Raw genomic sequence first — 121896 nt, 5'->3', positions numbered from 1 at the left:
GCAAATATTAGATATATATTTCTATACTCTCCAAAGGCTAGAAAGAATGAAAGTTGAATATTTTTAAATATTTAAATATTTTCTTTTACTTAAAAAGATGGAGCTCTTGAAAGAAAATAAAACACATTTTTTCCTTATAGATTTCATAATTTCAGTGTAATTTAGCACATTGGTTGCATATTATTGTCAAGATCCTGAGCTAGGAGAAAGGAAAACAACACTGAGACAGGGTTCCTCCCCATAAGAAGTTTACAATCTGCTATTTAATATTTCATTGATCTTCAGAGGCTAAATAGTGAACCAAAGAAATAGGCCGAAATGTGTCTTTAGATGCGTACATTACATTAATTTTAAATAATAAAACCTGGACAGGTCATAGGTAAGTCTCCATAACAGCACTATCCAATAGAACTTTCTGTGATGATGAACATGTACTGTATCTGTGCTTTCCAAAATGGTAACCACTGGTCATGTGCGGCTATTGAGTACTTGAAATGTGGATAGTGCAACTGAGGAACTACATTTTTAATTAAAATTTTTAATTTTAATTTACTACATGTGGCTAGTGGCTACTAGATTGGACAGTACATCTCTAGAGTGTGTCTCTCAAACTATCTGAGGAAAAGGATGAGTTATTTTAAGTTTTAAATCTGTTATAGATTCATATTTTTATAAAATGCAATAAAAATTCCTACAAAGATGAAATGAGAAAAGAACGTAAAATACCACCTTGTTTTTTTTCCATTTAAAAAATATTAAATTCAATAGACATAATTACTCTGTCAAAATCGCTGTAAAAATATGCAAATGCTCTCAACTTTTGTATTGTATTTCATTATGTGCCAATAACATATAGTTTTTAGATTGGTGATGGTCATAGACCACACTTAGAGCTAGGTATAGGTCTCTCTTTGCCTAATATGCCTAAGAAAAAATAATTTTCTTAAACCAACTCTTAAAATTACTGGCACAGATAATTTTTTGCATATTTAAGTATAATTCAGTAATGTAGTTACTGATATGTTAACACTCTTTACAGCAAGTCTTGTCTGGGTCAACTGTATATTCACAGCGCAGTGTGGTCAACTTCAAAATGGACTGAGAAGGCTTATTTGATCTAGTGAAGTCATTTTTGCAGTTGGAGGTATAAGCTGAAAAATTCTTCCTTCTATAAAGTTCAGCCTGACGTTTACAACAGCCAAATTTGCTCAGCAACAGAAAGAAATCCCTTCGGAATGCCTTTGTGAAAATTGCGTACAGAAATGGATTGGCACAAGAATTGACAGGGTAAAAAAGAACCAGTAAAACTTTAGAGTTGGTTACTGTGATAAGGGGTACTTTGAAGGCCGCTGAGATGGCAAAAAAAGAGATAGGTGCCATGCAGGTGAAATCAGTGAAGATGAGGACTGCCATTTTCTTAGCAATCTTTGTATCTTTGTTAGTAGCCATCAGCTCTGGATTTTGAACTGCAAAATAAATTTTAATGTAGCAAGCACAAATGATGATGAAGGCCAACACATTGAGTATCAGAATGGTTAATATGTAGACTTGTGAGAAAGTGGTTTCCACATCCATGGGGAGGCAGATGCTGACCTTCATGTAATTGCTGACACCCACAAGGGGCAGCATGGCAATTAGAGTAGAGAAAAGCCATCCTCCAAGCATAATTGGAATGGCATGTCTTAATCGTAGCTTTTGGTCCAGCTGAATAGCATAGGTGATGGTGTGCCATCTTTCTAGTGTGATGACCGTGAGGGTGTAGACAGAAAGTTCACTTGCAAATACAGTGAAAAAGCCAGCGGTGCTACATCCGCTTCCTGTCTGCCAATCTATGGCATAGTTATAATACTGGCCTTTGGTTTGGGAGTCAACTGAGGCAATGAGCAGCAGATAGAGCCCCATGCAAAAGTCTGCAAAGGAAAGATTGCACATGAGAAAACGGGGCACTGTCAGTTTATAACGACTGGTCAGGAGAACAAAAAGGACAGTCATGTTTCCCATGATGGCTAGAATATTAATCAGCCAAATCAGGACCCTAAGGAAGTCATAGCCCATAATATCTTCACAAGGATTAAAAGCGTCTGGTTCGGGAGCACATCGGAGTGTCTTGGGTGAGCAGAAACCATAGTCATAATCCCAGCCACTCAGTTCACTCTCAGCAAAGATGGCAGAATAGCTGTAAGAAGAATATTTAGGCTCAATATAAACTGAAGAGATTTTCTAGGATTCTGGTTATTTTAAAAAATTTAATCATCCTTAGTGTTTTTTTTTTTAAAGCCTAAGAAACAAAAGGAAACAAAACCACAACAGTTCAGTCTTACCTTTATTTGTTAAATTATCTAAGAACCCTGAATTGATGTAAGAGTTCCTTAAGGGAATAAAAAAACAATTTAGTCTTTTTTTAATATATAGATTTTATACATTGATGCAAAGACTTAATGAAGCTGTTTACAGAGGATGATTTTCTTTGGAAAACAAATTTAGAGACACAATATATGCTTGCTAAATCGAAAAGAATCCTTTCTTGGCATTTTCTTTGCTAGTTATCTCATTTAGTTGCCATCCAAACTGCTATCAAGCTGTTTGTGATAGAACACAATGGGATTGGAAAGCTCATATTGCTGAAGATAGTTAGCTACTACTGGCAGACTTGATTGCACTTAAGTCCCTTCTAACCAAATAGCTCAGTTGAGAAATAGAAACCAGGGATAGATTATTAGAAACTTAGAAGCAGAGGAAGAAAATAGTCATGGACAATAGGAATTGTCAAAATAGATATTCCTTAGGGGTATAAATCAAATTCAGAGAGTGAATTGAAGAGGGACTCTGTCCCTAGAGAAGAACAGTTCCACCTCTGCCACTCCCTTCCTCCCAACCCCGCTGCTACTGAGTTCAGGTTTTCATCATCTCTTAAGGGACAGTTATATTTGTTTTCTTCGTGGTACCCTTCTCGCAATCCATCTGTACATTCTTTGTGGAATAGCCTTTCTTAAGCACAAACCTATCAATTCAAATTTTCCCTAGGTTCTCATTGGCTAAAGGATGAAATATATACTGCTTGTGATGACCTCCAAGTCCTTTCTTGCTCTGGGTTCTGCCTCCTTTTCTAGTCATATCCCCAGGAGCAGCAGGGCTGCACAGTTCAGAACATGGGCTCTGAAGCAAGGCTGCCTGGGTTCCAGTCTTTACAAGCTGTGTAAGCCGAGAGTTATTTTACATATCTGTGCTCAAGTTCTTCATTTGCCAAATAAAGATAATCATATTGTCCTTGGTAGGGTTGTGTTATGGATTAAGTGCATTAATATATGTAGAATGTTTAGAATAATGCCTGACATGTATTAAGTGCCCAGTGAATGTTCGGAATTATAATTACCTTGCAAATCCTCCGTGCAGCCTCCTTTTGGTCATGTGAAATAACTTGTGGCTCTCAGAATAAGTTCTGTTTCATTCTTCTGTCTTAGTAAATGTGTCGTTTCTTCTTTCCTCATCTCTCTAGTGAATTCTTTCTCATCCTTAAAGATAAGCTCCTCTATGATCCTCTATCTTGATTCTATACCTCCAAATAATTTATTTCTCCTCTGTACCATGGCTGCACTTAAGTACTATTGTAATTATCAAACCATATTGCCATTATGTGATGATATGTATCTGTCTTCTTTAATAGTTTATTACCTCCTTGAAGGCAGTAGACTAAGTTTTATTTATTTCTGAAATCTCAGTACTTCACACAGTTTTGGCGCAGAGTATCCATTCAATAAATGTTTGTGGAATTTATAAACCAGAGTGATCCTGGCTCTGTGGGGGAACTGAGGGGATGCAGGGACAATGACTGTATACAGTATGAAACATGTAGGCTGAACAAATTTTTTCTTTGCCCACAGTCTGCTGCTGTATTCTTGAGAGCTGGAGAATTGGGCATAATTTTTTCTGTCAGGGCCATTACACATATGTATTTCGCCTGAGAGTTTCTCGCACATTAAAAGAGTATTTTTCTCCACTCTCAAAATTTAGCTTTTCATATTCTCTATAAGGAGGTGTATATGTAATTCAGTGAGTGGATGAAACGATGTATTTTAGCACTACAATTACCGGAGAGAAAGAACACAGATTAAAAAATGAAGAAAAAGAAATCTATGATCTGGGAGGCCAAAAGAGTGCTAGAATATCATAGAATCCAATTTGGAACTAGAGAAGGACTGCTAGTATGCACAGAAGACTGCAAAGGAACCTTGCCTGTTTTATTATTAAATGTAAGTAGTACATTTGTCTTCATCTCATGCACATCAATATAATTACCTATTTTTTAATCTTTAAAGAGATATGGTGGTTATAAAGAATAATTAAAGAAAATAGGTTATTTCTTAGCATTAGAAAGGTCCTTAAGACCGTCTTATTGAATCCCTCATTTTATTGGTAAAGAAAGCAAGATTAAAGGAGGTAAGTGACTTGCCTGTGATTCCTCAGCACTGGGCACTAGTGGCAGCACTGTGTATTCCTGGGGGCCTTTATTTCACTATCTCTCAGTCAGTGGTTTTCAGTGTGGTCCTTGAACCACTTCCATCAGAATCACCAGGATGTTTGCAAAAATGCAGATTTCTGGCTTTATTTCAGATCCTGAATCAAACTGTCTAGGGACAGAGCCTAGGAATCTGCATTTTAAGCAAGTTCCCTAGACGATTCCTACAAAATAATAACCTTTATTCAATCAGGTGAAAACTTTCCAACTATTGCTGCCTTAATTTCTTGCTCCTTTCCTCTTATCAAAACAACCTTGGCTGCTAGAAGCACCAGGTCAAAGCTTCTAAAAATTCTGCCTTGATTTCTGAATAAATTTATATCAGTAAGAGGTCAGACATTATCCTTCTTTCCCTCTTCTACTCCCCTGGTCCTCCCCCGCCGACCCCCACATTTTGCGCTACTGGGCATATGTCTAGCAATTTTCTCTTTGGTGATTTGTCTTCAGATCATATATACCCACCTGCTGCTACTTACATTTGTGTCCTGGGATGGCTCCTGAGGGCAGCAGCATGCTTATTGACAAAACCCAGCACGAAGCTGTCTTTAGTATTGAAGGCTTATGCAGGGAATGTGAATGGACTTAGTAAAATTGAGTGAGAGGATGGAGAAGCAGTAGCATAATATTTATAATGTACCCTAGGTCCTGTTACATTCTTCAACTCCCTTCACTCTCATAGTTCTCAAAGCCAAATGATATTTCTGTTGTCCCTTACAGATGAGGAAAAAAGTCTCAAAAAAGGTAAGTATTCGAGGGATACCTAGTGTTACAGGAACATTACTGCCAAGGATTCATATCCAACTCTGAGGAGCCCTGAAGCCCAGGGTCCTTCCATCATACTATCCTGCCGGCCACTCTGTAACTTGTAGGTTGATGGGGGAAAAAGAAGAGATAAGAAAAAAGGTATGGAAGTGGGAATGGAGACTGGCAAAGTATCTTAGAAGGGCATCTGGTTTTGTATCCTGAAGGACACATGCGGGGAATAATAAAACTTCTAAATCGCAGTATATGTGGCATGGGGACCTTGGAGTTATCTTTCGAGGCACACTTTTACATTTGAAGGTATGTGAAATGCCAAGGCAGCTAGGAATAATATTTTAAAAATTCAGTCAGTTGAATGGAAACGTAGCTTCCATCCAGTGTATGTTAGTAACAGCATTAAGGTTGAATAATTTTAAGCTCCAGAGCAGAGTGGTGAAGGTGGCCTAAGTCTCTTTGAGGGAACTAGCTACTTCCAGAAGTTGTGTCTGCCATCATTTAATCTTTATGGAATGCCGACATGTGACTAGTGAAAATTCCTACAAATGAAACTGTCATTTAAACAAGCCCTTAATGACATCAAAATACTTGCAAATAAAATTTTAATTTCTGAGGAGAATTTGATATAACTGTAGCATGAACATGTAGGTTGTTTTTAAGAGTTTTTTTTTTGTTTGTTTTTTAACCAGTTGAATGAGATACCTGACCAATTGGATGCCACTTGCAAAAGTTCCCATTTTAAAGCTATTAAAAAATGCTTTGCAAACATTCCCCCACCCAAGACTTTTATGAAAGAAAATTGTTGGCACTGATAATAATAAGGGGCACACAGAATGAGATGTGGCTTCCTGAGTTTCTTTGCATGCAAATACTTACAGCATTTCATCATTTGGTTTTCTTGCTGTGCTTTCACATTGTTTAGAAAAGTTTTCAAAAATGGAAAATGAAAAATTCTGCCTGAAAGAGAAGTGGAGGAAAAAAAAAAAAAGCAGTTGAGCTTTTGGTCTTTAAGCTAAATCTGATCATGTCTATTTATGCTTTGTTCATCCAAATTCTTTACCTATTATACCAGCTTCGTGTTCTGTACCATTGTCCTAACTGAAATGCTTCCTGGGGAGAGAGTAAAGGCTTCAGAATTGTCATAAGAGTGCTTCCAGCTTAGATAAAATGCTTCTGAATGCTAAGTGTTTTGTGTGGGCTCTAGAGATGAAAAAACTTAAATTTGTCATATTGAATCACGGATTTTTCAATGCTCATTAAAAGCTACCTTTATGGTATATTAAGGTTTGCTCCTCACCACTCTCCACACTATATTGGCCTTGAACAAATAACCCTTCGGAGTTCATGGCTTTGAATTGTAACTGGGAATCTCTGTTGTAAGAATTTGAAGGTACTAGACCTGACATCATTATGTAAATTTTCTGCTGCTTTTAGTTACTTGCAGGAGTACATCTGTGTGTTCTTTATTCCTTCGTCTTTCCCTTTAAGAAGTTTAGTCAATAGAAAGGGGGTGATGACAAGGAATTAAAAGAAAGCCTGTTCTTATATTTCTAAGATGAAACCAAAAGGAGGAACAAAGAAAAAGTGGATGAAGAAACAGAGGAAAGGACAGTAGGCTGTGAGAACCTCGTCCTTTCCTAAGGAGGCAGGAGAAATGAGGCAGTCCAAATTAGACATGTCTGTATATTATTCTTTCCCAATATTAACAGTACAATTCCTTGTAGGAATGACTGTATAAAAGCAGGAAGGTGGAGAATATATCAGAACTATTTGACCTACTGTACTAAATTTAAAAAATTAATCAGCTTGTTATTTGGGATGAGGATTATAAATCCTCAAATTTGGACCAAATTGTGTGCTTGTGCGTGTGTGTGTGTAAGAGAGAGAGAGAGAGAGAGACAGAGACAGAGAGACAGACACAGACACAGACACAGACAGACAGACACACACTGGATCGAATCTGACATTTAGAGATTATGTGAACCAATCTGCAGTTAACATAAAATGTGGTGGTTCTTGGCCTTCAGATATTAGCACTGGGTTTCGTCTACTCTTTTTTGAAATTTTAATTATAGATACCAAGGAGGTCTTTGGGGCGATCTGCCCAAGTATCTGTGAGCATTTTCCAGACTTAGCAGCTATAGGGCAGAGGGGTGCACAAACATTCCACGGGCCTAACTTCAGGCTCTCCATCCTCACTAGCATCTGAGAATGTGACTACATTCTCATTATATTTTAATGCTGGCTTACAGTTGCTTAATCTTCTCCCGCCACTTTTTTTTTTTTTTTTTTTTGAACTATACGTAGTCTCTTTCATCTACTGTAATAAAAACCCTTGGGTTAAAGTTTTTACATGACAGTAATTTCAGAAGAGATGTGACCTCTTGCCACAAAAATGGTGTTCAGAGTCAACTTTATCACAAACCAGTGTCTATATTATTCTTATAGTTGGTTTTTTACCAGCTTTATTCACTTCCAACCCGTCCTCCATCCTGCTACCAGAGTGATGATTTAGTATATTTTACAAAAGCAAATCCGAGTAATTTTGTTTTAAATTCTTCAGTGGTTTCTCATCTTCTAAACAATTTAGTCTGGCACTCAGGGCCCATCCTGGCCCACCTCTCCCTCACTCATCTTCTTCCCCTCACTCATTTTCTTCCATGTACCCAGAAGTCTTCCTGTTCTAGTTTTTTCTGAGTGACTTTCTTCCTATTGCCTTTTGGCTTTGTGCCTTTACAGGAACTATTTTATCTTTTAGTCATGCTTTCCTCCACACCTGTCTAGCCAACTCCTACCTGAAGAGTCAGTTCCTCAGAAAGCCTTCCATAAGCCCTGCTGCCATTTAGAAACTCTTCTGAGCTCGCAGGGCACTCCCATTCTCAGCTCTCGCATAACATTTGCTGCATTGTACTTAAACATTGGCCCTCTTGTGTGTTGTCCCCACACAGCTGTCTGTGACTGTGAGGGTTGGTATAAATTCTTATTCATCTTGGTATCTTCAGACTTTTGCACTGTGTTTGGAACATGGTAAATGCTCAGGTAATGTTCTTTGAAGCTCAGCTAATGGTTCATGGCTTTCTAAGCACAGTGAGTGGTTTGTCTTCTGGTTACCTCAAAACTTCAGATGCAAAAAAAAATGCAAGTGCTGGCAAAGATGTGGAGAAAAGGGAACCCTTATGCACTATTGGTGGGATTATAAAACAGTGCAGCCACTATGGAAGATAGTATGGAGATTCCTAAAAAAATTAAAAATAGAACTGCCACATGACCCAGCAGTTCTACTTCTGGAATATAATTTATAATAGCCAAGATATGGAAACAACCTATATGCCTGTTAATAGATGAATGGATAAAGAAGAGGTAGTACATATATATATATACAATGAAATATTACTCATCAATAAAAAGAATGAAATCTTGCCATTTGTGACCACCTGGGTGGATCTAGAGGCTATTATGCTAAGTGAAATAAGTCAGAGAAAGATGAATATCATATGATTTCACTTATATGTGAAATCTAAACAAACAAATAAATAAAATACAAACAGATCTATAGATACAGAGAACAAACTGATGGTTGCTAGAGGGGTGGGGGTAGTAGGATAGGTGAAAAAGGTGAAGGGGAATAAGAGGTACAAACTTTCAGTTATAAAATAAGCCACAAGGATGTAGTATACAGCATAGGGAATATAGTCAATAACATTGTAATAGCTTTGTGTGGTGACGAGTGGTTACTACACTTACCGTGCTGATCACATCATAAGATACAGAACTATCGAGTCACTCACTATGTTGTACACCTGAAACTAATATAATAATGTGTGTCGACTATAATAAAAAGTAAGCTCCAGATAGAACTGCACATACCTATACAGGCACAAAGTAGGTGTACAATAATACATGCTGGTTGATTAATTATAAATAGGTTGATTCCAAACAAAGACAGCAGCATCCTAGTGCCATTGTGTCAGTGCCTCATTTGAGAATATCTTCTCAGGCTGCATAATATCCCTTTAGGACACTGTTTTCCCAACTGTGAGTTGTGACCCATTAGTGGGTCATGAAAACAAAAGAGTGCTTCAAGACTAGCATTAAAAACTAACAAACATAATAAAATAGAGTAAAACAGACAAGAAAATATCAGAGTGTATCGCATGCGAAAAGTTAAGTTTTGCTTTGTTTTATTTCAGTTACACGTGTGATGTGTGCTGGGTTGCAATGTAAAAAAAGGTGTTTCTTACTGTATATCTCAGTCAAAATAAAGTCTGGAAAACAATGCTTTGAGGAAAGAATTAAGTCCTACACATCCTGCCATTCTGTGCTGGATTGAAATGAATGAGTTGAAACAGTAAGATGCCCCTGCCTGGATACAAACCAGCCAGGAGCTTGTGCCTTTTGTGTTTCTACACTAATTTAATTCTTAGGGACCTAGGATTCTGTTCCAAAATGGAAGATGTTCTTCTGCTGGGAGAGAAATAGCTTAAACAAAAACAAAAACCTTCTGTGTTTTGTGTCTTTTTTTTTTTAATTAAAGATTAACACATTAAATAGATTGTACCCTTTTGAGGCCACTTCCCCCACCTCTTTAAAAATTATGCTCTCAGATAAGGATTAGTGCTAATTGATCTTCAAGCTCAACTGTACTCCATTTTGTAGCTGCTATTATAGCCTAGTTTAAGGCTATGATTCAGGTGGCCTACAGGAGGGTACAAAGGTCTTCTTGCTGCAGGGTGAATTGACTGTTTGGAATCGGTTTTCAGGAGGAAATAGGATGGTTCATTTTCTTCTTGTCTATCTGAAAGTGACCCCATGGCTATGGAATAGGTCTGGAAGGCAGCGGGTGAAGGGGCAGGAAGCCCACAACCAGTTGACTATTTTGATGCCTGAGTTTCTGCCACATTTTGGCAGGCTTTACCTTTTGTTTCTTACTTACTCTCTTGTTGGCAAGTTTCTGAAAGCACAGCAGTGGCTGGGATAAGTTAAGGTGGCATCCAGAAGATTGGTGAATTTTTCTCTTGATGGCAATTTTTTTAGAGAATAGGATGATGTGGCTATTAGCGTCTGAATGGATTCCAGCCCATAGCTAGGCAAAGCCTGCAGTTTGGTGGAAGAAATATCCCTGAAAAATAAAAGGGAGAAAGGCTTTTATTTATTCATTTTATACATTTGATTTATAGAATAAAACCTCCCCTGAACAATAGAATCATTTTAGGCACTGAGGAATCTTTATCTTACCTTTCTCCTAATTTTCTTTTTCACTCTCATTACAATCTAAATTCAAAAAAAGCTATATTGTGTTTTTCTTTCTCATAGACACCTCATTATTCTTTTCAAGGTTGCATATGACTCCTTGTGCCTGCCATGCATTTATTAACATTTCTCTCTCTCCCCTCGCCTGATCCTTTCTCCCTCTCCCTCCCTCTCTCTACCTCTTTCCACTTATCGGAAGTGAAATAACTACCTGCTTTATGAGACAGCAGGCACATGCAGTGACATCAGCCTTTGTGCTCTACCCCAGGGGGAAATATTCAGGGCTCCAGATGCCTTGGTCTTTGATTGATCAAGCCCTGCAGGTAGATTTTTCTGAAGCACAGGCTGGTTACACCATTAAGAGCTGCTCTGTGGCGCTACCCATCATCTACGTGGGAAGTAGAATGCATGTCCTCTAACAGCGAACTGGATTCTTCAGTCCAAAGCAAGCAAACTCGGCTATGCAAGCAGAAATGTATTGAAAGCTCAGGTTTGTAAACAAAGTCCTGAACTCCTTGGTTTTTCTAGACTTGAGGCAATGTCCAAGAAAACTCCAAATAGGTTAAATGTGAGGAAGAAGAACACTCAGTGGGAATTTAAAATTTTTGCCCATTTTTCTAAGTGGCTGCTGCCCCACAAAATTCTTCTAGTAGCAAGCACAGTTATTGCCGCCTCCCACCCAGCACACTGCCTCAGTACTTAGTCCCCAGCACATGGGAGGGATCAATAGGTGGTGATTGATAGAAGATGGACTTGACAACAGGAATGACTACTAGTGTAGGCCTGGAACAATCAAGAAAGAAGAATTTGCCTCAGGGCCTGCAGAATTTGCTGCTTTTATGTCCTTATCAGTTTAGGTAACCAGTGTTCTCATTCTTTTTTATAGAGTTATTATCTCAGTTGTGTTAGAGATTGAGCACATGACTCTTTGCAGGGCGGTGGTGGCGGTAGTGGTGATGGTGTGTGTGTTTTCGGGGGATATATGTATTTTAAATTAGGATTCTAGAAATGGCAAGGTCTCATTATAAAGGAGTGAATCTCATAATAGATTTTCAGTCTCAGTGACAGACCAGTGGGGGAAATATTTTGGCGGTGTAAGTGGAGAGAATGTTTATAGGCACCACTGAAATCCACAGGGTGTAATAAAAATAGCTGCTTGGGAAGGAAGAGACATAGGTCTGGTCCACTGTTCTGGACACAGCCGTGTAGGTGCCCTCAGCGCTCACGGTCATTTTTAAGCAGGCCCATTAAGCAGCTTTTCAAGCAAAGGCTGTTATGCAGGGTGCCTTGTGACTACACCAACTCTGTCATGAACTGTGCCTGAACCAGAGGCAACTCTCTTTAGCTGTCCAGTGGCCAAGAAGTTTCCAGCTTGCCCTGAGAGCTCTGCCTACCTGGTGCAGAGAGTATTCAACCAATCTATAAGATTCTGAGTCCAGAGTACTTTAAATATATGACATATAGATGGGGGCTTCTGGGGTAAAGTGAAAGAAGCTGAGACAGCAGAGAAATCAGTGGGCATGAGCCACGAGGTAGTGGAAGCCATAAGTAAGCAGAAGTCATGAGGCTCAGTGGAGATGAGAGATTTGGATTGATAGTGGCAGAAGTTAGGAAGCAGAGAAAGTCGAGTTTTAGTGGTGGGAATTAGGAAGAAGAGTTAGAATGGATGATGGTAGGAGCTGGAAAGTATAAGTCAAGAGTTGGTAGTGGTGAGAGCTAGGAATCAGATATAGTCCGGGGTCAATCAATAGTGTTGGGGGTAGGAAGTAGATGGAGGCAAGAGTTGAGAGTGGATAGGAGTTAGGGAGTAGATGGTCAGGAGTTGATGGCGACCAGAGCTAAAAACTAGATAGAATTTGGGGTTTCTAATGATGAGAGCTAGAACGTAGACAGAATTAGAAAGTAGAATCATGAGTCGATGCTGGCAGGAACCAGGATATAAAGAATAACTGGGTCAGTTTATTTCTTCCCCTGCTCAAAACTCTAAAGCCTCTTCATCTCACTCAGAGAACAGGCAAAGTCCCTAAAATGGCCACAAGGCCCTCCATGACCTGGCTTTCTGCCACCTCTCCATTCTTATGTTCTAGGACTCTCCTCTTTGCTCACTCTGCCACAATGGCCTCCTTTCTGTTCTCCAAATACACGTGGCGAGTTCCTGCTTCAGGGCCATTGCTTTTGCTGTTTCCTCTGCCTGGAATGCTCTTTGTGTCGAAATCCAGATAACTTGCTTCTTTACTTCTTTCGGGTGTTTGCTTAAATGACACTTTTTTCAGGATAGTCTTTCCTGATTATCTTCCTCCCCCTCCTTAGAATTCCTTTTTTTCCCAATCAACCGAATCTTCTCTACAACCAACAGCCTCTGGCACACTACGGATTTTATGTACTTATTTGATCCTGTATCTCTTTCCCCATGCTTCTGTTTACTATCTTTGTAGCACTTTTCTCATTTTAAAATTATATGCCTATTCATTGCTTTGTCTGTTTATTGTCGTCTCCCCCACTGTAATCTCTTTCAGGGCAGGGACTGGAGCTTGTTTAGCTCACCACTGTCCTCTGCAGCATGGTGTCTGGCAAACAGGATGGGTTTAACCAATCCATGAGCAACAGCATACTAGGTAGTGCAGGGAGTGATGGACTGGTGCCTCTGTGGAGGGGGTGACGAGGTCACCGTGCATTAGACCTGCAGTGCCTGGAACCCTGTTGCATCTCTCCCTGAAGCCTGACTGCAGCTGCAGTTGTTTCCTGTATGATGTTTCAGGCTTCCAAGGCTTTACCAAGAGATGACTGGTTCAGTTTCCTGTTCCTCTTAATTTTCCAACATGTCCTTACACTGAATTCATACAACTGAGGGAATTTGGCTTTGCTTCCTACCCTGAGAGCCTGACACACAGTAACCTAGCCCTGTCCAGCTAAGTGCCGGGGCAAGTTAGATCTTTGGCCTTGGGTTGCCATGAGTGGATGCTGGGTGGGTAGTCACCTGCTCTGCCAGCACAAGAGGTGGCCCTCCATATTTCGTGTTATGGGTTGAATTGTGTCTCCCTAGGTTCATATGTTGAAGTTCTGACACTCAGCACTTTAGAATGTGACCTTATTTAGAAATGGACTTTCTACAGAGGTAATCAAGTTAAAATGAGCTCATTAGGATGGATGCTAAACCACTATGAATCCTTATAAAAAGGGAAAATTGGACAAACACACACACACGCACACGCACACGCACGCATACACACAGTGCTATATAGAGATTGGGGTTATACTGCCACAACCAGAAGGAACTATCTGCAGCAAGGAGAGAGGCCTGAAGAGATCCTTCCTTCACAGCCCTCAGAAGGAACCAACCCTGCTGACACCTTGATTTTAGACTTCTAGCCTCCAGAACTGAAAGACAATACATTTCTGCTAAGCCTCCCCACTCCTCCACCCGCTTGTGGTGCTTTGTTACGGCAGCCCTTTTATATGCAGAGGATGATGCTCCTCAAACCAGTCTGGGGGTGTGGCCAGACACCCTAAGCAGGCCTGTTGGGGTGCAATAGGCAGGGAGGCAGGGCAGCACGACTATACTCACAAGATGCTCGGCCCCGTGGCCCCCTGAAAGGCTCCATTGTGCATCTTCTCCAGGTGTGCGTTTTGCTTTAGCTCCCTGTGGGGAAGGACAGTGTCCTTAGTGGAGTTTGCACCTCCTGTGTGACCACACATGTTTGGAACAGTCTCTGTGCATGGTGCTCAAGGTTAAAGGGCACAAGGCGGGGTGGGGGGACTGTAGGTAAAGTGGAAAAAGGACATGCTAGTGTTTGGTGAAATTGTGAAATCGCTGGAGTTGTCTTTGGACCCACGTTTCACTGCGATTTCCTCCTACTCAGTGGAACCCTTTGTCCTACAACTTAAAGTACTCACTCCTCCTGTCTTGGATTTAACAGAAGTTTACTATCAGACAGCTGGGCAAGGATGCAAATGCTGCTCCAGTGTTCAAGGATGAAGGGTGGATGTGCAGCCCTCCCTGTATCAAGGCTCTCAGCTGTCCTGACCTTGGAGGTCTCAGAGTTTGTTAACAGTGATATAGTAAGGTTTGTGAATACTTTACTTAAAAAGAAAAAGTAAGGTCGATTCAAAGTTACCCCTTGTCATGTTAATTATACTCTTTTTCAGATATGCATTTCTTAGTGGGTGAGAAAGGGGAGGAAGTAAGTACAGCCTGTGTAGAAAAATGTCCCATACCCTGGCTGCCCCGTGTAGGTCTGTGCTGTGTATGTGGTCACCAGATGTGCATGTTGTGGAAACAAATGAGGGCACTGCTCCTAAGGCCATGGAGAAGCCAAAAGCTGTTATGGCAGTGGCTACCTGAGGGCTTCTGCATCTCAGGGTGAACTGCTCAGGAACAGCTCAGCCTGGCCCTGCAGAGCAGCCTCCTGTCTGGGCCCTGATGCTGGTGTCTCCAAGCACAGGCCTTTCTCTGGGTGGACAAGGGAGTTGCGAGAGGTATCTCTGGGCTCAGGCTTGCCAGTCTTCTTTTCAGCACTTTCTATAAGAGAAGGGTGGTGATTCAAAGAACATTCTGGAAACCCTGGACAGTGGGTACAGTATGCATCCATTGTTGGTGTGATGATTTAGAGCATGGGAACAAGATTCTTCTGCACTACTGTTAAAATGTTACATGCACCAATACCCATGGCCCCTCACCTGCAGGATGCCTAGGTAATTATCTGGCTTATCTCATAGCGTTACGTCTTCTTCAGCATCTTTCTGCATGTCTCCATATCACTCCTGCCATTTAAGAACTGCAGAAGCCCCTGTATCTTTCTTGTTGGGTGGCTGTTTTCCACATGCTTCTACTAGGTGTTTTCCTTGCAATCCTTCAGCCTTTTCATCAGAATACACCTGTCAGTCTCATGTCGTCCCATCCCCTGGGTGTATTTCCACTTTCAAAGATATGAGGTTGTCAGAGTCAATTGCTGTTTAAAATCTAAATCAAAAGAAATTTTCCTTCCTGAGCCTCCGTGGTTCTTCCTGATTTGGTTTGTTTTAATTATGTACAGTTATAGTCATAAATTGTTGAAACTGGGCTCTGTGAGCAAATAATACTCATATCAGCCAGGTCAAATTAACTTTTCAAATTTCATGACAGCATTTACATTTTTTATTAAAACTCAGATCTTTCTGTATACTGATAACTCTGCATTATGTAACTTGGTCAAAAATAAATTCATCTACCACATTTTCTTGGGGTTTCCTTTTGGGAACTCTCCCAGGTGACATGGTCCTCCAGATATGAGAAGCACAGGTAGGGATAACCTTTTGAAGCACAGTGGAAGAATGCCCAACTCCACCCGAAACTTTCCTAACTGGAGTGCTCTGGGAATGATGGGGACTGACTCTTGGACCCCTGGAAGTGTCCAAGGAAAACCTTTGGGTGGCTGCTCCTCTCTGCCTGGTCCTGCCTTCGTGAGCAGTGCATCTGAGATCTTTGCAGAGCTGTGGTGTCATTGTCCTGAACGACCTTGGCTGGGCCTCCCTATGAGGAAGGTGGCAGATACTGGGCTGGACATAGAGTTTGAAAACTTTGCTTGACAGATTTGAAAACTCCTCCTCCTCCCCTGAGTAAATCTTTCAGTGGGCTTCCTCGCCCTTAGAAGAGAATTCAGACTCCTTTCCATGGCCCCTCAATTCTGCGTGATTCGCTCCTGTCCCATCTCTAGGTTTATCTCACACCAGTCTTGCCATGCTGATGACCCTCCAGCCACACTGTCCTCCTCCCAATTCCTGGAGCTTATCGATTTCTTTTCTTTCCCAACTCAGGACCTTTGCACATGCTGCTTTCTCTTTCTGTAACACACTTCCTCTCACTATTGCTGTGGTGGACTCTGTCATATTTCAGGCACAGCCTAAATGTCATATCCTCCACGAGGCTATCCTCGAACACCTGACCTAAAGTCAGTCACTCCCCTGTGCTCTCGCAGATCTCAGTGATGGGTTATTTCCTTCATAGTATAGATTACAGCCTGCAAGAAATTCATTTATTTATCTGCCTTTTTAATCTGTCTCTTCTGCTAGAATGGAAACTTCATGAGGACAGAGACTGTTTATACTCTACTATTACAGGCCCAGCCTGATGTATTGGTGATGCTTAATAAATGTTTATTGAATAAGTAAATGCATGAAATTGATTTGTGTTCTTGGTTTACTCTTTCTCGTGGCAATGAGGTGTGGGAGATACAGAATCTTGACTAATTGGACTTTTTGAGGTCCATATCCATTTTGGCATCTCTGATGCGGCTGAGACACTGCTGACCAAGGCCCTCCCTCCTGAAATCCTATTTTCTTTGATCTCCCAAGGACGCATTCCACTGGTTTTCCTTCTACCTCTGTTTGCTTCTGCCTTGGCTTTTCTTTCTCGTTTTTCATTCTTCTCCAATTTTATATTCAATCTCCTTATTTTTCCCCCTTGTCTAGGTCACCCCAGCCACAAAAAACTTCAGCTAACCCCTCTATTCAGATAACTCTGACATCTATGTCTCTGGCTCTGAACTGCCCTTTCCAGCCCCTGTCCTCACTGCTAACAGGTGAACCTTCTGTAAGCACCCCTCTCGCACTTCTCATCCCAGAACTTACAACAGCTCATTTTCTGCAGAAGAGATTCCAAATTCTTTACTCTGGCATGTAAAGCCCTTCCTAATTTATGCCTAAACCACAGCTACTACTTTCTAAAAGGTAGTATTTGCTGGTCTATGAATACACCCCATGCTTCCTCCACTGGGCCATTCCTTGTGTTGTCCTCTGCCTAGAATGCTTTTTCCTTCTGCCTTTGCCTAAGGCCCATCTCAAAGTCTGCCTCCCTCACAGAGGACTGCCCAGAGGACTCTCAAGGCAGGCGTCCTGCTTTGTCTTCTGTTTTAGTTAGTACTTAGTGTACAATTGATATGCCATTTGGAGATGCTTATTCTCAGGTTGTAAGCTCCTGTGGGGCAAACAGCAGGGTTTATTCATGTTCATTTCTCCTCAAAATATAGCATGGTCCTTCAAACACAGATGATGCTTGGCAAACACTTGTTGAGTGAACAATGGAATGACATATCTGAGAGTATTGTGCCAGGCCAAAACAGATTTAGTTTCAATTTATTTACTTTTACTTTTTAGGAGAGGCCACCCTTGGTTGACCTCACAGATTGCAAGGACTTTGTCAGCTTACAATCCCTTATTTTTTATTTTTTATGCCTACAGCACCTGGTCTTCCTAGGTGGTCTCCCATCCAAGTACTAACCAGGCCCGACCTTGCTTAGCTTCCGAAATCAGACGGTTTCGGGCTTGCTCAGGGTGGCATGGCCATAGACTTGCAACGGATTTAGCTGGCTAGAGTAAAGCCTTCATTAAATTCAAGTCAACAATAAAATAAAGGAAAATTTACTCCATGATAGGGAGCACAACTTTTCAAAAGCTACCATTTCTTGAACACTTAGTATGTGCCAGACCCGTGTTAAGAGCATAAAAATATAACCTTATTTAATTATCATTTATTCATTCATAATTAATTATGTAATGTAATAAATAATAAGTGGGCACCTACTCTGTGCCAGGCACCAAGGATACAAAACAGACCTTTTTCATTTTGGTGGGGGTATCCTCAAAACAAGCCTATTAGTGGCTCCATTTTATGGTTGAGAACACTGTGGCTTAAATGAGTTAAGTAACCTCCTCAAGGTAGCTGATAAATAGTGGGATTGGGGATGAGTCCCAGTCAGTGACTCTTAGATCTGTTTTCTTATCCATTAAGCTATGTAGCATGGTATCAATATAATAGGGTCTTTGGTTAGTATTGGTAGTTAAAATAGTATATTATGTAGACTTCTGCTACTCAACTTCAGACTGGCAGCACCAGCGTCTCCTGGGAGCTTGTTAAAATTGTAAATTCTCAGTGCCTACACTAGACCCATTGAATCAAAGTGTCTGGGGTGGGGACCAGGAATCTGTGTTTTAACATCTCAATGTTATTCTTATGTAGTGTGATCATCACTTCACCTTGTACCTGTTATAGTTCAAATAGCCCTTGCCCTGCAAGCTTTGTGAATGAACCACTCTTATAGAAAAGGAGCCATAGAAAGAAAGAGGGGCTGGGAGCAATGAAGGAAGCAGTCGGGATACTCCCCTTGAGTTAAAGGCTGTTAACACTGGGGGCTGGAATAGGGTGTGGTGAAAATGCAAAGCTCTCTCGCCCTGTGGAAAATGAGCAACCTACTCCTTCCTTCCCCTTCAGCAGTAGGGAGGTGGGACTCTGAGTAGGTCTATTGTGGCTGATTAGCTGATAAACAGTGTTACTCGATTTCTCTGCAGTGGGACCAAGGGGAAGAATTTCTTTGCTGAAATAGTACTGCCTCAACCTGAGCAAGGGGGCTAAATAGGGAGGCTGTGAGATGGAGGAGCCTAAAGTAGGGTGTTGAATATTTCAGCAAACTGTCAACTTCAATGTATCCAGGCTGCATCTCTCTTTGAAATCAGGGTGCTCTGGGGTTTTCAGCCAGCCAGTTGCCTAGTAACATGCATGAAACACTGAGGACTAGCCACTTGAAAGTATATTTTTGTCCTGAGTTAGTTGCTGAAGATCGAATGTGATTTGGTAGCCAGAGTAATATTTCATTTTTATTCATGAGCTGGGGAAATAAGCACATACTTACAAGGAAATCAGCGTCGTCCCATTGAACGCATGACTTTGTATTTCTTCAAATCCATTTCCATATAGTTTGCTGAAGAGGGAAGAGAGACAGTTTAGGAACGAAGGAAGCAGTTTGGAATCACACATTCTCCTGTGACATTTCTTATTAAGATAATTACTGGCATTCACGATATCTAGCTCTTTCTCTTAACATTTTAGATTCTAAGGGCCTGGTAAAATGAAGCTATTCTTTTTGCTCCATTTTGCCTCTACCTCCACTATTACCACCACCACCAATTTTAAGTGTTGATTAATTACCAGATACTTGACCAGCCATTCTACATGTACTTTTGATTTAATCTTCATCGTTATTTCCATTATCCTGATAAGAAACCTTCCACGATGTTGTGTAGCCTGCTTAAGGTCAAAGAAGGCAGTGGCAGAACTGGGGTCTGAGGCCAGAGCTGTCTGATTAACACTCAGGTCTTGCCTGTTTGGGCACTATGGACTTTCTGGGTTGCTGAAAGCTGAGAGCAGAGGGAGATTCCCATACTGAGTTAGCTGTCTTTTCTCTTGGATGAGTATGTGTTTTTGGTGATGCCATATTTGGCTCTACAAACAAGAAAATTTTAATGTCTGTAAACAGTTCTTTAAGACCCATTAGTGGATAGTGAAATCAATTTAGTTGGGTGCAATCAGCATTTTAAAAAATGAAATAGAAGTGATTAGAACAATGGAAAATACTGGATTGTATTGCATGTAATTAGGGTAGTATGGTTTATTACATTTTGTTCCACAATTTTTGTATGTATATACATAAATGTTCACATGTACACACACACACACACACACACACACACACACACGTCAACAGAATAAGACATAAGAGGCTCCATAGAACACAGATGTTGGGAAATGTTAGAGCCAGAAGGGAAATTGGAGAGAATCAAGTGGCACTCCTTCATTTTGTAAAGAAGGAAATAGGACGACAGGAAAGTGACCTGTCTAAAGCCCACAGTAGGCAAAAATGGGACCAGAATACATGTTGTTTGTGGCTACTTCTAGCACATCAGTTTTGCTGTTTGTTTTACTTTTCTTCCCTGAGATGGCCCGCTTTCCCTCCTGCAGGGCTATGTTTGGTGCCATGTTCTCAGTGTGACCTTTCCTGGCTGCCCTATTTAAACCACCATCCTTACCTCCCCCAGCATCCCAACATTCTCTATCCCCTTCTCTGATTTGTTTTTCCTCTGTTGCTTTCTCATTGTATGGCCCATGATTCTATTATACTTGTTCATTGTCTACCTCTCCCAGTAGAATGAAAGCTTTTGGAGAGCAAGGATTTCAAACTGTTCTTTTCATTGCAGAATCCTCTGAATCTACAACAGTGGCTTGCATCTGGGATGATTACAATAATTATATGTTAAATGAATTGGATGAACAAGTGGACCTACAGAAGATGATTATTTTTACTATAAATCATAGTCAAACAAGTTTGAAAGCCAGAGTCTTACACAGAAATATTTTTATAAGTTTTCATGTAAGATTTGAGTGAGAAAGGGCTGTGGTAAGATATAAAATTAAACTCCTGTATCTGGCAAGACCCTAGGTTCCCTTTGCAGTGTTGCTGGCAGCTGAATGGCCATGTCAGGAACAGGCTGGGGGGTGTGACTTGAGAGACAGTTTAAACACATTCTCTACCTGCTTATACTCCACATAGCTGTTGTCTGAAAGGTTTCCCTAGCCTTTGTTAGATAAAACAAGCATTAAATTTCATCTTGGTATATGCGTATATGTGTAATACGTGTGTGTGTGTGTGTGTGTGTGTGTCTGTGTGTGTGTCTGGTTTCTTTCCATCAACCACATGAGACAAACCAGCATATAAATAAATAGAAGTGGGACTCATGTTGAAGCATGATGTTTGAACACTGACATTCAGAAAATACAGAGATTATAAAATAATTTATAAAGTCTCCCTATTGGATTGAGTTCAAAGAGAGCAGGGGAGCATATTTAATTCATTCTGTAAAACCCCATGCCTCTCATGATGCCTTCTACCTTGCTCAGTCATCAGGCTGCGCGTACCAGCGGATTTGCAGTACTATGGGACGGGAGCCTTCCCTGGCAGCCCCTGCTCTTGTTTGCTTTCTTTTGGAGTTCTGAGTTTACAGCTTCACACACCAGCTCTTAACTATATTCTGTAGTGGATTATTGTGTGCCATTTTTCAATAATTTCCCTTCCCCATTTTTATTGTAGAATATGAGGGGATAGGAATTTGGTTTATACCTGTTGTCTTGCATAATTACACACAAGCTTCTTGTCTTCTTAGCACTCAATCCCACTGGAGTTTTCCTTCTTAAAATTTTAACACTTACAATATTATTCTTTTGCAAAATCTTGTCATTTGGAGGGTTGAATTGCTATATAGCAGTTTCTTTTAGATGAAGGAATCACACCTGTTTTTTCTCTGAATCTTTGAAACTGGATTTCTTAGAGTGTAGGCCAGTGTTGATCACGCATTCTCCTCCATCCACTGAATCAGAATCACCTGGAGCTGCTTGCCAGCCATGCAGACTCAGACCTACTGACCAGGTGTACCACGGACCTATGGAATCAGATGGTAGTGACATCCAGGAACATGCACTTTTATAACAAGATCTCCCAGTGAGCCTTGGGCATGACACTTTGGGACCACTTGTCCTAGGGTATATCATAGGACGATGCAGCTCTCATTATTTCCATGGTGTCATCAAGTGGTCTGTTGGTCAGAATTGAGTCAAGAGTCTGGTCCCCTTACAGCTTTCTCTGCCTCCTAAATGATGAAGCTATGTGTATAGTGGATCAAGAAAAAGTAGCCCCTACTCTGATTTTGGCAAAGCAAATCTGCCAGCAGTTGTCTGGATACCGTCCCCCATCACTGCTAGGTGCTGCCCTGATCCTAGTTCTGATACATATTAGGATTTTGTACTTTTTTTTGTGGGGCTCACAATCTCATTGTTCCAAATGACGTCTCATAATTAAATCTGCAAGTCCTGAGCTCAACTGCCTGGGCTTGAATCCCACCCAGTCTGCTACTTATGAGCTGAATTACTTTGGGTAAGTTACTTAACCTCTCTGTGTCTCAATTTCCTAATCTGAAAATAGGGATGATAAAAATAGTATTGACCTCAAAGGCTGTCGTGAGGATGAAAACAGTAAACATACATTAAATGCTTAGAAATAGGTTCTGGAACACAGTGTTAAAGGGTTGCTCCTATTATTATTATATTTGGCAGTGGCCTCTAGTTCTCTAGCTAGAACAGAGGGAAATGGTCTCCCTTTCCGTGCTCTGGACAGAATTTCCATGAAATGCAGCCACCTGTTTAAATGAACGCCATTGGCCTAGCAGCTTTTCTGTTCCTGGGTGGAGTAGGTCAGTTCGGTGGCCTAGGCTGCCACAAATGTACTCACTCTCTGAAAGCCCTCAGCCACCTTTGGTCTGTGTTGGCATCATTGGCATTTTTGCACTTGGACATTTTCATGTCTTTTTTTTTTTTTGAATTGCCTTAGTCCTACTTGTGCCAGCTTTCCAAAGAACACAGCTCATTGTTTCTTTTTCAGCTGTTGCTATTCGTCCCTGTTCTTATCAGACTCAGACAATAGAATGCACTGCATTGTTTTGATTAAAAGAGTGAGTTTCCTTACTCTGGAGAAATTACAAATGTGAGTGGGAGACCTCACGTTGTCAGGCATGCACAATGCTTTCTTTATGCCCTTTAAAACATTTGGAGAGTCACTTCAGATAATTTTTTTCCAAAACATCATGGTGTCAGAATTAAATGAGAAGGGCTTCCTTTGCCTTGAGGATGCTAGGATGCTGTCACAGGCACAGACATGAATTTTCCCCCTCTCTGTTACAATAGTTGCACCTTATTTTAAAGTATTGTCTAGGTTTTCTATTCAAATGTCAGTAATTGTGATTCAAACAGAGAGAATGGCACCTTTTTATTTAAAATAAGATTCAGGCTTTAGAACTTAACAATATATGATACTCTGCCTTATAACAAACTCCAAATATTCCTGGGCTTTAGAAGCATTTCTGGGGTTATATTAACATTCTGTCATAGTTCCCTCTTGGATCATGTAGCCACCTAGTTTTTGGATGATTTCAAAGAAGAAAGCTTAATTTTTATTTACAGATCCTCAGGGTCTCAAAAAGTGGCTCAATTGCTAAAGGACAAAGCATACTATTCCAGAAATATGTCCTGTGGTAGTATATATATATAAGCAAAATTTTATCAAACAATTATACAAACACCATCCTAAAGAAGAGGGATCCTAAATTCACTACTGTCTTCTCCATGTGGTACTTTCTGAAGTCCTTTTATATCTGAATAATTCTTCATGTATAAAGACACTTCTCTAGTGGATGCCCTGCAATGCTTGTATGGATAACTGTCACTGGTCACTACTCTATGTGGCCATGACCCTAGTTTTGAACGTTCATCAGGCCCCCATTTCCTTGGGGCTCAAGTCTCTAAGGCAGGGGGTCCATCTCTTTGATCTGGGTATGCCTCCTGCCTTTTAGTAGCACTGGAGTTTTAATGTTTCCTTCCACCTCAGTGAAATTCATGTCAACTTATATGACTTGATCATATGTAATAATAAAAAGGTGACAGGCATCCCAAAGAATTATGACAGCAATGGATTATAATATATTAAATAAAATTTTTGAAAAATTCATGTCCCATAGTAATACTTGAGAGAGAGGGGAAAAGAAAAAGAATGAAACCTCTTGTTTACAGAAGAGTGCTAGATAATAAATATATAGGAATGAATGACTTAAAAAATACCATTTTGTAACTGCCTATAATAACCATTTTGTAACTGCTAGTAATAACTGAATAATCAACAGATGCTGAAACCAATGGATGAAAGGTTATTGGCCGAGTGATACAGAAACTCAAATTATCCCACTATGATTTACTTATTAATGACAGAGGGAAATAGGCACCCTTATGATGAAGATCTGTCGGTCACCACCTTAACCAACTGGCCAGGAATAGGACATGATATGCCTCCCGGTTTGATGCAGTGGGAGAGACACAATGTCTCCTTTGCAGTGTTCTTGCAGAACTGTTAACCTAAATCTAGTCATGACAATACAATCAAATGAATCCAGACAACTGGCCTGGGTCCCTCAAATGATTCAGTGTCATACAGAACAGAGGAAGGCAGGGAGGGGGAAGTCCTGGGGGTTGGGATGGGAGGTGAGGTTGGGAAGACTGGGGACATAACAACAAAAATGCAATGCATAAACTTTGATTGAATTCTTAGTTTCAAAAAAATCTATAAAAAACATTTTTATTTGAATATTGACTGTACGTTGGATAATATCATTAAATTCATGCTGATTTTCTTGGTTGTAATGGCGTTGTAGTTATGTAGAATGTCCCTGTTTTGGGGGAGATATATGCTGGAATATTGTGGTATGAAGTGTCATGATGTCTATAAACTTCTCTTGGATTGTTTAGCAAAAGGGAAATTGGTTGAATATACTTGCATATATAGAGACAGGGTAGGCTGACAAGCTGTTAATAGGTGAATCTAGGTAAGGTGTATAGGGGAGTTCATAGTACTGTCCTAAAGCCTGAATCCTCCTTTCTACTTGTGAGTGGAAAGGCAAATGGAGAGTGCATCCAATTATCAGTTAAAAATTTCAAAAGAAAAATATTTAAAATGAGATGATGTGACACAGTATTTTAAGGATGGTCTAAAACAACCAGCTTGCTGAATGTTAGCTTTTAATTGTGGTAGTGCAGTGTAGATGATGCAGTGTGACTGAATTTGCACAAGGAGGTATTAATCCCATTGGATAGACAGAGACAGAAGCTCGTCGAGGTGGTGTGACTTGACTAAGGTTGGTTACATGCACAGCCAGGATTAGAATCTAGGCTTTTTATTTCAACGCCCAGCAGTCTCTCTACTGTGGCTTGTCACAGGTGCAGCCTGGAATTTTGTCATCCTTTATTGGGCATCCTTTCTCTGTAGGGTCTTAGAGAATTATTTGCCATGACCTTTCCTTCTCTTTGTGGAGTTCAGACATCAATCAAGGTTGTCTCCTTTTTAAGACTGGTATTAACAGTCATCTAGAATATTTTAAAGGTAGTGCAGCCAAATCCTGTTTCAGCAAGGGAGACATTACAAGGTGGCCTCTTGAAGAGATTTAATGAAAAGCCAAAAGGCTATAAAGGGACATAAGACTATAATGCATAGTTTTAGCATTAGCCCCACTGAGCTCTTCAGCATCAAGCAAAGTGTTTTGTTTTCGTTAAATGAGCTCACAGTTGGGACAGATTTGAGTGGGGGGAGGGCAGGAAAGCTTCCAGAAGAGCAAAATCTCAAAAACTGAAAATCTCAAAAACTACTAATGAAGAGAGGCTTGCTTTCATTATTTTCTAATTAGAGAATTAAACTTCATAGTAGAGAAAATAAGGTTTTCCTCTTTAAGCGTAACAACCTTTTTCTAGTGGGGTGCTCCACATGATCTTTCACTTACAGAAGGGCCCATTCAGCTGAGAACAAGTGCCAAACAAATGACTAATCTCTCCCCTTCCAGATGAAGGGTTGAGAGTGAGGAAGGGGATGGAAGCACAATGTCCCCAGGGCTCTCTGGGAGGGATGGATCCACAATCCACGTTAACTTCAGAGGTGGGGCAATTGCGCCCTGCTGGTAGGTACTATTAGTCTTAAAGTCATAACTAACATAAATTAGTGGTCCTAAAATAAAAATACCATGTAGCTCTTGTGTGCAAATGCTGAGATGTGATGTGTGAAAAGGAATCTTTGGTTGTTCCTTGAGTTTGGTGGGGTGGCAGAGTCTTGTGAGCTTGTAGAACCTAATGGATTATCTCTACATTCCTTTTCTTATTGATCTTCCTCCAGGTCTTCTGCTCTTTCATTCCTATTCTACTTCACTCCCACCACTGTACATTTACTTGGGAGGAGTACCTATTGGTTCCTGATTAATTTTAGATTTAGGTCAAAATCAAAGGGAGTCTCGGACATGAACTTTGGATGAAGGCTACGCGATTGGGTGGTTTCTTTTTTCTTTTTCCTTTTTTTACCATTTTCATAGTGACTTCTAAGCCTTTAACCTCTTATCCTGGCATTCAAAACTCTCTTTAATCTAAAGTCTCCTCCACTCCTTTTTATCTAAACGTTTTTAACCGTATTTCCTATCCCTTAAGCAGGATGTTTACTCCCAATGAATACGCCTCATCCTGTGTTTCTCCTTTCCACAGCCATGCTTTTGCTCATGCTGTCCTTTCACTTGGATTACTTGCTTTCCTTTTCTTGGTATATGGTACAACGTAATGATGAAGACTATTACTCTGGAGCTAGACTGTCTGGGTCTAAATCTTGACCTTGGTCAAATTACTAAACCTCTCAGTGCCTTGGTTTTCTTATCTAAAAATGGGGCTGATAGTCCCTACTTACTAGGGTTGCTGTGAGACTTACATGAGTTTTTAACCCATTTCCCGTTTAGAAAAAAAAAAGTGTAGCTCGCTACCAGCGTTAATTTAATTTTACATAAAAACACTCTTTGAGGTTGAAAAATCTATTTTCAATGTGAAAATAAAATATAAAAACTGTTCTTGGAGTTATTTCTAAACAGAACTTGTCTCTAATCCTAATGTAACAGAAATGTATACATAAATCGAATTCATCAAATGAATCTTTGGCTAATAACTGTTTGAGAATGATGTTAACGTCACATGTAGGAATGCTACATTTTCTAGGATTTGACATTTTCAGCGATTGAAAATTACTATATTTTGTAAATGGAAATACCGCTACTAATAACAGAATGCTATAAATAGAATGATGTCATTTGTTTCCAAAGACTATTGATATACTAGAGCAATGTGAAAATAATAATAAAAGGAAGATATTTCATGGCAAACTTTGGGGGTAAGGTTAGGACTATAACTCATGCTTTATCTCAGGGTAAATGCTGCAGCCACAAGTGCCGCTGGTGAGTATTCTCAGGGCAAACGGGAAATGAGTTAAAAAAAGTACTTTAAAACAGTGCAGGCCTTTAATAAGTGCTGTATAAATATTATAAATGTTACTGATTCTACGAAGTCTAACTCCACCATGCAGCCTCCTCTGAGTCTGGGATGGGCTTGAGAGTCTGCATTTCTCACCAGCTCTCAGAAGATATGGTAGATGCTGGACCATAGTTTGAATAGCAAGGTCTTAGGAAAGAACATGAAAGAGATAGAGCCTGTGAGCATGGTAACCTGATGAGTGATGGTCAAATAAAAAGACATTATTTTCAAGTATTAGGAGATGTAGGGAATGGGCATAGATGGTGTTGCTTCAGAGACAATGTCAGCAGGTTCCAAGAAGAAGGTGAAAAAATCAGAGAGAGAGAGCAAGCGAGAGCAGAGTCCATTGATAAACTACTCTACCTACTTGGAGAATACCCTTCCAAACTCTTCTCAGTTGAAACTTGAAATATTTGTGCTCTCTTTTAAACAGGGCAGCCACTCCCCTTCAGGCTGTCTCTTCCCGGCTTCAAAGCATTCCATTGATGCAATGAACAATTTCATCTGCTGGAAATTTGGTCACTGTAAATCCCTAGGGCCCATTTGATTAATTTTAAACTGAATAGATTGGTTGGTTTTCATGTGAACATGTGACCCAGCTTGGATCCCATACAACTCCTCTCACCTTTGGCATTTTAGGTCAAAAAGAATGTCACCATCGAGTGAGGGGCACAGAAAAAGATAAGAAGGAACTCACTTTAAGCTAGAAGTGAGAATAGCAGGAGGCTTTATAGCAGAACCTGAATCTGGGAGTTTACTCACAGTGTTATGGATTCGTTATTCATCCCTCGAAAAGCATTTCCTGGTATGGTGGTGATGTGTAAGTTATCGCAAATTTCCCTTGAGGAATGAAATGAGAAATATTTACTCTCCAAATTTGAGCTGCAAATAGGAAACTGTTATGCATAGCAATCAGCCTGGTACTTACAGAATGAAATTAAATTCTGAGGAGAAGATCTTCGTAACATCTGGAAGCTTTCGGATGCCCGTATTACAGATGCTCCTGTGATTTGGGGCAAGTAGGGATGTGGGCAGAGAGAGTAAGTGATTGTTATTAAGGCAAAAAGATAAAAATAGTAGAAAGACATTTTGCAAATACTGTTTTCACATTAAATTAGAAAAAATATTGAGTTTGGCTCTATCAGTTACACTTTAACTGTTGACGATTGTGAAAATTTAAAAGTCCCTAACGTTATAGGAGAAGTTGCTCTAGTGATTTGTATTTAGAGATCTAGGGGCTGGAACCAAACTTTCAGGTATTTTTTATTTATATTTATTTTTCCAGCCTGTCTTTTCCTGTAGCATCAATTGCATTTTCCTATAGTATTGCATTCCAGTTTCCTTTTGGTAATTAGTTTATGCCATGCTCTTGAGAGTTCTAGAAATCCCCCTAGAACAGCTTTAAGCTCAAACACTTTGGGAAGATTATTCTCCATGTTAGCAATCCATATCTCTCATTATTAAAAATCTTCCTTTATTTAGCTACTGTACGATTCAGGAAGTTCTTCCTTCTATCTCACTGAAATCATCACACATGCTTTTGGTTATTTAAGCTACTCAAAGCTTCTCTTCTTTTTCTCCCACCTTTTATTTAAACTTCAAAGAAGAGATAGGCTTCAGTGGTAGGTTAAATTAAAGGATATTTTATTACGCAAGAATGAGAATCCTTTAGAGGAGTCTAGGATTTCCCCTAGCCAAATTTTAAATTTACCATCATGGACTGTGGACCACTGATGTGAACTGCCTGGCACCCTGGTGACAGTGAAAGGTTTCTCTTTTGGCTTTCTCTGGTTCTCCTCCTTACTTGTTACCCAGATCACAGTGAATCCTTGCCCTGTTTGTGACTGGTGATAGCAGTGTGAGCCTAGGCTGCAATGTGTACTGGAGTTGGGGGAGTATCACTTTTTTGGGGGTAGAATGCTATTCAATAAAGACAATGATTCTTAGTTAATAGGGGGCTGCAGTTATCAAATTTGGTTCTGGGATTTTCTTATGCTTTCTCAAAGTGGTTAATGCTGACAGGCTTATGTGTACTGTAGAACCCTTGAAGGTTTGGAAAAGCAGAGCACCTGGGTTAGAAATCATCCAGCTTTGGAGGTACCAAAAGAGCTACTGTTAGTGCCAGCCACAGCTCCTTCAGGGGCCCCAGAGCAAGACTGCAGATGACATGGAATGCCAGAGAGATGTCCCCACCATATTTGGGGAGTTGTGGACTTTACATGCTCTGGAGATTTTGTGAAATTTATCAGGAATAAGAGAGAGAAAACATCTTTGTTAGAGGGATTCAAATTTTTCTGTGTAAATAAGTGATTATTTGACATAGTGCTAAATTATAGATTGTTTCAAATTTCAGGGATTTTGATAATGCTGGCATGGCAGTGAATCTATAGGGCTATAACTAGTTGTACTCAACTTATAATTCTAACTAGTGGGCTTACTCAGAGTTGATGGAATAGAAACTACTGATTTAGTTTACATGGCACAGTGACTATGTGAAGGCAATACTTAAAATGTTTTCAGGTAATGAATGAATGAACAAACAAGATAAAGGAGATCAATAATTCTCAACCTGGAATGAGAAACGCCTCTCCCACTTTCACATATCCTCTGTCCACATCACCACCTCACCTTAGAGATTCAAATGGATCCTTTTTAAAGTGTTATGACCCCATTCCCCATTAGCTTTGGAAATCACTGCAAAGAGGTGATAGTCTCTCAGGTGTCTGGGACAGAGAAAATGCTGGGAACCACTTACAGGTATTTGGAAGCACCCAGCATGATGGTTGATAAAAAAAAAATGCTGATTAAATCAACAGACTGAAGATGGACATGCAAATAATGCTAAGAATGTGCTTAAAAAAATTCTTCCCAACATTTTAATTGTTTTGATTTACAGCAGATGCCTATCTTCCCATCCCCAATTACTTAAAGAAATTTCCTCACAGGTATTTTAACCGGGGGAGACTTGTAAATGCTCCAGCCTCGATGTATAACAGGTTTTTGGTGTTCTGGATCAGTCTGTAAAGAGAGGGGGAAAAACAGGCAGCAGTTTACTAGATGTGTATTGTTTGGAATGCATGAGACCGTGGTCACCAGAGGGTGCTGGCTAAAACGGCATAAACAAAATCAAGTGGAAGCAGCGTGGTGAGAGCCAGTTGGCTATTTCTAGTAAGCTCTGCTCTCAACCTCCTGCCAAGACGGGCGCATTATAGCTGAGAGTCCGTTCCACTCCCCAGCCCCTCTTGCCCTCTCAGGCAGCATCAATGTCCACGGCTCCTGGCCAAGTAGGTCTTGTCCCACTATGGAGATTCTTGCCCCGAACACGGGGTGTGATGGGAGATTCTGCTCCCAGGAGAGATGAGGTCATGAGCTACTCTTCCTTGCAGGCAAACTGGCTCTCTTCATGTTAGGTCGGCGGCCACACTGACCAATTATCCAATGGGCACCCAGTCTCTGGAATAGACAGGGCAGAGTCCAGGGGCTTGGATTTAGGGGATTTTGTGCCTATTCTGTAGATAATTCATTGTGTGATAATGCCCAGTCTCCTAACTTCCCTAAGCTAGGGTTCCCTTTTGTAATATTGGAATAATCATACATACTTGTTCTACTTCACAGGTTGTAGGCAGTGAGTAATAGAATATGTAGAGATAATGTATGAGGCAGGGCTTTGCAAAGTACAAAATTATAGCTATAACATCACAGTTGTGTTAGCGTCCTTCTCCCTAGTTCCACCAGTGACTTTGACCCTTTGAGAAGTAACCGCAGTTGTCGGGCCCTGTCTACTTTAGATTCAATAAAACATCAATAAATGCCTTTGGCTTTTAAAACTCATTCAACAACCACCTGAGAAAATGATAACTACTCATGTTCCATAGAGAAAATATAGTGTATTGGTTAGGTGTACAGACTCTTGATTCAACTTGGTTTTACATCCCGGTTTTACTAATTTATGACTTTAAAGCTCAGTTTCCTTATAGGTTGGTTTTTAAGGAATGAATATGTGTGTTTGGTTCACAGTAAGGCTTCAACCAATGTTAACAGTTATCATTGTTGATAAAATCAGAAAGTTAAATGATTAGTCTCTAGTTACACAGCTGAGAAACAGCAGAACTTGGAGGTGAACCCAGTTTTTTCTGACTCCAAGTCTAGTGCTCATTTCACCTTACTGTAGTTTCCCACCATTGGTGCCTATTTCCATCTTTTATGTCCTTTTGAGCCTTTAGAGGTAAGTGATATTTTGTTGTAATTAGTTTTTACAACAGCTGGTCAAGCAATCACAAGCCATATAAGGCATTATGTGGATGGGATGGAAAGGACTTTTATCTCTTAAGGATCTTTCGGGGTTTGACCGTAGACCACTCATCCATCCATTCATTTATTCAACAAACATTTATTGAGCTCCTATATGTGCCAGGCACTGTTTAGGTGCTGGGGATATAGCTGTGAACAAAGCAAAGAGAGCCTGTGTAGAGCTAACATTCTAGTCTCAGGGCCTTCCTTGGGAAAAGTACATAAACATTCCCATAGAACTTTATTTTTCTTTCTGTTGAAAAAAAGCTGCTCTTGTGATTCTCAGTTTACGCTGTGCTTCAGCATCATTGGTGAAGTCTGTTAAAACTACAGATTTCTAGGTTTGGGATAGGACTGTCGTCTATGATTGAAATGAGCCCCCTATCTCCCATGAAATTCTACTTCACAGCCGAGTCCAGGCTATACAGTTTGTACTTAAATACCCATTATTTTCAATTTCCCTATTATTGTTTGTGAGTTTGTCTCACTTCCCTGGCCACACTGTCATCTCCTGTGGGAGATTTGTATTTTTACCTCCTCTCTATTTCAGCAGCACTTGGCCCTTGGTTGGACATGTGGCGGTTACTCACATACCAATCAGTTAACTATTCTCTTTATATAAATGCTAATCAGACCATTCATTGGGAGGCCTTGTGGTATAGTGGAAAACACACAAGTTTGAAGAAAGACGGGCTGGGGTTGAATCCCAAGCCTGCCATTGTCTAAGGTGCCACATTGGTTAAGTTGCTGAGCTCTCTGAGCCTCCCTTCCTTCCCCTGAGCAAAAGGTATAATTACTCCACTGTACATGGTGGCTGTGAGGATTAAATGATACAACCTAGAGGAAATAAATACCAAGCACAGGCTCTCAAAAATTGTTGCTAACATCCTTCCCCTTCCCTTAACTTTTTAAACTCCTGTGCAGGTAAAGTTTGTAGAAGCTCAGGTTTGCACCAAACAAGGCAGCAGAAAGAGGACTGGTTTAGGAGTCACATGTCTGATTTATAGTCCCAGCTAACTTGCTGTGTGACATCAGGCAAGTCAGTTAACCTCTTTGAGATACAAGTTCATCCTCTGAAAACTGAATTAAGCCACTTTTCTCCCATCCTTTTTATAAATTGGAGGAAAATGATAATTTGGAAAGGGTAATTTTTAAGAATCAATTCTAGTAACAACTCTAACATACACATGCCCAACACAGGGCTTTTACAAGGCTTGAATGGTAGGTATTCAAGAACCATTTATTGAATGAATAAATATGCTCAAACAGCCCCCAGTGAACTAGTTCATGCTCTCTAAGCTCCTTTCCAAATTTTCCCACCACCTCCCTTCCATAAGGTAGGAGCTACTTGGCAGTACTCCACAATGTCAATTTTAATTTCCAGCTTTGTGTTGTGATGTTTCAGAGTTTATACAGCTCTCAGGGAGAAGCAGTTGTCACCATGGCAACCTGCAGGCCACTGCAGTGAGAGAGATTAATGCCTGCCCAGACCTGGTAATTGTATAGTCTTTTCCTCTTGGATCCCTAGCAGTGGATGCTTGAATACAAATACCCAGTGGTCTCCAGCCAGTCAGAGTAATAGTGTGCAGCAGTAAATGATCTGTTAGCTGATGCTTACATTTCAGACAAATTGAGGAGGTTGTCAAAGGCATTAGCTTCTATCTTTTCCAGGGAATCACTCTGAGAGATTTCACTAGGAGAGAGAGGGAGAGAGAGAGAGAAAAAAAGAAGAAACATGAAAGAAATGACTGTATCTGCATCATAATAAGCTGTGTGTGTGTGGCTGACAATGTGTCCTTTTAAAAAAGAACAGGGATGCCTTAAGCTGTCCTCACACATAAAGTGTTAACATCTCCCTTTAGAAGCACTGATGGACATCTACAATCCAGGTGTAGCTGAAATGTAAATTTCAGTAACCCCTGTGTATGTGAGAGGGTTTTTTTTTCTTGTTTATTATGACTCAGAATCACAAATTACTAAAAGCGGACAGGCCCTTTGAGAAAATCTAGTCAGATTCCCTTGTTTTACAGCTTTGAAAATTGAGGTTCTAAGAGAAGAGGCACCTGGTGTTTATGGGAAGGTTTCGGGACCAGGAGCAGGATATCTGGGTTCCCAACTCCATCACTCTAGTGAGGTTTTAATTTAGGTTGAATTCATTGTTTCATAACTCTCTCCCTTTCCCCAAATTCTATTTTGAGGCAATTGCAAGGTGGTCAACTGCTGCACATGGTATCTTTCTTGGGTTCTATTTCTTTGACTCTTTTTCTCACCGTTAGCAAATTGAGAACAAGGGGTATGCCCTATTCACTTTTGAATCCCTGGTGGCATCAAAATACCTGACACATTGGGTATGAATGAATGAATGGATTAATGAATGAATTGGTTTTTCTTAAAAAAAAAAACAAAAAACTAAAGGAATCAGCTTTGCTGTATACCACCTCCAAGCATGTAATGTCAGTGTTACCATAAAATTCTAACATAAGCTACTATTTGCTGCCAGCTTGGAAAAAAGCCCCAAATTCACAAATTGTACATTTGTGTGTTTCTAAGGTTAACATTCACTGAAGCTTTCGCACTTGATGAGAACTTTAGCTGACAGAAAGGCTGAGCCTAAGGCAGTTAACGTTTTTTTTTTTTTATGAATAGTACAGTAATGGATTGGTCCTGGACTGATTCACCTTATTCCTACCTAGTGGTTTACTTATTTAACTGTGTCTGCTTTTCTCTTTAGGAGGTCTTAATGCATTAAAAATTTTCAAAATTTAACATTTAAACTTGGGAACAGAAGAATAAGGATTAGATTCAAGCAAACTGACATTTCTGTAACTTGCAATGAATTTCCTATAATAGGTACTAATTCTTAAGGAATTATTTTTAATAGTCTCACTGCTTGCTAATATCATAAAGAGCAGTCAGAAGTTCCTCAAGGAGTTTTGGAGGCCCATGGGATTGTAAAGATCAGCGATGCTCTCTGGGAACTAAAAGGCCCCTTAGGTCCTTTGACTCAGACTAACATTAAGGAGGATGCTGGCTAGAATCCTGGAGTTCTGAGAAAGTTCTGTCTCATGTATGGGGTCTTGGGACCTAGAAGCTGAAGACCAGGGACAAAGCATTGAAGTTACATCTGACACAAATGTGAGATCACACTGCCTTCAGGCTGCTTTACATTTTGGTAAATGCCTTTTATCAATATGGCTATAAATATTGTGTTTTTGTCATATACTTATTATATTTTAGATTCAAAGATTATCTTCTCAAATACAATAAACTTCCAACACATTTTCTTTTATGTGAGTGTTATCTAAAAATGTGACTCAAGGGAATACTGCTCTAGGGGAGAATTTTTATGATTGGAATCTACCTTCTTTTCTACTTGAGAAGTATCCTCACTCATCATAATGCATTCAATTCAGTGATATAAGGTTAATTATCTAGATTTTAATGACTCTTGAAAATCATACATTTCTTCAAAGGTCCCTAGATATTATTTGTATTAAAAAGGTAAAAGTATTAGAGTTTCTTAAACACAGTTTCTCTCCTAGAAAAATTATCCCCTTTCAACTATGCTTTCTCTTAGAAAAAAAATTTATTATTCTAATTATGAATGTCTTTTGATATGCAGTCTCTTACTTACATTTTTATGACCTCATTAAGTCCTCTGAAAGCTTGAGATGGGATTACTTTGACAGGGAGATAGGTGAGTGATCTAGGGAAGAAAAAAGGAAAGCCAAGAGTTTAAGATTTGATTGGGTGCCTTTTAAGTTCATGAATAAAGTGTGTGTGTGTGTGTGTGTGTCTGTGTGTGCGCGCGCACGTGCATATATTTGGGTGTGAGACTCCCGAGTTTGCAACAACTGGATTCAGTTTGAGAATTCTAATATATCAATAAAGAGATAGCCCATGACTTATTCTCAGTATATATCAAAGAGTGTGTGATTTTGTCATTAAGATCCTGAGCTTTAGGATCAGAAACATATGAATTCAAGTCTCATTCTTTTACTACCTGGCTGTGTGATCCTGAGCATGTTATTTAAGTCCTCTGTTTCAGTTTCTTCATCTATAAAACTGAAATAATAATTCTTATTTCCCAGAGTTGTTACAATGATTAACTGATAACCCATGTAAAGCACAGGGCTTGGCACCAAGTAAATAGTTAATACATAGTTTTAGAGTGTCCCTATAGGCTTGGTTGGGAGGATAGAAAAGAAGCTCTCTTGGGTAGAGAAATGAATGGTGAAAATGCAGTTGGAAAGCAGGCAGACAGGAGAAGGGATTCGCTAAGAGCGTGCTCCATCTCCTCCAGGCAGCCTGTTTCAGTATTATCCCAACCAGAGCACTTGCTCCTATAGTTAAATCATATGGGCATCTCATGCCATTTTGGGGGAACATCTATAGAGCATTTCCTTCAGGCACTCGCTTATATCCAGAGGAACAATCTAAGTGTTCTTGAATTGAGATAAAAATTATACATTACATAAGAGTTGAAAGTAGAGCGATTACTTAGCAACAGCAAAACCAGAACAGGATGATGTACAACTGCTTAAAGGAACCTGAGGTTAAGATAACTCTGGAGAAAGGATCTGCCAGGCAGGGATGAATGTTCAGCCAACATTTATCAAGCATCGACAGTGGTTCAAAGTTTTAGGCCAAAGACTGACAGAGAGGAGGGGAGTGGCACATTTCAGATGGGATGCAGATATCAGGAATATGAGAACAGAGGTGGGAGATGCTGCCTTGCTTTTCATGTGTCTATGCAGCAGAGACTGCCTAAGCTGCTGGGAAAGAACACCTCCTCCATCAGGGGCAGATGTGAATCAGTGAGATGTCTTATAGTCCTTGAAAGGACATGCTACTAGTGTAAGGTGCTGTGTGAGTGATGCATACACATCTATAACCTTATTTTATTCACTCATCAATGGAGCGAGATGAGTATTCCCCTTAGATAGCAGAAGAAACTGGATCTCAAAGAGATTAAGTAACCCGAACAAGGTAACATGACTAAGTAGACAGAGTCCAACTGTTCTTTCCACTGTACAATATTGAGCCAAAGTATGTGATTCCTAACTTATTCTCTTTTTTCTTTACTTACCAACTTTGTTGAGGAATAATTGCTAAATATAATTGTGTATATTTAATGTGTACAATGTGATTATTTGACATATACAAAGATTGTAGAATAATTATCAAGATCAAGATAATTAACACATTGATCACCTCACATAGTTCTTTGTGTGTGTATGTATGTGTATGATTAGAACACTTAAGATCTACTCACAGTAACTTTCAAGTATACAATACTGTATTATTAACTATAGTCACCATGCTGTACATTAGATCCTCAGAACTAATTCTTCTTATAACTGAAAATTTGTACCATTTGACCTCTCTCTCTCTATTTTCCTCTCCCCCCAGCCCCTGACAACCATTCTATTTTCTGTTTCTATGAAATCAGCTTTAAAAATTTTTCTTTCAATTCCACATATAAGTGCTTTCATACAGTATTCCTCTTTCTCTATCTGGCTTATTTCACTTAGCATAATGTCGCCCAAGTTCATTCCATGCTGTCACAAATGGCAGTATTTCTTTCTTTTTTTATGGCTGAAAAATATTCCATTATATATACATATATCATGTCTATCTATTCATTTTTTAAAGGACATTTATTTTTATTTTTTCATATCTTGGCTACTATGGATAAAGCTGCAGTTAACATGGGAGTGCAGATATCTCTTTGAGATAGTGATTTAATTTCCTTTGAATATATAACTAGGTAACCCGCTCTCTCCGTGAGCATGGTGGAAGGGCAGGCATTGTAACCTTGCTTCTTTTGAGATGAGACATGTCACTATACCTTCTGCAATGCAGCTTACCAACAGTTCCTCTCAAGAGGCTGATGCAAAGAAATTTCATTTCAGAAAAATCCTTTCACTCAACAGTCTCTTAGAGATGGTACAACCTTGAGGAAGTAATCCAAACGTGGTCCTCTGAATCTATGCCCAAAGGCAGTCCCACCAAGCACATTGTTCAACACTCAAACTTATTTAACAGGGCATCCAAGAAGAACAGGGACAATGGGGGAGAAATCTTACGATGGCATGTTTGCTTCCCATATTTCTTTTGGAATCATGTCTGCTTGGCTTACTGATTAAAAACACAGTTTTATTGCTCTCTGCACTGCCAAGTCAATAAATTTCCAGAAGAAAAAGCTGTATTCTACTGTACCCCATGCAACATCAATAAAACTGACAGCCAAATTCTGATTCCAGAATCTTTATTGCTGGGGGTAATGCAGTGCAGAGCATATTTTGGAGAGTGTTTACATAAAAGCTTCAAGTGAACACTTCAGAGCCTTTTATTCATGCAAATGGAGCCCAGAAGCTGGAGCCTCTCAGCAGGCAGCCTCCTCCTCCACAAGGGAGCACAGGGTGGCTCTCAGGAGAGCCGTTTGGTTAGATTTGACCAGGGAGGTTATTTGAGCTTTTGATTGATATAGGAATGAGGGATGAGGAGCAAAAGTCAGACAGGAGTGAGAGAAGCTGTAGATCAATGCACTGGCCATCCCCAGTGACTATGGAACAGTTCTGGTGCAAGATGAAATTTTGCAGTTGATGTTGATGCCATAGAGCTGGAAAGGCAGAGTATTAGAGTTCCCACCATTAAAGAACCACTGAGCAAACTGCAGGTAGCTTTGTAGATGTGGCTGGGGCAAGATAGAGGCTTGGGGGCCAGTGGATGGGGAGAGAAATTGGCTGAGGCAGGAGCACTGAGCTTTTCACAGCAGACATAGTATCATGACGCAAGGTAGAGAATGTGGTTCTATGAATCCAAAACTGTTTTTTCCACTGATTTACACACACACACACACACACACACAGACACACATTTTTTAGAGATGTCATGTCTTCACTTCTGAGGCATCTTAAATTGACAGCAGTTTCTAAGCATTCAAGTGTCTGTCTCTTGTATTTAAACTTGTTTGTTTAGCCCATGATTTGTTCATAACCATTTGAATGTATTCCCTTCAAAGGTGCTCTCTTCTTTGATGGATGTTTCTGTGAGTCTTTCCATGAAGCCAGAAACTTTTAGCAATATGAATGATTGTCTCAATTACCCTGCTATTCTATTCCTGCAAACATCCCAGAAAAATTCTCACACTGATACTTAAGGGAAACTGTACAAGGATTTTCTTCACAGCATTATGGCATCAGGCAGGTTGGAGGCAACCTTGGTGTCCACTACTGAGTGAAGGAATGGTAAAATGTGGACAATACACACCTAACTAATTGGTCAGCAGTTAGAAGCAAGAGTCTAAAGGTATACAGAGCATAGATCTTAGAATCATGGCTCTGAGAGAAACAAGTAAGAAATTGATGATACATATATAATACTACTTGCAGAATTAAAATACATACACACCAAACAGACATTTTAAAAGAAAGCATACAAACATACATTTGGATAGTTGCATATGGTGAGTCGAAAGGAAGTAGAAGGGGATAAAATAAATAACTAAAAACAGAGAAGGACTTTCAATGGACCAATTATAATGTTACCTGAATGAAGAAATATGATTGACTTAACCCTCTGTACCTGAGAGACAAATGGAAAAGAAAAAAAGTTTAATTTTGATGTATCGAGTTCTCCCTTTCCTCTCTTCTCTCTTTCCTCCCCTTCTCTTTTTCTTTCTTTTCTCTTTCTTCCTTCCTTCCTTCCTTCCTTCCTTTCTTTCTTTCTTCTTTCTTTTCTTTCTTTCTTTTCTTCTTAACAACAACTTTCTTTCTTTCTTTCTTTCTTTTCTTTCTTTCTTTCTTTCTTTCTTTCTTTCTTTCTTTCTTTCTTTCTTTCTTTCTTTCTTTCTTTCTTTCTTTCTTTCTTTCTCTTTTCCTTCCTTCCTTCCTTCTTCGGCTTCCTTCAACTTCCTTCCTTCCTTTCATTCTTCCTTCCTTCCTTCCTTCCTTCCTTCCTTCCTTCCTTCCTTCCTTTCTCAACTCTCCCCCCTTCCTTCCTTCCTCTCTCCTTCCTTCCTTCCTTCCTTCCTTCTTCCTTCCTTCCTTCCTTCCTTTCTTCCTTCTTTCCTTCCTTTTCTTTTAAGTTAAGCCTACATGTATTCCAAGAATTTTGTGAACTTCAGGAACTCTTGTGGAAAGGTCTAGTCAGTATCATTTGATGTAGAGCAGAAGCCAGGGAGAACTGGGAGAAAATACGCCAAAGGAAAGTCAAATCAGCAGCTCTGCTATCCAGGGTCAAAAGAGAACACAAAAGCTATGCATAAAGCAAAGAAAAATAAAAGAAAGGCAGAGCCTTTTCTGTCTCAGACAGAGAGGGTGATGCTCCCAAACTATGCATCTTGGACGGGTGGTAGAGAACCAGGATCAGTGGGCAAAAGTGAAGTTGAATTTGCAAGGTGCAGAGTTCTCTTTGCCTCTTGAAAAGTGAGTGAGATGGCTGTGGAAGAATATGGCTGTGAGACCCTGCAGCTCTTACATTTATTACATTTTCAGTCTTTTTTACCTTGATTGTAAATGAATGGATGATGTAGCACAGGTGACACCTGGATTACGGCCAATCCCACCTTGCTCAAGTGCCTTTGCCACAGATGTTGAAAGAAATACTTAGATTGGATGATAAAGTTTGCCTTAGTTTTATCATTTCTAGAACTTCCATCTACTCATGAGTTTCACCTGCCAAACCCCCAGAGCACCAGGTATCAGAGCCCAGTACCAGAGGCTCTACTTACAGCTAAGCAAATAACATGCAGATAAACCCAGTCACCTTGAAGAGGATGAGGCCACATTATCAGGTCTTCTCTAATTGTTCCTAATGTCTCTTGAGTTCTCATGGGTGGGCCTCTTTTGAGTTGAATAAAACAAATGACTTTCAAAGGATCCAATCTGTCTAGCTCTCTGGCTTGTTAACGAACTCTCAAAATAATGTTAGCTGGTGAGCTTCAGAGTCAGGAGGGCTGTGTTGACCTTCAAGGAAACCCAAGATTTGGAAATCCATACTTATAAGAACCTATCAACTGGAAGACATTTGCATTATCAAAGGGTTCTTTGTTCTACAGAAGGATTCCATGAAAGGCTCCTTTAAATGGCAAGCTCCCTAGGTGAATGGAAAATATGGTTCAATTGACACACTCTCTCCTTTTAAAGACAGGCATTGCGTAAAGCCAAGGACAATCGTAGGTTCCCCATTTCCCCTTGGTTTTTAAGAGCTTGGAGTGCACTTATGGTTCCCAGGGCAGGATCACCTTCTGCAAGCCTCAGGCTAAGTAAGCATGAGCAAAGGGAGAGCTAGGGAAGAAATCCAGCACCAGTCTCCAGTCTAGAAAGCCTGGGTGGGGTCTTTGGTCATTTTGCTGGAGATTTTACCTCTCTTTATGCCCAGCATGGCAGAAGTGAAATATTTTTATTTACTTCTTTCTAATTGTTTATAAAAGCCATCTATATTATTGATCTAAGAAAGCTGCAAACATCCCTCCATCTTTCACAGATGATTAGTTTATTTCTAGAAATGCACCCTGAATTTTAAAATGGTACAAAATCAAAGGGAGGGAAAAAGAGAGAAATCAGATGGTTAAAGCTTTTTTTGCTTAATGAACTCATTGAAATAGGAGGGAGAAGCATTACTTTATTTAAATTCAAAAGAATGTTAATGTATTTATATTTATTACATAAGACCTTGTTCTACATTTAACAGAGACTTAAGAATTCCTGTGTTCTTTTCAAAGCTGCTCAGTAATTACAATAAACTTGCTTTTATCTTGGAATGAAATAAAATGGCTTTCCCTTTTCCAAATGATTTTAAATCTTTGTGCTTTAAAATGCTTTAATCTATTTGGTAACTCAATTACTGGGTATGTCTTTATTTGTTGACCTCGCGTCTTCATCGTTTACCTAGCGGGAGTTTGAGAATTCAGTGTTACCTGAAATATGAAGTCAGTTTAGATAGACATCCAATATATTAGGTTTTACATCAGAAAATTTTGGAATGAGCCTTAAAAATACATCCAGTTGTTTTTGACTATTATTTTACTACTCCTTAAGCATTTATTGCATTAGGCAATCAGAGTGAAAGGGCCACTTGCTGGTGGTTTGCTCCAATCTCTTACTTTATAGATGAAGAATCTTAAGCTAGGAAAACTGAAGCCACATGGCAATTCAGTGGCAGATCTGGACTAGAACATAGATCACTTCATTCTTGGTCCAGTGCTTGTCTACTATAATCAAATCACATCAGTACTCTTCCTTCAGGGGTTTGTTCATACACCTTGCTCTACAATCCTCTGGTCCTCATTGAAAACCTAGCCTTCTGCTTCTGCAGCCATCAGCTTCTTCAGGGCATGTGCTCATAGTCTTCAACTTCAAAGATGCAGCTCAAATTCTTGTTCCTCTATGAAGCTTCAGAGCCTACCAGAGTGTTTTTTCTTTCTCTACTTGGTTCTCCTCAACACTTAATAACTACATTTTTTTTACTGCAGTGTTATTTGAAATTTTACCAGGTGCCCTGTATGAACGTTTCCTGTGTTCCACCATTGAACACCCGGTCACTGATGGATTCTACCTTCACACATCTCTTGCTCCCATCCCCTGTATTTCTTTCCCACTGCCAATCTTCTTGGCCATTCTTTTGTCTACCTCAACTATTCTATAAGCCCCGAATGGTTTCCCTTCACCCTATCCTGAGTTTCCCCTGCCTGGTCTAGATTAATCTTCCTAACAACTCCTGCCATGTCACTCATACTTAAATATCTTCTCTGCCCCTCTTGGCCTGTTTACTTATCTATAAATGTCTCAGCTTTGTATTCAAAGTCTTCCAAATAAAGGCTCACACTTCATTTGCCAGTCTTCTCACCCAGTATTCCCCTCATATAACCAGTACACTAAATTTGTGCAGTCCAGTACCATGGCCACTAGCCACATGTGTCCATTGAGCACTTAAATATGGCCAGTCCAAACTGAGATGCACTGTAAGTGTAAAATACACACCAGATGTTGAAGACTTGGTAAGAAAAAAATGTGAAGTATCTCATTAATAATTTTTATATTGATTACATATTGAAATAATATTTTGTACATATTGGATTAAATACTTTATTAAAACTAATTTCACCTTTTAAAAACTTTTTAAATGTGGATATTAGAAAATAAAAATTGCACTCACATTATAGTGACTATAATGACTCACATTATATTTCTGTTGGACGGTGCCTCCCGAGACAAATCAGACTTGGGTTTCCTGACTTGCCTTATGTTTTCTACTTTCACTCACACCATCTCTACCATCTGGCACATCCACACTTCTCTGCTGGTCAGAGTCCACCCTTGGTTAAAGGTTTATTTGAGGTGCTACATACTTTAAGGAATGTGTCTTCATCACCAATTGCATGTGCTTTCTCCCTAGAAGTAGCTTAGTGGGGTAGTGAAGAGCCTGCTCTGGAGCCAGGCTGCTTGGGTTCAAATCATTGCTTCATTCTGTATCTATAAAAAGATGCTACTGCTAACTACCCCAGAGATTTTTGAGATTAAATAAGAAAATGTTTATGTAAAACTGCTACAGCATCAAGCACAAGATAAGAGCTCAATCAGTAGTTTTCACTCACAGATGCTTACTGTGAAAAATTCAAGCTACTTCACTTATGTCTAATGACAACCCTGTGAGGTAGAGTGGGTCCAATACTTTGGAATGGGCTCTTCTATTTGTCCTGGGTCATCTTTAAATTTGTAAAACTGTGACTTGTCCCTGACGCTTGACTATCTGCTGATTATATGTAGGATACCTGAGAGGGAGGGTAAATACTCCCACTTGGCACCTTTCTTTTGGGTTCAGGTATCTCTTATAGGCCTTATCTGATAGTTTTCAAAGAACGATTAAGAACAACCTTCCATTAAATATTTCAATGTTAGGGAGCCACTTAGCAGAGTTCACATTTTCCCATTGATTTTAAAAAGTTCAGCCAGTTGGAACTCTCCACTGGGAAGTGCAGTTTGAGTAACTTTCCTCCAGAGAACTTAAGAAGCCGTGAGGAGCTTATGAATTATCATGTGAACCAAGATGTTCAAGAAGATTCCTTGACAATGGATTTTCCAAGTCATTTGTGCTACAACTAAATTAAAAATATAAAGCCTCAGAGGGAAATGGCAAATACATCTAAGCCCTTTCTCAAAACCCATTTAAAGTTTTCTAAAGACACAAAGCAAAATTATCCAGTCTTTACCCCCTAAACTAGAATTCTTCTAGCAATAATATAACATGACAAGAATAACTCTGATAAATAAAACTACATGTTGAATTGTCCCCAGGGAATGTCTACATCATCTGTAATGATTTCTCAAAAATATTTTTTAGAAGCAAAGAATATTATGTTGTCAGGGCAGTGACATTGCAGATATGCTTCAGGAAACTTTTTCATTACAAGCTTCTGTTTCCAGACACTTAAAAACTTTTTTATTTCATTTAATTTTAGTGAGCCTGTAAAAGCTGGTTGCAACTGATATACCACAAACTTTTAATTAATCTGAGGATAAGTTTAAGGTGTCTGAAATTACTGGCATGTGGGCTTTCTGGTAGACACCAATTTGTGTGGTTGCCTGTATCAAAAATACCCCTTTTCTGGAAACATCTCATTGCTAGTTGCATCAAGGTAGAAGCATCTTATTGACTTTGCCCCTATGCTTCTGCCTTGGGTATGGGGCGGGGGAGGCCATCAGATTCTCTCTCGGGAATTTAAAACTTATAATAGAAGGAGTCTTTGGAGCTGATTCGTTGTGAAGGCGGAATCTAGAGAGAAATTCCCTGACCTCTTGCTGCTAAAGTGTCAGATTCTTTCTGGATCTTGCCCACATCCTTTTACCTCCTTATTCTTCTAGCAAGTTCATCTCTTATGATTAAGTTTGTCAGAGTTGATTTCTGGTACTTGCAAATGAGAAAAGCCTTAATCAGAGCCCCACCCTAAGGTTTCCAGTGGAAATAGTCCACTGTCCCATTGACATTCCATAACACAGACAGGAGATGTGTTGGTGGTCAGTGAGAGAGCAGACGACTTTAAAGAGTGATGTCCCAATGGCATTTCTAAGCTGGTGTCAAACGCCAGGACTGAGCTTATGGGATAACTGTTTTAGCCTGGCTGCCCCTATAGAGAGTGAGGCTTAAAGAACTACAGTTTAAGTGATAGCTCCACCAGGGTTTCTTTGTTACTTTGGCTGGAAGAGATGGCTCCCTTCTCTTACCTCCTACCAGACTTTGTTTATAACCTTTACTTGGCTTTTATCACTTTCCACTTTTCTCTGCAGTCATCTGAGAACTGGTCCTCTCTCTCATACAGCCTGAAGACTATCATTGGATCCTGCACGTTGACCTGTTCATTTCAGTATATAGTTTCTGAGTAGCCAACAAGTCTGACCTTTCTGTGTGTCCAGCTTGAGGCTTAGGAATGGAGAATGGGGAAAGGAAAGGACACAGATGGACACACTGGGCAGATAGGAGTGACACAATTGAACGATAGAAAACAACCTGTAATCACATACAAGGTGGGATGTTTGAGAGGCAGCTCAGCCTGGGCTGCAAAGAGCAGCATATCAGACTCCAGGCAATAATGAACTCTGCCATTTTGTGATTCTAACGTATTCACCTTCCAGGCTGAGAAGGCCTAGTGGGTCATTTTCTCTAATTAACACCTCTCAGGATCAAAACTATTCCATCAAGCTTGCCCCTTGGATGATAGCAATTTACTGTTCAACTTCATATAGGGCTATGTGTTTTTAGTCTTCTCTGCATCATCAGATTTACAATAATACTTTGTAGTTATGTGAAACCTTTATTTCCGAGTAATTTTGGCTCTGCTGTCTCGTTTATCTTCATCACAGTCAGCCTCACTCAAGGGCAAGAAACATAACACCCCTTTTAAGACAGCACAAAGGTTTTATCACTAGCTCAAACCCAGAGTGCAAATTAGGGAAAGGGGACCTAGTACTCGAATTCAGGTCTGCCTGGTCTTTGTCTTGTTGATCAAATCAGATAATTTGGTGGCTCTATTGGATCCTACTCTGTCATCCCAGAGCATCCCCATCCCTGTGGGCTCAGAAATGCTATCTGCTGTTGCTCATGAAGTAGAATTAGGAACCTAGGCGTCACCTCATTTAATCAGAGTCAAGGAAAATTTAACAACAGCAAGGGATAAAACCTTCATTCTGAAAGTTGAATTTTATTTATAAATTGGGTGGTTCTGAATTTGGCTCAGGTGGCATTATAGAGCTTGGTTCAGGGCCAGAGAGCAGCTGCGAGTGGTTTGCTGGCTGGGAGGTGGTTTCATCTCCCAGTGAGGCAGAAGCTGGGAATAAATGAGGACCATATAGAGAAGCTGCTAGAAGCTGCCCACCAAGTCAGAGAGTCCACCTGCCTGGTGGGTGGGGTTATTTTAATTCCCTTCTTTAAAAAAAAGATGGTGAGAAATTTGCTAAAATCTGCATTAAATGTGATTTTTTGCATACCAAGGGTAGCTGCCAGAACAGGACACATATGCTCCCATGGTGCCATTCCTCTTGGGTCTGGAAGTGAGCAGCAGGGCCTCTCCCTACCACTGTGACTCAACTGGCTTTAACAGTCCTTGTGCAAGATCAGAGTTACACATGGCCAAGACACCGTCTGGTGCAGCTACTCTGGGAGATTGTATTTTGGAAAGAAAGCTTTCAGGCCTCAGTTTAAGACATGAAAAGAAGCCAGATTGAGGGGCATAGAAAGAAGACAGAGGTGGGGAAAGGAGCAGAACTAGAGCCTTGAATTAATCTGACATTGCTTTTGGAAAAAAAAGAATAAGGCAAAACAACCCCAAGGAATTATTGTTCTCCAAGTGGGGAGCTGGGTCCAATGCTAAAAGGCTCTGTGCGTGAACCTTTTGGCTTTACACTTTCACTGAGGTTTTGGGAATGCTGTTGCTTTCTCTTTACTGTCCCTGTAGGGGCCATCATTCAACTTTCCCCAAAAGGATGATTTTTAAACTAATAAAATCTGGTTCTTGCAAAGCTTCCCCCAAGGAGCCTGTTTATAGGCACAGCCAGTTTTAAGAATTGCCTTGAAGGTGTTGCTGGGGTTTCTGAGTTAGAACTGAGGTTCAAGATCAGCCATTATCTAGTGCCATTACTTTTTTCAGTGGGGGTTGGGGAGGGAGGTGGGACATGAGCTTTCTGAATTCTGAGATTTTTTTGGGTCTGGCCAGCTTTAGGGAAGCTGAAGGTGGGGGTAAGCTGTCCTAATTGCAAGATATTGGTAGGCTTTCCTCTGTCCTGTGGTCTCCTACCTGGTGTCCTGGACCAGGAACTCATCAGTCTCCATTAAGGCTGCCTTGGTGGTGGTTTTGATTTGCTTCAATGGACCCTGGGCTGGGGGTTGATTTTTTTTCTAATGATTGAGTTAAAACAAACAATAGTAAAAATTAAGACATTCTGGATGTGGCATATTAATATAGGTAAGCTTCCAGTCTTGCTTCTCTGAAATGAATGTCTACTATTGCCCATTCCAAGGATAGACTACAGGTCTGCAAAATCTGGGACCTGGATGTTGACATAACACACAGAACTCCCTCTACTACCCCATAGCTTCCCTTGTCTCCCCATTCTCTAGATATGGTACATGCTGGCTAAGATGGGTTTCCTTTTGGCATTGGTTCATTGTTCCTATTCAGCTGTCTAAACAGTTTGACCATTATGTACATAGCTCAATAAAAACTTTCATCATACTACCTGAGAAATTCTGGGAATCCTGAATTAAATAAGACCTTTTTAAGTGGTTCTCACTCTAGCACAATGATTCAAATCCAAGGCAGGCGGATTTTACCCCAAAGAGGCATTTGGCAAATGTCTAGAAACATTTTGGTTGTCACAATTTGGGAGGACAGCGCTATTGACATCCAGAAGGTAAAGGCCAGGGATGCTGCTAAGCATCCCACAGTGTACAAAACAGCCCTCCACAACAAATGATTATCTGACCCCAAATTTCAATTATGCTGAAGTTGAGAAACCCTGTTCTAGCAAAAGAGGCATACACAATAAATGGTTACATCGTGGTGGCATATATGCAAAAATATATGTAAGTGCAAGGTATCAAAGCAAATATGTGTGTATGGGAGGGAGGGGACATTGGGGAAAGCTTCATGGGGAAGTGACTCCAAATCATGAATGTTTACTTAATGGCTTTGATTGAAAGTTTATTAGTTAAGAACTACATATTGAGATTGTTTTTTCTTTTTGCACAACCCTCTGGGTAATTTAATCAAATGTTTTTAATGACTTTATATCTTCCCTTAAAAAGATTCCCTCAGAGAGCCTGGGAGAGGCATAATAAAAGAAGAATCCAATCAACCTTATTCTGTGCTTTTCTAGTCTACTGTAACCTGTGGTCCTTCTACCTGGACTCTTCCCTTCTCTCCTTCAAGGTTCAGCATCATGACCCTTGGCCTGTGAAGTCTTCCTTTAAAGTTTTCAGACCATAGTGATTGATCTACGCTCTGATTTCTTTAAGGGCCTTGTTGCCTCTCTTCCCCCGCCCCCCACACCAGTCTCTTGGGCGTGTTTCCACTGTACTGTGGGCTCCTCAAGGCTGGGACCATGCCCTCTCCTGCACATCCCTCTACAACTTTGAACACTATTCTGGACCCAGATTTCCACTAAAGGTGGAAGAAGGAGAAAGACATTCAGGAAAGATGTCAGGATTCCAACATCTTCCTGTGACACTGGAGTCATGGATACAGCACATTTTATTCTTCCAACGTATCTGGATCATGTCTTATAATAAAATCTAAAAGTTTAATCTCTGTTCTGTAGGAACAACATGCAAAAAATAAATTGCTGTAATTATTATTAGTGTTTTTCTTACTAACAGATTTTTTAGGAGCTGTTTCTGTCTCAAGCAAATCAGCCTTTCTGTTGTCATAGAGACAAAGATCTTTATATAACTGTGGGCAAGGTGAGTTTTTTTCCCCTCTCCCTTCCAGTTGTCTGGAACTAATAAGAAAAGGAAAGCAAATTGTTTAAATCAATTTTTTCTATTAGTTTTTTATTCCTCCATTAAAATGAGTGAAAATGTGGGAGGCTATTTTTTGTATCATATTTGATTTTATTTTAAAAATTTTTAATTTTTAATTATTTTTTTCTTTCTTGTTTAGTGTCACATTTTAGATTTTAAATATATAAGTTTTAATAAAACGTTGAAAGGGTGGAAAGATATGAACAATTGAACTATGCCATTTTCAAAATTTGCAGGCGGTAGGCTTGTCAATGAGAAGCAATCGCAATCTAAAGTCCTTTTTTTTTTTTAAACCGAATAGTGAACTTTAGTTGGAGGTCTTAAAAGACAGGACTACCAAGGCATAAATGATTAAAACATAAACTAGCATCTCCTGAGAGATGATGACGCATTCTGAGGTTGTCTGTGGTACCTGCTTCCTCCATCCTCCAGAACCGAGTGCTCCTCTTCTCTCTGCACAGTCAAATCCTGTGGATAACTTAGTGCAAGACCACATCTCTCTCGTCTAGAAGCCTTACCTCATAATTTCAGCTCTCTTCTTTTTACGAGCTCCTGATAACTTGTCACTCATAGCATTTGTCTATCTTGTAATTACTGTTTACATTTCATTCATTCATCATTAAGAAAAGAGGACTTTAGCATGAACTCATTCACTTTTCCTGTCCTTCGCCTCAATGTTGGATTATACCTTTATCCAACTGCCTTCTTTCTCCAGGACCCAGAACTCTCTCTACTTTTTCTAAGATTAATACCTCCTCTGTGATCCGAGACTGATACTCTCCTCCTACCCACGCTGAGATCCTACCCCATCAAGTCTTATTCCTTCCCATCCCTTGTATTGTCAGTGTCTGTCCTCCATGGATTCCTTCCCCTATTCTTCTTTGAAGAAGAAAAAAAAAACTTTTCTTAATCCTGTTCATTTTCCATATGTCTCAGAGTTTGGGGTTTCAATTTGATCATAGCTGCCTTTTGCAATAAATAGGTATTATGTATGTGTGTATAGGGGTAGGGGATGGGGAATGGGGAATTGTATGGCAAAGGAAGTTTAAAACATACTTCTTACTTTCTAGAAGGTTATACCCTCTGTGGAGAGCAATACCTTGGTCCTCAAACTTTAGCATGCATCAGAATCACCTGGGGAGTTTGTTAAAACAGACTGCTGTGCCACACCCCCAGAGTTTCTGATTCAGTAGATTGGGGCTGGGGCCTGAGAGTGTGCATTTCTAACATTTCTCAGGAACGCTCATGCTGCTCATCTGGGACCACATTTTGAGGAACATTGCGTTAAAGTTACTACCTTCCTATTCCTTCTTACGCATCTTTTTTGTCATATGGATGTTGAAATCATCATATCATGCTGAAAAGTTATCCTGTTTTGACCTTTATTGGCACTATCTCCATAGTGTTCTCACCTGAAGGATCAGCTCATCTTTCAATTGTCTGGTCCTCAGGAAGCCTGATCTTGTGAGGGTCAGCACGCTTATTGACTAAGAGGTCTAAATGTCTAGGAGGAGATGCTCCTGGTGTGGATGCCAAGGTAGTACATGTGAAGGGAGGAAGTCAAAGATTCTCCAGAGTCCCACAGGAATGGCAAAGGGCTTCAGAGCCTGGACAACTAGCTTCTTTTTGGGAGTGGGACTAGCCAGCTTCAGCATGCTAGCAGTATTTATATTGTGCCTGCTTCCCACCTCTACCCCCAAATCTAGTCAGCCTTTTAAAATCTTTTTGAGGGGCTAGGCTTCTCTAAACTGTGCTGTGGAGCAAGAAGAGGATTTGTTTTGTTTTTTTTTTTACATTGGTCTTCTCCAGGGACAAGATACATTCCTGAGGCCACCATGGGTGTGGCAGGAGGAACTATTGAGGGACCTCAGTGAAAAGCTTAATCTAAAAGGAGGTGCGACTTGGTCTACCCATTCCTGCCTCCCACCAGGGGGTTCTCCACCTGTGCCAACTTTGGAGAAGCTGGGAAAAAATTATATACATATATAAAGGGGGAGGGTTAATTTTCTTACTAAGAAAATTAACTATAAAATATAAAAAGATAATTAACAGATGAAGTGTCATCTTTGCTACTCCATAGCTATGGGCCTTTGGGTAGGTTATTCCATCTCTTTGGATCTCAGTGTCTTGTAATCTGTATGATGAATACCAGGCGAGTGAGAAAGACTGTTAGTGGCACAATCATTCATAAGAGCAAGATGAGAAAGAGGCTTGTCAGAGAAGGACAAGGGCTGGGACGTGGAAGGCAGGTTCCATGGATTTGTTGATTGACTGAAACAGATTCTATCAGCATGGTCCTCACCTTCAGGGAATTGAGCCGACAAGATAATTAATGGAAAGTAATTAATATAAACCCCTCAACCTTTAAACTGTATCTGTCAACCACAAATATTCCTGAAGTCCACTAACTCTTCCAGGGGAGAAGTTCAGGCCCTCAGCAGGGAGGGGATCCCCTCTGTGAAGCTGGCCTCTGACAGACTGCTGGGGGCCCAAGGAAATTAAGGGGAGGGGTGTCTTTTCCTCCCTCAGCATGGAATTCCATCACCTCTAATCCTTAGAACATAACCAAGACCTCCACCAGCCTGGCGCCTTTTGGATACCATTACAGTACTACTCTTCTTTCCCTTTCTTTTTTAACAACTGTATGGAAGTGTGATTCATATGGCATAAAATCTACCCATTTAAAGTATACAGTGCTATGGTTTTTAGCATATTCATGGAGTTGTGCAACCATCACCATAATCTAATTTAGATAATTTTTGTCACCTCAAAAGGCCACATTCATTAGCATGGCAGCTACAAATCTATTTTCTGTCTACCTGGACATTTCATATAAATAAAATTATGTTATGTGTGGCACCTTTTTCTAAACTGAAGAAAGGAGACTTAGTGACACTGATATACTAATACTAAAGGCTCCTCCTTCTCTTGACCCCATCATTTCAGCAAACAACTTCCTCCACCTGCTTGCTGATCACCTCTTAATCACCTCTGTGAGTGTAGAGGCAGTGGTGCTGTGCCAGGGGTGGGCTCAAGGCTTTTCATTGATTAGGCAATCAGACTGAAATGCAAGTATGCCTGGGGCTTGTATACTCTTTAAGGTGTAGGTGGGCAGTGGTTAGGAGAGGCAGCTCCCCACCAGTCTCTGTTGAATGACCAGATCACCCTTGGCCACAGGGCGTGAACACCCTTTTCTGGAGGACCACAGGATGCCAGAGGTCACAGTAACTTTCTCCAACCTGGCTGGCCCAAGGCTCAAAGACCACGCAAGACTTCTCTGGGCAGAGACAGCTGCACCCCTTCCAGCAGCGGCAGGGTGCAAGGCCTTCCCCTGCGGCGTCTAGGCAGTTCCACACCTGGCACCAACACAGAAGAAAGGGCGAACCTGGGGCGCTAGGAGCTGGAGGGTGCACCACCAGGTGGGGCCCAAATCCAGGGCGTGGCAGAGAATGGTAAAGACAGCCCCCAAGTTTTGGCTTCTCATCACCTTAAAAGGTGGAGTTGATAGGGTAAAGTGTCTTTCTCCAAGCTTCCAGAATAAAGGGGCCAAAAAGTCGAGAGGCAAGGTGACCGGGAATGAGCTAGGATCCCGGATCCGGGGCACCGCGTACTCACAGTCGGGTGAGGCCGGCCCGTGGGCCAGGGCAGCGCAGGGCGCCGTCGGGCGGGCAGCTGCAGGGCTCGGGGCAGAGCGCTCGTGGCAGTGACAGCGGCAGCAGCAGCAGCAGTCCCGGCAGCGGCCGCAGCGCCGAGGACCGCCACCCCATGGCGGTAGAACCTGAATGCGGGCTCTTGCGGCTGGGCTGGGCGGGTGCCTTGGACAGCCCCGGAGTAGGCCCGCGCCCCTCTCCCCGCCCCTTGGCCCTCCTCCCATAGGGCGCTGAGTCTCTGCTCTTCCTGGACATGGCACAGTGTTCAGTGACCCCATCACTTCTTTACTGCTGCTTTCCCTGGACTGCCCCGTCTCTGCATCTGCAGATAGCCCTAGTTCTAGGAGGTACACTGTGCTAATGGTGCTTGCTTTGGATAAGGGGGCGGGGAGTTCTGAGTTCTCGTCTTGGCTCTGCTGAACTATGAGTGTGAAGGTGAGTGAGTTGTGTCACTTCCTGAACCCCTTATTTCATCTCTGGGAGGGGCAGCCAGATACTATCCAAGCCCACATCAGAAGGGGTGAAAGTGCCCAGCTCAGAAACTTCTCTTTTTCATTCTCAGCCTTAAATCCATTCTTTCTGCCCTACCATCTCCCTCCACACTACAAGTAATCTCTGTCCTCCCAGTCATTTCTCTGTATTCTCTTGGTAGTGACCGCCTTCTTCTTCCTTATATTATAGTGATTTGAGCCTGTTCTATATTTCCACTATAGATTGTGAGGTCCTAGAGAGCAAAATCCAGTTCAAATTTATTTTTGTATTCCTTCTGGCTTCTACATGGTAAGTCCTCAATAAAGATTTGTTGAACGAATGAAACTGCTATACTACACAGCAGTTACCCCAGTGGGAGGCCCAGGATAGGCTAGATCTGTGGCAGATGCTCTCCCTCACCTCATGTCTAAGCTTCAGAATGAACTAGTAGGTGTTACAACCAGAAAAATGATGTCCTGAGAGGTTCCATGACTTCCCCTTAGTCATACAGTGCGTAAGTAGCAGAAACCTATTTGAACTCATGTCTGTCACCGCTTTTCCTCACAAATGTAAAAAATTACTATATGATTTACATACCAAGGACTTGGAAAGGAGACAAAAATTTATGGTAAACCTGGGGATGCATAATTTCCCCTATTCGACTTAATCATTAAAACACTTCTTTATCCCTCCTTCCAAGGATTTGGATTCCGGAAATCCTAGAAGTCTTTCTGGACTTTGAGTTCTGGGAAGATCCCTAAGTCTCTACAGATAGAAAGTAAAAACAGATTTCTTTTTTTTTTCCTATTTTGAAGCCCTTGTCCAAAGAAGGTGGATTTTTTTTTTTAGTTATTAAAAAAAAAGTTGGCTTTGCTAGATGACAACATTGTGTTAGATGGCATGAAAACAGAGCCTATGTCTATATGATTGTCTGTCAAAGGCTCTGTTTTCCTTTTCCTTATTCCATTAGGTAAACTCCTGGTTGTCCATCAAGACTCAGCCCAATGCCATTTCCACTGTAAAGCTTTCTCTGACTCAACCTAGCTGAGTAGTTGTGGCTGTAGTACCTGATTCTATAGAGTAATAAAATGCACTGTGATTATGGCTTTGGTTTTGTTTCTTCTTATTCATTTATTTTAGTATCACTAGGGCATGTCATAGCTTCTAGCTCCTACTGAGTACTCAGTATATATTGTTGAATAACAGAATAAATAAATGAAACCCGCATGTAGACCTATAGCACATACTCAATAAATCATCTGAGAAGAACTAACAACCTTGCTTGATTTGTTCTCAATCACACTGGGTCTATCTAGATAGGTATCAAGTAATTACCCCTGACCATTCTGGGGTCACATTTTCCTTCCTCTTTTAGTTTTGTCGGATTTTGCTAGTGAAGTTGGGATAGCCCTGGGCTTTTCAAAAACTTCTACCATGTAGCCTGAATTGCAGGAGAGAAAGAATGAATAGCTCAAGGTGGCCGAATGGCATTTATTTCAAGTTTTATGTTTTATGTGGCTTTTTTTTTTTTTTTTAAACTCCACAGCCTATCTGTTACATAAAAAGAATGGTCGCCCCCACCCACCCCTGAAGAACCATTTGATTCTGTGCTTGGGTATTTTTGGGGACTACTTAAACTCCAGTAGGAGAAGGATTGAGCAGTTAGGACACCTGGATTTTCCTTCCTTTTCTGTCGTCAACCGTGTGACTGGTCTTCAATTTCTTCATCTGTAGGGAGAGGGGTTGGAGTTCACAATCCCTAAGGCTCTTCTAGCTCTAAAATGCGCGGCCTTTGTGAGCAGCTCTTATTATATTGCTGGTGGAAGGAGTTGGATTGTGTATATTGATTTCTTAGTGCTTGTGTTGGGTTGTAAATAAAGTCCCGTTTATGAAGAGGTAATATTCATTTGAAAGAAAACTTGTAACTGTAATGAGTTTTCATAAAATTTTTCTCTCTCTGATTAATTTCAGTTGGATCTTTATCACATAGATTCTTGCAATGTACCTATTATAACAAAATCACATTGAATTGTTTGTTATTATCACAATGGAATTTACTCATCATACTCCTTAAATTGACCTGTTTAGGATGAATATTTTTAAATCTGAAGAACTTCTATGCCATATAACTATGCTTATAGTTACTTTTGTCACAGAACTTCCAAAGACTATGACCCACAAGGATTACTAATTATAGTTTACTGACAAATGAAAGTTCATGGAATTCACAAGAAGTTTATTCTGCCTTAGAGATATAAAAATATCTGACAATACAACTCAGAAATCCTAATAAAATTCTCCAAAATTCTAGAACATGGGTTCTCATATTTTAAGGTGCAGAAGTATCATTTGGGAAGCTTAAAAACAGATTCCTGGGAAACTTTCTCTAATGAGATTCCTGTTGAACTGATATGGAGTCCCGTCTAGGCATATGCATTTTAACAAGCCCCCATGCAATTTTGATGTATGCAGTTCCCAGAGCACAACTTGTGAAACAATAAAATGGAAATTGTAGAATTAAATTTGCCTTATGAAGACAAAGCTCAAGAATCCTTATTAAGGACTGCGAAGTCTAAGAATTTTGACCCATTGCTAAAGAAATCTGGTGTGTGTAAGCATATTCATACAGATAGTATTGTGTGTATGTGTGTAAAATCGCTTCATTGGTTAAGCAATCAGTTTACTTATTTTAGTTTTTTTTTTTTTTGGAGATGAGCAATTTCATAAGCTCATAGATTTTCTTTATGCTTTACTGGATGAAAACTCAATAGTACTTGATGTCACACTAAGACATTGGAGTTGGAAGAAGTCAGTAAAGTAATGAAAAAAACCTCAAGTAGAATAGGTAAGATTTTCTGATTCTTTAATACATATCCTGTTAGTACCATAACTGATTATTTTTCCCTCTTGAAAGCAGTGGTTTTACCTTTCCCTCAGAAGAAAAGGTGAATGTAGAGCAGAAAATAAAAAATGTGTAAGAAAAGAAAAATACAGTTACACCTGTGAGCTGTCTACCTTGCCACCTGGAACGAAAAAACAAAACAAAACGAAGAAGACAAGAAAGATTACTCCTGAAAGTTAACTCTCTGAAATTTCACGCAACCTCTATGTTGCTTTTTAGAAATTTCATCTTCCATTTCACTGTGTGAAATTAGAGATGTGATCAGCTGTGCCACCTCCAACATTGCCCTAAGGTTCCTGTGGGCCTTAGGAGGAACTAACTCAAAGCTGCAAGCTAAGGGGCACCTGGGCCCTAGCCTTAGGTATAGGTCTGAGAATGGAGGGTTAAGGCTGGTTGGGGTGTGAAAATCTTCTAAGACTGCCTGAAAGAGAGCCAGAGAAGGGGCCTTGCCTTTTTGGTCACATTGCTGGGAGGATGTGAATGAATGAGGACTGCTGTCCTTGTCTCATGGAAAAAGCCTGCCTGTTCTGGCAGTGGCTAAAACTACAGAGAGGAAAACAGAGATGAGAGACAGAAGGAAGTAAACAGAGCCCGAGGCCAGTACCTCCCTTGGACTGCCCAAGTAATGAGCCAATACATCCCCTCTTTTTCTTAAGCTAATTGGAGTTGAGTCTCTCTCACTCATAATACAAATTCTTAATCTCTACTATCAGCCTTGCTTTGACCTTTTTTTCTTTGCCTACTTCCCCCTTTCCTTCTCAGGAAAGAAATAGGGCTTTTCTATTCTTATTCTTATCTCTGTTTTAGGATTTATCACAAACACAGTGAATTTTCCCCCTTTGATTGGCAGCATTTATCACCTGTACTTCTGGGAATAAGCTGGTGAGTGAATGAACAAATGAATGAGCGATGAATGAGTGAACAAAGAGGTAATGTCATAGAACCACATTATTCTTTTTAGAGAAGCTACATTTTTCTAAATAACTCACCAAGCATTCTTTTCATTTAGAGAAGGGCTCCTAGTAAACTGCAATCTTGGTTTAGAAATCAAATTGCAAACTAAACTGTTAGGTAGAGCCAACACAAGGAAAGACAGAAAACTTTCTGAAATAATGAAATAAATCAAGAAGGACACAGGATTTGATTTTTAAAAAACCGATGTAGAATTAATCAAAGTGCGTACCATAGTATATAGGTTGCCTGCCATGCTAATTGGCAGTATTTAGGGAAAAGGTGTCAAAGCTCCAGACATTTGGGAAAAATTGGGTTAATGTTAAAGTTCTTTCCCATAAAATTTCTCTGAACTTTTAATATGCATTTCGAATCTCCAAGAGGGCTGTAATATATGCAGGAGATTGGTGTTCCTTTAGCACATACTTTGAGAATACTGATTTTGGAATACAGGTTGAGAAAACTGACTTTAATGGCAAAGGACCCCCTTCTCTGAACCGGAAGCCAGAGCTGACCTTGGCATGGATATAGCCTACTAATGTGTGGACTTGTTGGTGATAGGAAAGATTGCCTGGATTCCTCTTTTTCTCCTTCCAGCCTTTGATGTGGACACTACAACATTATCACTACATCCTTTTAGATTAAGCATTGCCCTCTCCGGTCTTCTTTTTAAAAATGAAAATACAGCACAGGTGAGAGCACACTGATTTGATTGTATCTTCATCTGAATGTTTTGTTTTCAGAATAATTTTTGAGGACCCCTGAGTGGCGTGAAAACCCACAGTACCTAGAATTTAGGAGGTGAATGCACCTCACTAGAGAGGAGGGTGGAGTTTATAGCAAGCTTCCTCCCCTCAAGCTGTGCCAGGATATGACTTGTCTCTCGGGTGTTACTCAGAACACAGAGCTTAGGGTCTGGAGAGTGAAGAAAACCTCTGTTTTCTTCCTGGCTGCTTTGTGTGGAGGCGGTGGCCCTCTGCTCTCACCCTCCTGCTCTCATCCTGTCCCTGGGGGCAGGCGCAGTATCCAGCTCTCAGTCCCACTGAGAGACTCTCTTGCTCGAATATGGCTCCATTAGAGATGCACTGAGAGCCATTCGTCTGCTACTACTGAATACACCTGTCACATTGAATTACGCTTTCTGGACATCATGTGACATTCATACCAACAGAGAGGCCAGTCATTACCATAGGGCCTTTAAGGCTTTTATCAAATTTGAAGGAGAATCTCCTTCAAAGAATAGTTTGGAAATGGTCATCAGTACTGGATTGCACGTGTGAGGCCCAATGGAAGAATGATGCTCCTATTTCCAGCAGAAGGGAATGCAGAGGGGGCTGATTTGCAGCGATGCTGAGGGCACCTGTGAGAGACAGGCATGCTGGGAGATGAAGAGAGCTGCTGTAGATGTGTGGGGTTTGAGGTGACATCTGGCTGGAGAGGTCCAGGAGACAGCTGAAGTGCACTGGTGCAGTATACTGAGAACACTGGAATGGGAGAGACAGATTTGGTGGTTTACCCTAATGGTTTTCATCTCTTAGAATCACTTTTGGAGAGCTGCTTAAGAGGCAGATTCAGGGGCCCCATGGGGGATTCCACTTTTGCACATTTGGCTTAGGACAGGAAATGGGCATTTAAAAGGTATCTCAGGTGACTTTTTTTTTTGGAGAAGGAACCCCAGTCCACCCTCTGAGAAACACTGCTCCAGCGTGATAGATGGACACCCAGGGAGAGAGTATCTGGAGAACTGGGCTCGGACAGCGTGGTGGGACACCTGTGTGAGGGAGGTGGAGGAATGAGAGGAGCCATCAGAGAAGCTGCATGCGGCGAAACTGAGGGAATAGACTGTCCACCAAAGAAATAAGACGAACCATAGGTAAACACAGAGAAAATGTTCATTTTAACTTGAAATTAAGATATTAAACCTAAAGAAAACCATATGTATGACTTTACTTTTAAATTAGTCAAGAGAAAAGTCATTTAAAGGAAATACCAAATGGTTGAGAAATAATTGTAAAACAGTTTCTTTTATGCATTTCAAAAGATTTAAACCTTTTGGAAAGTAAGAGTAATTCCCATCTACATCCAGGTGTATGTATATACCCCTCAATCCAGTGATTCTAGAACTGAGAATTTTCTGAAGAAAATAATCGAATAGAATGAAAATGCCATGAGAATGAGGATGTTCATTATAATAGTATCTGCATGACAAATTCAGAATAACCTGAATATTCAGCAATATTACAGTGATTTAAAGAAATTGATTCACTTAGTGAAGTATTACAGTAATCTAAAATAATTTGGCTAATTTAGAGACATAGAAAATTTTGATATGTTAAATAAAAAATTTAGAATACAAAGTAATATATACAGTGTAAGTCCAAAAACATAAACACCTTCCTTGGAAGAGTAGAAAACCAAAAGTTGTTTTCTATCCCAATCCTACACCTCCTTCTCAGCTCAATGCATCATGCACTATGTTCCTTGTAACCTATAAAGCAAGGCACAGATACCAGTTGGAGTTCTGAACAGTTATAGCGTTATCAGATGGCCAAGATAGCTCTGTAACATCCTAAACCCCATCCTCACCAGCTTCATCATTAGTTTGGTTTCCAAATCTTTCTTCCTCTCTATTGAGCTTAAGATGCCATGTCTGACCCTCTGCACTTTGTATTAGTGGCTAGTCTCTATCCCCCCTGACTTTCACCTTCTGTTTAGACTCTGCTGTGACTGCCTCTCCCAGTTTTAGACAATTTCAAGTAATAACACCTCAAGAGTCCTGTTTTCACTTAATTTTTTTTTTGCATCAAAGTAATGTTTCTGCTATAACAATCCAAATGGCTTAAACACCTACTTAACATTGAAAAGTCTAATATTTTCTCATATTCCTCCCCTATCCACAGCCCTGTCATTTGCTTTAGTTCTAAATAAATATTTTTATTGCTACCTGTCTTATTGCTATCTGTTTAAATTGCTTTGTAACAAATTACCACAAACTAAGCAACCTGAAGCAACACTTTCTTGTTATTGCACAGTTTCTGTGGGTCAGGAATTTGGGCCTGGCTTAGTTGGTGGAGGGTAGGCAGGATTGGGAGAAGATCTGGTGGCCTAATCTCTGTGTATAGACTATCAACCCAAAAATCCAGTTTTAGCCCCACATTATACCCCTTCACCTTCTTCAATAAGTTGCATCTCTAAATCCTGAGACTTCCTAGATCTGCTAGTGGAATTGGCTCAACACTTATCAGCATTCCTTCCTGCTGGGCTCTGGGTCACACTGCTTATAGCAGTTACTGCTCCTCTATCTGCTTCGTTGTCTTCCAAATATTTGTTGAAATCTTTCACCTGCAGTTATGCATTAGTCTGGGTCTTCCAAGAAGTATATTCCCAGATGATAATAAATGTGCAAAGATTTGATTAGGGAACTGCCTTTGTGAGAGAAAATGAGAAAGGATCTATATAAGGCCGAGAGAGCATCAGACTGAGACGGGAATGAAGGAGAGATGGAAAGAAGGCTGGGTGGGAGCATCCCAGACCACAGGGCAATCTAAGGCTATTCAGCGAGTAGCCTTAGATTGCCCTGTGGTCTGGGATGCTCCCACCCAGCCTACTTTCCATCTCTCCTTCATTCCCATGGCAGGAGTCCTTGAGCCAAAGAGAGTTGGTGGAGGAGTCCTGTGTGTCCTGGAAATAGGTCTGCCTTAGTTCCCTGCCATGCTCAGTCATTAGTTGGGAACAGTCCTAGGGTAGCGTGACCTGGGTGGAAACTCAGCCATGATTTCAGGTGGATTTTAGAGCCCAGCAGCAGGGGCCCTTGGTCAATTACACTCCTACAGATGGAGGCCTGAGCAGTTTCATGGCTGCTATAAATAATTTCTTCTATCATTCCCTTTATACGATGTATTCCTTTATTTTTGATAGTGGTGGAGGGAGGATGCATTTGGCTTTTTTTTTGTTGTTGTTTGTTTGTTTTTTTTAATCCTTACTAAATTTTAGTAGTATTTAGGAAAGCAAAGGAAATAGATGGGTATAGTTCTGTTCATATTTTTCAAGCATTTAAAATAATTTTCTTCCAAATTTATGTACTGTCGTGTATTTATACTTTTAAAAAAAGTTTAACATAAAAAAAGAAAAAGGTGATCAGAAATGTCATATGTAGAAAGCTGGAGGAGGATGGAGCCTGAGAAAAGGTTATGTGACTTGCTAACTAGGAGGTCACTGCTGAGCTTATTGCTGGTTCCACAGTTTTAGGGTAAAAGCCAGCTTGAAAGAAACTGAGGAGTGAGGAGGTGTAGACAAGTCTGTTAAGGAGTCTGGTGGCAAAGGGAAGAAGAGGAAGAAAGAGTTAACTTAGCAGTGAGCTGGATATAGGGAAGAGAGATACTTACAGGTTCATTAGTAGATATAAAAAGGGGCCAGAATGAAGGGAGAAATAGGGAATGCAAATAAGAAAGGACATCAGGAACATGGTCTAAGAGGCAGGAAAGGGGATAGGATCGAGTATTCAGGTGGAGGGCTAGTTCAGAAAGCCGAAGGGTACCTCTCCTTCAGAGATGAGCAAAAGAGAGAGGGAGGCTCAGACATAAAGAAATGTTTTAGAGGTGTATCTGTTGAGATTGCTTTTAGCTGCAAGAAGCAGAAAATTGAGTGCTATGTCTTAAGTAAGTAGGGATTTAGGACATTAGCAGTCCAGAACTAGTATGACAGCAATAAGATGCTGCCAAGGACTCAAGATCCTTCCATCTTTCTACTCCATCTTGCTCCACTAATGAATGAATGAATGAATGAATGAATGAGCAAAATATGGAGAGATTACTATAATACTCCCATTAAGACTTCTCTTTTTCAGTGAAAAACAATCTCAGTGACCAAACCATGGCTATTTGTTCAAATAATCTGGTATATTAACAAATTAAATATCACATTGCTTTTTAAAAATACATTAATGAGGTAAGGAAAAAAATCTAGATTCTATAATGTTTACTAAAATAAAACCTTAAAACAATATAGGAACATTTTTTGCAATTATGAAAAATTATATCTGTACAATATTAAAGTAAGGAGAGACCATTGTATCTTGATAGTTTAGATTTTATGGTGAAGAGGGCAGAAATTTTTCTTTTTTGATGATTCTGTTTATATTTCACTATAAAGTTGTTAATATATAATTAAAAAATTAAAATTCCCATGTGGAACATTCCTGAGCTCCTGTAGAAGAAATGCACTCCAAAAACGCAAGCACGGTCATCAAAATATTATCACATCGTAAATGCACATACAAGGATGGTTATTATTTTGATACTAGTTAGGTTGCAGTTTGAATGTTGGTATCATTGAAATTTCTGTGAATCTGCTTATAGCAATCAGCCTGCAGTGGGGACTAACAGGTTTTCTGGGGATGAGGGAGGGGTGGACCTCGTGGTGACACCTACATAGTTTTTGAAGGTCTCTTCCCCAAATATCTACCTTCTACACAGGTCTGAAATTCTTCACCAGAATGATATCCAGTCAAGGTATCAATAATTAATATAACGAGATGGATTCTTTAACTAGGAACTTTGTGAAAACCATAAAGAAATTAGTTGACAATAATTGAACTCACATATAATTATGAGAATTATGTGTATTTTAGTATATTGTTAGTCTACGTATACCTTTACACAGCAATGAGATATGGGTTTGGAGTGAGATTCTTGAATAAATTTCAAGTTGCTCTTTTTAAGAAAACATAAAATCTTTATCTCTAAGAAAACAGTCTTCTTTTTGGTCTGCTCTATACTTTTCTTCTCTAAGTGTTTCCAAATATCCTGATTCTATAGGAAGTGGCTTACTCTTATCCTACACAGTCTGCTCTGGGGTGGTCATTTTCGTATATTGATACTTGTATCATTTTTCTTCAGCTAGCTTTTGGTTTTTGCATCGGCAAATGTTCCAAGTTTGTTTTAAGTATCAATTGTCATTAATATTGAAGAGGATGTTTTTGCTTTCTTCCACACACAATGATCTACCCCTGTCAACTTGTTACTGGAAAAGCTCTCTTTTGTCTGTGATGGCACAGTCTTTCGCCTACCTAGTATCCCCTTCTTTTAGTAGCAGCCCTCTGACTTTCTTTTAGAACTCTCTGTCCCCTCTTCAATGTATTTGGTGAACCTATTGACCCAAATGTTCCTTGGTTCTCAGCTCTAACCCAAGAGGTAGTGAGTCCATGACCTTGGTTAGGCCCAGCAGACTATCCCCTTGGAGTTTAGTCTTTGGTGAATGACTTGTCAACAGAGGTGTCCAGAACCAAGTCATTCTTCTTTCATCTGTGAGATTCTAACTGAAATTCTTGGAGCTCTTCTTTTCTTGTCCTTCTTGAGGACTGCTTGTTCAAATCTTCCTTCAGTGCTAGGACATTAGCCAATGTTCTGTTGTCCTAATTATTTTGTCTATATAGTTTTAGAATCAGTTCAATTGCTTACAACCAAATACCCCAATTTTTCTTTTCACATGTTGTCTTTTCTGTTCTTTGCATCATTGGCCAAAAGTGGAAAGGACTGCTTCCTACTCCCCTTAGCAAGCAGATTGACTCCCTAATGTGTTCTGAGTAAGAGATTGCCTGACTTGTCTTGGTGAGCTCCTTTAAGAGACTCTGATGAATGCCGTGGAGAGCAACAAGAGGGGTGAGACAGTGATTTTCCTCAGACTCTAACAAGACACCAGGACTGGGAAGGGGCAGCGAGAATGCCTGGCAAGGGCTTGGGCTCAATGACGTGAGAGCCCCTTACCAAAAGTAGTGGCAAGATTTCAGGGTAGGGCAAATTATGAACCTAGAGAGCTTGACTTTAGGCCCATTGCTCCCAATGGCAGAAATTCCTTTTCTCCAGGCTGAGCAGTTGGCTGGGATAATGAGAATGTTCACAGTGACCATGGTGGGAGGAGAATAGAGGCCCTTACTCTGATTTTCTGAGCACCATGGAAGCCTACTGGATTCTGGGAGCGACTCTGAGGAGGAATGAGACCCCAGTAATGCCTGAGATTGAAATTCTTGCAAGTTTAGGAAGATGAGAATGCAAAATGGAAATTAATTTGATTTAAGGAAAATAAAGTAGATTTTTTTTGCATGTCTCAGTTTGTAGATCTAGATTCATAAGGGCTATAAGCCCTTAAAAAATTCTTATCCATAGATTATTAAGTGCATTGAATGTCAGTTCTACCCCAAACACTAGCAAGATTCTCTGTGGGTAAAGCAAAGACATACAGGGTTCTGCCCCAGTCTTCCAAGAGCATGCAGCCTAGTTGGAGAGAGATGACTCACATAGGCAGGAAGAAGTTAGGATACCCTTAAAAGAGATAATCATCAGTGTTTGACAATAATTTAAGAGTTGCCACTTGTGCTTATTGGCAAATGAGTGACCTGGTCAATAAACAGTATGAATTCAGTGACTGTAGCATCAAAGGAAAATGGGAGAAAAAAAGTAATTTAATGCTTTTTGTCCCAGTAGGGGTGAATTTGCAGGGTTGCTTGTCCTGAAAAGGAACAGTTTGTTCCTGCAGGTCACCACTTCCCAGGGAGCCCATGCTCTGCCAGCTTGTGGTCTCAGTGGTCCCCCTTCCAAGGTGAAGGTCAGACTGACTGTAATAGCCTGCAAAAACCAAGCAGGCTGATAATGTGCTTAAAGATGTTTTCTGCTTGTCTTTTTTATCTGTCTTCCCAAAGACAGCACTTGTCCCGGTCAGTGTCAGAGGAGCTTATGTTCCTTTTCAGCAATGAGACCCAGAAGACAAGGGATTGCTTGGGGATTAGAAGAACTGAGTGGCTTTGTGTATTAGGGACATGGTACTCTTTTTCCACGCCAATATTCAGCACAAGGTTGTTTGAAAGCTTTGCTTAAAAAATCTCAAGTTATAACCAACTTGGAGCTCTGGGCTCTGATGTAGGCAAGATGAAGAGATCAGATGAAGTTCCTGAGAGCCCCAAGCTGTGAGGTTGGATGGATGGGGAAGGGATTTGAGTATCATGATAGTGCTGAGCATGATGGTTCAGGGTGTTCTTATTTTTATTTGTTTAGGTGAGGCAACCCTTGCTTGACCTCACAGATTGCAATGACCTTGTCAGCTTACATTTCTTTATTTTTTTATTTTTTATGCCTACAGCACCTGGTCTTCCTAGTCAGTCTCCCATCCAAGTACTAACCAAGCCTGATCCTGCTTAGCTTCTGAGATCAGATGGGATTGGGCTTGTTCAGGGTGGCATGGCCATAGACTCCAGGGTGTTCTTAGATGACATATAACTTCCTTTTGGAGCTTGGTTTTACTATCCGTAAAATGACCACAAGAATATAAATAGAGCTTTAATCAAAACTGAACACAAACATCTAAATATCCTACATTAACAAATTAAGGAGCAGTCATTCACTTTATGAAAAGGATTGTCCCTTTTATAAGAATTCACAGTAAAATCTATTTACAGGGAAGTTGCCTTTCATTTAAAAGTGGAATTTGGTTTGCAAAATGTGATTGCATTTTCAGCTTTTAAGGAAAATATCAGTTGCATAAAGGGAGTTCTGCATATCTTGCTCTATTCCTTCTTCAGCCCTTCACCCATCTCTTCCTCTCCCCATGAAAATTGTGAAGATAATGTTTACATGCTGCTCAACAGATGTTTAAGATCTGAACTGAAAAATCTAAATTGATGTTAGACTCCTTAGCAAAGATAAACTGGAGCTTATCCTCCAGTGGCTTCTGGACAGGCAGTGGACCTTGGTTCTGGTCTAGGCTTTGCCTCTTAAAGAGGTGGACAAGTCTTGGAATTATAGAGCCATTGTGTTGGAATGGAATTAGGGGTCATCTAATCCAACTTTCTTTTGCTAAAAACATTTCATCTACAATATCCCTGACTGATGAGTATGTAGTCTTTTTATTTTCCAAACCTCAGTGCATCCATTTGTATGATGAGGGGAATTGATCTTCGATTTCAATTAGGGCCCAGGGTGGGAGTGGGAGGTTTGAGGAAATAGAGGCCAGGACTCTGAAGTCTAACTGCAATGATATCACGATCTAACAGAGGCTAAGCTCTAGATTTAGGATCTTAATAAGAACTCTTGAGGAATTAAACTCTATACATTCCATCCCTCCTCTTCACAGGGCCGTCCTCCTCTGATCAATAGTAAGGAAAAGTTCTGAGACCCTGAGACACTTGCAGTCTGACCTGGAGCTGTGAGCAGCTCTACCTCTACATTTTTAAAGGAAGATGAAGTCAGGATGTTACATGAGCTCTTTCCATGCTTCAGCTGAGTATCATTCCAAGGTTGAGCAGCCTCACTGGCCTCTTCTCCCTGGCTTCAGGCTCTCTGTCCTTGTCTTCCCCCTTCTACCCACCCCCAACAGTTATTTATTTATTTATTTCTTCAACAGCATGAAAACCTCAAGGGCGTGCGGTTGGGTCTGGCTGAAATCTGCTGAGTGTTTACAGGGTTTATCCAAGGAATAGCCCTTGGGTCACTGTCATGGCAATTTTGATAATCCCGACAGGGTGCAAATGTGGTTGTCCAGGGAAATTTGAGAGTGCTTCCCATTCTCTAGCTTCAGTCACTGCTTGGGGCAAATGGAGTTTACTTACTTTTTTTTGCAATCTATGTGCAAAAAAGAGTACTCAAAAATTTAGTTATGAAAACCCTGGACTGCAAATTTTTTATCAAAAACTTCATCTGGAGTGAGAAAAAGACTCTGTAAGGGCTGAACGAGTCACTGGTAGCATTGGACAAATAGGCCATTTCTGCATAACTGCATTGCTTCTTTATTGTCTATTAACATGTCTATTTACCCTCTCCAATACCACTGCCCTTGCTGTACTTAGATCTGGATTATGAGCTTATCAAGGCCAGGTTTTTTTTCCCATCCATTTCTTGATGTCTCCAATGCCTTTTACTGCACCTGGGCACTTAATAGGAATTCAATAAGTCTGCTGGATGAATGAAATGGGCATAAGATGGCAGAGAGATGTGCAAGGTGACTCTTGTTGGATAGAGATTGGATGAAGGTAGGAATGAGTGGTGTGAAGAGACAGGGGCTTTCAGTCAGATGACAGGACAAAATTCAGAAGGGAATAAAGCTGGTAGTGCAGGATGAGGACACGCCTTGAGAGACAAGGCCTTAGCCTAGGCTCTTGAGCATAGACTCTATACCATGAAGGTCAATGCCAAGAAAAGAAAACATGGTGTCAAAATGAGTGGAGAACTAAAGTTGGAAAGAGCTTAGAGGCAGGGAGACCAGCAAGCAATGCGAACTTGTCTCTTTGAAAAAGTACAGAATAGAGACAGCAGTGCGAGGGGTGCCTAAGAGAGATCTGTTATTGCAGGTCTGTTCATCTGGCCAGGAGCACAGCCAGAGGAGAGAGTCAAATGCCTAAAGAGTTGGGGCCAACCTGAACACTAAATGTTCACAGCAGCATTATTCATAATAGCTAAAACGAAAAACAACCTGGATCACCATCGACTAATGAATGGATAAACAGAATTTGGTATGTCTATATAATGGAATATCATTTGGCAATAAAAATAAAACAAGTTACAGCATGGATGAACCTTGAAAACATTGTGCTAAGCGAGAGAAGCTAGTCACCAAAGATCACTTGTTGAATTATTCTATTTATATGAAATGTTCAGAGTAAGCAAATCCATAGAGACAGAAAGTAGGTTAGTAGTTGCCAGGGGCTGAGGCAGGGAAGAATTAGGAGTGATTACCAGTGTGTATGGGTGATGAATTTTGGGGTGATGAAAATGTTCTAAATTAAATGGTGGCAATGGTTGTATAACTCTGTGAACATACTAAAACCCCTGAAATTACATACTTTAAAAGGGCGAATTGTATGGTATGTGAATTATGTCTCAATAAAGCTGTTATTATAAAATAAAAGAATCAACTACCTGACCTAAGGGTTTAAGAGTCTTTTGGGCTTTGGAGGAGAGGCTGCAGGGGTTCCTGAGAATAAAAATGAGTCAACAGATCCTTCGAGCAGGTTATTAATGCTAATAAATAACGGGTATGTGCAAATCAATTTTCAAGTCTGCAAATGGCTGTCTCCTTTTTTGTTTTCCCATTTATTTCAAATGTGGGCTGGTACAAATTCAGCTTGAGTAGAGTCCACTTGATTCTGAAGGGTGCTTTACAAGTCCCCTCAGCTCCTGCTAGCTGCATGCCAGTGAAAGAACCCCAGGACTGTCTTGGGCTCTTGCTCCTTGTGGCTGGCTCACTGATCTTTATGAAGCATCTGTTTCAAGTTTCGCCTGCTTATAGCCCCTTTTTTTCTAGGGCTCAATCTGCTGCAGGACAACACCACTCTGTCTCCAAAAGGGCCCTCCTGAAGCTCTGACCCATGGTCCTTAAATCAAGTTCTGAGCCATTAGAATGAGATGCTACCATGGAAGCTGCCAATGCTGTGCTGCTAAACCAGCTCTCCCAGAAAGAGCTTAAGTAGCAAATGGCAGAGCCAGGACTAGAGCCCCCTAAAAGTGAGTGCATTTAATCACTGGACTGCCCCACTCACTCCTGAAGCACTCACATTAGTGCAGAGGATCCCCAGCTGTAAGGTCTTCAGAAATAAATGACCTAAGCCAAGACACATCTTGGACCAAGTTAAGCCAAGAAAACGGATACCATTCTAAAATATCCACTACAGCTGATTTAAACTACCAGTGTGAATGTAGAGTACAGAAGAGAGGAGTGTGATTGGCTCTTGAGAGTAGAGTGAGCCTGCTCTAGGAGCTCACCATCACTCTCAGGTCTTTTGGGCTAGTACACTCTGGTGGCTCTTTCACCTACTCTTCAGGCACATTCAGTTGGGTTTATCCTAGGGTATTCATAACACATGAAACGTTTTTACTTTCTCCCTCATATCTACTTATTTGATACTTGTGCAGGCACAGAGGACATGAATAGGTTATTAATGAGGAAATGATATACAGGTTTGGATGTGAACAAATCCCATAGCAAACTACTGATGGAGATGGAGGTTAGATTCCTGATAGATTCAAGTTTGTTTGCTCTCCTGTCAATTTTGGAAAGTACATAACTATATAGAGTAGATCCATATACATTTATGTGAGGCTTAAAGGGAAAACAGTGCATATTCTGTCTGGTTCCTAGTCTTCAACCTGGTGGAGAAACCTAAACTTTAGCATACAGTCACTTTTCTTGGGTTTACATCCTCACTGCTGCATTCTTATTAATTTTAGAACATTTCAACAACCCCCAGAAGAAACACCAAACACATTAACAGTCACTCTTTATTCTCACTTCCTCCCTCTACTGTCCTGACTAATTTAAAGTAGGTACTAATCTACTTTCTGTTTCTATGGATTTGCTTATTCTGGACATTGCATATAAATGGAATCATACAATATGTGGTTTTACTGCATCCAGCTTCTTTCACTTAGTGTAATGTTTTTGAGTTTCCTCTGTGTCACAGTGTGTATCAGCACTTTATTTTTTGTTTTTATTGCCAAATCATATTATGTTGTATGGATATACCACTGTTTATCATTCAATGGACATTTGGGTTGTCCACGTTTTGATTATTATAAGTAATGCTGCTACGAACATTTGTGTACAAGTTTTTATGTGGACATAAGTTTTTATTTCTCTTGGGTACATACCTCAGAGTGGAATTTCTAGGTTATATGATAATTCTATACTTAATCTTTTGAGGATTGCCAACTGTTTCCCATCATAGTTACACCATTTTACACTCCCACCAGTAGTGTCCGAGGGGTCCAGTTTCTCCACATCCTCATCAAACACTTGTTATTGTATCCCTTTTTTATTATAGTCATCCTAGTGCATGTGAATGAAATAGATTGCCTTGTGGTTTTCATTTTCATTACACTAATGATTAATGATCTGAACATCTTATGTGCTTATTGCCATTTATGTATCTTTGGAGAAGTATCTATTCAAATTCTTGGCCCCCTTTAAAATTGGATTATGCGTCTATTTATTGATGAGTTAAAAGTGTTCTGGATATAAGTGTTCAGATATGTCACTTGTAAATACTTTCGCCCATTCTCTGGGTTTCTTTCACTTCCTTGATGGTATCATTCATTAAACGAAAGGATTTAATTTTGACAAAGTTCACTTAATATTTTCTTTTGTTTCTGGTGTTTTTGGTGTCATATCTAAGAAACCAAGCTCATGAAGATTTACTCTTATATTTCCTTATGGGAGTTTTGCAGTTTTAGCTCTTACATTTAGGTTTATGATAATTTTTATGGATGGTGTGAAGTAGGGTACCAACGTGGATATCCAGTTATCCCAGGATGAAAGTCTATTTTTTTCCTCCACTGAATTGTCTTAGCATGCTTGTCAAAATCATTGGATCATAAATATGATAGTTTATTTCTGGATTCTCAGTTTTATTCCATTAACCTACACATTTATCCTTATGCTAGTACCACACTGTCTTGATTACTTTGTAATAAGTTTTGAGATAATTTTGTCATGAAAAGGTATTGGAGTTTGTCAAATAATTTATCTTTTGAGATGATCATGTGGTTTTTACACTTTATTAATGGGGTGTATTACATTGATTGGTTTTTTGGTGTTAAACCAAATTTGCAATTCCCTTTTGCTTTTAACTAAGACAAAGAGTAAGTTGGAAAGCTTGGCCCCTGTCTTTTATTGCTTTTTGGGATCTTGCTTGTGAATTAGGCTTGGCCTAATAGTTACTATGTATAAATATCTTGCAAAGCCAAGATTTGGGATTTATTCCCAGAAGAAACTGTGATCTGACATCTTTGTATCCTTTAAGGGGGTATTGGACTAAATGTTTATGCCCCACCCCTCACCATATGTTGAAATCCTAATCCCATTGTGAAAGTGTCAGGAGGTAGGGCTTTTGGGAAGTGATTAGGTCATGTGGTGGAGCCCTCATAGATGAGATTAGAGCATTTGTAAAAGAGACTCAGAAAGCACTCTCACCCTTTTTTTATCATGTGAGGACAGAAGAAGGGAGCTGTCTTTGAACCAGGAAGCAGGTCCTCACCAAGCTCTGAATCTATAGTGCCTCGAACTTAGACTTTCCAGTCTCTAGAACTGTGAGAAATAAATGTTTGTTGTTTAAGCTATGCAGTCTATGGTATTTTTCTTATAGAAACCCAAAGGTGCTAAGACAGGGGGCTATGAGATGGAATATCTTTTTGTCCAAGGGATCAGGAATAGAGCTGGCAGGGCTAGATATAGTGCATGGTCAAAGGTGTTGGAAATGGAAAATCATTTTTTTTTTTTCCCAGCCAAACTGTATCCAGCTTTATTAAAGATACTTTTCATAAACAATAATGGTGTTTCAGGCAGGATATGGGCATAGCTGGACTTGAGTAAGATGACAGGCAGGTGCACAGAGCCGCATCTGGGCAGGGACTATAACGGAAGGGAGAACAGGCAGACTGGAGTGGGGGACACTTGATGAAATAAGAGAGGGCAGACCCTGAGGACATGTTGTTTTAGAGGTTCCATGCCACTCACCTGGGACCGATCACCCCAACTAGGCTTTCAACATAGGTGACCCTAATCGCTCATGTACAGTGATACTGGACTTCCCTCAATATACATATCTCAGCCGCTAGGGCTCTTCCAACCCATGATACTCCCTGCTGTTACCTTCTGGGAGCTGGGATGGTTTGTGGCTCAGTCAAGGACTGGGCAGGTGGAGGTTACTTCTTCCAAGGCCTCAGGTTGTTAATGGTTAGAGCCTGCTGGATTCTAGGAGCTGGTCCTTCTACCTGGTGCCCAACATGACTGAATGAATCTAGAAAAGCATTCACTTTTCTTGACTTAATTTAGTCCACAGTACCACTTGGCTTGAGACATTTCCTTTCTGAAGGGCTTATAGCCAGGCATCATGTGACCTAATGTGAGTGTTTTATGAGTGAGTGGGGTAGTCCAATGATTAAGTGCATCAGCTTTAAAGTCAGAGAGACAAGAGCTCTGCCATTTGCTACTTACATAACCTCTTTTGAGTCATAGAAATACCATGAGTACCTACCTCTTAAGTTTTATCCAAGATATATATGGAGTTTGTAAACAATGCCTGCCCTAAGAGTGTTTGACAGCAGCAGTTGCTATAATTAATGATGGTTATGATGTTATAAATGTCCTAGCCCTTTACTCTCTTCTGATGATTATCTGACCTAGGATCCAGTGCATTTTGGAAAGTACAGTAAGTAACTTTCTAGCCTGGAGATAAAGTGGAAAACCAAAAAAAGAATGGAAACATTTATTGACAAGTTTGTGTGGATGTGCATGGAAAAATGAGCTCTTGCATTTGCAGTTGATTTAATCTCTACAGTGAAAAAAATGCTAATGAATATGATTAAATGGTTGTACTTAATACTGCAACTTAAGAGGGAAAAAAAGTCATTAGTAAGTTTATTAATACTCAAATACTCAGGCTCATTTGTAGAGGCTGATTAAAAGTAAATGTCCAAACAAAAATACTGGGTTTAAATTAATGAAAGTTGGAGCCCCAAATATTTAAGACAATAATCTGTGGCACCACAGTAAGATTAAAGTGATTAAGTTATTGTCGATATTTGAATAGAAACATGTGTATATTTTATCTTTGCCTCTCTAAATAAGAATGGGGAGGGTGGAGATTTCCAAGTTTGATACTTCAATAAAAATTTTTCATTTTTCATTTTTCTCACATTAGTAGTTTCATTCAGCAACGTTTGTTCCTTCTCTGGCAGGAGCATGGAATTTTATAAATTCTGACAGGACCTGATAGAAATGCCTCAGTGAAAACTCCTTTGAGTCAGCTCACTATCAGTTGTTCTTTATCAGCTTGCACTTTTACATGAGATTAAACACTCAGCACCAACTCACACAGTTAGATAGCAGATCCTGGCAGGACACTAGGACTCCTGGCAGAAGCATATTGCCTAATTTTTTTCCATGCTGCCCTTCAGTCACTTGCTCGGACATTAAGCATTTTGGTGCCGGCATACTTTGCTTTAAGAAATATGTTTTGTCTCAAAAATGAAATGCTAACAAATTAAATTCTATTTTAAGTTTTGAAAGGTAGCTTTCCCCTTAGATTCATTATCTGGTGTATTGTTTGGAAAGAACTACTAAGCATCCCTATTTCTTATGTCTTCAGTTGTTTCTATTCTCTTGCATCTTTTTCTGCCTAGGGAGGCTCAGGTGACTCTAATATCCTGAAAGCCCTCCCATCAGCCCCTGGCAAGCACCAATCAACTCTATTTCCATGAGCGTAGTTTTTCTTAGATTCCACATGTAAGTGAGATCACACTGTATTTGCCTTTCTCTGTCTGACTAATTTCACTAGTATAAAGCCCTCGAGGTCCATTCATGTTATCTCAGTGGCAGGATTTCCTTTTTTTATGGCTGAGTAATATTCTATGTGTATGGATTTTCTTTATTATTCCACTTGTTGACAGACACTGATGTTGTTTCTATGTCTTGGCTATTATAAATAATGCTGCAGGAGCATGGGGTGCAGACATGTCTTCAAGCTAGTGATTTCTTTTCCTTTGGATATAGATCCAGAAGTGGGATTGCTGGATCATATGATAGTTCTATTTTTAATTTATGAGGAACCTCCATTCTGTTTTCCATAGTGGCTGTACCAATTTACATTCCTATTAACAGCTCAAAAGGTCCCCCCCACCTTTTTAACATCCTTGTTAGCACTTTTATCACTTGTGTTTTGATAATAGCCGGTCTAACAGATGTGGGGTGATATCTCATTGCGGATTTGACTTGCATTTCCCTGATGATTAGTGGTGTTGAGTACTTTTTTATGTACCTGTTGGCCGTTTGTATATCATTTTTGGAAAAATATTATTCAGTTCCACTGTCTATTTTTAAATCAGATTATTATTATTATTATTTTGCTGTTTCTTATATGTTTTGGATATTTGCCTCTTATCAGATATGCGATTTGCAAATATTTTGTCCATTCAGTAGGTTGCCTTTTAATTTTGTTGATTGTTTCTTTTTCTGTGCAGAAGTTCTTTAGTTTGATATAGTCTCACCTATTTCTTTTTTTATTTTTTTGCTTTGATTGCTTGTACTTTTGGTATCATATCCAAAAAATCATTGCCAAGTCCAACATCAAGGAGCTTTTTCCCTATGTTTTCTTATAGGAGTTTTATGGTTTCAGATCTTACATTTAAGTCTTTAATTTATTTGGAGTTAATTTTTATGAGTAGTATAAGATGGCATCTAGCCCATTTTCCTTTTCTGGTGTTTCCTTGCTACCCTAGTACTCTCTTATTTTTTCCATTTCTACCTATTTTGTGACCCTATGAAAGTCATGTAAACTCTCTCAGCCTCATCTCAAAAGTAAAATAGGCATTATATTAGATGATCTAGGTAATTGTGAGGATTAAACATATTAATCCTACATAAATATGTATTACATGTCTAGTACAGCACTAAACATATAGCATACACTCAATAATTGTTGTTTATTTCCTTCCCATTTTTTTCCCTTTAAAAATTTCCTTTCACAGCAAGGCATTTAAATACTAATAAGAATGCTTAATGAGTTACCATTCTTTGTGATATTTGTATTTTTTTCTAGGTAATTAGCTCAATCATTCATTCCTTTATTTGATATCAATGGATATTTTTGTGGGCCTCTACCTACTCCAGAAACTGTGTTAACTTTAACAGTTCAAAAATTAAGCAATAATATATTAGGGTTCCGATGTTCCTGAAATTTTACCTAGAGGGTTTGAATCTAAACACATAGATCTATAAGATACTCGAATTATTTTAGTAATGTTACAACTCAGCATTACCAGGATATCTTTCCTGTCTGAAAATTTCACTATCAGTGGAATGCCTAAAAATGGTTACAGAGTCAAGAACTTTATCATCTGTGAAGGCAAGGACAGAAAGAAAGAGACTCAGGGAAGGCAGCACGCCAGATACCAGTCTTCTCAAGTGTTGCTGTTTTGTCTTAATAGGCCTGTTTTTTGTAGCAAACCTATCTGACAGAGGCGCATTTGGCATTGTTTTCTAAGGATCCGAGACCTCATGATAAAATGATTCAGAATACTCTGTGGTGAGAGGCACTGTGAGGAGCCAGAGATTTCCTTGGGGCTACTTTAGCCATAACAGAGATATGATCATATGCAGAGCTAGGGGAATTCAGAAGACAAGACACTGAAGGACTGGGATTGTAGGAAAGGTATGGATTATTAGAATAGGGACACAATACTTCTGATTTCTTAGCATTCTTTTGATCCAAAGAGCTAAAGAAGCCTCTCAATCTACCTATGAAGAGAAGAACTGTCATAGTTTCTACCCACTTTACAGGTGAGAAACTGAGAAGCACAGAGAGATTCAAGGCATCTCTTACCTGGCTCCAGCTTACCTATTTGTCTTTATCTTCAGTACCTTAATGTCACCTTCTGCAGCAGTTATGCCACCTTTTTTACCATTCCCCAATTATACCAAGTTCCTCTCCCAACTCCGGTGTAGAAGACGGAGGTATACTGATTCCAATTTACAGGTGAGAAAACTGCAGCTCAGAAAGCTTACATGACTTGCCCAAGCTCATATGGTTGGTCGTGGCAAGGTTGGGACAGATTAGACCTCTTGGCTGCCAGTCTGTTTTCTTTAAAACTTAGAGAAGTGGTGGTCCTAGCAACCCTGCTCAGTGCCTGATGAATCTCTACACCCAGGACAGCAGACAGAGCAGGCAGAAGAAGGAAAGACTCCAAAGACTCTCCTTCTAGCAACTTAACTGCTTTCCAAAGTCAGCATTTAGTGATGCTTGTGAAAACACAAATAATTTAGCACACAACACTCGGAACTGTAAACTCTGATAAATAGGATCAGGGGGAAGATTTAAGTGGAAGGGACAACTGCTATAAAGACTTAACAGGAATTCATTAGGCTTTACAGATAAAGCAGATAAAAGATCCATAACTACACACAGGAGGTGGAAGGAAAATCCTAAATCATTAAGATGCAATAAGTTCTTGCCACAATTTATTAGTCAGGTCATGCTCAGGGGTGCTGCCTCAAGTATTCAAAGGAACCTGAAAAAAGAAGGCTCCTATGCCTACCATTTTAGATGAGAATAGGGTCCTACTGGCATGCATGGATATGTCAGAGGCTTAATGTCATCTGCCCGATAACATCATTTCTCCTTTGATCGTTTGCTTCTGTTTCTGTATTTGGTTATTTGCTTCCTCGCTCTTTCACCCTTTGCTCTTTCCTTTTCTCTTCTCTGCATTTGCCCTTCCCTCCCTTTAAAACAAATCCCTGTTCTTTTTCTTCTTTTTCTACCCACTTCAGCCTTTTCCAGCTCCCTCTCACCTTCTCTCCATACCTTTTTATTTCCCATGCTCCTCAGACTCTCTGAGGACTTGCCTTCTTTTCCTCTTCCTTTCACTGCCCTGCATACTCTCCCTGTTGGATGCAGCATTTCCCCAGGCTGCTGTGTGTGGGAGCGGATTCACAAAACCCTATGTCTTTCTTGGTTACATTTCTTTCAGCACTTAGTTATGACAGAGGAGTGGAGGGGTAGAGCATAATATAAGCAGTTCATTTGGTCCTAAATTGTTTGCTTTTAGCATTAAATGAGATGTCCTCAGATTTCTATAAAAAACCAAACATAAGTAGGCTGAAAAATATCTCACTGTTTCTTTGGAAATTTAAAGGGACACAATTGAAAAGAACATTAACTGTTATGAAATGCGAGGTGCCTATTTCTCACCTCACACTGATTAGCACAGATTTTTTTCTGAAGAGAATGCCACTATGGCTTTCCATTCTCCTATTCTCTGACCTTCCCTTAGAGAGATGTAACCGATTCTCAAGAATTAAGCAATATTTTATTGTAATTTTCATATAGTTTTTGAAGTTAATTGCTTATAAGTGGAAAAAAAGAACTAAAGAACTTTGGAGTAATGTTGTGTCACTTTCGATAAACGAAAAAGGAGGGAGAGTGGGTGTTGTTAAGTGACAGAGGGGAAAGTGCTCAGAGAACAAATTCTGTGTGTGTGTGTGTGTGTGTGTGTGTGCGCGCGCGTGTGTGTTTCTGCAGCCCTTGAAGATCTACTTCAGTCTCATGATTTTTCTAAAATTGCTGGTGAGATTGTGGTATGAGGAATATCTGTGCTCCTTTTCATAGTAAGACTCTGGATGCACCCATCACACATTCAGCCACAGTAAAAAAAGCAATTTTCAATACACCAGGGGGCTGCAATTTGAGCACTGTAATGATTAGTGATTTCATCTAGTTGTAGTTGGCCCCCTGCTCATTTTTATATATTAAATGTTAAAAAGGAAAGGGAGAAAATTTGACAGTGCTGGTTGATTGAAATTCCAAGAAGAACTTTCATGTAGATAAAACATATTGAAAGAAGCCAGGGTGCTGGGAAATTCAGGGTGAACAAGAGAGAAATAGAGAATAAAAAATAAAATAATCATAACAGAAAGGTTCCCAAAGCCTTTCTGTTTGTGAATAATGTTTACATACTTTTTAGGCTGTTTGATGTGTTGGTTCCATGTTTAATGGGTTTTCACCTCCTCCTCCTTATTTTCCCCACCCGCTTCTCTTTCTCTTTCTCCCTTCCTTTTTCCTCTCTTTCCCTTGCCTCAAGGAAATAGCTGTAAAATGCCTCCCAAAGAAGCAATTTCTATTATAGTGGCTGGTTGTCATGGAAACACACAGATTCTGAGACCTTGAGTCCTGTCAGAGTGATCTGAGAGCAGACCCTGCTTAGGTCAGAGGGCAAGGCTGTTCTTGGGATTTCTGGATAAGGAGATATAAGATCATTTGAGGTGTAGGTCAATGTCTACAGAGAAAGTCTAGAAAAATGGCATCCAAATAGTTATTTCTTCTGTTTCACACTATCCATAATCACATTTTCTATTTGTGATATAGATGAATGTGGCTATGTATATGGGGTTGAAAAATAAGAATAATTGCAGTATTTTCCCTGTATTTCCTCACTGTTCTGTATTTATAAAATGGTATGGTTCATGTGTCTGGGGAAGGGTTACAATTTAAAGGAATTTTTGCCAATCCTTTCATATCAAACCTGAAGCAAAGAATTGCTATTTCAGTAGAATAAAAAAGTTGAATTTTATAGATGCCGGAGATACCTTTGTTTTCTCAAATCAATAACATCACATTTTACAAAGCACAACAAATTTTATTGAGATTATTTCATTTTGGCCCAGTATTTCAAGCTGGGTCACAGTGCTCAGTTTTTCTCTCTCTGGACTCTAAACATTGGTATTGGGGCTTTCTCTCTGCTGTCCCACATAATGTTTAGGGTCACACCTCCCTTGGAGGTTATGTACCATCCTGGAAGCAGGCAGAGGTAATGAATGGGCTAATTAGGAGAGGAGTGAGCAAAATTCACTGAATTTTACTTTCATTTAGTTTTGGGAAAAATCATCTCTTTTTTAATTTCTCTCAAAGACACTCCTCTTTCCTTTTCTTGTTCCACCCCCTCAACCCCACATCAATTCTCCTGCTGTTCACAATAGACTCCAATGACCCCACACGCCCAGAGTTCAAATCATTCAAACTGGCCCTTTTACTGTGATGGCAAAAGCGTTTGCTGTACAAATCATCCTAGAAGATGAGGGAAGTATTTATATTCCACCCTTTAGAGAAACAACAACAAAACAATGCAGTTAAGTTTGCAGTTAAAACAGATTACCAATATTTTGACCATGTAGTCTATATAAAAATAATCTTTTCTTCAACTTATCACTGAGCAGATTGATTGATAAATTCATAAATGGTAAGCAGTTGGTGAATGCTCCTGTCAATTGACATATTTTCCTGAGTTGGAATTTTTTAAGGCATGTATGATTTTGTAAGGTTCTCAGGAATGGAAAGGAGTCATTCATTCCAGTCTGTGGCACCCAAACTAGGAAGGACTGTTTTTACACATCCACTACAGGTAAGCTTCTATTGCCTGGCTCAGATATCTTTTTTAGCAGTTGCCTCTCCTGTGTCTCTCCACCCCTAATCCCTTCTTCAGATAACCTCCTTAAACTCTTCTGCTCTTTGTTCTATTTACCATATTTCTAAATTATATACTGATTTGTTGATTTTTCCACACTGGACATTATACTGATTTCACAGTATAGAAGATAAAGACTTAATTCTTATATACCATTATAGAAGAGTGTTTTAAAACATGGCCACAACAAATTCTCTCATCTCTCTATGTACACCCCTTTGTAGCTCCTTCTATTAAGAGGTAGTGTCTATTTTCCTACCCTATGAATCTGGGCTGGTCATATGACTTTCTTTGACCAACGGTTGTGCTAACAATGACATTGTGGGACTTACAGAGCTAGGCCTCAAGAAGCCTGTGCCTTTGCTTTCATTCTCTCAGAATACTGCCCTGGGTGTCTAATGTATACAAGCCCTATCTAATCTATTGGAGAGCGATAGGCCATATGAAACACAGACAAGGTCTCTAGCTGAGACCCCTAGATCTAGTAATAGCAGACAGCCAGTATCAGTTCCCAAACATGAATGTGAAGCCATCCTAGATAGCCTGTCTTAGTCGAAGTGACAGCAGTCATGTGAGTGAAAAACTGCCCATTTGAGCCCATTTCAAATTACTAATCTACAGATTTATTAGCAAATAAAATTACATTTGTTTTAACTCACTAAGTTCTGGAGTGGTTTACTACATAGAAATAGATATCTGATATAATCATCCATCACTCCTGCATCTTTTCAATATAATTTTATCATAATTTATCAAACACCATCACATATGTTATCTTCATAATTAATGTTAACATTGTTCAATATTTGAGCCAAAACTATATCATGAATGCCTTTTCTTTCTTGTTTAATTTTTGGTTTTGCTGGAGTTCTTCTTTTTTTAGATTAGCTTTCTTTAAATCTTTTGCTAAGTCTTCCTATATCCTCCATTATCTTTGTAAAATGACCCTCAATCCAATTTTCCACACCATGAACCTGTCAGAAGATCTATCAGTTTTATTTTCTTCTGGAAACCTCCCTTTCAGAGCCTTTTATCTTCTGTTTTAATCTGAACTGGTTGCTCAATAAAATGGCTGCTCAGCTATTGTCGTAGGACTTACTTTCCTAACATATTGGATATTCTGTTTACCTCTCTTTCCATGAATCCTCAGTTATATGGCTCCCACATTTTCCTTTCTTGTTTTGCAGTAACATTAATTTTTTGTTTTTGTTTTTTCAGGAACTTATCCTTTAGGAGTTTCTTGAGAAAGTGTATAGAGGAGGTATAGTTTTTGAGACCTTGTATATAAGGAAATAGCTCTATCTTTACTCTTGTCTCATAGTTTAGCTGGATATAGAATTATAAATTGGCATTATTTTCTTTGATTATTTTGAAGACATACCTCATTATCTCTAATTTACAATATTACTGTTGAAAAGTCTGATGCCATTCTTATTCTCGGTTCTTCATATGTCATTTGTTTTTTCCTTAGAATCTTTTCTTTATCCTTTGGATTCTGAAATTTTATAGTTTTGTCCTTGACATAAATCTTTCTCATCAACTATATTTAGCCTTTGTACTTTTCAACCTGGAAACTCATTTCCTACTATAATGCATATTTTATATTCTTGTACTTTTTTCTTTGATAATTTTCCCCCCTGCATTTTCTCTGTTTATTCAGAACTCCTAGTTTGGGATGTTGGATCTCTTAGATTTCATTGATTTATATATTTTATTTACTTTTTGTGAGGTATACCATGGACTGAATATTTTTGTCCCTCCCAAATTCATGTTGAAATTTTAACCCCCAATATGATGGCATTTGGAGATAGGGATTTTAGGAGGTAATTAGAGTTAGATTAGGTCAGAGAGTGGGCAGTCATAATGGGATTAATGCTCTTATTAAAAAGAGGAAGAGACATAAGATCTCCGTGTCTCTCTCTCTTCCACCATCCCGTAACTTGCACACAACAGGAAAGGCTATGTGAAGATATGACAAAAAATGGACATCCAGAAACCAGAAGTGAGCTCTCTCTAGACACTAAATCAGCTGGCACCTTAATTTTGGACTTCCCAGCCTCCAGAACTATGAGAAAGAAATATTTGTTTTTTAAACCACTTAGTCTATTACAGCAGCCTTAACTAGGACAAGATATTCTCAACTTTGCTTTTGAACTCTTTTCTTGATTTGAACTCCAGACCCACTTATCCAGCTGCCTGCTTGACATCTGCATGTGGTTGTTTTTTTAGACTTACCCTGGAATTCAACCAGTCCAAGACTGATTTTATCTTTAGCAAAACTGCTTGTTGTCTATTCTCTGACTTGGGGAATGGTACTACCATCTTTCAAGGAAACCCACTATCACTGATACCCTTCTTTCTCATCCCTCAATCCAAGTCCTATTTATTCTACATCCTTAATGGTTTTTAAATCAATCTATTACTCTATCCTCTCTACCTCTACCCCAGCTCTGGATACTGACATACCTTTCTTACATTATGGCAATGCCTTCTCCACTTGTATCTCTGATTTCTGGGTGACCACAATCTAATTGATTTTTTTTATTCTGCAACCAAACCTTGAGATTAAACTCAATTAGGTGTACTTCCCCCTACCTTCTACTCTTTAGGCTTCCATCCTACATTTTTCTTATCTCTATTATACAGTTTTTCACTTGTGAGTATTACAGTTGCCTATTCCCTTGCTTGCCTATTCCCTTGGATGGCTTAACGGCAGGTAATGCTTGTTATACAGTAGGTTCACAATATATATTTATCACAAAAATCTTTACCTCCTGAGGTAGAACATTTAGTCTTTGGATAGCTCTTTCTATTAAAATATTTTAATAGTGTGTTTGAATTTATCATTCTAGAATTTGTACTCATTCATTATAATTACATTCTGCAGCTATAATTCCAGATTTTCTAGAACATAATATGATTTCAAATATTTACTGCCTTTATAAAACATCACAAGGTTCTGAAAAAATTTTCAACTTTCAGTATTCAAACCACACTCCCCAGGTTGTCTCTACACTTGGAAGTGGCACAAATACTCTTTGTCATGTAATGTGTCCTGATTTTTGGTTTTAGAAAGTTTGGGAACTGCGCAATAGGGAACTAATCTAATGCTTCTGCTTGGTGCAGCCCTTCAGATATTTTCAGTAAGTCATTATGTTTCTCTTTTTCCTAAGCTGATACTTTTCAAGCTGAGACTTATGAATCATTCTTATATTCACATCTAGATCTTTATACCCCTATTTAAAGTGTGTAGTGACTCTAAGTAATGCTACCTGTGCAGGATAGATGAGGCAGTCCCCTCTTTGCCTCTAGACACTGACTTGCTGTTAATAGAGCAAGTATACTTTTCTTCTTTTGGGGTAGCCATATTATATTTGTGACTTCAAGTTTTTACTGTGAGTTATCAAGCTATATCTTCTACATCTTTCACTCGAAAACTGGGTTTCTTTTTGTTGAAATATGTATGGTTATGTTGTGACCATCATACAATCTTATATTTTACTCTGGATTCCAATTCTGCCAGCCAGTGTACTCTCTATTAATCTCAGACTTGTGACATGAAAACAATGTTAGTTGTTGGCCTGTACCCATTATGGCTGGAACTTGATGGACTTTGTTAAATTAGAATTCTCCTTGTAAGTTATTTTTCCTGTGGTAACATTTGCCTTGTAAATACCTGTTTATGTGTTAGAATTTCACCCAGTATTGTATTTCGCAGCAGTAACTTGGGGTCAGAAAAGTATCTTCTGAGCTAAAACATAATTAAGAAATATAGTGTCTCAGAAATATTTTCCTTCATAATAGAATGGCAGAATATAGTCCTATTCAGACAACTATTCAAATATTTGCTCATTTTTTTTCTGACATTTAAGCATTGGTAGGTCCATTTTAATAATAAGAAAACTAGTTACAAATCTTTTTTCTCTGCGTCTAATCTGAATATTTAAAAAAAAAAAATACACTTCAGTGTTCTCAGGGCCAGGGACAATACTTTGTACTTCTCTATCAGGCTACACTCCAAAATACATTCCCAGATAAACAATTTTCTTTCCTATGTCTACACTGTCCCTCATATATTAGTTCTTCTTTCTAGAATGTTTCCCCTGGCCCCATGGTCTAAGATTCTTATCGTTTTTCAAAGCTTACCTTAAATTTCACATCCTTTAAGAAACCTCTCTCTAGATTTTTTGCACCTTGAATTCCTAAGGGTACTCATTATGTCACCTACTTTTTTGGGGGTGCAGGATTTATACATGTTAATGTTATTTCTTGAGCTGGATTAGAAAGTCCCTGAGGGTGGGGAAAATATATATTTTTTCATATATGGTTTCCTACTATTATTTACAGAGTGCTAGGGATATTATATAAATCTAATTGAACTGAAATTTCAAAAACTCAAGGAAGGGAAATGTGTCTAGGAAAGTAGAGTTGGGGGATCATTACTTTTCTCTAAAAACAAACAAACAAATAAAAAATAATATGCTCTTTGAAACTGCTGTCGCACTGCTCCTCAGTGCTGCTGCACTTCCTTACGAAAGCATTTTAGGTCTAATTTAAGCATCTGTCATGACAAGAATTTTCATATCCTGTGAGATCTTCAGACAGGGAAATGATGATGGAGGAGAGGCTGTGATTGATGGCCCAGGCACAGGGCAGGGCTGTGAACATGCAGTTTCCAAGACCGGGCAGGGCACATTTGGAATCTCTTCTTGGTGTCAACACACACTTTTTTTTTCCCCCCAGAAAAAAAGAGAGAATCCTTGAATATTTTAGGAGAGATTTATCAGTTTTTAGTGGAGACCAACTATTTGGTTTCAAGGTAACAACACATGTTTCTTTCTTTCACCACCCTCATCCCTCCCAGTTTATCTGGGAGGTCAATGCTGAAGGATTAGGTTTGATTCTTTTAAAACAAACTCAGTGTACAGTCAGCTGCAGCAGGTCATCTCCCACCCCCAAAGCCTTTCTTAAGCAATGGGACCATTCACTTTTTTTTCACTGTATATTCGACATTCATTAAAATCCTAAGCTGTGCTATGTATGCAATTGAGCTTCTCATCTACTATTAGTGACTTGTACTTTTTAAACACATTCCAGACACTTTTTTTTTTTTTGTAATTATACAGGGAAGAATTAAATTTCCTCAAAGGTCTGGTTTTTGTCCTTGATCCTGAGAGTTTTGTAAAACCTTAGAATTTCCAGAGCGATAGAGAAGTCATTACTATTCTTGGGGGCTCCTCAGACCACACCTGACCTGATAGTTTATATTAATGAGGTGACTCATGATAGGCCCCTAGATAGTGCTTATGAGGTGACTCAGAGTAGAAGCTTTTGGCCACACCAGAAAGACCAAGCATGTGAATATAGGGTTGGGTCTTTGAGGCAGGTAATTTCAGCCTGACCTCCAGGGAGGGTAGAGGGGCTGAGAATTGAGTTCAACCAAGAGGGCAATGATTCAATCAATTATGCCTACATAATGAAGCCTTAATAAAAACTCTGGACACTGAAGCTTGAGTGTGCTTCCTGGTTGACAGTGCTCTGTGTGAATTGCCGTAGATCAATGCTGGGAGGGTAACCCATCCCTGAGGATGACAGAAGCTTTGCATTTAGAAATTTCCCAGACTTCACTGTTTTCTTCTCTTCCTTCACCTGGTTCTGATTTGTATATGTTTGCTGTAATAGAACCATAATCATAAGTATAGCACTTTCCTGAGAGTTCTGTGAGTCATTCTAGCAAATTATCAAACCTAAAGGTAGTTGTGGGAATCCTTGAATTTATAATCAGCTGGTGTGAAGTAAGGGTGGCCCTGTGGAACTCCAGACTTGCGACTAGTATCTGAAGTGAGAGCAGTCATATGAGGATTGTATCTTTAGACTGTGCAGTTTGTCTCACTCATTGTGGTAGTCTATCAAGGAACAGAAAATAAAAGGATAACAGAAAGAAAAAAAACCAAATATTTATGTCCAAAAATGAAACCCAGGTGACTGAAAAATTTTTTTTCTATTAATCATATATCTCCTAAAACAAATTTGGGTGAAGATAGGAAGGTGTTTTATTCTGTATGCCCTCTGTTGCATCTTAAAGCTTAAAAATTTTGAAAGAATTCCTTTATTTTTCTAGGAGAGGGAAGTAGCCCACATTGTCTAGGTATTTACGGTCATCGATATAGGAGTCTTGAGTGGGTAAAAGTGGGGATGATTGCGAAATTATTCCACATCTCTTCTCACAATAGAGCTAATTGGGCTTCTTTTTTTTTGCAAATGAAGATACCCTGGCATCACAGGATCAGCTTCTTTAACATGAATGTGAATACTCAAGGAGAGTGGGCAAACTGATCCTTCCTTCCTCCCTCCCTCTCTCCCTCCCTCCCTTCCTCCCTACCTTCCTTTCTTTCTTTCTTTTATTTTATTTTTTTTTATGTTTTTCAATGTTCATTAACATTGGTTAACGAAATCCAGTAAATTTCAGCTGTACCCTTTAACAGTAAGGCATATATATATTTACATTGTGTGTTCACCTGCCATAGTTAGATTTCTTTCTGTCACTACATATTTGACCCACTTTATCCCATCTACCTCCCACCCCTTCCCCCTCCCCACACCCTCTGGTAAACACTAGTCTATTGTCCATGCCCATGAGCCTCTGTTTGTCCTGTTCATTTGCTGTTTTTAGGTTTATATTCCACATATAAGTGATATCATGTGATTTTCAATTTTTTCTGTCTGGCTTATTTTGCTTAGCATGATTATCTCAAAGTCCATGCATATGTTGAAATTGGCAGTATTTCTTCTCTTCTATGGCTGAGTAATATTCCATTGTATATATGTACCACAGCTTCTTTATCCAATCATCTATCGTAGGATACTTTGGTTGCTTCCATGTCCTAATCGAAAAGATAATTGCACACTGATGTTCATAGCAGCATTATTCACAGTGGCCGGGACATGGAAGCAAACTGATCTTTAGAATGTGGGCAGGGAGGGATAAGTGGGGCGACCACCTTCCTGGGATTCTCTGTTTTGTCTTTGCCCTGTTAGCTTTTGGAGAAGCTCATTCCCCACTTTATTCTGCTCATCCTCACCTTCTCTGAAACAGGCCTCCTAGCACTTTGTTCTTCCTTCTTTTCCCACCACCCATGCACTCTGATACTCCATTTGTTGACGCTCTATAATGGTGGAACAGCTTATTAGGGATGTTTACATTTTCACAGGAACAAAAGTCTTAAACCTAGAGACTTTTGGAGGGTGGAATTTCATATCCATTTGAAGTCAAGCTGTAGATTCAGAGGCCTGAGAATCGATTCTGTAGAAGATGTCTCCTACCCAAGCTGACTTCTACTCCACTCACCGTAATGCTGCCTTTCAGTGATGACCTCAGGCTTTGGGAGAAGGGACAATTACTTCCCTTTGAGTTGAACTTTAAGAGGAAAACTATTTTCATTAGTTGTATAAGAGGATGTTATTTGAGAGCCCCTTAGGAACATTGACGTTAGGAAGTTAGTAAGTGATTCATGATTACTTTGACTCTCAGTAGCAGAATTTTGAGATGTTCTTGGAGAGTGTGACCTTGAGTAAGTCACACTTACTCAAGGCCACAGATAACTAAATTGTGATGGAATGAAATCAAGTTAAGGACAGATGGAAACCAGGCTTTGAGGTAGCAGTTCCTCTTGTATGAATACATAGAAAGGTCTGTGTTTTGCTATAAACTGTGAAATCCTGGACAAACTACTGCTCTTTAGCCTTGACTTTATGTATGTAAAGAAGATGGTGAGTTAGATATTATTTAAAAGACCCTTTAAGCTCTAACATTGTTACAATTTTTAGTCTAGGGATAAGGTTAGGAATAGGAGAGATGACCACCAAAGAATGAAAAATTTACATGGGCTCAGGCTACTTTGGAAGTACCAATTTATACCTCTATATATAACCAAACGTAGTTATACTATGGCATAGAACGTGTGGTTCTGGATTATTCATTCATGGACTTCTAGTGGAAAATGTTTGGGATGATTTCTTTCAATCTGGAGACACCTGTATTTTAGTTTCAGGACATTTTTAAAATTTTATCTTTGATTATTTTCTTTCTTCTGATATTTCTGTGCTTGATGTTTGGAACTTATTTAAGTCTGATGTTGGATATTCTGGATTGGTTCTCTATTTTTTATTTTCATTCCTATTTTTTTTTACTTCTTTATCATTTTGTTCTAATTTTGGATATACTTCCTCAACTGTATTGAATTTTAAAAATTCTGTCTTTATATTATAACATTTTGTTCTTTATTTTTGAATGCCTTATTTAGATCTTTTTTTATTTTAGTTATCTTCTTTATTAAGTCTACCATCAGTTAAATACAAGGTAAGGAATAATCATAAACACAAGCAATATACTACACATAATCTTAACACACATGAATAAACACACAAACATGAAGGAAATAAAGAATAAATCTCTCTCTTGATTTCACTTTTTCATTGCTGTCCATGCTTTTTCTAGGCACTATCGAAACACCTGTGTCAATATCTTTGAGATAGTGTTTTTTGAGTGTATTTGAAATTTTTTTCTGCTCCCTGCATTGTCTCTTTTCTTTTGAATTCCTTTTCTTTTGTTTGTTTTGATATCTCTTTTATGTTGGTGGTTTCTCTGAAATGGCTTTCTGTTTTATTTAAGAGGAAAGTACTAACAAAGTGATTGGAAGAGGTGCCTGAGGGAAGGGAGGTTGTAGCAAGTGAGGGATAATCATGGGGGAAGTTAGTAATTTCATCGGAGAACTCTAAATGTCCTCATCTATGGTTTCTTTTTCTTGGGCTGGTCAGTTTTTAAGAGCAATCCTCTGTATTTCCTGCCTGTAGGTATAAGTTTGGCTATGAGAGTTCCAGGAACTGGATGGAATGATGTCTTACCATTTAATGATAATTTCTACCTACTCCCCTCTTTTTTTGGTAGGTTTTTGTTGTGGTGTTTTTTTCTTTCCCCATTTAACAGATTTACTGAGGTATAATGGACATGTCCCCTTGTATTTAGCTCAGTGACTCACTCTATTCTCTGTTGTGCAAGCCTCTCCTTTCTTCTGCCCTGGAGGAGTCTTCAGAGGTCCCTGGTGACTCCAAGTGTGTTTTTCTGGGGTCTGCAGCACAAACCAGCTTGTCTTTTAATTTAGGTATTAGCTTTTTTGATCTAAGTCATTTACCACTGCTCATCTGCTTTTTAGCTTCTACAGTTAAAGCATTGCCAACATTTTAATGGGATTTGAGGAACAGTGGAGAAAAATGCGTGTGTTCAATCTGTCAAGTTTAACCAGAAGCTCTATCCACTGCATTTTACCAGTATTAATACTATCAATTTTTGCTACTCAGGTGTGGGTTCTTTGAATTGTTTGAGGACTAGAGGTCAGGATTAAAGGATGAATGAACATGTGTCCATGTTTGTGTCTCTTTGAGTATGTGTGAGGTGGCGTATGATTGTACATATATGTATTGGTTAAAATGAGAACAAGAATATTAGCTGAGGAACTGTAAATAGGCCTGGAGTGGTAAGTATGAGGATTTGGAAGAGTGTGGGGGCAAGAGCAGGAAAGAGGAGAAAAGCAAACCTGCAAGTTTTGGAGTAATATTCTACTGGATAGAATATCCACCCCCGCCACCCTTTTTCTTTTAACCTGGCCCTTCAGCTCATCTCTTTAAACCAGAAACCCTGGAAGCCAGGTTGAATACAGGTAGAATTGTGAGGCTTAACTTTATTCTCCTCTCAAGCACCGCATCAGCTCTCCCCACTAAATCACTCAGTTACTTTGGACTTTCTTAGAGCTCTCTAGTTACCCAAACTTCCACTTTGTTTTTACTTTCCATGTAGTGCCCTCTGCTTCTGTCCTTTCTTTGCACAGAATCCGAAGCTAGAACATGTCTTCTTTACATACATTTGGCATCTCATTTAATTTCCCTACCTTATGAGGAGGGTCTAGTTTTTTCCATTTGATAGATGAAGAAATCAATGCTTGGAGAGATGTAGTCGCTTTCCCAGAGATGCACAGATAGCATGGAGCAGAACTGTGATCTGAATTTAGCTCCTCTGGTTTTAAAGTCCATGTTTTCACCAATGCACTACACTGCCTCAGTGTATTTAATTGCATAAGTATTCACTGATAATTCTGCATGAAGATTTTTATATACAATGAAGATGCATTAAAATCAATTTGATAAGCACATATTGGCGTTTGATTTTGTAAAGTACAGTATAGATCCTTGCTGAGGTAGGAATGTAGCCCTTAAGAAGAAAGGCATAATCTCTGCCTTCAAAGAATTTACCCTCTGAAAAATTGCTACCATAAAGGAGAAGGCAAGACTTTGGGCCTTCAGGCATGCTATAAAATCTAGATTTAAATAATAACTGGGTGATTAAGAGCCAAACCTTTTCTGGTTTCACAAATGCAAAGATCAAGATAGATAATGGAAAAGAAGGGTATACTACAACCATATGACGTAAGTAATGACTTACCATTATATATATGTTAAATGTAAGGAAAATGAGGACCATAAAGCTGAGAAGCTTGCCCAAAGTCACATGACTAGAACCCAGTCTTCTGAAAGTCAACCCAGACCTTTCTTTTTTCTCACTGACATTCTTTTAGTCCTATGATTTTTTCAAAGATGCCACAGCACTCTTGTGAGATAGGTAGGGTAGGTAATATTTCCATTTTGTAGATGGAGAAACTGATGTGAAGAGTTATGTTCAAGGGTGCTTTTAAGAAATGCTATTTTAGAGTAGATATGAATGGATCCCCCAATTTCTGTATAATTTGGGCACATAGGATGGGAGGAGAGGTATAAAAATATAGGGAGGAAAAACCAATATTTATTGAGCTTTTACTGTATGCCAGATAGCCAGGGACTGTACAAGGGGTCATATATGATCTTGTCTAATATTCAAAACAGTACTGTGAGGTTGATATTTTTATCTTCATTGCACAGATGAAGCTCAGAGAAGCTTCGAAACTTAATTGTCACACAGACTATCCGGTTGTCACTAAATGGGTCCATTTCAGGTAACGCCTGACAAAGTTGATATGTGACCCCAGGGCTGTACAATTTCAGAGCCCAGAGTATGTTTGTTAACCTTTACCTTAGTGTTTAAGATTAATCATTGAAATTGACTAATCATTGAAATCATTGAAATCATTAAAATTGAAATTGTGACTTCTTAGAACTGAAACCAAGGATAAGCTTTTCTGCAACCACTTCACAGAGATACCTTTAATTTAAAGAACACACTCATATCTTTTTCTCTCTGTCCTGGGAGAAGGATAAGTAATATGTTTGAGGGTGTATTTCTTCAGTGGCTACTTTAATAAAGGCTCTTCTGTTTTTTCTTTCTTCTGAGTCTGTAGACAATTTTTTAATTGCCCTGCTTTTGCCCCTGAGTTATAAAAGCCATGCTATGAAATTTATAAATATTAAAAATTTTATTCACCTGGTGAAATCTCTGCCTCAGAGTATATTCTATTGGTATGGTTGTACACAAAAGTACTGTAAATAAAAGATTTAAATAGAAATTGTGTTTGAGATGGAAATTCAGTAGTTAAGAGGCCCACCAAACTTTTGGGTTGCTTATGTGAAAAGCTAGCAGTTCAGGTGGATAAGTGTTTATTGCTTCCTATAGGATAATACAAGCTTCTTGGGAACCATGAAGTAGAAAAAAGAGACCCTGTCTGTATTGGGGAGAGAGTATAGTGGCACTGACTTTATAATTAGGAAAAAGCTAAATATGAAGATATACCAACACACAGCTCTCCTGTTTCAAATATCTTCTCATTCAAAGGATAATGACTTTCTCTTTTGCTTATGATGCTATTTTTTTTTTTTTTCACGGAGTTCAAACTTTATGTTTAAAGGGTGAGCTCGGGGGAAATACAAAATACTGGCCGTGAGTTTTAGGGTATGTGAATTCCAGACCCATTTCTGGAAATGCACACTGACTGTCATGGATGAGGTGGACAAGTTGCTGCCCATGTGCAAGGACAGTGTGAACCATGCAGCTCACTCAAGACCAGTAACTCATTGTGAGATCCAAGTGGAAATTAGTGCTGCTTACTTCTCGTACTTCACAAAGCCAACCAAACACATTCCTCAGCTTACTATATTAGAAACACTTTCCAATGGACTCATTCTCTTGTTTCTTCAGCTTAAAAAAACACAAAAAACAAAAAACAAAACCATACCATACATATTTCCATATGTATTTTCATTAATCTAAGTTTTCTTTTTAATTGTCCTGAAATGAGAGCTAATTCTGGATTTGCCTAAGTGTTTTCATTTCTTAATTTTTTTCTTTACAACACACCTGGCATATATTAACATGTACACGATACTTTGCCCAGGAATTGGTTTGGCACTATGAGAAATACAAAAGAAGTGAAACTATCATGTGTATTAGGGTGAAGATATGAATATACTCCCACAATCAGGGGAAAAATGAGAAATAGGTACAATGGACACTAATGCCTACAATTAGCAGGTGCTCAAAAACATTTATTGTTTGGGTAATTGAGAGAAGACAATGAACCAGCAGCCTGAAATAAACAGAATGCAGTTCAGGGAGGAAGCAGGACTTAAGGTGGATATTGAAAGATCATCTGCATTTAGATAGATAAAAGAAGTAAGTCCTGCCCACCAGGGGGAACATTGTACAAAATGAAGAGTTGAGCAGCGGCTTGATTTATGAGAGGCAAGTGAGAAGTTCTATTTGAATCAATTAGAGTATTATCTTGGAGAGAAAGGAACGGTTCTGAAGAATCCATACATTTCTGTTTCTCTCCCACTACATTGCCTGTCCCTTGTTATTCAGTTATCTTCCGTATGTTGGCATTCCTAGGCTGTGGGAAACTCCCTGCTGGGCTTCATCTGTCCTATATAAGGAGATGTCCTTCTTTAAAAGAGTTACAATATATAAATAAAGGAGGTGTCTTTAGGTCCAATAGGGGGTGTGTGTGTTAATGAAGAGAGAAAATATCTAGTCCTTAAACCTCAGCCCCAGACATGGGATAGCTTGTGTCAGCATTTCCTTGGCATGAATTTCCTCATTGCAGAGTCTTGCATTGTATTTCAAAATTATGCAAAGAAGTTTTTGGCAGTATAACAGGAATGCTTAGTTGTTTCTTTATTGGGGAGTAAATTAGATGGTTATAAAGTTAAATAAAACCCAGGAAGTTCATACTGTGTTTTCTTAAAATCCTTTGTCAAAATAAATAGCCTTGAAATGAACATAAAAATTTAAATGGCATTGACTCTAATGAAACAACATGGAGTCTAATGAAGTTGAAGTGGTCTGAGAGTGCTAGGAAAGCAGGGCTGCTTTTATCTTATTGGAATGTTTATGTCCTTGCATGTCTCCTAATCACACTGTGATAACGTCATTCCGAGAAAATGGTTTAGGAAAGATTGCTAATAAAAAACAAAAATGATACAGCCTCAGGTTAACAGTGCAGAGTCTCCCAAGTAGTCAGACCAAATCAGTTGTCTAGAAGAGAGGGCACTGGGCTAGAAAAATACGATTGGAATTGGCATCCACCTTATATTTGGCTGTGTGACTATATGATGCCATTGATAAAGAGGTTCTCAACTGTTAAGTAGGACAGCACCTCAAACTCTACATGTTGGAAGTCAAAGCTTTATCATCCCAGAAGCCAATTTTCTATCCACCATTCCATATTTCTGTGAATGAGGCTTCATTCTTCCAGGCATCCAGGTTTGAGGCTCTGAGTCACCCATGGTTCTTTTCACTCTCCTCCTATATCCCAAAGTTACTAAATTTTATCAGTTCTTCTCTCAGTACTTCTAGAATCCCTCTCATTTGTTCCATGGCTACAACCACCAGCTCAACTCATTTTCTTGGTCATCATCACTGAACTAGAGGTTTCTTTCACTTCAGGCTAAACAACTTCTACCTTATCCTGCCCCCGTGGTCAGATTACGCATCCTAAATCCCATGTCACTGTGTCATTCACCTGAGCACTACCACAGCACGATTCTGATAATAGTCAAGGCTCTTTACCACGCAGTTCTAACCTGCTTTCTCAACTCTGTCTCTTGATGTGGCCTTGGATGAACAAGGGACCACTATTACACTAGCTTGGCATTGCTCATTTTCATCTTAATGTGGCTTATTCATTCCTTCACCATTCTTTTATTTACTCGTTACTCTATTAAGGATGCTGCTTTCTTCTTTATTAATTATGCAATTTCTTGCAAGGTAGTGATTTGTAACTTTTTCAAGTCGCCCTTTTGAGAATCTGGTGAAGGCCATGAAACTTCATTCCCCAAAATGTATATTCACAGGGCTCATTGACCCCCTAAAGCTCCATTCATGCATTCCTTAAGAAAACATTGACTTAAATTAAGAATCATTGCTTAAAGTCAAGATGAAATTTCTGATTCTCCATAAAGCCTTTCTAAATCACTTTGGCTAATGATGAGAACTCCCCCACCCCATCACTCGCCATGAACTCTGCTGAGATTATTGTCTCTTTCTTTCATTGGGTACTTACTGTAGACCATTATATATTGTTTGTTTTCTTTCTATGCACTATCAAAAGCACGCTTCCACCAATACAAAATAAAGTGAACACCTCAGTGAAGAGGAGGAGGAAAAGAAGGAGGAGGAGGAGGAGAAAGAAGACTTCTCAGGCCTCCTGACACTGAGAGGAAAGGTCTGCAGATAGCAGGTCTGCAGATTGAAGTCCTCCCAGAGCAGTGACCTTGAGTAGAAGGCCTGATGATAAAGTCAGCGGCCATGGCCAATTAAGGACAAAGGGCTATTTCTTGATTTTTGTAAACCTCCTAGTTCTGAGTCAAACAAGGAAAGGAGAGGCTTTCTAAATAACTGCAGTCAGATTTCCTCCTCACCAGGTAGGACTGAACAAGATTTAATTTGATTTAGAACAGTAAAGAAATGTGGTTTCTTGTACCTAAGTGCCATGGAACTATTCATATCATTATAGGATTTTGGTTCTTATTTTACAGATGGGACTACTTATTCTCAGCAATGCTTTTATAAAGTCTTGAATTTAATTCCTCATACCACTCTGTCAGAATCTGGCAGTAAGTGCACATCCTACTGTAAGCTTCTGGTGACCACACAAGCTGCCCTTTGTCTGAGTGTGCTAACTAGGCACATGGGAATAGTCTCTGGGGGATAGGCCCCAGAGACTAGAAAATGATGATGAAATACTTATGTCATATTTTCTAAACTGAGGAAAGATTGTCATAGATCAGGTTCAGGTGATGAATACCTGGATTCAGCTCTCACTGGGTAACATAAACGTTGAGACTTATAAAGATAGAAGAGTACTCCTCAAACTTTAGTGTGCATGTGAATGACCCAGAAAAGTTGTTGAAATGCAGATTCTAACTCAGTAGGTCTGGGGTGGTACCTGAGAGTCTTCATTTCCCAGGTGATTAGATACTGTGCATCCAAAGAACAAACTTTGGGTAGCATTTGGGTTCTACCTCCACCTCAAACTTGGTCTTTGACCTTTAAAGGTTATTTCACTTTTCTACATTTCCCCTTCCTGATAGCACTTTTCCTTTTGGAGAATTCACTTCGCTTCTTTGTGTGCAGCTGTGATAGGTAGGTAAGTCTCAGGATTTTCTGTCCCATTATGGAAGCTGATAGAGACCCTCCAGGCTCCAGTTCCCATGACCTTCCTTTTACAACCCAGGCACAGCAAGAGGAAGAATAGGACCTATACTTAGTCTACTTGTTTTTCTCTCTCTTTTATTGAAAATATTGAGTAGACAGAACCTAAGGCAGAGGAACTGTTGAAATTCATCATTCCAGCTGTGAGACCAGGGCTCAACTGGCAGCAAAACCTTCTGGATCTTCCTCATACTCGTCTGTTCCAAGCTTGTTTCTTTAGTCTTCTCTTCAATCTTGTGAGAAGCCCAATAGCTTTCCAGAATATTCTCTTTTTACTTAAGTTACCCAAAGTCCATTTTTGTTGCTTGCAATTAGAGGCTAATATAGTTCTCTAAGCATCTTCTGACTAGAGCATTGCAGGATTCAAGACCTGAGCAGCTCGTGGATGAGTCTGAACACTGTTTTCTATAAGAAAAGGAAAAGGCACAAGAATATTTTTCCTAAGGAAGGTCAATTGCTTTGGAGTCTCGGGCATGGGGTAGAGTGTAGGTTATTGGTACTGGTGAAGGATTTAGATTATTTTCCAGCAGATTGGTAAGTGTACTAATGTGATCAGCTTATTTTCCTTGAGTCAAGTGGAGACTGAGATGCAACCTATGTTTTAGAAGCAAGCAACAAGGCTCTTCATGAGGCTTCTTGGACCTATTTACACTTAGAGATTCCAGGAAGGGCTTATACTTCCTTTGACTCTACTCATTAGTACATGGAGTTTTCTGAGGGGCTACAGCATTTTTTTTTTAGCATGTTCCTATTGAGAATAGTAGCTAAGAGCAGGCAGAGAAGATTCTGGAGAGTAAGACTACTGCTAAGCAGTAACAGAGCTCACAGCTTGATCACCTTGAATTGCAGTTTGAAGAACAGACACCTGACACTTTGCCTTCATTACCCAAGATTATAACAAGAATATAAAATGGCACATGTATGTGTCCCTGCTTCTAACTTGTGCCAGAGCAGTCAACAGCAGTAATTTAAGCTATTCTTCTTGGTCTAGGGTTCTGCTGCTGTAACCATTTCCTATTGTCTGTCAGCACCTACTAGGAATGAACTTACAATCCATCAGCTCATTCTTCACCTTTGTGATCTCCATCCTACACTGGGGTTTCCAGGGGCTATTAAATAACGTTTTTCTATTCTCATCCCATTTTGAGTCAGAAAAGTGAAGATCATATGCTTGCTTTCTTGAGAAAACTGTACCGAAGGATACACAGCTTAGATCACTGGCCAATAGGCTTTCTAGAGCTTCACTTCTGGCTATAGGCCCCTGTCAGCAAGGAGCAGTACCTTCTGTGCTAAGCTACTGCATGTAGAAGAGCAGAATGTGTGTGTAGCCTGCAAAGATAAGGGGGAATGTAGTCAGTATGATTCAGAGCTGAATTATGGTAGGGTTTTCTGTTCCATAGTTTTCAGTGACAAAAGAAATAATTTCTTTTCCCCTTTCTGTCATTTTTCAGTATTAAATTGAACTGTTTACGTCCTCGTAGGTTTCTTCCTACTTATATTAGCCTCAGTCTTCCTTGCTGCCCCTCCATATTTTGGGTCCCAAGGGCACAAAAACAAGTATCTACCCTGAGTGTAATGTTGCTAGAATTCCTGACTTTAACAACACATGGCCAGCCTGAATTCTGAGGCCTTACTGGCCATTTACTTTGTGCAATAGGACATTCTGGAGGACCATTTGCTGAGGAAAGGTCTTGGTTCTGCCCAGCTGGTGCTCCCTTGATGGGGGAAGGGGAGATACGGGGACAGTCCTACTCAAGCTCTTTAGTTCTAGTCAGGGAATGTTTCTTATGAAAGAGACATATGAAGAGAATGTTCTCTCTCAGTAGATTGTTAAAGGATACACATCTTCCCCAGGGTATCTATACCCCAGGTTCCTGCCAGAGACCATGACCTTTATTCTGTTGTTTAGTTCTTATCGAAAGCTCAATTTTGAGGAATAAAACTCTTAGAGGATTGTTGGAAGGCTGTCAATTCCTCTAGAAGCTCGATCAAGCCAGACCATCAAAGAACTGTGTATTTAGACCACACTTTTTTTGGTGTCTCGTAAACTGTTTTTATTGAGCTGGACTTTAGGGTGAAGCCATTAGGATGCCATAGGAAGAAGCTGTGTGAAAGTTGCTAATTGTACTTCTCGAGGGTGTTGCCAGTTATATTACATCATACTCTTTTATGAGGACCCATAGGAAGCATGTATTTTTTCCAGACTTAAACATTAAGAAAAATCTACCTTTCTTCTAAAGAAATAAAATTAAAAAAATTTATGTTCTTTGTGATTCTTGTCATCAGTAATGCTTCCCTTTTAACTTTGGCTGCTGTGATACTTAGAAGTGAATTTGGGACATTAAAACTTTGTATATTACATTCTGACATCCTTTTTATTTTTGTATCTTCAATTTGCTTATGGTTTCAAATACAATTTTATCCTTGTTTTCTTCTTTGTTCTGCTCCCTTTATTTGCTTTTTTTCCCTTTACCAAATTGCCTTATATTTTATAAGCCACTTCAGACTCTCCTTAATATGGATGAATTAGAGAATTAGAGTATCAGTGAATTAGTTAGCTAAAAAATTAAATATCGAGTTATAGTTCCTTCATAGAGAAGAATATTCTTACCACTTGTCCGTACAGTAGTTCCTTGCCTTGTTATCTGGGGACCATTTCTTCCCGTGACCCTCAGGCCTCTGATCTCGGCCTGCTTTGAAGCTTATTTGGTCCATTCTCCTCATTAGATCCACTCACCTCATCTCCACCAATTGGCCACCACCAGTCTCTTCCTTAGGCCATCTTCTAGTGTCTAGTCCTTTGGGTGACTTTGAAATCTACATCTCTAAATTTGATTTCAATTCTGTGTCACAAACCTGTAGGTTATATCATTCAAGAGTTCCAATTCTGAAACTGCATTTTGGCATCAAATCTGTACCTCCTCGTGTATCCTTGAGGTAGTGAACTGGGTCACTATCCCTGAAGATACTCTCATCAGAGAACTGGGAAACATTCTAGACTTGTCTCTTCTTTCTGTTCCTCCACATCCAATTCATCCCCAAATCTGATTGATCCTCCCTCATATATATATGCATGTGTATATATATATATATGTTTTAATTCCAGCACTCTTCTCTGCCTCCATCAGTAGTTCAACTCTCATCACTTCTAGCATAGATTATTGCTGTACAGAGCATCACCCCAAGCTGGTCTCCACACAGCTCCCAAAGTAATATTTCAGAAGTACAAATCTGGTTATACCGGCTACCAAAAAACCTTTCAACAGAATCCTCATTCTGAGTGGATAAAGTTAAAACTTCAGTGCATAGCATAAAAATGCTACCATAGGGTATAAGAAAAAGGATAGTCTAGCACTCCAATCTCATCTCCTGCTACCCTTGTCTTTACCATCTTTATAGTTGACCATTTCAGATCATTCCCTTTCTTTTTAAGGGCCAACTTTCCAGTGCTAGCTCTACATAGAAGCCAAGTTGGTAGCTCACTCATAATGGGATTGAAGGTCAAGGTGTCTCCTCACCTCAGTTTCTATCAGGGTGCTTAAGATTCCCTGAAGGAATAAAACAACTTCGCACTTCATTAGTCATAACTATTGGGTGGTAAGGTGAATCAATTACATCAATTATGCACTGCCTAAAGGAATGGGATAAAAAATAAGTACATTTGGATGAGAGAAGAGGCAGTGAAGGGCAAGTTCTGACCATGGGGCTCTGGGCAACTCCACTGTGTCTCTGAAGTGGGCTTGCTGAGGGGTAGTATGAGGTCAAAGAAAGAAGGAAGGTCACCTACAGACAGTGAAGATGAACATGGGTTGTGCCACAACTTTTCTAAAGATTAGAACTAATTCTGATGTTTTTTCTATATCCCAGCAAGATAGTAATTATTTGATGGAATGATTTTATTCTCTTTGTGAACTGTGAGGAATAGGTGGTGTGAGATTAGGAGAAAAGAGGCATGTGGCAAAGGAGCTTAGACTAGTCATCAGTCTTACGTTAGGGATAATGGGATGATGGAAAACCATGTCTCTATGCAGAATATCGTTCCATTTAATGTGGCTCAACAAGCATTTATGGAGTAAATATCTTACTGGGCCTTCCTTGGAGGGGTATGTATTGTTAAAGTGGTAGAAAGTCATCTCTAAGAAAAGTAGGGTATATCAGTATAATGTGCTAAGTTAGAAAAATCATTTTGAACTCATGACCTCAAAAAGGAATATCTTTTCCAATTCTATCACATCCAAAAATGGCCCAGCAGTAGAAGTGCCTCTTTGGCCACCGCTGACTTTCATGTATATTCCTGACTTCTCAAGTTTTGGCCCCCAGTAAGAGCCGAAGCTTCCTGGAGGGAAAATGATTCCACGTCTTGGCACAGGAAAATTCGAGAATATTCTGTGATTTCAGGACAAAATGTAATTTCAAGGGTGTCAGGTGGCACCGAAAGGACAAAGGGATCCGGTTAAGAATCAAGTTGTAACAATTTGAGCATCAAAAAGTCAAGGTGATGTTAACGTATTTTGTTTATTCTCTTAAGTGTTTATCTGTTCTCATAGCATCTTAGATAGATGTTAAAAAAGTATTTCCAAATAGTCTGGGGGAAAATAGAAGAAACTAGTAAGGAGAGGAATAACTGGCCAGTATTCATTGTCTCACACAAAAATGACATAGAGAGAGGGTCCAAGATTTAATTGGCACAATGATAACCCACAGTAACTAAGTTGAGAGAGCGGTTAAAAATGTGTGGGCAAGGTTTCAATTGTTCAGATGTCCTGAGGAGGAGAGGTAATTGCACAGACTCAATCTCTCATCTCCTAGGAAACAGAACCTTTGGATGACCTTACTAATCATTATAATATAGTAATTAGGAATATAAGCTTTTCAAATGGTGCTAACAAGCCAGGTCACTATAGTGTAATGATAGGGCAAAGGTTCATGCTGACCAAGGGAAACTTAAAGTGCATTGTATTACTTCAAGGGGAGATGCCAAAACCTGCATGAAAAGTGTGATCTTTGAGTTTTATTGGCATAGTAAAGGAAGTTTAATTTCTAAAATAGTTTACCCAGATCCCATGTCAGACAAAAACAAAAAAACAGAACAAAAAACCAAACAACACCCACTCGTACACAAAAAATTCTCCAAAGGATCGATAACACAGAACTTGCAAACTTAATTGGTAAGTCAGATTTTTTTGAGGGGAAAGGGCAGTAGATTTGATATCATTACTTAGTACAACCCTAGGAAGATACAGAATTTAAATTAATGTTATTAGCTAAAAGTAGTTTCAATATAATGATAAGTTCTATATGTGTCATTTTGTAAGGTTTTTGTCTACTTCTAAAATGTTTACAGCATTTATGAGAATATAACAGATTTGTTATTGTAATTAAATGTTTAGGAGAGTTTGAGCAAAAATGTTTGTATTCAATGTCTGAATGTTTAGGAAAATCTAATTTGTTAGACCATAGGCTTTGATTTGTTATTTGTGTAACTAAACTAAATTTTGAGAACTATTGATTCCTTAATATTTAAAAAATTGTTAATTATTTTTAGATTTATAAATGTTATATATTGGGCATGAAACAATAGTTGAAGTGGAAGTTCCTCTCCATGAGCAAAAACCATGAAAGAATCTCTTTTCATGATGCTATCAGGCATAGTTACTGCTCTCAAATTTCTCTGAAATTTACTAAGGACCTTAAAAGTAGTCTGCAAGTAACTATATAGAGTTTAGCACAGAGTTTGAGGCTTGAGGCAGGTGTGATAGACTTTGATATGAGGCAAAATTGTGCTGGATGCTTTTTTAGATAACTGGACCTGTAACTACAGAAATTTGTATTTGTATAAAGTAGACATCTCAAAATCCATGTCTGCTAGTAGATTGTGAGAGGACTAAGTGAGGACACTGACACTAGAGAGATGACCAGATTTGACCACATCTGTAGCTTGTTGGAGCAGAGATGAGGCTTGAGCCCAGGCCTCCTGACTGAGAGTCCGAGATTCTTTTCACTCTGCCAGCACTGCCTCTATCTGTGCTATGGGACATGAGACTGTATATGACATATACGTAGTAGGTAGCCAATAAATGGTACTAACTATGATAAAAATAGAAATAGCATAGTAGCAATAGTATATCCACTAATAAGAAGCTTATAGTTCAGGTGGGCAGATGAAACAGACTTATCAAGAAGAAAAAAGTCATTGTGAAAACAAAGTTCTAATTTATGTAGGGAAGAAAATAGAAGAAAGATACAGAGTATTTCTGCTCTTTCAAATTACTCAAAAATAGACAAATGGTCTAACCTAAAAGTAGACCAATAATAGCAGCAAACAACTTCACAGAATAAGATATTCAAATGGGCAATAAACATATGAAAAGATGATCAGCTCTACTAGTAGTCATGGGAATAAAAAATGTTATCATTTATCAGGCTGATAAATATTTAAAAGAGTATGATATTTATTGTGGGCAAGGGTAGGAGGAAATAGGCCTCTCATACAGTGTTGTTTGGAGTGGGCTATGGTAAAGACTTTTAGGGAACTGATTTCTTAATGGCTTTCAAAATTTAAATTGTGCTCATGGGTGACCCAAAATTCTAATTCTAGAGATTTTAAAGAAATCATTGTTCAAGTCTGCAAAGATATAGATACCAGAATATTTAATGCCATATTATTTTAAGGTAGTGAAAAATTGACATTACTCACAGCCTCTTTAACAGAAGAGATTAAATACAATACAGTGCACCCACACTGTGGGATACCATGTGGCAATTAAAAATTAAAAGTTAAAAATATCTCCAAGGACGGACATGGGCAGATCATTGACACATTTTGTTAAGTGACAAAGGCATGAAAAATATGTATAATGATCCCATTGAAGCAAAAAAAAAAAAGTGTATATGATTATATATGATTTTAAATGCATACATAATAAATAACTTGAAGGAAACCCTTAATTGTCACCAGTGGTTCCTTTTGGAAAAAGGAGTGTGTTTGGAGGTGGAGGTGGGAATAAGGGACAATGTTCAATATTATACAATATGTCTCTATCTATAATTATAACTGTATCTGTATCTATGTCTATGCTTGTCGATATCTATATTGATGTGATAGTAATGTCTGTGTCTGTATTTTAATACATGAGTTCATATAGTACTCATCTAATATAAATTATCTTTTTTTTAAAAAAATAAAGAAAGCATTTCTAAAACCCTGGTACTCTAGTCCAGTTCTGGCTCCACTCTAAGTAAAAATAATCATTCATGTTAGAACGAAAAGAATGGCATCAAAAGGCTTCTTGGCCCTGGTTCCTTCTTTCCTTCCCCATTTTTCCAATACAACATGTAGAGGTGGAGAGCATCCTGGTGCACCTATGTGGGCTCGCCCAATCTTTTCCTGATTTCTAGAGTGAAAATACACTTGAGATTATAACTGTATAAAGTAGATGATGCCAATTTGAAATGTTTTTTTTACAATGTTCTAGTTTTCCTGTGCTTGGCGGACATCCCCAGAACTGCTCAGTGTGCTTGCTTGCTCTCTCTGGGTGGAATAGCAGTTTGTCTTAGGCTCTGCTTTGTACTTGCTTAGTGGAACCACAAAGGATACCTGGCCTCATGCTGGGGCCAGGACTGCAGACCATGAACTCAAAGCCTGTACTTCATTTATCAAATGGAACAGTTCTACCAAAGGAATCCGTTGGGGATGTTGGCCTTAGTTCCCAGGAAAAAAAGATGAATAGTCTGCTTTGAGCACTTGCAGTGCTCTGCATTGGCTCATGCTAATTAGAAGTTGGTGCTGGCATGGCACCTGCACTTCTAGGCATGTGAACCGCAGCTCCCACACAGGAAGGTTGTTCAATGGAGGAGCCAGGAAGTCAATAGCTCGCGACTGTCTCCCAGCTTTTCCATTGATTATTCATTTATTCAGCAAACACTTATTAGCTTTTCAACTCTGGTCTGCCCATGGAATTCATAACCAGCCACATATCAAAGCCCACCATTTCTGTGATTTTTTTTCACACTGCCCTCTCCCAGGCTTGTTTTGACTTGTTGCCCCTGGCTTTCTTTCGTCCTCCCTGGCTCTCTGCTCCTTGGTCCTGTACTCTTGCCCCTGATAGTGGTTGTTCCAGGACCCACTGGCTTTGAGAGACTGCCTTGACACAATTTGCCTGCCCTAATCCACTGCTGTCCCTGGACTGTGATTTGCCTTTGATTCCCTGGCTTTGTCATGATCTATGGAAACAAAATGGCCTTGGCTAAACCTTTAGGATTTTCTAGGCAGTGAAGGGGACCAGATAAATTCATAGCCAGACATTGTGTTGGGGATCAGGATGTGAGTGGGAAGGATTAGGGCTAGAAAGATTCATTCATTTAAAAAACAGAAAAATTTAAAAATATATAAAGTATATAGTCTGTCAGATGTCGAGAAGTACTTTAAAAAACATATGTAAGGGAAATAAAAGGTGTAGAGTAGGAGTAGGGGTGGCGATTTAATAGAAGGTTTAGAGAAGAAGTCCTTACTCACCAGTGAGTCAGCCTTGTGGATTGCTTGGGAGGAAGATACTCTAGACAAAGGGAAGAGAAAGAACGAAGGCTCTGAGATGAGAGCTTGGCTGGGACACTGGAGAAGAGTGGGAAGGGCAGTGTGAATAGTGCGGGGAGGAGAGTAGGGGCCTTACTCTCAGCCATGCAATATGTGGCCGGAAGGTGCAGGGCTTTGTGGTCCTTTGCAAGGATTTCAGCTTTCACTGCCAGTGAGCGGAGGAGACAGTCACTGCTAGTAGAGAAGTCCCATGAAGAGAGGTGGATGCCCACTGGGCGCACACGTGTGGACCATCTCATTTGATGGTGACAGAAACCATGCTATGCAAAGGCTGAAGGGGAACAGCCCACTCTGCCTGGGGGCAGGAGCTGTTAGGGACAAGCTGAGTCTGGAAGTGTGCCAGTTTTCTAAGCAGAGGGATTAGTATGAACAAAGGGCTAGTAGTGCGACATCATGACGTCTTCAGAGAAAGAACAGTTTGCTTTGAGATGGCAGCGCAAGAGTGGTGAGGAAGGAAGGGAGCTGAAAAGAGACTGGTGAGGCAGGAGATGCCAGCTCAGGAGGGCCTTCTGTGGTGCAACAGTGTGGTCACATTTAATTCTATAGTCACAGAAAACCATGGGAGATTTTCAAATAGGGAAGTGTGACATATTCCTTGTGAAATAAAAATCTTACTCTTATGAGTGCTCAGTTTCCATGTCATCTAACAGTGGGTAGGCTCAGAATCTAGAGAAAGAAGAACTGGGACTCAGTTCTCACTTTTCACATAATCCTAACTTTCCTGAGCTATAAAGTGGGCGTTTTATCTGCTTTATCTATCTCACCAGGCTTCTCTAAGGAATAAATGCGGTAAAGTGTAAAAAGAGCATTGCAGTCTGCAGAGCACCTGTTATCACCATGACCCAAGATTGGCGTGGGCAGAGTGGGCAAAGTGGGAAACATGCTTAAGTGGGAAAGGGAGGGCTCTGGAGTTGGACATCAGTTGGAATCATGGCTCCACCACAAACTGGCTGTGTGAACTTAGACCATGTTCTGGATCACTTGGAGCCTCAGTTTCCCTATCAGCAAAATAGGCTAATTTTTTACTTCCCAGAATTGATGTGTATAAAATACCTAGCCTGTGCATGGTCCAGAGGAGAAACGCTATAACTGACAGCTGTTATTTTTCTGAAAGTGATCATAGTGAACACATGATTGGATGGATACTTATGACAGCCCTACTATGAGGAAGTTACTCTGCCTGGTGCTATTAAAACGGTGCTGCTGATGCTGGTAGGATGTTCGTCTAAATCTGAACTGCTTCTTTAGTAGTGAGGATGGGTTTGTTTGTGCTCATCCTTCACTTCACCTAGATCCGTTTGGGTCCATGGCATGCTGTATGTATATCCGTGATTGGAGGCACAATCTGGACCCGTGAAGGAGTGTAGCTAATGGATGCCCAGGAGCACCTGGCTCATGGCTGACATGATGGAAACTCTGAGCTCTGCCCAGCTAAGCTTACTGGCTGCAGCCCGCCTTACAATAATTGATTCAGACAGGCTAAAGGGAAATGGGGGCTGAAACATGGGATTCACATAACTAGCTCATAATTTTTTTTTTTCTGAGGAGGAAAAGGCTGATCTTGTCTGAATTTAGCAGAATAATTGTCCACACTGATTGAATTCTTCAGATAACTTCTCATCTCTCTGCTCTGTTTTGTTTCAGAGCACATGGCTTCACATTTAAAAGAGAGAAAGAGAGAAAAATTACTGTCCAGCTGTAATTTTTCATTTGGCAGGCACTCAGCCATTTTCTCAGGATTTGACAGAGTATGATCTCTCATTTAACTCGCTTCCTAATACTGCCCCTGGGCAAGACTGCATTGAATCAGACCCTGGTGCAATCATTATCTTGGTTGAAGATCCGCACCTACAGTTCTTCCTACAGACTGTTCCCTGCAATCACAGTGGACTCCGAGAAAAACAATCAGAAAACAACGCATTTGCCAAGTGGAAACTGGGCTCACCGCTGTTTCCAACAGGGCTGCCTCGCTTCTGCTTTTTAACAGTTCTTCACAGTCATTAGTCATTCTTTCATTCAATAATTAATTAAGCACCTAGCATGGTGCAAATGCAAATAGTATAATCAATGATCTCTTCCCTCAGGGAACTTACAATTTAGTAGAGTAGATGAGATGTACACAAATAACTAGGCCCTCGAATAGGAGCACATAAATGGATGACAAATAGTAAGGGTAGGATTTCAGAGCAGGGGAAGATAACTTTTGCCAGGAATTATTTCATGGAATGGGTAGAATGGTTTGGGTGGTGAGTTGAAGGAGTGGGTAGGCAGAAATTAAGATGAGGAGGAATAGGTGAGTATTCCAAGCTTGTGTGATGTGAGGAATAGGAATGCTGTGTTCTCTAATTGCTTTTTGAATTGAATTGAAATAAGTATCATTTGGAGTAATATAATAGCAATCCAACAGCTTAAATTTTTAAAGAGGCTGCATGGAGGGAGACCAGTTAAGAAGCTAGTGCAATAATCCAAGTGAAAGAGAATATGATTTAGATGAAGTTGTTAATGATGAAAATAGTGAGAAAGGGTGGGATTCTGGACCTATTTTAGACTTTCTGGTCCCATCTTAACTTTCATATGTGAGTACCTTCCTAGAAGATCTTTGGCCTTCAGATTCGAAAAAAGATTCTAATGAGGGCAATAGCTCTTTGTGTGTTTCTAGAATATCTTCTCTCACCTCACCCATGGCATGGCTGCCCTTGGAGTTATAGCTCTGCTCTATTTCTAGGCGTGTTCCCTTAGGGTCATAGACCCACAGAATAAGAGAATGGAGACCTAGGGATCCTCTAGACCAGTCCCTCATTTTGCAGATGAGGAAAACAAGGCTCTGGGAGAGGTAAACTGTCTTGCCTAAGACTTGGTAGGTAATCAGGAGTGGGACTGAAAATGAGTGTCCTGATTCCGAGTCCAGTAGTCTTCCTACATCACCACTCCTTCCTCCAGATAGAAGACAAGGTGTGTTTCTCCCTTGTGGCAAAGACTGGCCAGGTATACCCCAAACTCCTTTCCTGTTGCTCAAGCTCGTCTACACTTCCCAGTTTCTCTTGCAGTTAGGTGTGACCCTGTGACTGAGTTCTGGCCACTGGAATATGGGTAGAAGTAGGAATGTTCGCTCTCAAATCTGGACTGTAAAAACCTCCTTGCAAAAGCCCCAACCTCTTCCTTCATTTGCTAACAAGATATTGATACCCAGGGCAAACTTGAATGCAATGTATTAAAAATGGCTGAGCCTCCATTATCTTGGAACCTCGAATGACTTTATAGAGCAGATGCTCCTACCCTACCCTTCCATCCCTTATTATAAATTATATTGTGTTAAGCCATTAAGATTTGTGGATATATTTGTTAAGGTAGCTAATATTATCTTAACTAATTCTATCTTGTCACCTTTAATCTAGAGAGAGAGGGATTTCAATAAGACCACCCAAAGAGCTTACTATATGCACCCTGCAGCTGATGGGCACCATGGAGTTGGGTTTGGCCCTTGTCTTAGAAATCTATAGGACAAGACTCTTCGGCAACACAACATAGATGAGCGGATTGAGATTGGCCTGTACTTCCACAATTTGTTAGGGCGAAAGGAATGTGGCCCAGATACTGGTCATGCTGGAAAGAACTTGCCTGGAGCTATTTTGACTCCTGTTCAAGTAGACTTCAGGGCAAAGAGACACTGATGGAGAGAGTGTCTGGGTGGTGAGGACAACCAGAAAACCTGAGGCAGAGGCAGAAGCAACAGCAGAGGAACTAATGGCATGCCTCCATCATTGGAGATGCAAGTCAGAGGACCCCCAGCTGGGGAACCCCCAGAGAAGCCTAAAAACACAAATAAAGAATCAGATTTAAATATTAGCTCAGCAAGAACAAGATGCCAATAGAAGATCAGTCAAGTAAGAGCCTTCTGATTCTTTTTGCCTTCTCCCTACTTGATATTCCTCCTCTAGAGAGGGAAAGGGAAATGAAGCCAACCAATATGTCCTTTTTCTAAATCAAGTTCAGGTTACTTATGATTGTTTATCATTTAATCTATAAGTACAGACCACAGAGATACGGTCATGATGGAATATTCCAGGAGTTCTGGATAGGTGTGTGTGTGTGTGTGTGTGTGTGTGTGTGTGTGTGTGTGTGAATGTGTGTGTATTTGTGTCTTGGGCAGCTACCAACCAATGGATCAAGGTAGCAATTTATTTTTACCTGTTTATTATGCTTTCCTGACCCTCTTCTCATCTTTTCTCATAGTGGTTACTATACCCCTCACACTGTTCCAGGTTGGGCCTCCAAATAATATTCCATGCCCCGGCTCCAGGAATTAGTTGGTCAATAGCTTTATCTGTCCTGGAACTTCTAAATGAGTCAAAGTACAAAAGAATAGAAGACTGTCATAGTGGAATCACCCCATGGTAATGCCTTTGAGTGAAGGTCTGCAGTTTCTGTGGTTGTGATTTCTAGCACTTCTTTGGTTTTGGTCTTCCCTAGGCCTGACAGTTCAGTTCCTCCTGCAATTTTGTAAACGATCTCAGGCTCCTTCCAGTTTTTTTTATTTACATTACCCAGAGTAATTTTCTGTGCCTTGGAACCAAAGAACATTAACACAGGATCCATAAATTCCAAAGTGAATACAGGTTTCACACCTATTCTGTAAAGTTCAGTTATACCTACTTTACAGAAAAGACACGTGACTGTCTAAAGCTATCCAGAAAATTGGGGGAGGCAGCACTAGAACTAGCTCATTTGACTCTTTGCTCAGTATTCCTTGAACTTGTCTATGTTATGCTCAATCTGCTTCCTCTAATAAAAATACAAACCGTTTTTTTTCCCTTCAAAGCTAAGTGAATGTAAACATGATGGTACAGATTATGAAACAAGGGAAAATGTGAAGCATTTTTGACCACATTTGGTTGGAAACAAACAAGAAAAAATTAAAAAAAAAAAAAAGAACAAAACCTTCAGGGGTTGATTAAAGACAGAACAAATTGTCCCCAAAGTTTACAATGAAAACAAATCCTGAAAATTAAGTTGATAAGCATGTGCAGCAGTGTAATTTTTTCTTAATTTAGCTGACAAAGATCCCCAGTTCCACATAAATCAATGGTAAACAACAAACGTAAAGTACTCAAAGAAAGGACATTAAGAGTTGCTGAAAGGATAATGTAAGAAAAAAATATAATAAAATAATCCATACTTTGTTGACTTGCTTTCCTTGGGGTAGGTAAGTGATTGGTTGGGGGTGGGGAGGGTAAGTGAGGAGAAAGAGATAGTAGGTTCTACAAGTTAATGTCCTGAGTTGTCCCTAATGGAAATATATCAGGCAAGCACAGTGGCTTCCTTCTTCCACCTTTTGAATAAAAGCACAAAATTAAAATAAAGATTAAAAGAAATATTGCTTCTTGATTCTTGGGAGATCCTCCTGACGGATTCTCTTCATGGCACTGTTGATACAGCACACAAGGATAGATGTGCTCCTTTAGTTTCGTGAAAAGTGAATTTTACAAATTTAAACCACCTTTTTAATTTTATTTAATTCCATATAAGAAATGGCTTAATTTCTATAAATGGATACAAAATACATAGGCCTGCGATACACACAGAGGTCGTTGGCAATCAATAATGGTGGTGTTTCCCAAAAAGCCAGTTATGGCATCAGAATCCTTCTTACCACAGCTTCTAGGTAGCCATACCAGCCAATCAGAGTGGGCTCATAAGATAAAATTTATTTGCTGTCTCTGGACTAGTTAGGAGGGTAGGCTTTGGAGGAAGATGGATTAAGATTTAAAGTGTCTTTGTTTGCTGTGTAACTTTGGGTAAAGAATTGAACTACTCTGAGCCCCATTGGTAAAAATGGGGGCATGTGTTGTCTTAAAGTTTAATGGGATATATGTGCAGCTGATTCATATTTTGAGCTTTTAGTTTATGTCTTTCCTTATCTAGATTTCGCCTTCCACCTTCATGCCTTCCACCCATTGGAGCACAGTGCAATGTCCAAGAGGAGCTAGGTGGTAGGAAAGGAAGGAGAAGTAGCTTGCAGAGACTCTCCAATTTTTGTTGTGAAAAACGAAAGCCTATCAGAGAATATAGAGGTTCCAGAGGAGGCAGAAAGAGAGAAGAATCGTGAAACAAAGTGGTTAGAAAAAAGCAAGAGGAAGGGAGGCTTTCCTCAGACTAAAAGGAGATCCCCAGATTCCTTGAGAGGTTCTGCATGTCTCTGGACAGCAGGGCCCCAGGTCCTACTTCCTGGCAGGAGTCGAGAATAGTTGGTGTGGGTGTGTGAGGCTCTAGCTGGGGCTCTTTGACTTGGCAGAGGGGCCCAGACCCCATCTGATGTGTCTCTGAGGATGGAGTGAGCCACGGGTATAGAAAGGCCATTCCAGCTGGGACAGTGGGTATTTCCGAGGAAGCCGATGTGTACAGGGGTCCCAGGCTAGAGGCTGTCGTACCTCGGCACCTCATACTTTGGCCTCTTGGGTTGGCAAAGCCCAAAAGGTGACTGAGGTGAAGTTTCTGCTTTTCTTATAGGATAAGAGCTCAAAATAAAAACAACTAACTTAGTTTATAGAACATAAAAAGGTGTAATACTTCATGCGCCCTTGAATCTGAACTGAGATTCATACCTACTGCCTCTGCGAAGCACCTAGAACAGTGCCAGGCACACAGTGAATACCTTAAACCAGTTATTATTATCAGGAAAGGTATTTACAGAAATCCTTTTTGAAAAGTAAACAATTCCTATATAATGTGTATAACCATATCAACAAAACCACATTTTTCTGTTCATGTGGATCATTCTCCACTTCCCCGCAACCCCAGTGCACACCCATTCACTCCCTTCCTTGCTCTGTTCTGTGCCCCAAGAGGCTGACCGTTATTGGCTGCCTGACCCAGGCTCTCTTGCTGTCTGGCTTCTGGTTGAGTCTGACCAGAGGGAGTGTGGGAGAGAAAGTTGGAACTCCCCTCCCTGTTATGCACTAAAGGTCTGGATATAACTGTGTCCCTGGGTGACCACAGCTTCTGCTGGTGGCCCTGCCTTCACTAGGCTACAATCATACTACTCCCTTTGCCCTTTCAGACCTCAGAGTGGGAATGGCTTCCTCCTGTTGTTTCTGGAAGCTTGACACCAGTGTTGTTTCCCTAACCCTGCCCGTTCCTCTGAGGGCGGTGTTTTCATTAAGTTCTCTGTGTTCGAAACATCGGAGTAGAATTGTTTCCTGCTTGGACCTTGACAGGTAGTATAAACAAGATTATTCTTTGGGTTGTTTTCCCAGTAATGGGAATGGTTATAGTGATCTGGTCACTTTGTCCACCTTGGATTCTGTTAGGACACACACAGCTCCTGTCAGTCAGCATGAGGGCTGATTTGGACTGTGGGCCAGTCAGTGGCTTGCACTGCAGGGCAGGTTCAGTTAAAGATTAGAAAGATATATAACCAGGGCCTTAAATGGTGTTGCCATCACTCTGACCTGGGTTCAAGTTTCATTTCTACCTATGATTTACTTACACTCGGTCAATTTAAGTAACCTCTCTAAGTATTTGTTTCTTCATCTGTAACGTATGCTTGATATAAGGATGCACCTCATAGGGTTGTAGTGAGAATAAATGAAATGACTAATGTATTAGCTGGGGTTTGTGAATGTAGTACTCTTTGATATCAGAAATTAGTCTCTGCAAGGTTAAGCCATTGTTTCAGCTGCCTTAGCATTCTGCTCTAAGCTAAACATGTGGCAGGCTCTCCTGTCCTGGGAATGCCTACTGTAGGGTGAAACTGGCAGTTCAAAGCCCTTGTCTTATCTGCTTAGGACAGAAAATTCCAGAAACAGAGAATGGGTCGGATTCTAGGTGGTTACTTGATGGTTGTGATTTCTGAGACAAAGTGGAAGGCTGCTTTCTCTGACATCTCAAAAGCCCTTTTATTTATTACATAGTGAGACTTCAGGCCTAAGAGGAACAATGGTTGAAGAAACAGTCCAGCTTTTGATTCCCACTACTAAGCAAATGACCTACAACTTAATCTTTCCTGAGATTGGGGTTTAGAGGAGAGAGTTGGGTACTAGGTACTTGGAAGGATGGGCATGGACCAAGGAGGTGATAGGCAGCTTTTCTAGGAATTTCTCTAGAAGTAAAATCTTTGAGGAAGGCTAACTTTAGGCTCATTTAGAATAATAATGTAGCTTCTCAGGCAAAATCTTTACTGTGCAGCAATAGGAATCTAGGTAGTGATTGCTAACCTTGGCTACACATTGGAATCATCATCTGGGGAGCTATAACAAATACTTATGCCTGGGTCCCACCTTTAAAGATTCTGGTTTAACTCATTTGGAGTGGGGTCTGTGCGTCTGGATTTTTCAGATCTTCTCAAAAGATTCCAATTGCAGCCAGAATGAAGAACCACTGGTGGGGACATTATAATGCTTTTTCTAAGTTTGGGAGTAAAAATCTCTGATGTGGGCATTTAGAGGAACTGATCAAGGGGGAGAGACCAACACAGAGTACCTGCAATGTACCAGGTATTATACATGCTTTGTCCTTTAATCCTCACGATGATCTCATGGCATTGCAATTCCCCCAGTGAAAAGGAAGACACAGACTCAAAGGTTAACGTCCCAAAGTTACGCTCCTGATAAATGGTAGAGCTGGGATTAGAACCCATATTTTTCTGACGTCATGTCTACATGCTTCCTCCTCTCTCTGTCTCTTAAAAATTCCTTTAGAATTAATTCATTCTTTGTAGGCAAGTCTATTGTCTCAGGTTTTTTTTTTTTTAATATATTTTAATTTTTGGTAAACCAGGGCCAGAAAAAATTAGTTATATACTCAAGATTCTCCTGTGACAGGCTCATAATTTTAAAATAATCTAACTTCATTTAAAATGAGCTACCATGTCTTTTTTATTTCAGCTGGGGTTTGATCAAAGGCCTTGCCTTTGATCATATGGCACATACACACTCTACACTGTGTTTGAAAATATGTTTCTCACATTGAAAAACGTGTTGTAAATTTCCCTTTTTCATTCCAAAGTAGGCAGGGCTTCCCAAAGGGACTCAGGAAGGTTTGGATGTGAGAAAGTACTCCCGCCTCACGTGCTTGTGTGTGTGTGTGTGTGCGTGCGCACACACACACACACACACACACATACACACATACTGTTGTGTACACATGCCTGTATATACACTGGTGTTTATTGTGAAGGGGAATGGGGAGCTGGTGGTGGTGTTTGAGATGATGAGCAGTCAGATGGCAGAAATGAGACAGCCAAACCAATACATCCCATCATACCAAGAACAACTCAGTTCACTAGAATATTCCACAAATGAAAGTCTGCCAAACAGCATTTTTGAGAAAACTGAGAGTTGACGATTATAAGCTAGACCACCTGGGTTAGAATTCTTGCTCTTATATAGCTGCATGTATTACATGTACAACAATTATTTAAAAACAAAGAGTAACAACACAACTAGGTCTCAGAATTATAGACAGAAATGGCTAGCATAGTACCTGGGAAATAGCAGGAGCTCAATACATGTTAAGCAATCTTAAAAATCTTGATTATTGGAAATCTTGAAGGCTTATTTTTTGGCAGAGTGTGGGGTAATTACACTCTTTGGTGTCATTGGGGAAATGTTTTCAGGGGAGGAGGAACTGGAGTGGGCCTGGAAGAATGAGTAGGATTCAGGTAAAAGCTTCTTTTGAACCTCAGCTCTGTCCTTCAATGGCCACTTGTGCGTCACTGGCTTATCCTTTAGCCTTTCTGTGCCTTGGTTTCTCAAGGTGAAATGGGGTAGAGTGAACTCTTAACCAATGCACGGGGCTTTTGTGAAGGTCCAATGAGATGCTGCTTGGACAGTACTTGGTAGACTGTAAAATGCCATAAACGTATGAATTGTCATACATGTAAGCGAAGATGGGAAAGTATTCCAAGTGCAGGGAAGAGCGGAAATGGGGAGGAATTGAGGCAGCACAAAAAGCTTTCTTCTTATCTGGATGCCTTTAACCCACTGGCCATCCAGTATCCTTTACTGATAGCTTTGTTCAGGTCCCTGTCTTGTAGTCTCCCCACCCACCCAGTGGACTTTAAGCTCCTAATGTACAGTGACAACCTTATATCATTAAATAATATTTCCCCGTTATCAGGGCCCTGACATATCTGTTTGCATTTCAAGCTTGTGTTTCTGTCCCCTTCATGGGAGGAAAAAAGTCTTGTTTTAGGGGTTTATTAACTCCAGCTAAGACTGAATGCTTGGTAAGTGCTAAGGAAACAACTCATGTCTTACCTATAACCTGTCAGGCTCCTCTTAAGGCTCTGGGACAGGCAAGCCAGTTGGGGAGGACTGAGAGGAGGAAGCCCTTAGTGGTCTGCAGATCATTTAGTTACTTCATTATCCTCTCTCTTGGTGGGGACTTTCAAGCACAGAGGATGGCTGAGCTGGTGCTCTATGTTGGCACTCTGCTTCTAGGCTAATCCTTGATTTGAATTGGTTTCTGGCGTTGTAGCTGGAGTAAAGGCCCCTTCCCTTCCCTACCTCCATCCTCACTGCCCAGCTCCCTCCTTGGATTTACCAGTCCCCCAACACAGACTCTGGTACTCAACAGTGAATGAGTGAGTGAGTGAGTGAATTAATGAATGAATGAGAGAATGCATGTATGCCTGCTCTTCTTGCATGGGGTTCTTGGGAGTGGGCTGCTATGACTCACTGCCCTCTTGTGCAGGGCTCTTCATCACCAGCATATAGGTGCTGCTCAGCCCCCCGCAGGAGCTTCGATAGCTGAAACTACTTGTTACCTGATCCTCTCTGCTCAGGTTAACAGCCTCTGTCACTTGCTGCTGTAGTCGGTCACTATGGCCAGCCTGTCAAGTTCTGCCAGGTTGAGGACCTTGGTCTCACCGAGAGATGTCAAAATGATCATCCAGTGGGCCTTTTCTAGGACTGGGAAAGTGCTTTCATTTAAAATGACTACTTGGAACCAAAATAAGAAGTGAAACCAAGCTTGGTAATCAAGCTGGGATTTTAAGCAATGTTAGTTAGAAATCCCAGCTCTAAGCAGGACTTTGTCTCCGGCCTTAATTAGCTTGTGTGACCTTGGGCAAATTGCTGATCATCTCTGGGCCTCAGTTTCTCATTCTGCAAATTTAGGGGAATGAAATACATGATTTCGAAGGTCTCTCCTGGTATTTATTCTCTACACTATTTTGCTGCTGTACCTCTTGAACAGATGTTACCTTGCTGGCTGTTAACCACCAGCTGCTCTTTCTGGGCCCCAGGAGCCAGTGGTGGGAAAAATGCCTGCAGCACCCTGTGAGAAGCCATTCCCAGCCCGAGTACAATCCCTGTTCACTGATAGAGGCCATGGATGCCTGTATTCACTTTGCTATTCTCACACCTCAGCATTAGCCCTCTTCTTCATGGGCTAAATTCTCTTGAAATGGGATCGTTTTGGGGCAAGGACTGAACTGGGCTGGAAGGGTGATTGAGATTACAGAACAGAGCTGGGCTTGGAGGAGAGCCAGGGCTTACCTCTCCTGTTCAGGACCTCAGTTCCTTCATCTGTCCATGTCTTTTCTATAGTACAGGTGGGCTAGTGGAGACCAAAATCTAACCCACATGATCGTTTTTTTCTCCCTAGATACTTTGGCAAAGACGAGGCTACATCCTGAGCATACTTTTGAGTGGAGATGGCGTTTGGCAACAAAGCTTTTATAAACGATGACATTGACATTATATCTCTGTTAGAGTAATTTACTCCCAACACTAATTTTGACTTAGTTTGTTTTACACAGAGGGTTCTTTTAATCATTCTTTCAGTTGTTATTGATGAAGGCTCTTGGAAAAGATTAGAAGATTAGTTTAAAATTATCCCCAGTGAATTTAAAACAATAACAGGGGCATGAATACAGACTAAAACAAATCAAGGGCTGCCATAGATGTATTAAAAGACTATTACTTAATGAATTGGAAAGAGAATGGTAACACTAATGGCAAAGCTTGGGTGCACCCTCTCTTACTCGACTCGTCCCTGAGGTTGACCGTCCTTCTCCCCCCGCTCTCGTCCCTTCGTGGTACTCATCTCCGTGTTTGTGCCTCTGCTCTCATTCTTCCCTTTTTCTGCCGTGCTTGGCCCATCCAGAGCTCTCCAGTCCAAGGAGTGCTTTTCATCTCCACCTTTCCCTGGAAGCTTTCTTTAGAACCTATGTTTCTACTCTCAACCGACAGGTTGGTATTATCTGTAAAAATGTCATTTATTTTAAGAGGACATTTCTATTGGTTTCCCATGATACTATTCTGAGAAAGAAAGAGGGGAGCAGTTTATGAACAAATTTCTTTGGAGAATGTTGAGTTAAAGGTAAAAGTATGTGTGTGTGTGTGTTGATATATCAGAGCATTTAGTAAACTATTCTGCTTTGTGAATCTCCCAATAGGGAGACATAGTGTGCAGGTTTACCTGTAGTAATGGGGGTGTTTAATATAAGGATACATAGGAGAATAAGGAAAATATGAATCTCTCTAAAAATTAGGGCAGTCACACTGCAGGCCTTATGGAGGTTGAGACATGTTCAAGAACTGGAAGGCTCCATTGAGGCACCACGTTGCTCACATCCAGAGCTCAGGGACTCTGGTATCTTCTCATAAATAGGACTCTCATAGTTCCTGGAGTATAGTCCTTTGTTACTACAATGACCAATACTCAGTATATCCAATTCAAATTCATGAGAAAGTTTACTTATCTGAATCAGCTAATAGCTACTGTCTTTGGTTGGGCAGAGTCTTGTGCCATGCCCTGCCAAGGCCGCTAAAAAGGATGTGAAGGTGCTGCCCTTTGGTCTCTAATGCAATCAGTGGTCACCTAGAGCAGGGACTGGGGTTGGGCAGCTTGAGCTGGAGGGGAAGCTGAGAGAGGAGGTCTCATGAGTGACATATCCACGAGAGTTCACCTCTTGAGCACCATACATACACCTTTGTTTTCCTTTTTATTCCTTTTCAAAGATACCACAGCTAAGATGACCTGTCGAGTCTACAACTGCGAAGCATTCTCACCCTTATGTGGTAAGCAACACAAGTCGTGGCAAATGGTGTATGGAGGGTCTCAGTGTCATGGAGCTTCATGTGATCATCGAGCCCACAGTCTCTTGGTGATTTGCTGAAAGCAAAGGATCTCATCCTGGGGGGAGTCTGCGATTTAGGGCCTTGGTTAGAAATGCATCTCTCGTGTATGAGTGCATCGATCGCTGAGCATATGGATTAGTGGGGCATCTAGATGACTCCTGCAAATGTGCAGCAATGTGGAGTATTCAAACACACCTTTTTCGGCCGAAGCAAGAAATCGCTCTCTAGATTTGAAGGAAAAAAAAGGCGAATTGTGTTGTAGATTCTCTGATAGATGAGTGCTTCACTTTGGAGCATGCTGTCAGGCGTTCTGATGGGTCAAATGCGTCTTTGCTTTTTCATTTCCACGTGGTCTTGGCTGACGCTAAGAAATTATGTTGCCAGAGAAAACCCAGCTGCACATCGTTGGCTCTCATTTTAAAAGTCAACCAACCCAGCACTCAGGCTTTGTAATGGCAAATTTGCTATTAGTCATGGTTTTAGAAACGTTGGAGAATGTGGTCATAAGTGTGGGTTTGAATTTATAAAGGAACTTCAAGTTCTGTTATGGGTAAAACCATCTTATGTAGCACAAACTGCTTACCCCTGGTTTCTTAGCATGACGGAATGTTTAGTGGGGGTTGTGGGTGAATTAGTATCAAGTGCCAACAAACACAGGGTAGGACCAGGAAAGCCGACCAAGCAGTGGGAGTCAGCACTGCCAGCCAGGGAATCCAAGGCATTTTGACCATCACCTATCTAGCTTGGCTGCTATCAGTATCCAAATAGTCTAATTTACAGACAGTGATTCTGGTTGATTCTCTAGGTTAAGTATGTGCCTGGAAAAGCCACATAACATAGTCATAGGTGAACACATTTAGGATATGTTCACACAAACCTGGCATTGAATTTTTATTTTGCCACTTACTTGATGTTTTACCTTAGGCTTATTTTTTGCTTAATTCTCTGTGAGGCTCAGTATTCTAATCTGTGAATCAATATAATAATATCAACTTCCCAGAGCTTTTTGGGTTTATTACAAGAGATGATGCATGCAAAGGTTTAGGAAAATACCTGACACCTTATCAGCTCTCAAAAAACTTCTCTTTCTCTTTTCTAATGAGTATAAAGGGATTTACCTCTTGTATTTAATAAAATCACTGTACTTACCCTGGCACACACATTTCCCCCTACCTGCTGCCTCATTCTTTGTTTCCTTTTATTAAGCAAATCCCGCCACCACCCCACCCCCCCCCAACTTTCTAAAGCTGACGGAGAGGCAGTTGAAGCAAGAAGCTCAAATCCTGCCTGGTGTATTTCACCTTTCCTTTTGGGTTCTTATAATTCAGTTATTGCTGGCACCACCCTGCTAGCCTCAGGAGTATAGCCTCCTCTTCTCCATCTCCTGACTCTAAATTACCTGTCCCAAGCATGGATATGCTCATAACTCAGCTTTGAAGTTTGACATATACGTGACCCAAGCAGACGTTGTATGGGAAAGCATCTTTCACAAAGGAATAAAAATACTGACTTGATTCTCTTAGTACAGCTGAAGCAGCTGGCATTTTCAAGCACTGCTAAATATTAGGGGACAAATAAGAATAGTTTACATACTTCAGACTTATGATCCTGCTCCAAGTCATTTGTACTCAAGGCTTTTAGGCCCTGTCCTGTGATCTTTTCTGATAGTCTGTACTGTGTGTTATTGATATTATTGTGTGTGTGTGTGTATTAAGCAGGGGGGGCATGGGTACAGGGGGCTGGGGAATAGAAGGGAAGGGGAGAAATGGCACAACTTTGTAGGCGTGAACTCCTCATTCCCAGATTCTTGTTTCTCTTCCCTTGGAGATGACAACTAATACTTTCCTCCAGGATAGATCATAACCACTGTATAGTTTGTTTGCAGTTCCTGTGAGTGTTCAGGCTTCTGGTTGAAGAGCCAGTCCATCACATCTCCAAGTAGTAAAAGCCAAGAGTGACTTAGCCTGTAGGTGAGCTCCCACCCCTTTCACACAGGGAGAGGTCTTTCTTTGTAAGATCTGACCAAGTTATGGTTATAGCATCAACATAATGATAATACTCCCACACAGCCACTGATATCTCTCCCATGATCTCAAGCAGCTGACAAAGGATGATACAGAGGAAAATAAAATGGAGTCCAGTCAGAAGAGAGGCTGGCAGAGGTTAGGGCAGAAGGTCAGAGCTTTCCTGTGGGAAAGCTGAGGTTTAAGGGAAACCTGGACTGGTGGCTTGATAGACAGTCAGGACACCCCGAAGAATACAGGCTGGGATGTTTACAGCCTGATACCCATGTAGGTGTGCAGGGGCTAAAAATTGTCATCCACAAGTTAGAGGCCAGGTGCAGGGGAGCAGGAGCATGCCTGGATCCAACTTAATAGTGGCAGAGGGGCTTCTGTAGGATCAGCAGGTCTGGCTTTTGTGGGCCTTGGCAGGACTGACCTTGAACCTGCAGGGGTCATGGGTTGTTAGAGGCAGCTGGGGAAGGTGTGCTGGGGTAATGACTGAAGTCTTTCTCTTGGTCTGCTGTCAGCTCCCTGTATCTCTCTGTCTCTCGCCCTGGTTTTAGCTTTCTCTCTCTTTTCCCAGCTCTTCCTTAGATGCATAAGAATCCCTGGGTGCCTGTTAAAATCGCAGTTTTCTGGGTCTCATCTCTAGTGATTCTGATTCAGGAGGTGTGGGATGGGGCCCAATAACCTGAAATTTTAATGGCCACACCAACTGATTCTGAAACAAGCCTGTTGACCCCACTTGACAAGTATTACCATGGATTACTACATGAAATCTAGAACTGGATTTTATTTACCTCTATCTGAAGTGGTATTGAGGCAATCTATTCTGAAGGACTGTCCATGTGCCATTGATAACTATTAGCGAAACTTAAACGTGCTGTTGAATTTCTGACTACCTCATGGGCCTTAGCCAGGAGATAAAAAACATAAGAAAGAAAAGCTATCATTTTAATTCCCCAGATGCATACATTTATAGGCATATAGCTCACAGCTCTGTGCTTATCTATGTGCACACACAGAGTTCATTTATCTTGACTCTAAGTAATAGGATTGCCATTCAGGAATTAAAACCCATTTCCATAAATTGATACTGGCAGCTGCTGCTTTTGACTATGGACTGAATGAACAACTGGAAATGCTGATGTTCCTCTGTGTCATTATTGCTACATTGTTTTCTCTCCAAAACCTAAAAGCCTTTGCAATGTTTTTATCTATGAGGATGTGCAAAGCAAGTTTCCAAGGTATAAAGCTAATGTCTCCCCAGGGCCTTAATGTTTAACCATTTCTTCTCCATGCACAGAGCTGAGGGAATGTTTAAGGAGGCTCAGATGACTTTCTCCAAGTATGTGGTGGGCAGCATCTGGTTTCTTTCCTTGTGACACTTGCCGAGGATGGTTCTGGGAGGTCAGGGCTCTTCTGGTGGAAGGGGATGTTGCTGCTGCAGCCAGAGATGTTGGTGCTGTTGGCTGGTTGTGCCGATCCTAGGTTAGCTCAGGCTTTAGTTCTGTATGATTATTATTTTTATAGTCTCTCTGTCATTAGGTTTAGAGACAATTTGTTATGTGATTGGAGAAGGCTGACACCACGTGCTTATTCAATGGGAGTCCTGATGTGTGGGATTTTGTTCTTAATTGTCATTAACCAGCTGAGTGACTCTGAACAAGACATGGAATCTCTTAGTCCTTGGTTTTCCCATCCATAACTTGGGGATGGTACTCGTCTCACCTTCAGTGTCTTTGAGAGGGTCAAATGAAACTGTGGGAAACATACACCCGATCCAAATTCAAACAGTACTATTATTTTAGGCCTGGTTTTTATACAAAGCCATGACAGAAAAATGCATCACAGTCTTTATATATTGATATCCAACTTTCAGAATCCTATTTCAAAATCAACACTATTTTTAAAAATCAAGCTTTAAAAATAAAACCAGCAGCATTAAAGATTTTTTTAAAATCAAGTTTTAAAAATAAAACCAGCAGCATTCTCTTTTTCTTGACAATAATTTATTTCTTATTTTTCAAAATTATGTGATGATCAAGAACCTCTCATCTGGGTAACTCAGTATATGCATAACTCCATTTATCTGTACCATAGGTAGTCAATCATATCTAAAGTGCACAGCAGAATCGTAGCTTTAGTGAGGACAGTGGTTCCAATGGTGACAGCAGAAGTTAAGAACTTGCTGTGGAGCTGCCAAAGTTGTCATTGGTCATCTGAGCTGTCCAGTACCAAGGGATATTTATAGCAGGAACTCATAAATCCATGAATCAGCTAGGTGAGAGGTTGCTCTGTACATACTCCTTAGACAGATGAAAAAAAAAGTCTGCAATTCAGCATCTACTAAGCATAAATCAGTAAGCTGGATGTCAGGACATCTATCTGTCCCATCACTAGGAAATACCTGTCTCAAGAATAGATGATTTAATGTATTTGTTGCTTTCTGATTGTTGAATTGCATTAATATTAGGATTATTTGGGTCAGAATAATTAAAATGCTGCTGCTAAATTAGAAATCGGTGGAGGCAAATGTTCCAGTGCAGAATCTGCCGCCTACATAACCAAGCAAGTCGTCACCATTTTTCTGTTCTAAAATCAAGACTCACATTGGTGACTCAACTAATGTCAACAATTGTTACCATACTGAATGTGAAATTGCCTAGGGAAGTTTAAAATGTGAGACAAATATAAGTATTATTTTGATATTTCTAAGAGTTACAGCCATCTCTGAATTTATTCTTCTTTTTTTAAAGAATTGTGTATTGAGATATAACATGCATCCACAAATAGCACACACCTTTTTTTTAAGTGTACAGTTAAAAAGTTTTATTTTATCGTCTTCCAAATCTATATGTACCTCTAGATCAACATATAGGACATTTCTAGCATCCCATGATTCCCTGTGTTCAAACAGCACACATCTTATGTTGTACATGAGCTCATTAATTTTTAAAATTTTACTTAAAATTTTAAATTCTTTAAAACATCTTCTTTAAAACATCTGTGCTTTAAAACATCTTCTTTAAAACATCTGTGCTTTATATGCTTGACCAAGAAGGTGTTGTTGCATTTTATTAAGACTGGATTCATCCAGGCACTAAAGCTGATGTTATAATATTACTGGAACAGGTACCAGCTTCTTGCACACATCTCTCCAGCCAAGAGTGTGTGTGTGAATTTAATGCACTCACATATGTGGGCATATGGGTATGAGAAGATCCAAATATAGGGGTGTGTATGTGTGTGTGTGTGCGTGTGCGTGCGTGCGTGTGTGTGTGCGAGTGTGTGTGTGTCTAATGAAGAAGAAAAAAGATAGGCTACAGGATTGGAAAAGACCTGAGAGGTGGGGATCAGGTTCCTCACTGTTATGGGCTGCATGGTTTCTTCTCCCTCTACATGACATCTTTGCATTCCCCTACATGACTGCTGTATCTCATCCTTATCACTACATCCTCTATTTCTTACTCATGGTTTCTTCTCCCTCATAACTATGTGACTTATACATGGCTTTAGCATACCTGGACTCCACCTCTACATTAAGGCATCTTTTCAGTTTGGGCTCCTGCTAATGACGGAGCAGTCTTTTCCATGTTTCTCAGTTTGCATTTCAGAGACAGAAATGTTTGTATAGGTTGCTGACCAACCTGCTGTTTGATTGTCTTTGGTTCAGGAGTTCACTTTTGGCACCATAAGCTGTGGCTAGGGGCTGGGTGTGGAAGGCACTTGGTTACCCATGTCTTTCCCTTGAGCAGAGACTGTAGGTTGGACAATGTTACCTAGAATGCCTAAGAATTGACAGCTTTAATATAGTGAAATGGGAGACTGAGGAGCAGTGGGTATGTCGGCGGTTCCAGTGGGTACTGGGACTCTGACGAGAGAAAGAAAGGATAGAGAAAAGAGGAAGCACTCCCATGAAGGGGATTACATTTTTCTTCGGCAGAAACAGGACTTTTTCAATGATGAAAAGATATGAACTGAGATAA

At 39.9% G+C, this 121896-nt stretch overlaps 1 protein-coding gene and 2 pseudogenes across 1 annotated transcript; all 3 read right to left on the bottom strand.

Moving 5' to 3' along the window:
* Nucleotides 1-306: 306 nt before the first annotated feature.
* LHCGR (luteinizing hormone/choriogonadotropin receptor) lies at nucleotides 307-52335 on the bottom strand. Its single transcript, XM_039888120.1, has 11 exons — nucleotides 52182-52335; nucleotides 35182-35253; nucleotides 33166-33240; nucleotides 30201-30275; nucleotides 28186-28260; nucleotides 28020-28097; nucleotides 19189-19257; nucleotides 14091-14165; nucleotides 10209-10394; nucleotides 6152-6232; nucleotides 307-2176 (listed from the first exon to the last, which is right to left on the bottom strand). Exons 1-11 carry the CDS (start codon nucleotides 52331-52333, stop codon nucleotides 1024-1026), a joined length of 2091 nt encoding a protein of 696 aa, XP_039744054.1. The 5' UTR covers nucleotides 52334-52335; the 3' UTR covers nucleotides 307-1023.
* Nucleotides 17732-17850, bottom strand: LOC120622385 (uncharacterized; annotated as a pseudogene).
* A 12329-nt stretch (nucleotides 52336-64664) lies between the features above and the next one.
* Nucleotides 64665-64783, bottom strand: LOC120622530 (uncharacterized; annotated as a pseudogene).
* Nucleotides 64784-121896: the final 57113 nt, after the last annotated feature.

This window comes from Pteropus medius, unplaced genomic scaffold, assembly GCF_902729225.1.
Source record: "Pteropus medius unplaced genomic scaffold, Ma_sr-lr_union100, whole genome shotgun sequence".
Classification (NCBI taxonomy): Eukaryota; Metazoa; Chordata; class Mammalia; order Chiroptera; family Pteropodidae; genus Pteropus; species Pteropus medius.
The sequence above is the reverse complement of the archived record's forward strand: the minus strand, read 5'-3'. Positions and strand labels throughout refer to the sequence as shown.

Excerpts from the sequence above, each read along its gene's own strand:
- LHCGR (XM_039888120.1), bottom strand. The coding sequence starts at position 52,333 with ATGGGGTGGCGGTCCTCGGCGCTGCGGCCGCTGCCGGGACTGCTGCTG. Across the intron at positions 28,098-28,185 it reads TCAGAATTTAATTTCATTCT|GGAAATTTGCGATAACTTAC; the intron begins GTAAGTACCAGG and ends TCATTCCTCAAG. Across the intron at positions 14,166-19,188 it reads GGGACGACGCTGATTTCCTT|GGAGCTAAAGCAAAACGCAC; the intron begins GTAAGTATGTGC and ends CCTTCCCCACAG.